Source organism: Poecilia reticulata, chromosome 4 (genome assembly GCF_904066995.2).
Source record: "Poecilia reticulata chromosome 4, P_reticulata-male-v2, whole genome shotgun sequence".
Lineage (NCBI taxonomy): Eukaryota > Metazoa > Chordata > Actinopteri > Cyprinodontiformes > Poeciliidae > Poecilia > Poecilia reticulata.
The window spans coordinates 25,404,369-25,521,399 of record NC_088833.1 but is presented as its reverse complement, the minus strand read 5'-3'; the positions used below and the strand labels follow the sequence as shown (position 1 = coordinate 25,521,399).

The 117,031-nt window shown below is 39.2% G+C and overlaps 6 protein-coding genes across 15 annotated transcripts; 2 read left to right on the top strand and 4 right to left on the bottom strand.

Annotated features, from left to right (window-relative positions):
* Positions 1-24,147: 24,147 nt before the first annotated feature.
* On the bottom strand, positions 24,148-49,949 carry kdr (kinase insert domain receptor (a type III receptor tyrosine kinase)). 3 transcript variants are annotated; one of them, XM_008407466.3, is made up of 30 exons: positions 49,612-49,949; positions 48,251-48,344; positions 47,965-48,167; positions 47,669-47,790; positions 45,952-46,120; positions 45,595-45,734; positions 44,244-44,418; positions 42,275-42,371; positions 42,005-42,174; positions 41,632-41,785; positions 40,003-40,120; positions 39,771-39,882; positions 36,593-36,928; positions 36,344-36,490; positions 36,134-36,259; positions 31,350-31,456; positions 30,862-30,994; positions 29,886-29,990; positions 29,678-29,791; positions 28,748-28,836; positions 27,533-27,680; positions 27,360-27,451; positions 27,129-27,251; positions 26,927-27,038; positions 26,748-26,847; positions 26,555-26,660; positions 25,582-25,718; positions 25,422-25,506; positions 24,992-25,077; positions 24,148-24,880 (listed from the first exon to the last, which is right to left on the bottom strand). In XM_008407466.3, exons 1-30 carry the CDS (start codon positions 49,694-49,696, stop codon positions 24,664-24,666), a joined length of 4,002 nt encoding a protein of 1,333 aa, XP_008405688.1. In that variant the 5' UTR covers positions 49,697-49,949; the 3' UTR covers positions 24,148-24,663. The 3 variants fall into 3 exon arrangements, with proteins under 3 accessions (XP_008405688.1, XP_017160025.1, XP_008405687.1); XM_017304536.2 differs by having other exon boundaries at positions 42,275-42,395; positions 45,952-46,117; positions 49,612-49,948; XM_008407465.3 differs by having other exon boundaries at positions 42,275-42,395; positions 49,612-49,947.
* Positions 49,950-51,748: 1,799 nt separating this feature from the next.
* On the bottom strand, positions 51,749-58,115 carry LOC103463838 (uncharacterized). Of its 4 annotated transcripts, none has more exons than XM_081606567.1 (5): positions 58,011-58,115; positions 54,454-54,631; positions 54,279-54,354; positions 52,057-54,004; positions 51,749-51,859 (listed from the first exon to the last, which is right to left on the bottom strand). In XM_081606567.1, exons 2-5 carry the CDS (start codon positions 54,546-54,548, stop codon positions 51,855-51,857), a joined length of 2,124 nt encoding a protein of 707 aa, XP_081462693.1. In that variant the 5' UTR covers positions 54,549-54,631; positions 58,011-58,115; the 3' UTR covers positions 51,749-51,854. The 4 variants fall into 4 exon arrangements, with proteins under 4 accessions (XP_081462693.1, XP_081462694.1, XP_081462695.1 ...); XM_081606568.1 differs by lacking the exon at positions 54,454-54,631 and adding an exon at positions 56,739-56,882 and having other exon boundaries at positions 58,011-58,113; XM_081606569.1 differs by lacking the exon at positions 54,454-54,631.
* Positions 58,116-66,522: 8,407 nt separating this feature from the next.
* srd5a3 (steroid 5 alpha-reductase 3) lies at positions 66,523-70,304 on the top strand. Its single transcript, XM_008407464.3, has 5 exons — positions 66,523-66,809; positions 66,968-67,119; positions 67,196-67,381; positions 67,454-67,579; positions 69,859-70,304. Exons 1-5 carry the CDS (start codon positions 66,586-66,588, stop codon positions 70,116-70,118), a joined length of 948 nt encoding a protein of 315 aa, XP_008405686.2. The 5' UTR covers positions 66,523-66,585; the 3' UTR covers positions 70,119-70,304.
* A 2,583-nt stretch (positions 70,305-72,887) lies between these two features.
* tmem165 (transmembrane protein 165) lies at positions 72,888-76,682 on the top strand. The gene is made up of 6 exons (XM_008407463.3): positions 72,888-73,231; positions 73,588-73,813; positions 73,935-74,110; positions 74,664-74,846; positions 74,935-75,040; positions 75,514-76,682. The coding sequence occupies exons 1-6, from the start codon at positions 73,091-73,093 to the stop codon at positions 75,588-75,590; spliced, it is 909 nt and encodes a 302-aa protein (XP_008405685.1). The 5' UTR covers positions 72,888-73,090; the 3' UTR covers positions 75,591-76,682.
* Positions 76,683-78,782: 2,100 nt separating this feature from the next.
* clocka (clock circadian regulator a) lies at positions 78,783-108,199 on the bottom strand. 3 transcript variants are annotated; one of them, XM_008407460.3, is made up of 22 exons: positions 108,041-108,199; positions 94,826-95,018; positions 94,642-94,733; positions 93,421-93,480; positions 90,178-90,326; positions 90,000-90,091; positions 89,806-89,895; positions 89,578-89,698; positions 89,366-89,479; positions 89,148-89,266; positions 88,073-88,155; positions 86,477-86,583; positions 86,248-86,395; positions 85,294-85,369; positions 85,064-85,205; positions 84,883-84,983; positions 84,668-84,766; positions 83,619-83,774; positions 83,271-83,486; positions 82,664-82,845; positions 82,294-82,543; positions 78,783-81,389 (listed from the first exon to the last, which is right to left on the bottom strand). In XM_008407460.3, exons 3-22 carry the CDS (start codon positions 94,659-94,661, stop codon positions 81,213-81,215), a joined length of 2,502 nt encoding a protein of 833 aa, XP_008405682.1. In that variant the 5' UTR covers positions 94,662-94,733; positions 94,826-95,018; positions 108,041-108,199; the 3' UTR covers positions 78,783-81,212. The 3 variants fall into 3 exon arrangements, with proteins under 3 accessions (XP_008405682.1, XP_008405683.1, XP_008405684.1); XM_008407461.3 differs by having other exon boundaries at positions 84,668-84,763; XM_008407462.3 differs by lacking the exon at positions 93,421-93,480.
* Positions 108,200-111,207: 3,008 nt separating this feature from the next.
* Positions 111,208-115,623, bottom strand: nmu (neuromedin U). Of its 3 annotated transcripts, none has more exons than XM_008407456.3 (9): positions 115,339-115,623; positions 114,456-114,511; positions 114,333-114,380; positions 114,191-114,244; positions 114,067-114,096; positions 112,299-112,373; positions 111,578-111,631; positions 111,453-111,495; positions 111,208-111,356 (listed from the first exon to the last, which is right to left on the bottom strand). In XM_008407456.3, the coding sequence occupies exons 1-8, from the start codon at positions 115,484-115,486 to the stop codon at positions 111,460-111,462; spliced, it is 501 nt and encodes a 166-aa protein (XP_008405678.1). In that variant the 5' UTR covers positions 115,487-115,623; the 3' UTR covers positions 111,208-111,356; positions 111,453-111,459. The 3 variants fall into 3 exon arrangements, with proteins under 3 accessions (XP_008405678.1, XP_008405680.1, XP_008405681.1); XM_008407458.3 differs by having other exon boundaries at positions 112,299-112,334; XM_008407459.3 differs by lacking the exon at positions 112,299-112,373.
* Between the last annotated feature and the right edge of the window lie 1,408 nt (positions 115,624-117,031).

The window sequence follows — 117,031 nt, the reverse complement described above, 5'->3', positions numbered from 1 at the left end:
ACTGCCACCTAGGATGTTACAATGAGAGCTTTGGAAATTTCAGGTGCCTGAAGGCACCACATTCATACTTAAAAAAATGTACAGTATGTGCATATTGTACAAATACGGTGGTTGTTTCCAGCTGTTATAACAGGAAGTAGATGCACTCAGCGGCACAGAGATCCAAGGATCTACCAGCAAATGAGAATATAATTATCCACTGTGAAATGAGTCTTGTACAGATATAGACTGACAGGCCACCCAGCAGAGAAGAAGGAAATGTTCCAGAAGCAACATAAATAGCAAATTTTCATTTAGGATTAGACCTGATAACACTCTGTTAAGTATAAGAGAGAGGCTAAAACGTCATGTCTTTTGGAAAGTAATGCACACTGTCACACTGTAACTCAGTTTAGATACATAAATGTATCTAAACTTCTGAAAGTTTGAAAAGAAAATCTCTGTAAAAAAGTAAAAAATAATCATAATTTCTCTTAATTCTAACTGACCTAAAAACAAGAAAGGTTTAATCTGATTTAATGTCAAACTCAAAGAAATGAATCAAAAGTAACTTAATATTACTGTCAGGGAATTAAATATTTTCACAAACAATGGGAAATCAATGGAACAGGCTAAATGTGTTTCAGATAAATCTGTATGACCTTCCATTTCTTTAAGGTTTAAAAAAATAGCAACATTTCTTTCTTAGGGTTTTTAGTAACGCTGAAGAACCTAACAATGCTGTCTGTTGACAGCTTTATGTTTGCAGGTGGTCACATCAACACCTTGAGACCATTTAACTGAAGCCATTCTTGTCTTTTCTATTTCTATTTGACCTCATGGACTCTGGAGCAGAAAAACACATCTGGTCACTCCCCCCTTCCCCCCGTTTAGATGAGGCTGGTGCAGAAAGTCGTGGGGGCAGTGACCATTGTTTTAGGATCTAACTGATAAGAGGCGGCAGGAAATCCCATTATTGAAGCTCAGAAGTTTGTTAGTCAGAAGCAGTAAAAAAAAGAAAAAAACTTCCATTTGTTTCCCTTCAAACCATCAATGAAATTATAGTTCTTCTGTTGTCAGTTTTATAGAGTAACCAGGTTAAATAAAAAAAAAAAAAGACATACGACCCCTTGGGTGTTGAGCTGCAGGTCCTGCGTTGATATATGGTGTCTCCAATTGCTCAACAAGCTGTGGTTCCTCGGTGTGGTTGTAAATTTGATAAGCATGTTGCTTTCCTAAAAAACACGGTTTGTGGTAAATCTGGCAGTTTAATGTGAAAAACCGCCTCGTTTAGCACACGGTTGGAAGGAAACAGAGGGGCCTGTGAACCGTGGCCACCAGAGAGATCCCAGGCCCGTCTCTCTGCTCAGGAGCAGAACGTTTTCGTGTCTTGATCCGGATTTCCAGAGAACGAAGAGCCGCTTCAAGTAGCCAGCGAGACAAGTAACTCTGCGGTCACGGCGAAGCTGCCCAAAACACTGGATTCATTTTGAGAAAAGAAGTATTTAACAACATCCCTCCAGGGTCTCCATTAAATGACCCAACTCCCTCCCTCAGACCGGATCACAATGTTTTGTTTTGTTTTTCTTCTCTGCCTCATGTGATGCTTCATGCTTACAACATGTGATGCTCGGGCTCTGTCCCTTTTTGTCAGTCATCTACTATTGTTTACGCAGATAGCATCGAGTCCTGCTTGAGAAATAAGGGCTGCCTTGATGTACACTGAAACACATTCCCATATGCGCTGGACTCCCGTGACTGGAGGCTGAAAGCCGACATTGTCACAAACTTTGTTCTTCTTTAAGAAACGTATCGTGGGATCGATGCTTTTATGTCGCTTTTTTAGCAAGTGTGATTTCCCGTAAACTCAGTACAGTAAAAATGTTTTTGTTCCTTTTGAGATTCGTTCATTTTTTTTCTTTGCTTTTTGCTTCTTCTTTTTTCACACTTACATGTTTTACATCAAAGGAAAAAAAATATTTGAGTGGATACAAAAAGCCAGGTTTTAAAAGTTTTTTTTCCCTTTAAGACTAAAAAATTATTGAAAACAACATGGCCCTATGTAAAAAAATAATAAAAGAAGGCAATACCCGCTGATGTGTAATAAGTGTTTTACATCACTGCATAAGAAATTTGGTGAATTATTCTTAGAAAATTTTTAATTTTAGCATTATAAATATAACACTCTGGAAGATGTTCAAGCCTCAGCAGCTTGACGAAGGTCATCCAGAGCATATTAATCTGATAAAGAGCTAGATTTTGATTATGCCACTCCAAAACTTTACTTTTTTAAATGTTATTTATTTATTTTTTGAGGAATTCACTGCTAGACTTGCTATGCTGATTAAAATGATTGGACAAGCCAAGTACACTTAAGCTTGAAATCAGATAGATTTGTCCTTTCAGGATTTACAGTTTCAGCAATCCCTCTAAACTAATAAAATACTATCACCATAATATTCTTTTTCTACAACGTTGTATTATTGTTACATATCTAATGGGACTCACACTTCCAAAAACGTCTTTTTCTTTTTCTTTGTCCCATCTCTTGCGGCTCAAGATGTTTTCAGACGGGAATTCAGACGTGTTGTTATTGTCAGCGGTTGCCGTTGACCTGGATCTCTCCCATAAAAGCCGTTATTTCCCCCGATCTCTTTCCTGCTGGTGAACACCGACTCGTGTGTCTGATTCAAGTGAGGCCAGCAGAGCTTTAGATGGTCTAAATTAAATTGTGACCTTTTGCATGTGTTTATTGAGTAATCTTTGGTGGACTAGCCACTTTTCCCAGTTTTTCTCCATTTGTGGATAATAGCTCTCTCTCTGTGGTTTACTGAAGGCCCAAGGCTTTAGAAAATTTATTTATTTATTTATTTATTTTTTAATGACTTGCAGATGTCAGTGACTTATTTTCTGCTTTGTTCTTGAATTTGTTTTATATCGGTGCGTGATCCATTGCCTTTCGTGATCTTTCAGTAGGCTAACAGATCATGCGGCCAGATAGATTATATTTTGTCATGATCCGTGTTTCTGTGTGTTTATTTTTGAGTTTTTCTTTGTGATCCTGTTCCCTGTGAGTCCTGTCTCTGCGTCTTCCCTGTTGATTGTCTCCCAGGTGTGTCTCGTTCCCTTAATTACCCCGTGTGTATTTAGTCTCACCTGTTGTCTGTGTTCTTCGTCGAATCCTTGTCTAAGTTTGTGTAACATACGTCCACGTTGTCTTTGTTAGTTAGTCAGTCTGCCTGCACAGTTGAACTGTGAAGTCCTGTGCTGGCATTAGCTCATCGTGTCAGTCTTTGTTGTCAGTGCTACCGGTATTTAGCTGCATGCTACTTCTGTGCCGTGCCGCCTGTTTTTGGACTGTTTGAGCATCTTTATCATTAAACATCTTCATCTTCATCATCCTACCTGGGTCTCAGCGTCATCTCCTCACCATCAACTACACCTCCATGACGTATTTAAGAGATTTCTTGATCCTGGATATCGGGAAGTTACCAGGCCTGGGCATGGAAAGGAAAGTAAAAGCAAAGAATAAAACTGAGTAAACTGCTTGCTGTTATTTCATGATTTATCAATTTTGCTTTCATGTGCTGAAGGTTGGTTTCAATAACTCTTATGCCCTTGATAACTTAAATCTGCTTTTTGTGTTGAAGTATTTAGTTGAGGATATCGGTGAGTGAGTTCACATTTTCTTTCTTTTTACCGTCCAAATTCAGTTAACTCATGAGATGTGGTGGGGGGAAAAAAAACAAAAAAAGACGGCAAGAGTGCAGCATATGGGCAATATTTTATGCGTCACCACCCATTCTAGTAGTTACTCAAGCTGCAAACATGTACCCCCCCCCCCCTGAGTGCACCCTGACAGGACAAGGAGGCAGGAGGGGTCATTGGGGGAAGGGGGGGTTGCCACTCAGACGCCATGAGATACAAACCCCACAGAGGAAACAAGCAAAGATGGCACAGGCCTGATGAGCTTGTAAATGTGCCTGTGCAGATGGCTGCTGTGGGTTTGCATGTGTTTGTGGTATGGGTGTTGGGGGAGGTAGTTTTATCTAAGGTACACTGCACTTCCTCGTATGGTAAGAGGGAACCTTCTGTTCCCAGGCCTTATGTGTGAGAAGTCATTAAGAGGCTGGAGTCAGAGCTCCAGAAATCAAGCAGATGGCTCCCATAACGTTGGTGTAAACACCCCCAAAATGCTAAACAAACTTTAAGGGAAACTTTTTTTAGACAGCTAGACACTTAGAAGTTGCTATGCCTTAGTGAAATGGTTAAGTGCTGGCCTAGATGGAGGCAGGGATGAGTTTTCTGATAGACCTGTGGGTGGTTTTTGTGCCTCTATGGGTGTTTGTGGCCATAAACCGGTCACAGTCTCTGTATATGGCTGTGTTGGGGAAACTTTGCGACTGTGGGTAGGTAGTCTGTTGTATTGTGGGTTTTTAGGGAGTGTTGAATTGTGTGGTTATTGTAGTTTGGGGTTAAGTGTGACATGCTGAATCTTGGACATTTTCTTCCCTGTGGTCCATGCAGTTTCATTCCCACATCTGCCGCATGTTGTTCCTAAATCTGCTACCTGGTCCCTGGATTGGTGCGGGGGTACCTTCCCCCTTCTTTCCCTGTGACCTTCTGTACACTTCAGAAAACCCGTGTCGTCACGGCAAAGCACATGTCCATACATGAACATAGATACACAGACAGAAAGGATGGGAACATGAATGCAACAGGGGTGCAGATTAAGGACACAAACCACTTGAGGATAGAGGTGATTTCTGTGGTCAACAAGCAAACGGTTCAGAACCGTTTCCTGAGCATCCGTGAGTTGTTCTCCAGTCTTAGAGCTCTCTAGGCATTGATGGGAGTTTCCAAATCGAGGAACTCTGGGATTGATTTACCAGTTCACAACTGTATGTCTTCCTGATGTACTCCAGTATTGTATACTCCAGTATTTTTTTCTTTTTTGTGCTAAATACTGACTTTGACAATCGCTGGTCCTTGCCCTCCCTGCCTCTGCTTGCCGTAGAGCAGTGGTTCTTAACCTGGGTTCGTCTGGTGACTGTATTGTAATGACATGGGCTTTCTCCTTTGCATTTAGTTTACTTTTCAGGTTCTATCTTATCACTGTTGGTAGTTGGTCATAATCAACTTCCTTCTGGCTTCACCAAGGTTACCATAACTAAGAGCTATAAAAGTTGTATACTGTAACTTTATGGCAAGATAAAATAACACAATGTGAGCATTATTTGAAAACAGGCTATTCGGATAATCCATTTCCTGAATGTCCTTCAGGAAAACCAACCAATGGACCAATGAGCCTAGAATTGAAAGAGAATGTATTTTAATGTGGTGCAACAGTAAAACCTTTGTGCAACCTTTGGCTGTGAAATAGATAAGAGATTTCAGATTAAGACAATGATTACTCAATCTTATCAGTCGCCCTCACAGTCCGCCATCACAACCTTCTGTTTTTTTTTAGCCTCGTTAAATTTTGGTACGTGAGCCAATGTTTGTGAATGGTTGCATGCCCTGAGATCAGGGCATGCAACCATTAACAGTGTCAACAGATTTTGTACTGTTGTGTTTTTTTTTTCTTTCTTTACTGGAAGGAATACCTTGTTACCCAAACAATTTCAACATTGGCAAACAAAACCAGTGCTCCAGCATTTGCTGTAACATTCCATTGGGCAACAGGGTATCACCTGTCTGCTCATCAAATATTTAGCTGGTGCTCCAAGGTAGACAAAAGCAAAGTATTGAGTTCACTTCAATCTCCAATTTCCTTGGAAGTCCCAGTATTTACCCCAAGTTATCTGTGCCAATCAAACCATTCATCCCAGTTCCACAGTTGAGTCGTTTCAGGTTGTGTTTTTTCTGGTGTTGGGAGGTCTTTCTTTCTTTTCTTCTTCTTCTGTATTGTAACAGTGAAGCCTAGTGTTATGGAATCATCTATATATTTTATTGATATACTGATTTAAAAAAATTACACATAAAAAAATTCAACTGAACACTGAGATTTTCTGTTGTCCTTAACACTTTGAAGGAAGGAATACAACTTCCTTATAATTAGCATTAGCATCAATCATCTGTTGGTCTGAACATATAAATAAACCTCATTTGCAGCTAAGACATTTGCAGCTAAGACATTTGCAGCTCTGAGTGAAAATTGCTTCAATATTTATCTACAACACGAGTATTTAATGTCTTTAATCTGAGCATAATTGTGAGTTGGAACAAGGGTGATACCTGGTTTTGCCTTTTTTTTTTTTTTTTTTACTGCTGAGTGGATTTGTGTTCAGCCTTCTTTACCCTAATAGCCTTAAATAAAATCCAGGATAACTACTCCCCTTCAGAAGTCTCCAAATTACTAAATCGAGTACACCTGTGCGTTTGCCCTCAGTAAAAATCCAGATGCTCCGTGGAGGCCTCACAGGATTGTTAGAGAGCATTAGCGAATAACCAATGTCGTGAGGAGAACAGCAGGCAGGTGGGGGTTAAAGTTGTGGAGAAGTCTGAAGCAGGGTTATCTTATAAAATAATATCCAAAGCTTTGAACCTCTGACACAGCACTGTTTAATCCATTTTATAAAACATGGAAAGATTATGGCACCACCGCAAACCCACCAAAACGCTGTCATCCCTCAAAGCTGACAGGCCAGGCGAGATTAGCAATATTCAGGGAAGCAGCCAAGAAGCCAGTGGTAGAAATAATCATGCACTGCACTCCTTATGGAAAACCGAGAGCATCTTCCAGTTTTTTTTTTTTTTTTAATTGAAGGTGCTAGTAAGGTGCACTCTATAGTCTGAAAAATACAGTAATTGGTTTTAAAAGATGTTTTGAAAATGAATTGTCTGCAAATAATCCCATCTTCATCAAGTGTCTGCTGTAGTAGTGACTAGCAGCGTAATCATGTAATTTTCTTACCACTATATGGCAGCAGGTACAGAGCATTTTACATTAAAACAAGAGAATTAGTGATGCATGAATGTTACAGGTAACAGTGAGAGTATTGTATCTAGCAAGACTGATGACAGTGATGGAAAAGTCAGTGAAGCTCAGCAGTAGTTGGAAATAACATGGGTCCATTTCCCACAACATATCTGTGTGAAGGGAGCTTCTCAAGCCTGGCTACTATAAAAACTAAAAACAGAGAGAAACTGAGAGTTGTTTCTCTCAGAGCTTTGTCTTTCTTCAATTTCTGCCAGGAAATCAGCTCTGTTTTCATCCAAACATGCACAGGTTTCACAATAGGTGGATAAAATATACGGATATTGACATTTTGTACATGCAACTCTTCATATTGTAACAGTGAATATGAAGTTAAATCTTTCCCAGATATTATTGCTTTTTTCAGAATAAGAATTATTTTCTGTATTTTGGCTAAAAGAATGCTTGTGGATTAGTTTGTAAAACACTTTGAAGTTTTCTACAACTTCTTTAAATTTAACACCACAGTGTTGTGGCCCTGTTCAGGTGTATTTTTGAAGTGGACATGTTAAGTGCAATTTGAAATAAGAAATGTAAAATGTGATAAAAATACATTTTTGTGTTTATTTGATTCCTATTCCTATTTTGACATTTAGTCTGTTGCGCTTTTTTGACAAAACTTCTCCTACTGTAGAAAAAAATTGTAGTGTTTACTTAATTTTTATAACTAATACTAACTAGTGATAACAGCTACTTACCGCTACTGCAAGCTGGTCCTTTCCTCTGTTAAACGTCTTCTCACAAACCTAAACGCCTCCATGGCTGTTCGGATCCGTCGGCTTTTCTGACAACGTGCCAAACTCCTGAAGATGTTTCTGGGTTTTCTTTCTTTAGATATTTTTGCAATTTTTTTGTTCAAGCCACACCTGTTTTTTTTTGTGATTTTTTTTTTTTGTTCAGTCAGGACCAAAAAAACAAAAACGAAAAGGGAGTAAACTTAAGCATTTATCAACAACTCTTTACCGGTTCAAAATATTTACTCCAATATCCAATGGTAGCAAATACTTGATGCGTATCACAAGTCCCTCCCTCAGTTAGATACCATCAGATTACCACGACAACAGTCATTAAGAGGCAGTAATTAGGTGCTGTGGACAGATTTTTGGATTAACCAAATATATTTTTTAGGTAGAGCTACAGCTTTGAATCAAAAGGAAGTCACACAATAATACAATAATTTATTTTTTTAGTCATTCTGGAGAACTTCCATAAGATGGTGTGTGTGTGTGTGTGTGCGCGTGTGTGCGTGCGTGTGTGTGTGTGCGTGTGTGTGCGTGTGTGCGCGCGCGTGTGTGTGTAGGTGCGTGTGTGTATACACATTTGAGATGTGGGCTGCTCAGAAATGAAGCCGCTGAACATTTTTCAACATGAGAACAATCAAAGTAAGAGCAAAATAAAACTGAAAACCTGACATGTGCCATTTCCCTTCATGAACAATGATGATAGCTCAGAACATAGATGGTGATTTCAGAGCTTGACTCCTGTTCTGTTTATGTGTTTCCAGGTGAAACGTCACACTTGGCTGTAAACACATCAGTGCATTTTACAGATTTTGTGCCCTGAAGTTCCAAACTCTCTGCTCCTTGAGATCCTGTTCATGAACAAAAGAAAGATTGGTTCTGAGGGTCATGCCAGGACTAGTTAAACTCTTTACCATTTTTACATGCCCACCTTACCCCACCAAGTGCAAGCAAAGGTTAGGCAGATTCAGAGCAAACTTAAGGAATATAATTGGAAAAACATGCAAGCTATTTTCCAATTTCATGATGACTAGTTCAGACAGATTATTCCCCCTGGCAAAATGCTAAATTCAAACAGTGATGGTGTGTCATGCATTTCTTTCTTTTTTTTCATCTTCAAAAGTTGAGAAAATTGTTATTTTATTAGATCAGTTTCTATAATTTTACTTTTATCCTTTTCTGGTTCAAATTGTACAGTGTCAAATTGCCAGCAACAGTTAGCTGGTAATTTTCTAGGAAATGCACTGTGCACAAAGCGAAACAAACATGCTACAGATGATATGAACTAAGAAATAAAATGTTTATGCCAGCAGGGATTTGCAACAGTCGACAGAGAATGGCTCCATTGCCAATTTCCTGTTTCTGCAACATGACAGTTTTCAGTGTGCGATGAAACATTTTTTCTTCCAAAGCATCACTTCGATGCGTTCTCCTGATGACATTTCACATACCTGGCTGACTCATGCAACTGTGCTTCAGGCGACAGTGCAATGAACAAGTTTTTGAAGGCTGCGAATCAAATGCAAGCACTCTGCACAACCACAGACGCTGATATCACGGCTAATTTAGCGTGCTTTTGTCAAAGGCAGCGATCTTCGCTTGTACCAAGCGACTGAGGCACACGTGGGCATTAGCGCATTTTGTAACAAGCCCAGAAGTTTTCTTTTTGCGTCGTGGCGTTTTTGAAAAGTGGGTGCGGACAGTCCCTAAAAGACTCCACTGTCTCCTTTGGGTTTACAGCCTACCACGATCAATGTGAAAGGCAAATATTGAGGTTAGCTTTCAACAAATTATACTGACTGTCAACATTTTTTGGCAATTCCAGCCTGTTATTTTGGTTTTGAATTGATTCTGAATTGTATGTAGTCATCTGAGGTGAAACAAATAAAAATCCAAAGCAGGCACTAAAGCTCTTCTGATAATTGCACACACAACGTCCTTAGCCAACCTCTGGAACAACAACAGATCGACAGTTTAACATACACACCAGACGTATCGGATGCGACCACGCAATCCTATCGCTTTGCATCTCGAAATATTATAAGAATGACCCAGCACCAATCCACATTGTTTCCGCTTCAGGAATCAGACCCTCTGTGTTTAAAGTGGCAGCGTTTCAGCCTTTAAAGTGGGATTTACTTTTGAGCCTTGAAGTCGCTGTGGTCGGAGTGGAGGCCCGCTCTGGCAAAGCGAAGCATCGGGAACAGATGAAATAACAATAAGAGAAGACGATAATTCAAGGCTGCAGCACACATGCTCTGTTCACTTCCCAGGGTTTCTGTCACCTGCAGAGGATTTCAAGGCTTTCTGTTCTTCGCTGAGTAAATTGTGGGTATTAACGGGTTTAAGCCCCTCAAGAGAGATTGCTCACAAGACCCTCATGAGTTCTAATTTGGATTTATGCTTTGTGCTTTCAGAAATTACACATTTCCTCTGAAACAGGAAACGTTGCTAATTTAAAACAAGTACTAGCTTTGTAGCTAATCCAATCTGTGCTATTATGCATATCGTGCTTCAATCCACATTGTGATCGGCGCTGAGTTTTGGCATAGGGTTTCAAAGCTCTTGAAAGCGACCTGATGCAGCTCATGATGTTTATGGTTCAACGCACGCTACACCAACAAGAGTTGGAAGGAGAATTCATGCCTCAGCTGTCACTTGATTTAGTTTTCTTCTTCTCCTGACATTTAACGATACATTGTTCAGTAGATTGTCGAGATAAACAAAAATCTGATTGGAAAGACGTCCCAAAAATTTTTTTTCAAATTAATCAAACTGAATTCGTCTCATTCTGGTTTTACAGTGCTTCTGCTCAATTGGCATGGCGGCTTCTACTCAAAACAAAAGTACAATTTAAAAGATTATGTCTTTATCATAACACAGCTCTGTTAACACAAATATGTCATTTTTGTTTACTTATGCTTTTTTTTTTATGCCACAACTGGTTTGGTGTAAACACTAATTCTTTTACAGCTCTCCAAGTCTTGTGCAAACAGCATCACTATCTCTTCTCTTTGTGTGGTTGTGCTTCAAACATCCTGTTTTTGCGTTCATTATTTTAAGAGCGAGGATATCAGTCTTCCTTCCCCTCTAATCTAAGTTCTGTCGCCAGTAAAATAAACATCCATACGTTCGTCCGTCGCATGCGTCATCTGTCTCTTCCTTTGTGTTTCTATCCATTCCTTTTCACCTGAAATATGAATCACAATGTTTTCTGTGGCCTATTAAAGAAAACTGAACTGAAAAATGTCGCCTCTCGGGTGAAAGAAGGCGATTTTTACCGTTATGTCAACACAAAGCTCTGTCTGAGCAAGGTATTAATTTTAAATCTTTTCTAACGACTGTCTTCTTTTTCAGAGAGGGTTTTAGCCACATTGTGTCATGCATGCATAATTGTAATACCAGCAAAGATGGCTTCGCTTTATTAGCTGCCTTGGGCCTTGTCCACAGCAAGGTTTTGTAGTTTTTGCAAAACATACTGCTGCATCTGAGCCTCTCACCCACATGCAAATGTTATTTTTGGTCGGGGAAAAAAGAACTTTTTATTATTATTATTTATTTTATTTTTATTTTTTTTACAAAAATTCAAAACCGAGGTTGTGGTTTAAACAATGTTCTCCCAGGCAACTTTAAACATTCCTGCTATTGGTTTATGCACTGAGCATGCACTGGAAACCACATCAGCAATCCCCCTTCATTTGTCCTGTCACCATTACAGTTTTGCTGGAAACATTGTGAATAAATCTCAGAGAATCTGTCAACAATGTCAATTCAGAAAGAACTGCGTGTGTTGTTTTTGTTCTAGAACCAAAGAAAAAGTCACCTTTTTGTCTTAGGCCTTCAGCTCAGAAGATGTGAGTTTGGACAGCAATAACGGAAGCAAACACGACGAGGAGAATCTAGGGAAAACGACAAACTTGAACACAGCATGCAGTGCACGGTTATTTGAGGAAATCTGGAGAAGCAACAACCAACACTACAACAACGTACAATGCGAAAGAAATGTTAATTTGTATGAAGCGCTGTGTTGTTGCTGTTTTGGTTGTTTCCATGGAGACACTGCAGGCGGGTGTGGCTGCGATTAGCTTAATAAATGCCGAAGGCGTCTGATGGGCAAAGCTGAAGAATTGCTAAATGTTTGCTTGGCTGCATCCTGCATTAACTGGTTCTGTAAGCTAATATCTGAGTTTGCACATGGATTTAGTAAAGTCCAGTGGTTAGTTTTAGATTAGAAAGTTGATTTAAAAGACAAAAAAAAATCTAACAGTTTGGCCTGGTGTGGTTTAGGAAACGATAGAAATGTCATATTAATGAATTATACTGAATGTAGAGAGCAGGAGAAACTACCGTGTGAATTGTGATTCGCTCTGGGAATGAACAAATAGAAATGCTAGCTCACTAGTAAATGTACTTGATTGAAATGCGATTCTTTTCTCTTTTTAATCGTGTGCCTTTTGTTGCTCTGGTAACTTGACACCCGGTTTGTAAGCGGAAGAGTGAAAGCTATGACTTTAATAACTGTTTCAGCAGGACAACTCTTTCTCTTGCAAAGCTCTAGACCAGCGGTTTCCAAAGTAGGGGTCAATGATAGTTTATCTTTTATCTATTAGATAAAAACTGTAAATTAGCGGTTAGCGTGATTCCAAACTGTCTCACTCAAACATGATCTTTATTCCACGTCACACTGGAAAGCATTCGGTTCGTCTGAGATGTTTCAATAATCCTCACCATCCCGTTTCCTTATGACCTCATCATCTTTTCACCTGTCCCTCATGCGCTTTGTTGCATGTTCCAACCGTAAAAGAAACCACGCCACTTTACGGTTGGAATGGTTTCCTCAAGCGCTACACGCCACAAAGGTTTTATGGAAAACTAAATGAAATGTGGCTTTAAGATTTTTTTTCCCATGAATTTGTTGAGCTATAGGAAAACTTCTTCAAATGATCTTTGGCCTTAGGTATGTTGTGTTATCTATTCTTATGGTTCGTTGCTTCTGTTTTCATGTTATTGTGCGGAGAGGTTTTCTCAGTTGGTTTTGCTTTCTCTCTAACTTAAATGTTGCTTAACAGCAGAGGAATCCCCCTGTTTATTTTTAGGAAATTGACAAATTTAAAGTTGGAAAATGTGCCTGAGCTTAAAGCATAAGTGAAGATATTCGCAGCAGTGAATGCTGCAAGAACAAGACTCAATAAACTTTATATTCCTCCCAATAAAAAGCGACCTAATTTGTTGATTTACGCTGACAATTATGACTAATTCCTTTTTATTCTTTAATAATACCTATTACTACTAGTGGTGAAAATAACTGCAAAGATTTTGGCAGCAACATCACTGGCACGTTCTACAAACTTTTTGGGTTTAATCTTTGAAATGAACTTTGCATGAAAACAAAAATCTATTTACACAAACGTTTCGCCTGCTGCATATCAGACGTACCAGTTAATTTAAGCATAATCACACAAATAAAATGACACGGAATAAAATACGAGATACTGCCTCCATTCATTACTTCGATTCTGTTTGCCGAGAATCTATTACGAAAGACGTACAGAACTCAGTTGACACTTTAATTATCTGCAATTCAATAAGCTATTTGACGATACCAGGTAGTTTTATCGCGTAACAACATCCTACACCTGCATTTAATTACATTTTCTAATGTATTGGTATTCTTTGATACCTTTATGGAACCAACAGTGGAAAAAAAAGTCAAACTAACGATCACAACAATCAGTGTTTGGGATCATGAACATCAAAAATAGCAATATATCATTGTGTGGAGGAAATGACAGTTTGTTGAATTTGTTTGTTGCCTTTGCTTACTGTAAAATACACTGTGATTTTTATATCTTGAAATGTTTCACGTACAATTCTTACCAAAAACATTTACGGCAACGATAAACACACTACAACACCTGCTCATCCCTTGTTGCTTCCTCAACACCGGCCGCAGATGAATGTGTGCACATCTGCCCTGCAACAAAAAGGTCCAAGAACATCGAGGACAATTTGGATTTCTGCATGAAGTAAAAAGAGGAACTTCCCAGGACTGCTGGAAAGTTGTTTTCTTAGGTGAAACCTTCTTCCTGTTCTTTAGGACATCAACAAAACCCCTTTGTCTGGAGAAGACAAACAACGTCTGCCGTCAATCCTGTGTGGTGAGAGTGAAGGAGCCACAAACAGTCCATGTGTGGAGTCGCTTCACATCCATCAACTTCCTCACTTAGGAACACTGACACAAACAGTGTGCTTTACTGTATTTTACACTTTGTACTCAAATGTCATTATTCCAGAGTTGCAAGTTGGATGAATCAATCAAGAAAATCAGATGATGTCGCCAAACTCAGCATCAGAATCCGAGTGCGGTGCGCAGAAGTTATGGTGACAATCCGCTACGCTGTTATCTGTTTATGATGCTACTAGTTTGTAGGCTGGTCAGTGAAGTCTACAATCAGACAACAGGTCTAACTTTCACCTTCCAACCAGAACACGTTGAAATAAAGTCTGAAATTTTCTCATTTTCAAGAACCTGTTCAGTAAAATTTTATTTGAAGCCTGAAAACAACAGGCTAGCAAAATCCCACGACAGACTTTTATGTAATAAGTTACTAAGTACATAATCAATAAACAAATAAGTTCACTCACAGTGGTTTTATGTCCACAGTGGTTTTTATGTTTTATGAGCAGAACCAACAAAAATGTTGTCCAATAATGAGAAATTGCAGTTATACAACAAATAGGTTTTTACCTAATCCAGGATCTTTTTTTCTAATCCAAACAAAGTCAGTTTTATTAGACAAATAAAGATTGGCAAGCATCTGATTCTCTGTAACGGAGCTTTATGTGGTCAATTAATCTGGTTTGTTGGTGGAATTTAAACAATTTGTTTGGTTCAAGACCACCCCCAGAGTACGAGCCTCCTAATCTGACCCGCTACAAAACACATTAATCACTGCAAGGCTGTTGACCTGCCCCGGCAGGAAGCACACACGTGCAAAGTGAATGGCGATGGCGTTTGTGTCCTTTGTTGCTGCTTAAGCGTCCGGGTTTACAGGGACACGCCGGAGGTGCGGTGGTCCTGACGACCGCGTTCGGTCCGCTTTCCTTCTTTGACTATTCAAACCCAAAATGGCCAGCACTCCTCTGGCCTCTTCTGCCTCAGAGATGTGGAGTCGTTTAGTTTTATTGCTTTGTTTTATTGCATGTCAGATTTATAAATTGCGTTTATGTTTTAGTCCTTTTAATTTAGGAACTTGAAGAGTAATGGGTAAATTATTAAGGGAAGAGACACTTCATGGTTGCGTGAAGCCTGTTTAGTTTGTCTTCCAGGAACTCACTACACTTACTAAGACAGGATTTATATTTATTTCTTTTTAATCCACTCTTCATTTCATCAAATTTATTATATTTTCCAGGGTTTTCACTCGTAGTTCACATGTTTTCCACTTGGAATCAGCTGGGGGACTGAAATGTGAGGATTCTCAGCAAGAACTCAACACACCAGCTGCTGCCAGGTCATATTTACAACAAGATTTGATGCGGAAGCAGTTTAAAAAGAAAACTCTTCCACGACATATAAAGAAATGTCTGCTGCACATTTGGGCTGTGAGAAAGCGAGAGAGAGCAAGGCTTTTAGTAAATAACAGGAAGCCTGAGGCAAAGGCACGACAAATTTCTCTGCTTTATCCTTTTTTCATGGATAAAGCAGGTATGCTAGCCTTGTAAATGCTATGCTAAGCTTTTAAAACGTGAACTTTTACTGCGATTATTCTCTTAATCTCACATGCATATATATTGCCTCTGCTTCAAGTGGAAATAATGAATGACAGCATGTGGGACAAAATGTTTTCTAAGCAGTTTTTTATGTCTTATATTAGTTTTGAAGTAGAAATCAGAATAAATTAAAATCAGTTTCAGCAGATAAATGCATCATATTGGTGCGTCTCAAGTCTTCATATTTACAAACTATAATTCCCAAAGCTTTGGCTGCAACATGTCTGCATCTAAACCTTAACAAAACCGGAATGATAGATACCCTTTTGATCTGCCGGATAAACAGGTTTGACACTAAAACCATCAGTTTTAAAATATTTTCGGCAGAACATCCTAAAGATAAGCTTGAATCGAGACGTAACCATTGTGGTTGTGCGGGATTTGTAACTTTCTCAATAGGTACGCTTCGGCATGTCCTCAAGAGTTGTGTCACTACATCGCACGGGACTTCCCCCTCCATGCTGCGCCGCTGTAGTTTCCCTGGCATGTCTCTCGCTGAGAAAACACAACATCTGCACTGGACCTGGGAATGACGCGAGCGTCCGGTGAGAGCAGCGATAACCTGAGAGGGTCTCCTTCCTGTACAGCTGGCCTCAACCCGCACAACAACTCTCATGAATGAATTAGTCACCGAAGACGAGCGAGCACACACACACACACACACACACACACACACACCTACACACACACACACACACACACACACACACACATGCAACCAAACACAATCCCAGATGTAACTCTGCCATTGATGAGTCTCTTTATTCCTTATTGTGAAATAAGGACATTGGAGGCTTGGCATCCATCATGTTAGGAAGGAACAGCCGTGTTATCATGATAGTAAGAACAACATCCCCCGCTCGCCGGGACCCACGTCCATCCTTCCAACAAACACACCGCCACCCGTTGGTTTTTTTAATATCCAACAGCTGAGTGACCTCATGAGAAATTTTGTGAATGGAGCGACGTGGCCAAGCGTTCTTATCTGGCTCTGCAGGTTTCAGCCTGTGGTAGGTCTATGACACACAATAACAGTGACGCAGCACATCCTGCTCTGCTCAATGGATCATTTTTGCAATCAATTGTTTGGGGGGCAGCAGGGGAGGGGGGCGTTCAGGGCAGTGTCATAGGAATCGCTCTGTCCAAGCCCCCGATGGCAGCTGCAGATAAATGCCCCACAGTAACAATGTCAGAATGGTTTGTTTGCCCCCGTTTACCCCACACAAAGTGAGATAGTTGAGGAGTGTTGTGGGAAATTCGGTACCGTCTCTAAGTTAAAGCAACCTTGCTATAAAATTTCATCCATGTCTGCAATCAAGTCGTAAAACGTAACGCGTTCCTGCTTTAATTTCTCTAAGAATATGAAGGTATTTTACAACTGAGAGACGTGCTTTCAGGAACAATCCTCCTGTTTATTGTATTTCAATGACAGGAAGTTTGTGTCAAAGCTCCTGCTCAGCTGTCTGTTGACTTGGATAATTACAGGCAGATACTTCATTTCTGCACTTAATTTAACTCCGATTTTTCTTTCCACACAAACAAGGTCTGACAAGAAATTTTAACAAGGTGTCACACAGATTACTTAATTAGTTTTCACACCCTTCTACAAAGCAAGCATGATATCCTTGAAGCTAATTAAATAAAACTGGAAAACAAAAGTTTATTTGATAAAACTGTCAATGCTTTTGCCTTTTTAATCTTTTATCAAGCTCCAATTTTGACCTATAGCTCTAAATTTGCCGTGATTGACTCAGGTTAGGCCTACCTGGCTCTGAAAAGTTGTGACTATTGAAGAAAGAGTCATATGAATCTTTTTTTTTTCTTCACATTTTGAGCAGATGTTTTACAGCTAAATTCAATTAGTTTATCTCTGTATCTCCCATGCATGCAAGGGGAGAATCTGCAACACAGAGAGTCCATGCAGGCTGGGATTCAAATTTTGAACAAACTGCGTATCATGAAATCTATTCCCATTTGCTTTTATTTTAGTCATTTTACAGACCTCAATAAAAGGATTAGAAATAAAACCACCACTGGCAACTAATCCAGTGATGAAGGCCCAGACACAAGCTAGTCTGATAATTATTGATGCAACATTTATTTTATTTTATGGTATTTAGAACTGTTTCAAATGGAGCAGGCCACACATGCGTCAGCTAAAAGCTACCAAGTGTTCAGACTGTTAAAGCTTAATAACAGAGAGTTTTAACCACCCGTAGTCCAGTATCGTTGCACTTACCTGCTTTATGGGTATTTTGTTTTGCTTTTAATCTACCGAGTTACATAAAACAATCATAAAACTTTTGTAAAATGTCCAGTTTTCTTAAAACTAACCTCAGCTAAGCTAGATGCAGCTAAGGATACAAATACCTTCCCTGCTCCTCCTGTGAGCTGCACCAGACTCTCATAAACAATTAATATTCTTTTTTATATTGTTTTGGATTTAAAAGAGATGCATTTATATTCATACATGACCGAGATATTGCAATAGATCATTATGTGGATTATTTCAATGTTTATTCATTATGTATTTCTGGTGTTGCTGCCCGAAGAATGTAAAGCAAATTAAAGAAACCTGAATCTAGTGCTTTTTGTTATCTATTTTTATATTTTTGCTGTTTACCTTTAATAGTTTTAGTTTCATTGTCATTTTATCCTTGTCTTAGTAGCTTCACTCATGTGCTACTAGCATAGCAAGTTTGTTGACGGTCAGGTTGAATCCTTTCTGTTAAGAGAACATGTATGTTCGAGAGAAGCTGTGGGGAGCAACACCTCGCCATAAGAGATTTCAGCATTAGGCTTCATTTCACCATCTTTTTTTTTTTTTTAAACGTGCTTATAAGATTGTGGGGAATCAACAAAATAATTCTTAATCAAATACAAACTCAATGAAACAATCCAGGAAACCTTTATTGTGAAAACCGAAACAAGACAATTGTGGTGACTAAGGACACATTTGACTGGCAGGCGATTAGTGAAATCTCCAAGCAAAAAGGGATTTTGAGTTTCCTCAAGAACATTATTGAAATAATTTCCTTCATCTTGCAGTCATATCTGCTTTCTTTATGCAGGTGCATGTGTATGCGTGCGTGCGTGCGTGCGTGCGTGCGTGCGTGCGTGCGTGTGTGTGTGTGTGTGCGTGCGTGCTTGAGCAGTTCCTGTTGGCAGATGTAGCTCATCAGGAGGTTGTATAAGAGCAGTGGGAGAATTGCCAGAGTGTTCCTACATAACAAGAGCTAATCATGCTCCCCTACTAGTACAGGTTCTCTTTCATGTCAAGTGAATTACCTTTGTTCTCTCAGATTGCTGGGTCCAGGCTTTTACCCTGGTGGATCTCCTTATAGTTCCCTCCATCATTCCGCGAAAGAAAACCCTACTTTCTCCTTGCTGAAGACTGACTACAAGTCCTCGCCGCTCCTTTGAAAACATTCCTGAAAAACATCCACTTACCCGTCTTTACTGTCGCCATCACATTATGCCAATCTCATCCATAACAAGATACCTGTCACTACCTCCCTGTAGATTATCCACTAATCAAGTAAGACACGCCACCAGCATGTGGAGCGGAACTCCACTTTTTTCTTTTGTTTTCTTTCTCAATCCAAAGTCCTGGTTGATCTCTGTCCTCAAATCTCCTCTGGCTGTAAAGTGTTCATTGTGTCAAATGAAAAAGAAAAGGATGAGAGGAGAAAACGTCTGGTGGCAGCTGATTTTTTTATTTTTTATTTTTTTGCAGATATCACTCTGTAACACCAATTTCAAGGTAAACATTTTAGACCGTTTTTGTCCCGGATGTGTGGGGTCTGCTTTCCTAACCCTCGGCCTGTACAAGTCCTGGACGGATGGAGGGAAGTTCAGGCTCCGTTTGGCTCAAGAGGAGGATCTGACAAAAGAGTAAAAACAGGAAGGGGAATTATTGTAAGAGACTCGACTAGATGTAAAGACATTAAGCACATTTTCCAAAACATTGTTTTAGATGTACTTTTTATTTTTCAAGTTAATTTTATTTGTATACCATATTACAGCAACAAGGAAGTTCAAAGTTATTATACAGTTTTTTCCTTTGCAATTCATAACAATCACCTAATCTATTGAGATAGAAGTTCAATGTACTCAATGATCCATACACAGTCTATCACTGCCCCCAAGAGGTCAAAGTAGTGGCTGAAATCAGTGATGAAACTCATCAGATTGCCATCGGAGCTGTTTTTGTCACTTCCTTTATTTAGCATAGAGCGATGACTGGATCATCATTGGTGCATACAGAACATCTGCGTAGAGTAGAGTGAGAGGTACTGTTGTTATTGCATCATTGTAGCAACATTTTATCAGCACTTGGATAAATTATGCAGCTGTGGTGCCTATTTGCAGGGTGCATGGCAAACAAGAAGAACACAGAAGGTTTCAAGATGTTCACAAAAATTTGTGCCAGCTTGACTTGGCTGGTGAAACTGTAACACACACCTCAAGTAGAGATAAATATCCAGTAGAGCTCTCAATAAAAAAAAGAGGGGCTGGCAATCTATGCCACCTTAAGAATGCCACTCCTATGGTGAGAACGCTGCAGGCAGAGCTAAAATATAATTATTGAGATTGAAGCATATTTTTGCACTTCAATGGCCAAAAAAATCCATCCATCCATCCATTTTCTTGCACCCTTTTTCCCTCAGTGGGATCGGGAGGGGTGCTGGTGCCCATCTCCAGCCAACGTTTCGGGCGAGAGGCGGGGTACACCCTGGACAGGTCGCCAGTCTGTCGCAGGGCAACACAGAGACACACAGGACGCCAAAAAAATCCCAGATATAAAATTGACTCTCCCGCAGTCCTCGCTCTACGCTTGGAAACAGTGAGGCAGGTAATGGTCGGACGACGGGGAAGCCGTGGGGTGTCCAGTCAGCCTGTCAGTTCCCGTAACAACCAAGAAAACATTTTGCAAAGACATCTGCGTGGTCTAACCCTAAAAAGAAAGATTGTCCAAATCAGCTCAACAGCTTCAATGTCTGGCTCTTTTTCCTTTTTCCTATCTGATCTGGAATATCATCTCATCACAACATGCAAACCTGAGCAGCACAATTTCGAGACTTTATTGTCACAGACCTTCATCTACCTGGAGACGCTGTGCTTCCGTTTGGGCCACCCAGCGGTTCTGGTCCTGCTGGGCAGCAGATCAGAGCAACAGGCTCATGGAGAAATTGCCTAGAGCTGAAGCTCACAGGCTTCAACAGAACATGTCGCTTTGCTGTTACTGCCAGACCTCAACTTTACTTCCAGATACTTGCCTCGCTGAAGCTGGACACAATGCACTGTCAGCCTCTAGCCTCGGGGGAGCGGCACAGATATCGTCCCTCGCAAGCGGCGTATCATTAATGTTTGTTCCTGCAGCTGGTTTAATCAATTTACCGCAGCCTTTGTCTCCACTGACCTTCTATGGCAAAAAGGAGATTGAGTGAAAATTGTGCCGATAAGCCGCAGCCTCCTGCGTTTCCAAATATCAAGGGATTATTTGCTGCTAAAATGCCGTGGGATATCACTGGAGTCAATCTCGACTGCGTGCAAATAAGTGATGGGTTTGTGTAGGTAGCCTTTGAAAGCTGCAGGCATCTGACATTCAGGTTGCAACGAGCCTGTCAATAATGGACAGATATCTGATAATCCTGCGTGTTTGTGAACATGTCATGCATATGTAGGTGTGTATTAATATCCAAGTTTTTTTTTGTTGTTGATTTTTTTTGGCTTGCTTTCTATCTAGGTAGAGGAAGTGACAGCTTAATGACACGGGGAGATAAAAAGAAACTGCAATTTGCTGCATCGCATGGTGACATGATAATTATGCCTGACAACTTCACAAGCCAGTTCATCAATTGTGTGTATCAAAGAATATTGGATTTTTTTTTCTTTTAGGCAATCATTTGAGCTGTGATTAAAACAAGACTTGAGCAATTCTGCAGAGCAATATTACCTTGAGCTAGTTTCATTCCCTTGTTCGTTGCACGTCAGTGGCTCATTGAGGTGCAGCCTAGGTTTATGCCAGCAAGTGTCAGGGAGGTTCAGCGCTGTGCTTGTTTATGATCTGTGCCTTTAACAGAGACTGATATTTTACAGGTTATGTTGATATATTCTTCATTCAGGAACATCACTGTTTATACCCCTCCATCCTTCATATTCCCTGTAAATCATGGTCACCTATTTTGTGAATAACCACCAATGTAAGCTAAATAACAACAACCAAAAGCTATGCACTCCATCCATTTTCTTTATACCCTTGTCCCTTAGAGGGGTTGGGAGGGTTGCTGGTGTCTATCTCCAGCTAACGTTCTGGGTGAGAGGCGGGGTCACCCTGGACAGGTCGCCAGTCTGTCACAGGGCAACACAGAGACACACAAAACAACCAGGCACACACACACTCACACCTAGGGGCAATTTAGACAGACCAATTAACCTAACAATTGACCGGAGTACCTGGAGAAAACCCACGCATGCACAGGGAGAACATGCAAACTCCATGCAGAAAGACTGGGGCTGGGAATTGAACCCAGAACCTTCTTGCTGCAAGGCAACAGCTCTACCAACTGCGCCACTGTGCAGCCCAAGCTATGCACTCAACAATATAAATATAAATATTATATTTATATATAAATATAATATAAATATAATACAACTTAATACAACTTAAATGGCAATCCATGAGCTCAGATCTTAATCCTGTTGAAAGTAAAGAGCTAAAAAATATTAAATTTTGAAAACCTTTTAAAAGCGGGCCAATAACAACATTTTGGCAAATGATGGGGTCATACAATATTAAAAATAATGCTAACCATCACCCATCCAATTTGATATTTGGAAATACTCAACAAAATAAACAAAATTTGATTTGTATCAAGTATGGGATAAACAACACATGTCCTGAAAACACATGCTCAATTTCTTTCTAGTTTAGTCATTTCAGACACTTTGGTCTCCCTCCAGATCACAAGCTGATAAAAAAAAATCCCCAACACAGGTGCGTTTTATTATCCGTTTGTTGCCTTTCTCTGCTTCTTATCCGTCTCCATCAAATGAGCTTGCTGGCAGAATGGATCTCAATTTTCTGCTGCAGTGAGAATAGCAATGTCCACAAACAGACTGCTCCTGGATGCCAAGTGATTTCCTGGCTCCGCTGAGCTCTCCCTGCAGCTTGTTTACTTATTCCAGAGGAAATTACTCTGACTTCCAGCAATGACACACATGCTGTTTTGTTACTGATCCCCAGCATCGTGTCTGCATTTTCACACGAGAGACCAGAAAAGCTGCAACGTGAAGCAATGCACTTTTCGTGCACTCACACAACGCCACATTAATGTGAATATTGGTTGGCTGTGCGTGTGTAATTGCGTTGTTTTCACAGCAGGGGGCACTGTTGCTCGATTATTCCAAAAAAGAAAAAAAAAATCCAAGTTTAGTGCGATTACTATTGACACTTTTTTGAGGAGCAAAGTAATTTTGTACTGAATCACAGTACATACAGGACTCGTCCTTGAATACAGTCCCAGATATTTATGCTCTTCCTCATCTGAATGAATATGAACACTTTAATATCGGTTTAAGAAGGCATTGCCTTCACTGTCATTAACCTGCTCGTCTGGCCTCCGGACACAGGAACAGACAGAGGCTTTCTAAATATACCTCTACTATTAGAGGTGGAAGTTTGAAGTAATCCCCCAGAGTCCGGGCCTTTTCCTCTGACACGCCATAATTAGAAAAGCTCCTTGTCCTTGATTGCAGACAAAATACGTTTTTTGTTTTCAAGCTTCTCATTCATCAGCCACTCAGGCTCCCGGAGGTTTTTAGGCTCAACGTCACCGCCTGCTGCAAAAGAAAAAAAAAAAAGAAAACACTCAACATTTGTACTGTTTCCGCTACGGAGGAGGCAGCTGTTCGAGTACTTACTCCGCATTGTTTCATGTTACAACCACAAACTAATGAGATTTTATGTAATTGACAATAAAAACAATGTTTCCCCCAAGGAACACAGTGAACAGGTAAGGGGGGGAAAACGGAGAGAAATTTAAAGTAGAGTTAGGTTCATAGAATAACATGGAGAATAATGTCATCCATAAACAGCAACCTAACCTGACAGACACTGAACTACTAAAAACGTACATAACCTCGAATGCATCATGGTGGCAGCACTACGCTTCTGAGATAGGCTTAGGCAAGATGACACTAAACACACATCAAGTCAACGGAACATTTTCCTGATTTTTATTTCGAAATCTTTCTGAAAACTGTGTATTATTTTCCGTCCGCCTCACAATTGTCCCCTGCTTTGTGTTGATCTGTCTTATATAAATAACTTCAACAAGGCATTCCTGAGTAATTTGGCAAGAACATCCAGAAAAATAAAGGAAAAATACATTTTCAGTGAATTGGGGTTACTGACCCCAATTCACTGTGTTTATAGTTTGGTTACTGCAGACATTGTGAGCTGGATCCACCTAAAAAAAAATACCCAAGGCTGACACAGCATTGTTCCTAAGACACACTCACACATAAAGCGAGAGGCCAAGGCTGAGAAAGTATTGTTTTCTTTGTAAAAGACACATTAAGAGGAAATGAGACATTTGTGGACTGGCATGAAAAGTGACGGAAACTATCTCAAACCAAGGCTGTGAGCAGTTAGAAAAAACACTCAAGAACAACAGGTGGTGAGTATTTTAATTTTTATAAAACTAGTTACAATAAATTTAGGTTTAGTCATCTGCTTTTAATAACAATACTGAAAGGAAAGTGAATAATAGAAATGTACAAATGTGCTCCAAAAACATTGATGTGAGAACTGGCCATTCGATGTGCGGACAAAATGACGCAAAAGAAAGCTTACCGAACGAAAGAAAGAAAAAGAAAAGCTTCCTGATTTATTTATCTAAAAACGTCAAGATACACATCCTGTAGCAGAGGAAGTTGTTGGATTGTGCGTCGGGAAGTGGGCGTGTCCAGAAACGTCCATTCCTCCGGTTGTCCAAAGAGAGATGAAGAAAAACTTATCATGCAACCGTCCTTGTTCTGTTTCCTCTTGAGCAAACCCCCCCCAAACACCACTGCAATTCCAGACATGTCTTCTGTCATCGATCCTTGACTGTAATACTCATGAAAAGGATAAATATTCTATACAGCGAGGGAACTCGAGGTCTAACAGGGGAGGAGCGCACGGGGTCAGACAGGCGGCGTGCTGTAGCGGATCTCGGCGCTGAACTTGTCCGCCATCTTGGGCAGCGGAGGCTTCTTCAGCATGTTGTGCTTCATGATGACCTCCTCGTTTGCATAGATCGGAGTGTCTGTGTCGTCAGAGTGGTACCCCGACTGATATCCGCTCGTCTGATTGGATGACTCGGACGCCACCGACTCTTTGCTTTTGCAGCGGAGCAATTGGCTAAGAGTTCAAATCCAAAGCGATACAAATTAGGAAAATAAAAGGAAAAGAAAACTACTCTATGGCAATAAAGTATTATATATTACTATGCGATTTAGTGTAATCACTTACCTGAAATTGGGTGTAGTTGGGAGCTGTTGATTTAAACACTTTGCTTCGTCTGGAGAGAAGCCCATCCCACTGTCTGTGTGACCCTCCTGCAGAAGAGCCAACAAGTTTAAAATGTTTGAGTCATGACATATAAACACACATCGATCATTGAGAGCACTGAATGTTGAAGTAATTAACACTAAATAGCTCTTCACCATGGCACCTATAAATACATTGGGTATATTTAGAAGGAAATTAACACTTTTCCCCACAAATTTGGCATCAGAAGTCGGATAAATGAGCATGCGCAAAGATTTGAGTAACTTTTGATGAAAGCAAATTGTGATGCCTCGATAACTGTATGTCCCAAACTGTGGCTATTACGGAGTGTTTGCAGTTGGTATCCACTAAAAAAAGAAGGAACAGAAATGAATGGGTGACCAGGGCTCACCATGACGCTGCTGTGCGCCAGAGGAATGTCTTCAAACGTCTTCACACTGAGAGACCGACTGCACCTCTTGCTCTGCTGGGTCAGCCTGTGGACAGAGGACAGGTCAGTAAGGCACCGCTGACACTAACCGATGGAGGGATGATGAGAGAATCACGCTGACCCAAGGGATGATGGGATGTCGTAGTGGGTTTCCAGGGTTTCCCCGTTCTGAGGGCAGCCGTAGCGACTCTTTGGCTCAGAGGACAGAAGGCATCCTTCTGCCTCGCCTGCTGTCAGGGGGATGTAATCCTTCCCATCCTGGAGAGAAAGAGGATTTATATAGCATAACTTCAAACACACACTTACTTCAGCAATTCTGCAATTACAATCTTAAACTTTAGAGATAGGAGACAACATACAGAGCTTGTCACCTTGGAGTCACAATGTGTCTACAACAACCATTCAGACATCTACATTGCTTTAAGAGAATGACATGAAAATGTTGGGGTTTTTTTTACCAAATCAAACATTCAAACTTACTCTGCTTGTACTTTAACTGGAACCAAGTGCTTTGGTCAGATAAAACTAAGATTACTTTTTAGGAACAAACTTCAGAGGAGTTTGGCGTCAGTCAAACAAAGACTATACGGAAGAACAAATGCTAACTATGCTGAAGGAAGAGTGATGCTGTGGGCCTGTTTTGGCCCTTTTTCACCAGCACCTCTATGTCATAAATGTCAAAAAGTGTGGCGCCAGTGAGTCAGTTCAAAATAACTTCTTCTCAGCCACCAAACATACTTGAATTAGAAGCCTGTTTTGTCTTTTCCAATAAAAGATTTATTTATTTTAATACAACGTCCAGCCATCTCAAATCAGCTGCGAGCTTCACAAGTGTTTATGACTCTTCTGTTGCAAATGAATTCTTGCATGCTTCCCAGATGTTTTGTCCATTAAATGGGTTTGAATTTCATAAACTGTATTTTACAACAGAACCCGCGGACAGCTGTAACGATCACACAACAAAAAAGGAGACAAAAAAGTTAAACTGGATATAATAAGTAATGTGTTCATGATCTGACAAGTCAGCTTCCAACTCCTGGTGATGAAGACTTGATAAAAAAAATCAGGATGTTTTGTTTTTGTCTGGAGCAGACCTGTTGTGCACTGGCTTGTAGTAGATTTCCCAAATGTTCGACCAGTTCTGCAAACGTGGGCCTGTCCGTAGGCCGATCCATCCAGCAGTCCAACATGGTCTGGTATCTGTTTGGACCGCAAAGAGAACGAGGGTTGAAGCCGAGACGTGCCGTTTCATGCTCCTCCTTGGTTATTTTTCGGCCAGAAACTCACATTTCGGTGGTGGCATATTCTGGAGGTCTCATCCTTGTGCCTTCCTTGAGCCTCCTGCAGAAAGACTCATCAATGCAAACGCCCGGATAGGGAGAAGCCCCTGTAGGAGAGACAGATGGTGTTACGGAAACACAGAGGTCTATGTGCGTGCCGCAATGTGGGGTTAGAGTTAGGCTCACCCAAGGAAAAGATCTCCCAGAGGAGAACTCCAAAGGACCAAACGTCACTTTGAGTCGTATAGACTCGGTCAAAAATGGTCTCAGGAGCCATCCACTTTAGAGGGAGGCGGGCCTGTAACGATAACAAAAATTAGACGTTTTGCTGAACCATCTGCTTTAATTATATGATTTTTAACTCCACGCGTGAGTTCAGAAGACTCACATCTCCCTTGCGAACATAGTCGGGGTCTTTGTAGACATCTCTAGCGAGACCAAAGTCGCATATTTTCACCACGTTGTTCTCCGAGAGCAGAATGTTTCTGGCTGCCAGGTCCCTGTGAATGCACTGCAGAGGAAAACAAAGTCAATCGTATTTAAGGCACAGGAATGAAGAGATTATGTCCTCAAGTTGAAGAGAGGCCTAAACGACTGCAGAGAGACCAAATGTTCTTACCTTTCGAGAAGACAGGAACTCCATTCCTTTGGCGACTTGGAAGCTGTAGCTTATCAGGTCCTCCATTGTGAGATGGTCATCAACTGAGCTCTCTGGAATCACATTTCAATGACAAATCTGCCCATAACCAATGAAAATGGTGAAAAGAGGTGAGTGATCGCTTGTTTCACAACCTTGGCTGGGGTCACCGCTGGCGTATGAACCTTTGTCTTCAGCCGTCCCCGTGCAGATGTCCAGCTGGGCCACTTTCCCCAAACCGAGGTCCCCTTCAGTCACGTCCTCATCAGCAGGAGCCCACCTCTGGCTACTGGCTCGTTTTCTCTGTCCGTCACAGAAAGATAATAATAATACATTTTATTTTAGGAGTGGGATCAGTTACTTTTATTAGATATACAGTTGTTTGGAGCGCTGGCCAACCCCCCAGGCTATAATTTAAAAAGAAAATCTGGGTCAAACGGGTGGCAACATGTCAAAGCAAACTTTCCCATGTTTACTTCACACTTCTGGATTTCATGGATGCAGGCCAAGGATGAAACCACTTTTCCTAATAATGAACAGAAAAGCCCACTTGACCTCTCCAAAGTATCATCTACTTACTGATACTAAGTTTTTTCGTCTCTTGCATTACAGTAAGATTGAACCAAAATGTATTTGATTAATTTATTTGGCTACAATTAATTTTTTTTGACAGCATCAAATTTGTATTAAACACATCTCTGAATTGTCTCTGTGTTGTCCTGCGATGGACTGGCAACCTGCCTCCTAACCCGCAACCTTGCAAGAACAAGCAGACATCTTTAAGTTGGATCCATCTTCCAGCTCCCAGTACTGGTTGGATAACTTTGTGCACCGAGGCTAAAATTATCCATGAGCGGTATTTGTTCCGTTTCTCGAAGCAGCACTCCTTCCTCTGCGTAATCGGACTCATCCAGATTTCCTCTTATTTTTCCCCAAAAAGCATGCTCTCTCTGCTTTGATAGCCAGCAGATTTCACCGTCGCAAGCTGTTTAGGAACCAGCCGGGGAAACATGTCAAAATAAAGTCAGCAGAATCTGCACGTGTAAGCGACATGGACATGTTTCAGCCGAGTGAAAATGTAAACAACCATATACTGCTGTGTGTGTGACACGGTGTCAGGATTTCCTAAAAGCGGGACGGTGAGTTTTCCTAATTTTTGACTGCAAAAAATTTCTACTCCATGTAGAAATTTGCAGTCATGTTTTACCTCACATGACTGCAGTTTTGAATAACTAAAAAAGCTGTTCTTTACTAGGGTATGCTTTTAAGATGTGTGGCCAATGTTGTGTTTTTTTTTTGTCTGGGCTGCAGGTAACCACATTAAAGTGCTGGCTGTGTTTTACTGGCTGCAAGTGGGTCACGTATCTCACCTTGTAAGGGCTATACTCTCCACGCTTGCTCTTCAGGTAGCTGGATAGATTTCCATGTTTACAGTATTCAACAATCACCATCAGCGGTCCTACAGGAGGAAACATGCAAAATTCATGAAGGAGAAAGAGAGTAATGCCTAAAAACTGCAAGTGAGGCTCATGTTTTAATGCGTTTTAATGTCCATGTTTAACAAAGGGTTGTGAGCAAAACAGGCGGTTAAAAGAAAGTGTAACAAAACGTTGCATTCACCAAAGGAAAAAAAAATTAGACATGTCATCTTCTAATTACGAGATCCGGGTCTCGTAGTTAGTTTCACTAAATATAAAACAAAAATAACCATAGAGTTGTAACTTAAAAAGAACTACCACATAAACATAAATATGAAAATAAACTGACTGACATGATTTAAGATTTAATATGGTTTCATCCTTTCCAATGATATTAAAAATGTCTTGTTACACAGAGGACAAAGAAAAATACCTACTGGTTTAGACAATGAACAATTTAGACAAATGAACCATAGAGCTCCAAGTTCTTTTGGATCTTCTTGTGTCATATTGGTATGATTTTTTTTTAAACAACAATATCATCTGCATACATTTGAATTTTACAGTTAGAGCATGGAGACTTTCTCTTTCTTCCCTTTGATATGAAGGGGTTCAAGGGCTAATCCTTGCGGAACACCATCAGACAATTGTGTGGCCTACATACCATGGATAATGTTATGAAAGACAACTTACAGCTAGATGACTTGGATAGAAAGTGAGTGCCGTGACTGAATGAAATACTTTTTTATGAGATCTGGGAATATGGCTTAAGAATACATTTAACTCCTATAGTATCAGGTTGTGGAATACAAAAAAAAAATAGTCTACTTATTTATACACAAAAATACTTTTTTGATTGATTATCAACGCATCCTGACTCACCTCCGGGCTTGGTGCAAGCTCCCAGCAGGTTGACCACATTGAGATGATGTCCAATGTGGATGAGAATCTTTAGCTCCGACATCAAGGCGCGATATTCACTGGTTGTAGCTCCCTCTGCAACAAAATGAAACGGCTCCTTGTGTTTTATGATTTCTATTGCAGTAAGAGCTTGTTTTTTATTTCAAGAAAAGGAGAGAAAATACTTTACCTTTCAGCATCTTGACTGCAACAGTGGTGCATGTAGTGGCTTTCTCAATGCCAAAGGCGGCTGCTTCTACAACCTGACCAAATGCCCCTCGTCCCAGAGGTTCACCTTCATCAAAAAGTAATAACCAAAGACGACGGTCAGTATTTGCTGCGGTATTTATTGGCCTTCATCATCTGTTTAGAGGGCATGAAGCGAGATCTGATATATTTCCGACGCTTTACGCAGGATTTTACTATTTTTAATTGACTGTAAAGAATTCCCTTCCTTCCTCCCGTTTCTTCTTGGTGTCCAACTTCATTTCCTTCCTTCCTCCCTTCGTTTCATCCTTCCCTTCTTCCTTACTTCCTTTTTGTCATAGTGCCCAACTTCATTTCCTTCCCCCCTAAACTCCATCCCTTCATTTTCTGTGACTGTGCTGTCTTTGCGGCACCATGGACGATCTGCTCCATGTTCCTTCAGTGGGGAAGAGGCAACGTGCAGCACGGACAAGCCAAGGCAGGTTGACAAATATTCTGATGCCGAAGCTTTTCGCGTCATGAACGCTGGAAAATCCTTATAGGATTATATGAATCCTGCATGAACATGAGGATTTCCTGACACTGCTTCACGGCATTTTTCCTCCTCTTTCCCTTTTGGAAATCAGGTCATCTTTTATCCACTCGATCACAAAACAAAGGCAGAAATTTTGGCAAGGCGTTCCGCCAGTGTGCCGTGTGATTGTGTAAAACTTTTTTTTTTTTTTGTCATTGCAGACTGGTCATCAACTACCTCAATGGGTATTGTGTTTGGGTAACAAAGTGAATGATTTGAGTTTGATCATACTGCACCCGATTGTCCTAATTTAAAAATAATGTTCTAACAATGTGATGTGATCTGGATATCTGATGCACTTTCGTCTTGGTTTCAATCAAAAACCGACCGGCGTCGAAGGATTCTTCCTCGATGTTCCGCAGACTTAATAACAATCACATCTTACCAAGCTTCAGCCTGTCTCGAGGAAATTCCCATTTGTTGGCGTCGTATGTGAGCCTCTCACACTGCTCGTCCATGGGCATGTCCTCTGAGTCCAGGATCATGGACAGGTAGCCGGTCTTCAGGTCTCTAGTTGGCTGGAAAAGCAAAGAGGAGATGTCAAAGAGGTAAACTAAGAGTTAATAAGCTGCTGTTTGTCTCAACTTTCCCAGTACAATAAACTGTCCAGGCAGGTTTCCAGTGACTCGGCTGGTGATTCTGATAAATGGGGCCCAGTCGCCGTTAGCAGGCTTACGTGACTTAGGGGAGCCGAGTGTGGACTCATTGCTTCTGGACACAAAAGATAGTGTCCTCCCCGAGCCAAACCAGTCGCCCCTAATCAATCATACACGCTCCACAATTGTGGGCGCTTGTGCACATGAGCGTGCTCTGCTGATTTTTTATTCATTTATTTTTTACTTAGTACTGACGGGAGCGTCAAAGATTACTTACTCTCTTTCGCCCACGGATGACGAAGACGATCAAAAGCCAGAAAAACATGGCTATGACCACCGAGCCGATGGGAACAATCAGCTCCACGTTAGTCTTCTCGTCTGCACCTAGAAAACACACAAACGACGCTACTGAAGGGGCAATTCACAGGTACAGATCAAGCCCAGCGACTGAGTTCAACAGCTAGTGTTTGAGTCAGAACGCCGACGTGGCGTTGCGTGATACTCGGGGAGGTTTTCGGTCATTGTGTTTGGCTCGTAAGAACGTCTGAGATCTGGTTGGAGGAAGGAGACTGCTGGAATCTGGACTGTAAGCAAACTTGATATTTTATCCAGTCATAACAAATACCCCGGAGTTGGGACGAACGGCTTTGGCCAAAAACAACTTGGAAAAGGCCTATCAGAGGGTGTCACTACAAGCCACAGCAGACCACATCTCCAATACCAAAATGCTTTTTGCGGTGGGTGAGAAAGGGGTGAGGGAGTCATGTGTATTGTTTCGTTTTCTAAGGGAAGGGCGGTCTGGGACAATATCAGGGGATTCCCCCCCCCCCCTTCATTCCAGATCCACTTTTTTACTTCTTGTGGGGAACAATTCATATGTCACTCATGTGACTGATTGGAAGGACAAAGAATATTATTCACATAACTCCACAGATAAGGTCACAGTGTTTCTTTTGTATTTTTCTCATAGAATATAAGTACATTAGAGGCCACATAGTTACCACACGAGTTACATAAATTTAATCTGTAGCTGAAATATGTGCTTAACGGACAGCCTGTGAGCAATATGCATGTCATTTCAAATTTGGGGTGGTGGTATTAAGATTATTATATAACTCAAAATTGTACAAGAATAACTTAAATGTTGCCATTTTGTTTGCCTTCCCAGACTGTTCATGTTTCTTTTTCACACTTTTGTCACATCACAAAACATACTTTATGATTGTTTGAGACAGACCGACGTAGAGTAGATTATTAAATGAAAACGATTCATAGTTTTGAAACCATTTTGCAAATCTGAAAAGCATGCCTTGTATTGGTCTTCAGCCCCATGCAGCTCTCTGGCTGTGTGTTTACAGATGTTGTCCTGCTGGAAGGTGAACCTCTGCCCCAGATTCAAGTCTTATATGCAGGTTTTCTTACAGGGTTGGCCTGTGTTAAATGCCATCCATTTTCTCATGAACTCCAGCAACATATTGGGCAAAGAAGACTATGCATGTCTTTCTTCTAGGTGTGAAAAGATGGTATAGATTTACCCCAAAACACTTGAAGTTGTAACTTCTTCAGTTCTAGAAACCAGATGCGCTTGTGGTGGGGCTGAATTCAAATCCATGTCCTACTTTTCCTATTTTTATTTGTAAAAAGAAGTATTGAAAACCATGCGTTCCTTTTTTCTTCCACTTTCTCCACAATATGGCCAAATGTGGAAAAGGAGACTGCTTTGGAAGCGCTAACAGCACCAAAAGAGATTGATGACTAGATGTTTGTTGCAGCAGACACACTGCCTGATTTCTCCAGAAAATTTCACACACCGATTGATTTTTATAGTGGATCATCTCGGGCTTGGAAAGAGAACTAAATCAGCTGTGAGCATGACGCAAAGAAGACTGGTCATCAATCTCTCAGACCAGAGATTCTCCTTTCAGAAGGTTGAACAATGTGAACCCGGATTATTATCCCTACATGCACCAGAACAGAGCTGCGAGATCCTTTAACCTGGTCCATCTTCTGCGTACAGGGACAGGATCACGTAGGCCCTCCAAGTTTGCACGTTTGTTTGTTTGTTTGTTTGTTGTTTCTGCTCAGTCTCTGCGTTCGGGACAGAAAGGCACAGACAACAGAGCCGAGGCTGAGGCTGGGGCAGGGCTGGCCTCTGCCTTTGTCCTGCAGTCTCCTCATTGTTTTGGATTTAGAAACTCCCAGGAGGATGTGCGTTAACTGGGCCAACTTCCCGTCATGCGGAAGCAAAGTTATTCTTGCTCTCTTTGATATCAAAGATGTTATAAGCGTAACGTGAAGTGGGAAAACCTTGACGTCAGGGATAAAAATTAATCACTTGTGGGTGTTTTCAAAAGAAAGAAAAAAAACAACAGATAAAGGGTGAACATTTTTCTCATAAAATGTTCCCTATTGGGAGCCGTGGGTGCATCACTGAGCTGGCTAACTGGGCACAGGTCCCAGATGCCCAGTGGGTGAAGGGGCCTCCAAGCTTTTATGAAAAGGCACAAATAAGAGAGACTGAAAGGAGCAACTATGAAGAGAGACTGAAAACAATCACAAAATGATACAAAATTCACACAAGAATAATAAAAAGTCATTTATAAAGCTTAATGCGATCAGCTTCATTTCAGATAATTCTGAATGTTCTCCAGATTCCCATTTGTTCTAGGTGTGAACTTTGACTGGTCCAATAAAACACAGGGTTTGACCCAGAGTATTACCAGGCTTTACTGGTGCCCCCACCAGGCTAAGCACTGTATTTATTCAAGTCTTTTTTAAATGTTTGCATTTTTAAAGACTTTATAGTTGGTGCTCAGGTATTAATCTTCCAATCTTTCACTAACATGATTGTCAAGTGATATTTTAAAATTTTCTGTCAACTTTAAACATTTTTTAAACTCAAAAACACGACGGACTACAGAATAACAAGTCTGTGGACATAAGCAGCTGAGATTATTTTTCTCCACAGGGTGTCAGGACTTTCCCTTAGAGATACGGTAAGAAGCTCAGTCAATTTTGTTAATTTTTGTTCAGCAATTGTGTAACAATCTGATTTACATTTCCCGCTATGATTTTCAGCTGTCTGTCTTTACAGTGAAGGATTCCCATGTGCTAAACACACAGAGGACCATACAACAACTCCCCAACGGTGCACTGCAAAAACACAAAATCTTACCAAGTATTGTTGGTCAAGTTTCTAGTGTAAATATCTAAATTGAAATAAGATAAAACTAACTTCTAAGTCATTTTTCAGCAAGACAGGGGCTTGCTTATAGAGTCAATAATTATGTAATATTAATTTAAAATGGCAGATTATTTAACTTGTAACTTGGAAAAATCTCTTGTTGTTTTGTCATAAGTGAAATAATCTGCCAAAGGAAAAAGCTTTTTTTTCTCATCAATATTTAGGAATTATTGACTTAAAATAAGCTCCTGTCTTCCAGAAAAGTTACTTTAAGTTGGTTTGGCCTTATTTCAAGTCTATTAATCCTCTATGACATGCATAATGATGCTAGTTGGGGAAAAAAAATCCAAGTAAACATAATAAAGATTTTTTTTTTTTAATTCACTTTTTGTAAAAAGTACGATAGTGAAAATGAGTGAAAACAAGAGAGTTTGGTTTATTATTGTAAAAACTTTTATTCAACAACTCAGGTTGTAGTCTATATAGTTTTAGATGAATAATAGTAAACAATGAAACTCATTTGAAAGCTAAAACCATTTTAAAAATGTTTTTCAACTTTTCATTGTAATATTTCATTGATATAATGGTTTTCATTTGATTTGAGTGTCTTGATGCTGCCGTCTTTGCCTTACTGCTTGCAGAATGTTGAGAATAAATAATTCTGAGTTTTCCTCCGTCTCTTTTAGCTACTTGCATGCTCGTGTACACATACATGCCGTCACATAAATCACGTGCTGGCAAAAGCTAAAGTTAGGAAACACCCTCTTCAGGTGTAGCTTAGATAGAGGCTAACAAAGAGATTTACAAACTGTTCTTTGATGCTGCTTTGCTCTGTTAGCCCATTAGGATAGCATGAATAAATTGATCAGCTGTGTTTTAATCTTAATAAGTGGAATTCATGAGTTCAACTCACTGACTTTTCTTCAACCTCATACATCAAGACCCGAATGGAGAACGGATCATTTTCCACAACAACCTGATGAAGCCGTTCCTCCCAGCTCCCAGTGGAGGAGGTGGACCTAGAAAACAAATATCCTCAGTATGTTATGAACCTGCCACTTTAATGCAGCACACAAAAAATAATTGTTCCTCCTGTTCTCACTGCTCTTATTCTCTGCCTCATAGTCTTCATCATCCTCAGTGTCTCCTTGCAAAGTTGCAAGCTGCTCGTTTTCTTCATCATTAAGACCTAATTCATCCTCACTACTATAAACAGGAGCTGCTAGTTTGGTTTTCTTCCTAAGTAACTATAAAACATTGTTGCATTACTGATGTAAATGGAAGAGTGTCAAATATAGTCAAGTGCAATATGGAAAGGACTCACAAAATGCAATTTTTACAGCAGACTCTAGAAGATCAACATGCCGGACTAGCATTTCAGTGGTAACCTTAATGGTACGAATGGCAGCATCAACATTTATCATTATTAAATGATCAAATACATCATGATAAATGACAGAATAGAGAACTTACCTCGTTTATTGTTGTGTATGTATATTTTGTCCCAGTCAGAAAATGTCATAAAAATACTTTTTTTTCCATGATTTCCGAGGAGTCAAATGGTGAGGCTCCTTCCTGTGAATAGGTCTGTAGAAAAGGGTGTCAAACTTCCCTCTTAAAAATTATGTGACAAATTTAAACACTGCTGTTGCTTCTCTTAGGTTCTCATCTCTCATTCAGTGCACTACATTGTAAAATTGGAGGTAATGTCTGTGTGTGGAATTCATTTGTTGCCAAACGGCAACATTATAGAGGATATTTGCACCAGAAACTAGACCAAGTCACTAGGTGAGATTTTGTGTTTTTGCAGTGTGGTTTTAAATCCACCTTGGCAAAGAAGCAAACTGCATTTGGAACCAGCTGTAGCACAGACTGACCTTCGACACTCAGATAGGCGTGGGCGGTGTCACAGCCGCGGCTGTTGCATGCCGTACACATGTACAGACCGCTGTCCTCCTTCTTCACACGCTGAATCGTCAGGTTGTTTTGTTGCAGAATCACTCCTGGAAGGAGCAGATGAACAGGCTCGGTGTAATAAATGTGGCAACTCATGAGGCGACGGGTGCGCAGGGCAGCGATGGTCCCACCTGAGCCCTTCACCACCGTGCGATTGTTTTTGCTCCACACTACTGTCGGGTTTGGCGTCCCAACGGCGTCACAGGAAATGATGATGGTCGTACTCACGTTGACCTTTTTGTCGGTGAAATTGTTACGTATTCTTGCAGCCTCAAGATCTAAGGAAGTCAAATGTGGGAAACGACAATGAGTTGTTTCTGACTTTAATCGTTTTCTCTATGTAATCTGCTTTCTGCTCGATTCGAGCCACGCACGCTAACCTTTGAGGAACAGGTGGCGGAGAATGCAGGTGCTCTTTGCCGACTTGATGTTCTTCACCTGGCAGGCGTAGAGGCCCTCATCCTGACGGGATGCGTTGGGTAGCGTCAGGTCCAGGGTGATGTTGCCCTGGAGATTGGACAGCACGGCCTGCGGCAGGGGCTGCAGAGTCAGCGAGTGGCAGGGCCGGGTGGACTCAGCCAGCTCTGTTGGGGACAGGTTGGTGACCCGGAACCAGGCCAGTTGGTCGTACAGCAGATTGTCTGCTTTACACCGTAGGACCACGTCGTCCTGCTCTATGGGCTTATCGGAGGGAGACATGCTCACCTCGAGGTCACCTAAAGGGGTACAAATCGCAGATCAGACAAGTAACGGTGCAAAAGTATTCAATTTGTCACCTTACAACTAGAAACTTTAAAGTATTTCATTGAGATTTTTCAGCATGTGAAGCCCAAAAGGAAAGCAACATTTTCAAAAACAATTCACAAAAGACTCTAGCAAGTGTGTGAAGTATTTTTGTGCATATTAGGGATTCACATGTTGTTGCGCAACACCTCCCCCCCCCTTCTCTCTCACTCTACTTCCCCTTCTCAGAGGAGGGAGATGTGCAGCCAGCTCTCCATCTAACGGGTAAATTGAGTTTTCTAAATCTGATGGGATTTTACCCTGTCCAGAACTAAGTAAACTCTGCTTCAGCTGGCGTCGAGAAAGACTAGCCTGGTTTCTGACGACCTCCGCCTCCAGATGTCCCACCCTTCTTCACCCTGTGAATTAGCCAGATTGAGCAGCCTGCAATCAACTAGCTTCACAGAGCACACCTGTTAACGGTCGCTCTTTCTCTTTAAAACAACGTGTACTTGTTACTGAACCAGGTTGGTTTTAGTGACTCGTGCGAGTTCCAAGGGTGTTGTTTTGGCTAAAAGCAACCTATAGAACATTTTCCACTTTTTCCTCCCAGAATCAAACTTCACAGCTATTTTACAACCATCAAAGAACTTTAAGGTGACTCATTAATTGAATGTCCACAACATCTTTTAGATTTTCTTAATGCTAATTATTTTATTAGTAAGGAAATTTTGCAAGGGTCAGTACAGTTTAATTCAGTAGCAGAAATAATCAAATAAGTAAAATCAATAATCTAGCCTATCTTTCCCTAATGCTGACACTGAGAACTAAAAAAGGGAAACTTTGAGAGAGACGGACAGAGTTTGGCATTTTGAACCCCAGAACTGGCCTGATGATGAAGAAGGTGTTGCAGCAGCAGGAGGCTCCCAGTACAGGAAGAGTACTGACTTAGAGCGGCAGGTCTCGGGCCTCAGGGTGACTTCCTCATGCTCGTAGCGGTCCTCAGCTTCTTGTCTTGCAGCTCTGTGGCTCCCTTCTCCTCGTCTTACGATCTTCCTGGTCCCACGGAAGGAACACACCAGTTCTTCCTCTTTGCCTTTGTCTTTATCTTTGTCTTTATCTTCATCTTTGCCTTGGTCTTTGTCTTTGGGGGTCTAAACCCAGCTGATGTGAGAAGTGCAATTTGAAGCCACATGTTGCGGGGCTAGCGGGTTGGTCCCCATGTGCAGAACAGTCTTTGGCTCTGTGGCCCCGGCTCTTCTTCAGCTGCAGAGTTCTTTGTCCATCTCGATCTTGGCTCAAAGCTGCCTGAAGGATCCAACCAAAGATTCCTCTTTTGCACCCACCTTATAAAGGGTTTATCCACCTTTTGGTGTGTTTGCATTAGCTAGCTTTGTTGCTGTGCCTGTTTCATTGGCTGACTGCTTGGACAGATGATCTCATATCCATCACCTTGGAGACCTCATGACCTGATGTCTGTTCTAATGTCCCCGAGTTGCTCAATAGTCCTCCTACGTCTGTTTCCTGCCCAACCTTTTCTTAAAGTTTAGCAATAAGGCCTTGGTTACTCTGCTCTCCTTTCAGTTCCTCTTTCCCCCTAACCTTTCACCTACTATCTACCTTCAACACAACATCAGTGACCTTTAATTACAGTTACAACACTTTACACCATTTCAAGTTCAATGTCAAAATCACACTTATAACCTTTTAGTTTCTCTGATTTAACATTCATTTATAATGTTATAATAACCATAACTTATTAGTTATTCTTATTATAATCATAATGTGAGTTATTACAGACACTTCTGACAAGAAACCAAGAATAATCCATTATTCTAATTATCTGATACCATGTTACAGTTACTTGTTTCGCCTTTAAGTACTTCCATAAGTGTAAGAGTAAGTTTAAATATTCTTATAATCAAACCAACATCAACCACTGGTTAAACCAATATTAATTATTGGCCTAATTATAAGTTATTATTATTAATTTAATTATTTTACTCCGGGTTTTATCCAATTACTCAAAATGTTTAGATTTTATTCTTTAAACCTTTAATGCTTTAAAATAAGGAATGGTCTGAACTATTTTTATGCTGAGGCAAACTGGAAACTTCCTCTTTATTAAGGAAACCAGCTCTTCCTGTTCCATGACTCTCTTTCTGCCTGACTATGATTTTTTATGATTAAATAGAAAAAAGTAGAATTAAAGCTAAGTTTGCAGGACACAATAACAACAAACACAACCAGATTAATTTTATTACCGTCTGACTCTACTGTTGGGTCTTGATGTCACCTGTGTAATTAATTTTAAGGTAATTTTATTTATTATTACTATTAAACTAAAATCTCCAGCATGGGGAAGTGGGAAGAGCTCGACTTTTCTCGACACACAATATATTGGCACCAACATTAGTATTAACCGATATGACTTTTTTTTTTATATACATCGGTACCGGCCCAATAAATAAAAACGGGGCGATATCAACATAAACAATATTTATTTTCGTCTTGTTACTGTTAGTATCTGTAAGGGAGAAGAGGAGTTTGGTCAGGTGACAGTGAGTGATGCAGCAAAGGGTTGTGGGAACTTTAACTGAAGCAGAGAAGCAGCGAAGTGCAGTCATTTTTTCAAAAGGGATAGTGAAATATATAGAATATATTTAATATCGGTTATCAGCCATGGATGACTACTATTTTGTGTTGGACCATCACATAAAGTTACATTGAGGTTTGTGATTTAAATGTGACAAAATGGTAATGCACTATGCAAAACTGAGCTCAGAGTTAGCAAAGGCTGCATGAAACAAACACAAGAGAAGACACAAGTCTTACGTGTGACACGGAAAAAGATGTTCCGGGAATCCCTTCCTACTTTGTTGGCAGTCTTGCATCTGTAGAGGGCATGAGTCTCTGCTTTCTGAATCTTCAGCGCACTGACAAATTTCTACAAACAAAAGAAGTTCATTTTAGTTTGCAGTTTTTACATCACATTTTCAACATGACAAAAGTTAAGGATTCATGGGAGATATAAGATGAAAAAGAATGTAACCGATGAATTGCTCACATTTTGAGTTTGATCGACTCTGTCGCTGACTTCTATTGGGTCGCGGACTCCACCGATGGAGACATTTTTCCAGGCTGTGCAGTTCCTCAGCAGCTCCTCTGTGTTGTTCAGTCCTGGCCTAATTCACAGAATGAAACGCATGTGAATGTGAATGAATGAATGATTTATTTATAAGGCGGTTTTCACAGATGTAGTCACAAACCAGCGTACAGGATTAAAAGGTAACAAAAATCCAAGTCACAGGACATAGAATAATACAAATAGATAAATAAATAATATGCCGTCATTTCCTTCTATGCTTTATATATGAGAGTTATCATTTTAAAATCTGTTCTGAATACTACGGTGAGCCAATGTAATGAACATGAAACGGGTGTTATTTTTGTGTTAATAACTTGGCTGCGGCTTTCTCTATGACTTGTAAACACTGAAGTGAAGTTTGTCTAATCCAGTCAATAGTTTTGTCGAGGCAATGAGGATAAAAAAGCCCATTGACTGAATGTGAGAAATAGATAAAAATGGTCAAATGCATCATTGTAACACAAATAAATCTTAATGGGGGTGATACATAAAATTAAAATCTCAAGTGTAAAAAGTAACAAACCATGGGGAACCCCACAAGTTATAGTTTCATCAGACTTTACACAGCAGCTCCTCTCCTTAAAATAGGAGACAAATCTGTCCAATAAACAAGCAGAAATGACAGCCAAATGTTGGAGCTTACTGACAAAAATATGACAAAAATGCAGCATCCATAATATCAGTAACTTTGATAAGGCCAAATGACCAGCATTTGAGGTCATCAAAATGTCGCTGCAGAATGTTGTTTCTGAACACCAGGACAGAAAAGGATTTATTTATTTTTAATCTCAAAACATCAAAACGGTTCTACTTGAGCAAGTTGTGCTTTGGTGAAAAATGGCAGAAAACTTATGAGTATTGTTTCAAACAAGCCTGTAAAATTGAAAGATAACAGGGAAAAGAATGCACCCAAGAGGAGAGACAGCTCCAGCAGGGAAACGCGCTTTCTTTTTAAAGTGACTCCGACAGGAACAACAGGAAATGTGGATCTGGACTGAGGAAACACTCGGTCGTGTAGGCAGGAGATAAGAAACGAGTTGCCGGCCTTCTCTGGTCAAAACCTCATCTCAGAGGCACACAGACTGTCTTCTTTCTGTCAACACTTGTCAAATCACTGCTGAATTCACTGAGGATGTTGTGTAACCCGCATAAAAAAAAAAGAAAAAGGAAAAAAAAAAAAAAGACATCCAGGATGCACGTGGACAAAAGCTGCGACCTAAACCGGCCAAAATTACAATAATTGTTGTACGGGTTCTTGTTTGAGCACATTTGAGAACATTCTGAGTCTCAATAATTGAAGTTGTTCTAAAAATGGACATTGTGGCGGGAGCGAATCACATCCGCTGATCTGCATCAAGGTCAGAGTGCACTCTCATTGTGCCGTCTCGTGTTTTCATCAACATCACGAAAGCAGCGATTCCTCCTGTAAATCAACAAGTTGTTGACAAGGACCGGCTGAGGGGAAAGTCACCACAGCTCGAGTTCAGAAAAACGACTCCCTCCTCCCCTCCGCACAAAAACACTTAGTGATAGAAAAGGGCAACTTACAAGAAGGCCCAGGGACAGTCTTCCTTGGACATCCACTGCCACTGGATGTACTCAGGTGTGGGAATGCCGCGGGCGGTGCACCACAGGGTGGTGCTTTTGCCGTACTCGTACTCGTCGCTGTAGCCGCTCCCTTTCTCGATTATCTTAGGAGGCACTGTAGAAGACGGCACAGACAAGTTTCCAAGGCGTCTTGACAAAACGGAGTGTTGTTAAAAAGTATTTGCCCCCTTACAGATTTCACTTTATGTCAATCTTTTAGCATTAGCAATTTAAACATTTTCAGTTCAGGGTCACAAGAAATCAAAAACAGAAAAAAATATATGCAAGGCGACAAGCTGAAATCACAAAGAGGCAAAAAAAACAAACAACCTACCATTGACCTGCAGCTTGAAGGAGCGTTTCTCTTCATGTTTCGTGATCTTGTTGGTGAGAACCACAGTGTAGGTCCCTGCGTCGTCCTCAGTGGCTCCACGGATGATGAGGAGATCCCCTTTGTGTTTTATTCTGTAGTTATCCTTGACAAGAGCTTGGCCGTCTTTCAACCTGTAAATAAATCAAAGGACGTATTAAAAAAAAATTGTGGGAGAGACATTTAATTTAAGAGGTGCATCCAAACCCCACTGAGGCAAACCTGCGAACGTACCATTTCAAGTTGGGATCGGGGTAGGCCGAGTACCTGACAGGGATCTCTGTGGGTGTTTGATCGCCCACGTTCACTTCCCACACCTCTGGCCACTGTTCTGTCATGTCGATAAAGGGCATTTCTTCAGAAATAAACAAATGAGCAGAATGTTACCGTTCTATTTTAGCTGCTATTTTAACCAATCTCACAGAAGCATTTATGGGGAGTATCAACTATCAACTCAATTGCAATCCCTACCTTTTGATTATTGTTGATTTTCACCTTTTTTATTTTGGTAAACCCAAACAATAAATCTTAAACTGTTCAACCTTTAACATCTAGGTTTCTTTAATGTTGCTTCTCCTTCCCCTGTCTGAGCTGGGTCATAACTCTACCTGTGAGGCCTTTTTTAGAGCAAAAGTATTAACATTGAGATTACATTACAGACAGGTGGACTCTATTTGCTAAATAGCTGCCAGCTGAAAACACTGAGGAGAAATGCAGGCCACACTTTTCAGATTACCACTTGCAGAAACCTGTAAGCACAAACTATCCCATTTCTTCCACCTCACAACTATACATCACTTTGCGATGGACTATTACATGAAATCCCTATAAAGACCATTCATGTTTGAGGTTGTGATGCCATAAAATATAGTCCAAAAATTAACAAGTTTTAATACTTTTCCAAGCTGTACATGAACTTTTATACCGCATTAAAACTGAATATTTTTAAAAGGCAATTGTAGAGTTGTTTTTTTTAGGATGGGTTTGGATCCTCCAGTTAGCTTTCTTCAAAACAGAATTAAGAAATACAGTATTTAGAGGATATAGAATATCCCTGTTTGTGTTTTCTTTCTTTTTTTCATTTTTCTTTTTTACATGATTAGGTTTGTTCAACACAGAAAACATTCATACAAAGAGTGAGAGTAATTTTTAAAGAAGCCTCTGAGTAAATTTGAGGTGCAGAATGAAAGAAAACAACTTAGGGGCAGGAAAACGGTTCGTGTATTTTCAGGCAGTTCGTTTTATCGTTTGAAATTAAAAAGGAAATTATGAAAATAGACTTGTTTTTCCGCTTTTTGTTTATTAAACCAAAATCGGAAATCAGATAATCGGTTCGGGTTCGTTATCCGATTTCCCATTAAGTGCACAAAGGGATAGTCCACCCAATTTTTACTTTCTGAAGTTTGGTCCCTTTACTTGTATTAGCTTACTGGCACATAGGCCACATTCAATATGGCGGACGCTGGGACGCATAGACATAATATAAGAATATATTACTATTAAATATACTCTTATATTATGTCTATGAACGGGCCGACCCGCTTTAAGAGGCGTCTACGTTTCATGACTATAAGAGTTACGGTGCAGGAGGGTGTGGAAAGTTTTTATTTTGAAAAGCTCTGGCTTTTCAAAATAAAAACTCAGGCTAACCATTTTTCTCGGTGACCAGATGCCCGGTATTGTTTGTTTCTCACAGGAGCGTTACTGACTTGCTGTTGGCAGAACTTCCGGGTCAGACGGCTTGTCAAAAGCGTTATCGTGAAAATCGAAATTGAGCGCTCGTTATCCGTTTTTTCCATTTTCGTTTTGTGCACTAAATGGGAAATCGGATAACGAGCCACAAATCCGATTCCCAATTTTGGCTTGATAAGCGAAAAAAAAGAATCTGTTTTCGCTTTTTTTTATTTTTCATTTCAAACGAAAAGACGAACTAACTGAAAATACACGGACCGAAAACATTGTTCAGTCAACACGGTGCAGAAAAAACATTTCCACCAACTCCAAATGGGTTTAGAGTTCAAACTTTTGGAATTTGACGAAGATTTTCACCAGACTCTCAACATCCTGCCATTTTCTTAAATGAGTAAGTTTCCTTGTTGTTACAAAGTAAGAATTTTTTTTTTACCCTATGAACCACTTCTTAACTCGTTTTAATCAAAATAACATTATGCAACAATATATGCTTTTAAAGTAGGCTACCCACCAAAAACTGTAACATATGCTGAATCGCTTTTCTCCATCTGCCCACTGGAAACTGTGCAGGTATAATCTCCAGAGTGATCCACCGTGACATTCTCCACTATCAGCGTGTTGGACAGATCCAGAGAGTCCCACAGCTTCTTCTTGTGGGGTACAGTGTGGAAACCTCCGTCTGAGCTCTGACGTAGGAACACGCAGCAAACAGATATTTAGTGTTTTAAAACGGGCGACTTACAGCCACATAGTAGTCTAAATTTGTTAGAATCTGTTTTGTAACGTAAAAACGCTCTGCTTACGCACAGTGCCTCATTTTCTCACTTAACAAAATCAGAATGTTTTATTCAGATTTCAAATAATGCATACTAGTGGAAAGTGATAACTTTTAAAGTTTTGTTTTTACGAAACAAGTCTGAAAAGTTTTGTTGTTTTCTTTTTTTCTATCTTTAGCTCCTTTTACTCTCATACTATTAAAGGAAAACAAATTCCCCTAAGTGATCACCAGGTCCAAACAAGTGCAGACATATCAAGACGTGGTTTTACCTTGACGGCATGCGAACAACACGATAAATGAGTTAAAAAGTTCATGTAGGGTTGTTGCAGGCTATCTGGATGCCCTAAGAACAAATCCTTTGTGGTGGGATCATTTCTCATACATGTCATTTTTCATGGTTTTAATTTGTTCAAAGCGGTATGTTTTTGTTTAAGTAGTGATTAACCTCATGGAAAATGTTGCTTTGCTATGTTTGTTTTTTGCCTACAACAGTAAAATAATTGAATAAGAGTGCGAGTGACATGTGAGCACGATCTCTTTTCCAACACAGGCGTCTGATAAATTTGCGACAGAAGTACAATAGAAAGGGCAAACTTGATACTTTATATTGCTTATATCTATTAACATGCTTCACGGTATATTTGTTAATGTGATTAATAAAAAATAATTTTTCATGGTGTCCTAAAAACTAACCCTGCCTGAGTCATTTTGTGTAGAATGGAGAAATTTTCTGTCTCTAAACGTCCAGAGCTGATAGAGTCGTGACCCAAAAGATCTGCAGCCAATTCCGGGACTTTTCATATTTTTACTTGTAATAAATTTTGAAAACCGATGCAGCATTGTCCCTTTTCCTCACAACCATCTCTGAACAAAACATGCGGTCACCTTTGACCTGCTGGCGGACAGACAGACTGACTGGATTCCTGAAAGCAGGACGCCCCAAATATTTGCAAGATAAGGAGGAAGAGAGAAACAGATTTCCCGATTTCTGCCTCTGCCTCTGTCTCTGCGAGTCGCTCTCGGTGAGTCAAACCGATTCCCACCGGGACGACGGTACCGTAGAGTCAGAGACTTGCGGACTGACCAGGGCTCCTCCGGAGTGCGTCCAGTTGAACTCGATGCCCACGTTGAGCTCCGTGCGGGCCGTGCACGTTAGCGCCAGCCTCTCCCCCACAGACAGCCTCTGGTGAGTGGGGGTCAGGGTGAGGTGATAAATCTTGTATCCTGCGGAAAAGGGAGGGAAGGCACGACAGTCGCGGACATGCTATTGTTCTGCCGAGGCTACACATGCTCAGAAGTCCAGTCAACATACAACGTCCCCCACTCACATGTAATCACCTTAATTCTGTCTCTGACCAGATCTTATATCATCATTTCCAGAACTAATATTTGGATCTATTTCTCTGAACTATTTATTTTATTGTTGTTTTTTCTATCTTACCAACAACAGCCACGATGTAGAGAGGGGACTTGAATATCTCATTTCCAATCCGAGTCTGGCAGGACACGACTCCCGCGTAGCTTATCAGATGGGTCGGTAAGATGAAACCCCTCTTGGGATCCCACACGGATTCCTTCCCATCTGGATGGATCTCCTTGACTGGATACTTCTGACAAACAAAGAAAGTTCACAAACTCTGAATTAAATAGGCAAATAAAGAAAAGGAAAGCCTGAATTAGAGCGGTACAAACACAGAAAGAAACGTTGCAAAAGTATCCGGGTGACTGAAACTCTTTTGAATCGGGAATTACACTGTATTTCACTGGGATTTTATGTGATAGACCTACAAACAGTACATCATTGGTAAGTATAGGCCTAGTCTCAATGGGAAAAGTATTGAACTTTAACACAATAAAGTTCTTTTCTAAATCAAAGTCTCTAGTCTTTTATAACCTCTAACAGGTTTTCTTCCAAGAGCAAAATTCAGGACAAAAATCTCTATATATATTTCAAATACTTAAAAAATATATGTATTTAAATCCAATCAAATACTGATTTTGACCACAATTTAGGAATCCAGAGTAATTTGGAAATCAAATCTTAAAAATAAAAATTAGTTTTGTTTTCTGGCCAATTTTGTGTTGATGTTTCTATGGAAACTTTGTCACATGTCTTCATCTTTTTAAATAAAAATAATAAAAAATGCCTCTGGAAAAACTGTTTCTATTGTTCTATTGTTATTTTGTTACACCAAAATATTTTAGTTAATTGAACCTTATTTTAGTACAGAAAGCAGTTTTTAATGAACAATAAAATCAAATTGACTCTATTAAAAAATATTGTGCAAATATCAACTTTTTGTTTAACAGCATCAGTGAAAGACAGGGGGAAGCATTGTTACGATGACGTCCTTCTTAAAGAGACAGTAGCCCATTTTAAGGCGTCTACTGAGTTTTTTGTCATACAGCGTTTTCACAACTGAAGGTAACATAGTGATCATGTTGTGAAATACATGAAACCTCCCTTTAATTTACGAAAAGAATCAATAATGTCTCTATTGATAGATGTGAGATGTGGGGGTTTTTTGTTCAACATAGTTTTTTGCGTTGGAACTCTCCCATTGGTGACTTTTTTTAATCCAGCCTCTTTTTAATTGTTGAATCAGGAACTCTAACCTTCTTTTGTGACATTCCAAACGAGTCATTCCTATTTTTTTATTTATTTTTTTAACTCAAGCCATGACTGGTTTGCTTTGTGTGACCTTTTCGGCTCATTTCAGGAAGTCAAACAAGTTCTATTTACGTGATTTGCTGATTATATCTTGCTGGTAATAATCAGGCTCGGGTGTGGCCAGTCAAAATGAACTCAGCTTTCCAAAATAAAAAATAAAAGTGTTAAACTAAAGTGGACTTGCCAAAAACCTAAAAAGGTCTGATAGTGCTCAGTTTCTTCTCATTGATATAAACCGACTGATTGCCAGTTAGAGCCACTTGATAGTTATTGTTACTGCTAACGGTGGAAAAACAATTGTTAGCTTTAGTGGGAAATTGCTTTTTCACGCAGGGCAAGGCAGGTTTGGATGAGTTCCTCCACAAAAAAATGAAATCGTCATCTGAAAACTTTGTCACTGCGTTTCACGCCCTACACAGATGTTTCTGCGTGTTGTAAATGTTTATGAATTTCAGTGAAAGAGATTAAAACAGAAGGGAATCCTCACAGTGTTGAGCGTGACGTTGAGGTTCTCCACCGAGCCTCGGCAGGGTATCACCACGCGCTCGCCTTCGCGAATGAAGACCACCTCGTATTCCTTTTCAGAGGGCACGAATGGCACCTTGGGATCTGAAACAAGACAAAGTGAAGATAGTCAATATGCTTTAAGTTTAAACTAAGCCCCAGTGAGATTTTCTGAAAATGTGTCTAAGAAAAGAGCACTAGACAGGTCTTTCGTTTTTACTTTACTATATATAAAAAAAAAAAAAACACCACAAAAACAACTGGAACAAGGAGTCGTACCATGGACGAAGACATAAACTGCTGCCGCCGTCTTGCCGTCTTCAGCTTTCAGGTCTTTATAGTAACAACGATACTGTCCGGTTTCATTCACGGTTGCGTTGGTGATGGTCAGGGTCGTGCAGAAAAGTCCTGATCCGCTGCAGTCGCTGGTGGAGAGGCGAGCGCTCACAGGAGGGGTGGACCACACCAGGCGCTGCCGACCTCTGGCAGAACGACACGCACGCAAGACTTTACCGCATACTCCGAACGGTGACGGGTGAAAGAACGATGATGAAGTTGCACAAACCTGCATGTTAGGTCAAGGTTGTCGGATTTGTTCATCCGATGGGTGCCGTAGATGTTGAGCGTTGGTGGGTCGGGTATGAACCGGAGCTGGAGGGCTGGGGAGAGAAACAGGGATGTTAATGAGGGCAAAGACTGTTTCAAAATGCAATCAGCCCTCGTAGAAATGACCTGGAGAACCCACTGAATGTCATTTAATGCTCCAATATGGTTGAAAAAGAGAAAAGACATCTACCAATATCTGAATGTGGTCAGTATTCATCAAATGGGATTATTAATGACTGAATGTGAGACAAAACATCTGGGATGAAGAAGTCTTGTTTTCAGCAAGTTTCCTGGGATAAATAAAGATGAGAACAAAACCAAGTCAAAGTAGCCATAAAAAAGTAGATGCTTAAGGACCTTCAGCGTGTGTCGGTTTTGAAGAGGAGGTTGTAAGGTAGAAACTGAAAGCACAGTTGAGAAAAAAAAGAAAGAAAATTTTTCCATTGTAGCGTATGTTTTCAAACTGCTTTTCTAGGCCATTTTTTTCCAGCGCCGCAGAAAATGGCGAAACTGTGTCAAAACAGGAAGCGGGGGAAGATGGGCTGGGTCAGGCTCAATAGTCCGGCACAGTGTGACCCTAGGTGGGGGTTCCTGTTACAGAGGATATAGGCTGACCACCACCTCCCTGTGCGGCCCTAAAGGTCACATATTTACTGTATGGAAAAAAAAAAACTTTCTTGGTGGCCAATCAGAAACACAGCACACACTTTTTTGTGATTATAAGAACCAGGAGATCACTATGAAATTATGCTCTATAAAAAGAAAATATGTTCTTCCAGAACCACGCATAGATTTAACCCATTGTGCCATTGCAACATCAATTTTCTAAATTAAATATTTACTCTTATTTGCAGATTTCTTGGCGCGGACTCTGTTGCCAAAGAGATTTTTGAAACTCAATGGGAGTATTTCTGATAAAATAAGTTAAAAATAAAACAATATATACGACATAGAGGGTTTTTAGAACAGACCTGTGTAGTTTTAGCCACAGCGATCACATTTATAGCAAAGTAACCACATCAAAAACAATATTTAAAAAGTAGATGACTGGTCACAAATAATGTTTTTTTGGCAAAAGGGTCTGAAAGTTAGAAAAGACTCCAAAAACAAGAGAAAATAGTTGTGATGATCTGACATCAAATCACAATACATCGACATAAAAGTCAGTCTAGACTTAAACAAGAGACTAAACGACTAAATATGCTGAGTAACCGGTGCTATGTAGTCAATAAAGTTTTTTTTTTTTAAACTACTTGAAACTATGTGACACTTTTCATTCTGCATTGTAGATAATGAAAGGTTTTTATTCCATCATCTTACCAGCTACACCAGATGTTTCCAGAAAAATGCCCAGCAGTAGAAGAAACAAGACCGCCTGCTTCATCATCCGGCAAAAAGCAAGCATCAACAAAAACTTCAGAGCAGCAATAATAAAAAAATAAGTAAAGTATCAAAGTGCCTCATTAGGAATCCATGACGGAGCAACGAGGTTTTCTGTTCCACTTCAGATAACGTTTGAGAGTCATGGACACTGCCAGTGGTCAGCGCACAGTGCAGGGCGCCTGTGCGTGTTTCTCACTGAGCCTCTGCTACTGCTGCTGAGGATGCACAGAGGCGCCTCAGCGAGAGGCCCGCAGGGAAGGAGGGGCATCTGCAACCACGCAGCACACTGCTGAACCTGTCACTGAGGGGCTAAACATTCAGCTTCCTCCAGACGTTTTCATTCTGCCTCATCAAAACTGGAATGGTTGTCTCATTTGCGGATAGTCAATATGGCGGATTATGATTTCATAATCCGCCAGGGCTAATGTAGTCTAATTTTAGTGACGTTTTGCCAAACATAATCCAGTACTTACACTGACAAAACTAATGAGTAAGATTTACTTTAAAAAAAATATAAATCCTAAAAATCCTTATGTCATAGCGTAGCGACAAGGCCTGTCCGAATTCAAAAACTCCTCCAAATGCGGCCTTCTTTTCCACAGGTCCCATAATTTATTGCGGGTCCAAACAGGTGTTCTGCTACCCAGGACCTTCCTCTCGGTCGAAATTATTTTTGGCTTCCAAACAAGGACCAAATCAAAACTAAAAAATAGGAAACATAAAAAAACATGTTAGAGCATAATTAAAAGCTTGAACAAGTAACCAATTTGATTTTTTTTTTAATGGTAAATATAAAGATCAACAAATTCCTCTATGGACTCTGATTGTATTTCTTTGAAAAACTTGGAAATTTGGAAAACTTAAATGAGATTAAAAATTTCAAAACTTTTTCCAAAATGATTTCAATTTTTCAATTTGAGAAATTTGTTTTTTTCTAGAAAATTTATGAGATTAATCTCAAACGTTCTGAGATTTTTCTAGCAAATTTTAGACTTATAAAGTTACGTTTCTGAGTTTTTTCGCAGAAATTTCCTTCTTTTAATCTCTATCCAGTTGCCCAAATACGCCACTGCAGTTTTTCATTCCCTTATTTTTTTAAAAAGGCACCCTATTTTCAAATACCTTTAAGACTTGATTGAAAAGAATGGAGAAGAAATCAGGAGAACAGAGTTTGTGTCAATCTTTCTTTGATTTTGGTACAACAAAATCTGCTTCTGAGTAATTCAATAAGTTGCATTTCCTCTGGAATTAAAAGGAACGCAAAGAAATGTAGTTTTAAAGACAAAATGAAAACAAAATGTATTGTAGCTAAATAGAATTATAACAAGATATAAATTTTTTGGTAATATTTTTTTCCTAATTAAAAATAAAAAGTGTGCCAAGATGTGTAGGATTTAGATTATTACTTATGCTTAGTTACTAATAATTTCTATTTTGTTTCTATCGGGCACCGACTATGTGACAAACATCCTTGTAAACTTTATTTCGCCTGTTTATTTTATATAATTACACACAAAGGTGATTTTGTGTGTAATTATTGAGATTTATAATAAAAATAACTCCCTCAGCTGCTCATGTTCCTGTTGGTGTCTAAACTGCGCCTCCTGGTGACGAATTTGAGGAATTGCCACAACAATCAAAACCAGCATCCATTTTTTCACATTTTTGGTGAAATCCTGCTAATAAACAAAACATGAAACAAACATTTCTGTGGCGAGCAGTGAAGGTTATTATTTACTACGACCTGAAAAGACACAAACAAAAAAATTGTACAAACGATTTAGACCAACCTTAATCTCTCATAGTCAAAGAAAGACATTCTTTTCACCATTTAGATATGTTTTGTTTCATATAGAAGTTCTCAACACTTTGATCTGTTGCATATAAGAAGCATCGATTAAAAAAATTGTGGGTTTTAAAAGTTACATCAATTTAGAATAGTTTATATTTTAAAATGTAAAAAAGTTTTACATTTTTTTTGTTTGATTTGATGTTTGAGCTGGAAACTAAATTAGTTTATAATTCATGGATGAATTAAACACATCTGTGAGAAGAGAAGGACAGAAAGCCGACAGGATGAGAAAACTGATTTTTTTTTTTTTTTTTTGTCTTCAGATGGACGATGTCAGTCGTCTCCTCCACAGATCAGCTTCAGGCAACCGCCGTATTGGCTAAACACGTCAGACTGCAAAACAGAAACAGAAACATTTTAAAGCAAATAAAAAAAATCATCTATATAAATGGGATGGATGGATGGATGGATGGATGGATGGATGGATGGATGGATGGATGGATGGATGGATGGATGGATGGATGGATGGATGGATGGATGGATGGATGGATGGACTGTCAGATTGTATTTCTGACTACATTTCTTCTCACAGTCGTGACAGCTGTATGGCCTCTCTCCAGTGTGGATGTGTTGATGGGACGTCAGATGGCTTTTTCTGATGAATCTCTTCTCACAGTGGTCACAGCTGTATGGCCTCTCTCCAGTGTGGATGCTTTGATGGGACATCAGATGGCTTTTTCTGATGAATCTCTTCTCACAGTGGTCACAGCTGTATGGCCTCTCTCCAGTGTGGATGCATTGATGAATTGTCAGATTGTGTTTATGACTAAATTTCTTCTCACAGTGGTCACAGCTGTATGGCCTCTCTCCAGTGTGGATGCGTTGATGGGACATCAGTTCGCTTTTTCTGATGAATCTCTTCTCACAGTAGTCACAGCTGTATGGCCTCTCTCCAGTGTGGATGCATTGATGGGACATCAGTTCGCTTTTTCTGATGAATCTCTTCTCACAGAGGTCACAACTGTGTGGCCTCTCTCCAGTGTGGATGCATTGATGGGACATCAGTCCGCTTTTTCTGATGAATCTCTTCTCACAGTGATCACAGCTGTATGGCCTCTCTCCAGTGTGGATGCGTTGATGGGACATCAGTTCGCTTTTTCTGATGAATCTTTTCTCACAGGTGTCACAGCTGTATGGCCTCTCACCAGTGTGGATGCTTTGATGGGACATCAGATGGTCTTTTCTGTTGAATCTCTTCTCACAGTGGTCACAGCTGTATGGCCTCTCTCCAGTGTGGATGCTTTGATGGGACATCAGATGGCTTTTTCTGATGAATCTCTTCTCACAGTGGTCACAGCTGTATGGCCTCTCTCCAGTGTGGATGCTTTGATGGGACATCAGATGGCTTTTTCTGATGAATCTCTTCTCACAGTGGTCACAGCTGTATGGCCTCTCTCCAGTGTGGATGCATTGATGAATTGTCAGATTGCGTTTATGAGTAAATTTCTTCTCACAGTGGTCACAGCTGTATGGCCTCTCTCTGGTGTGGATGTGCTGATGGGACATCAGTTCGTTTTTTCTGATGAATCTCTTATCACAGTGGTCACAGCTGTATGGCCCCTCTGCATTGTGGATGCATTGATGGGACATCAGTTCGCTTTTTCTGATGAATCTCTTCTCACAGAGGTCACAGCTGTATGGCCTCTCTCCAGTGTGGATGCGTTGATGGGACATCAGTTCGCTTTTTCTGATGAATCTCTTCTCACAGTGGTCACAGCTGTATGGCCCCTCTGCAGTGTGGATGCATTGATGGGACATCAGTTCGCTTTTTCTGAAGAATTTCTTCTCACAGAGGTCACAACTGTATGGCCTCTCTCGAGTGTGGATGCGTTGATGGGACATCAGTTCGCTTTTTCTGATGAATCTCTTCTCACAGAGGTCACAGCGGTATGGCCTCTCTCCAGTGTGGATGCGTTGATGGGACATCAGTTCGCTTTTTCTGATGAATCTCTTCTCACAGTGGTCACAACTGTATGGCCTCTCTCCAGTGTGGATGCGTTGATGGAACATCAGATCGCCTTTTCTGATGAACCTTTTCTCGCAGTGGTCACAGCTGTATGGCCTCTCTCCAGTGTGAATGCTTTGATGGGACATCAGTTCGCTTTTTCTGATGAATCTCTTCTCACAGAGGTCACAACTGTATGGCCTCTCTCCAGTGTGGATGCGTTGATGGGACATCAGATCTCCTTTTCTGATGAATCTCTTCTGACAGTGGTCACAGCTGTATGGCCTCACTCCAGTGTGGATGTGTTGATGGGACATCAGTCCGCTTTTCCTGATGAATCTCTTCTCACAGAGGTCACAACTGTATGGCCTCTCTCCAGTGTGGATGCGTTGATGGGACATCAGATCGCCTTTTCTGATGAATCTTTTCTCACAGTGGTCACAGCTGTATGGCCTCTCTCTAGTGTGGATGCATTGATGGTCTTTGCTCATGCAGTCATCATGAGTTTCGTTCCTGTTGATGCTGCTATAGTTCTGTGGGACCAAATCAGGACAGACAGTGAAGGAAATATAGTAACATATTACATCATAATTGTACGACGACGACTCGACTTTTACCTTAAAAATATGAAGTCGTTCAACCCCTAATTTGTACATGCATATTTTGAAACTACAGAGAAATCGGCATTGGCTCGCCACTACCACTGTGCTGATGTCTGTAGAAGTGAGTATTTTCTCTAAACCAACTTAAACCACCAGTTTAGACCATCAGTGTGAACTCAAGTAAAAAAGAATCAAAAGGACTCACCTCTGGTAAAGACGACACCGAGCCGCTCATATGGCTCTTGTCTTCCGCCTCAATGTCCTCCATTTGTGATCTGGCTCTGGTTGAAGCACAACAAAGCAACAAAATCAGAGAGGATTACAACATGTTGCCAGAAAATGTATAAATAAATAAGTTTTCTTTTGAAAAGTCAACATACTTTGTTTCACAACCAGATTGACTGAAAAAGGAAAAAACAAAATTCAAAAACATAGACGCTTCTTCTGGTGGCGATGCGGCGAGGAGAAGACGCATGCTGAAGAGCTAGAGCTGATATCAACCAATTTTAAATTTCTACTTTCCGTCAGAGGGTTTAATACATGTGAAGACGGTGGAAACTAAGCAGCACAGAAGAATAGAGGAAAAAATTCAAGACTAAAGAACACTCCAGGACCCAAAATCAACCAAATGATGATGTCGAACTGACGAGCTAACGAAGCTAACACTAATACAAGCATGGAGACTCCAGCTGGTATAGGGACATACTCATTGATTATAAACGAGATTCGCATCATGAACCAAGATCTTCAGGACAAAATACAACAAATTGGGGCAGATATGACTGCAATTAAAGAGTGTCTGGACTCCCTGAAATGCGATGTTGTCGGCCTCTACAGCAGAATTGAGGAAGCCGAAAACATAGTATCGCAACTCAAAGATGAGAATGCAGTGCTCACTGCCAACACGGCTAAACTGATATAAAATCAATTATACACCCTGACCAAACAGGCTTTGTCAAGGGCAGAACCTCCACTGATAGCTTAAGGCGATTACTACATCTTATTTGGAAGGCCCAACAGTTAAATGTTCCGGTAGCGGCCCTGTCATTGGACGCGGAAAAGGCGTTCGACAAGGTCAGCTGGAATTATCTCTACTACACACTTACAAAACTTGGGTTTAAACAATCTTTTCTAGAAATAATAAAAATGATATACTCAGATTCAAAAGCGATGGTAACAACCAACGGATCGAGATCAACTCAATTCTTAATCGAACGCGGGACCAAACAGGTAAACCCATTGTCACCCCTGCTCTTTATTATAGCACTCCAACCGTTAACCCAAGCCATCAAACAAAATTAAACAAAAAAGTTATAACAATGGGCGGCAATAGACAACAAAATGTTGATTTTTGCAGACGATATACTGCTTCTACTGTCGAACTCTGAGGAATCTCTACCTCCTTTACTTGATTTGATAAATAATTACTCTGAATTATCCGGATACAAGATCAACTGGTCTAAATGTGAAGTAATGCCTCTATCTAAGTTTTGTTATAAAAGCCACATACAAAAGTGGAATTTTCAGTGGGTACCAAAAAAACTTAAATACCTAGGCGTACTGCTGAACCCGGGCCTAGAAAATATTATTCTAAATAACTTTGAACCAGTCATAAATTAGATAAACTTGCTTTTAAAAGGGTGGGACAAACTACAAATATCGCTGTGGGGTAGAGTCCAGGCCATTAAAATGATCATTACACCAAAATTAAATTACCTTTTTACTTTACTGCCACTTAAAATACCACACTCTTTATTTAAGACCCTGGACAAAATGATAAACAACTTTATTTGGGAGGGGATAAAGCCTAAAATGTCTGCCATAAAACTCCAAACTAAAATAGAATACGGAGGATTACGACTACCTAATATGCAACTTTATCAGAAAGCTTTTATAAGTGCACAAATAACATCACTTATGTTAAAGAACCATGATAGTCCTATCTAGGTAAACTTAGAAGGTGAAGTAACTGCTCCATTCAAAGCTTTTGATTATCTTTCACAGCATCCAAATGATGGAGTTAAATCCAATCCAATTATGATCCACACTAAAAACTTTTGGCAGCACTTACGTAAAAAAGTAAATGCTTGTCCCTTCATTCAAGGAAATGCTTCAGTGTGGAATAACCCAAAAATAAAAATAGAGGGGAAAACGATCTTTTGGAGGAGCTGGCATACAAAAGGGATTGATAGTATAAACTGCTTCTTCCAAAATGGTGACTTACTGTCATTGCAACAACTTCAAGAATTACACAATCTACACCGTAAAGATTTTTGGAAGTTCCTATAAATAAGGGACTGCCTCACAAAATTAAAGAAACTGGAGGGAAATATACCCATGGAATCATCAATATACAATATGTTAAATAAACTGAAAAACTTCCCAAGACGAGTAAGTCACATTTATAACTTCCTGATTGAGAAATATTGCAACATTAATACAGGACTTAAAAAGGTATGGGAATCAGAACTAAACAAAAAGTTCCCAGAGGAGCAGTGGAGAATAATAGTCAAACAAATGTTGAAACCCATGAGAGATGCGCGCTCCAAATTGATACAGTTCAAAATTCTGAATCGTTTGTATTGGACACCAGTCAAACTATTTAGAGCTAAGATAAGTAACTCTGATATTTGCTGGTGATGTAAACAAAGTCCAGGAAACTTGCCTCATATGTTCCTCACGTGTCCGATTCTAACTTCTTATTGGCAGAAGGTTATGGGAAAAATCAACAGCATCCTTAATTCAAACTTACTCCTGACACCTGCATTGGGACTCCTTAATTTCTTAGACTACAAGGTTCAAATAGAAACTGAAAAAACACAATGGTTAAAAATAGCACTCACCACAGCAAGACGAGTTATATTAAGACACTGGAAAGGCCAAAATATCCCTACCTATACAGAATGGTATACAGCACTTTCAGAGACCGCCTCTTACGAAAGACTCATTCACAAAATAAATGGCCAGTTTGAGGCATATCAGAGTATGTGGGAATCGTTCTTAAAACTAGAGAGGAAAGATTCGAATACCATGGGTCCAAAATAAATAGATACCATGTGTGTGTATTATTATTATTATTATTATTATTATTATTATTATTATTATTTTATTTTATTTTTTTCTTTGCTTTAGCTCTGACTGGTTGAGAGGGGTGGGGGGTTCGGGAGGATTGGGAGGGGTTCAGGGGAGAAAATGTTAAAAGTTAAGTCCTTCTCTGTATAATTACTTAATGTTGTATTCTTTACAGTGCTGATATTGTCAATATTGGTTTCACTGTATGTTTCATTGTCAAAGGATTTAATAAACATTGAAAAATGAAAAAAAAAAACAGACGCTAAAGTGAAATCGAATACACGTCCTGTACTTTCTTCACTGTGATTAATCAACTTTAATTGTGCAGTTACATGATTATTCATATCTTTAAAGCATGATAACATAAAACACAAAGCTGCCCCCAGATATTTCCTACTCTACAGAAAACAAATTCACCGTTCAACACTGACAGATGTCAAAAACGTCCTTACTGTTATGATCTGTGTTTTCTGTGTAGTTATTTTTGAGGTTTTTCTGTGTTTTAGTTCATTTTCCCCTGTGAGTCTGTCTTCCCTGTTGATTGCTTCCAGCTGTATCCAGTTCCCTGATTACCTTCCCTGTGTATTTAACCCCACCTGTTGTCTTTGTCTGTTGTTGGGTCCTCGTCGTTTGTCTTCGTACCAGCCTGTGTCAGTTAGCCATTCAGTAGAACTGTGAAGTCCTGAGTCGGTTAAACTATAGTAGTCGTCTTAGTAGAACTGTTAAGTCCTAAGTCGGCGTCAGCTCCCGTGTCCAGTCCCGCATCAGTTGCTACCGGTGTTAGCCGTGTGCTAGTTCTCCTGCCGTGCTGCCTGTGTTTGGACTGTCCAGAGTATATTCATTATTAAAATCATCTTCACCATACCTGGGTCTCGGCGTCAATCCTCACCACCACCAACCACTCCATTTGACACTTGCCTTGCAAGGTTGTTGTTTGTTTTGATTTGATTAGTCTGACCGGTGCTTTTGTTTTCCTGGGTAACCAATGACAAGTACAGTTTCAAAGATTCAAATCCGAGAAGTATTTTGGATACAAAAATGGAATCGGCATCGGCTTTATTCAAGTTTTTGCACACAAAAAAGGAATTTGACCTCAGTTCCACTTTGCTCGACATTTTAAATATCAATGTATAAAAGGCAAGAGTAAAATTATTTTTGCAAATACGTACAACTACAGTGGTTTTACAGTGCATGTTGAACTTCACTTCAAAACGTATTAATCCCAAAGGGAAATTAAATGTTGTAATGTTCGAATCTAATCAGGTGTTTTATTATTATTATTATTTTATTTATTTTATGAACATCTTTGTTTCCCTCCATTTGATAAACCAAGGCCTGCTGCGCGGAGCTGTGGGAGCTTCTTCTGGCGGCTTCTATCTGCTCATTAAAAATCCTCCAAACATCAACAAGCTCGTCATCACAGTTGAGAAGATCTGGAACAAGATGGCCGCCCTGAAGACGCCGCCGAGTGTCGGCGCCGCCTCTCGGATCTGACTGCCCGGAGCAGCGGCTGGAGCGTCAGAACGTGGGAATGAAATGAGCGGTGTCCACATTTAATTAGATTTTCATTAATCAATCCATCAATTCACTTTATTTTGGTAAATTGTCAACATTAAACACAGAAACAAAAATAATAATCCATAATTTACTGAAACTGAAGCTCATTCTTGTCTACCCTGTTCATAGCATCCTATATCTTCACAATACACACATTTGCATAACCAAAGATTTTACATTTTAAGGCTCGTTTAAAGGACATAATTTAAAATCATCATTCAATTCATTCCACAGTTTCACACCAATAGCTGAAACACATACCTGGCTCGTCTCTTTTGCACATTCAAATATCAACAAACCTCGCAAATGATATTTATTCTCTCTCAGCTTGGATAATACCAGAAGGAAGACTTTTGTTCACTGCTTTACACATTATTTCCGATATTTTTATTTATGCAATACCTTTAAATTTTAAGGTATTACTTTGAATACAGAGTTTATCAGTTGGTTCACGATATCTACAGCTTTTTCTTTGCAACTTAACTGGTATATTAATGGTTGTTTAACTTGCATTTCCACAGATTTCTGAGCAGTAAGACAAATAAGGCATAACCAAAGAGGAATACATAATATGCAACACTTTAACATTCATTAAATCTTTTATTTTAAACAATATTTCAATAGTTTTTGCAACTTTATTTCTAATATATTCAATATGAGGCTTCCAACTAAGTATATTGTCCATAATAATCCCTAAATATTTTATCTCATAAGCTAATATCAATTTCAACTCCATTCATGCATAACTTTACATTATTATAGATCCAATTACCAGAGAATACCATGAATTTAATTTTCCCTTCATTTGATGACAATTTATTGTAATCAAACCATGTTTTCAACTCAGATAACTCTTTTTCTACTGTTTTTATTATTTCATCCATATTTTTTCCAGGAAAAAAAGAAGTGTGTATAGTCATCAAACATTATGAACTTCAAAATATTGGATACTGCAAAAATATAATAATAAAAAAGGAATAAATAATTCAGGTCCTAGGACTGAACCTTGAGGAAGACCACATTTAACTATTTCAGTCTGTGACTTTGTGTTGTTAATTTGTACATATTGTAATCTATTACTCAAGTAACTAACCACTGATATGTAAATTCTGCACAAATGAAAATAAATCTATTACATGTGTTTTGATATTCATTAATTAATCATTGAATCACCAGATCAGTCATACACTGAATAAGCAGAAAGACCTGAGCTTTTCACATGTTTCAGTTAGAAATATTTTTTTAGCTACTGTTTATCTTTGCTACAAATAATCACTAAAGGAATTCTGTATTATTGAAATTTAGTCATTAAATTGTTTTTTTTATTATTAAAATCACAAATTTCATTACTTGTTTGCAGTGTATTTTAAATGTATTTATAACATTTTATAAATAAGCTTCATTTATTAAATAGAACGTTCAATAATCTCCACGAGATGTTTTTGTGCATCGTCAGCACTGCCGAACGCATCAGTGCATATCGCCTGCATATCGGCATATCGGAACTGCGCGAGAGCGTCTGCAATGACTGACGGTCAGCGTCGCTGGAGCTCCCGCGGTCGCCAGGAGGCCGGAGAGGCGCTGATGAATGTTTTCCATTTTCTCACCATTGAGTGGTTTGTGTTCTCAGACCTCTAGATTGTAAAGGCCAGCGTCCCACAATTCAGTGCAAAAAGAATGGCCAGTGGCGCAACTACACATTATTCAGGTGGATGCGAAAACATAGATCGGCGCCCCCCACCACCCAACCTCCCGAGGGAAGGATCGTCAGGGTGAAGGAGCGACGCTCTCCTCCCCCCCCCTTACGAGGCAACCGCATAAACAAAACAAAAAAATTATTTTTATAATATTTATTAGATTTTTATTTAAAATAAATTGATGAAAAATAAATTGAACTTTGCTTTAAAGTATGTGTACTTTCACATCTTACAAAATTGGGAATTTACTTATGATGAATAGAAAGTGAACACAAAACTAAATGTGAAAATAAAAATAAATAAATAAATAAATGTAATTCAACTTTCACTATGCATATCAGTCAATTCAATATTAACCATGTCAGATTTTCAAATTTAAAGTTGATGAAGACCTCCAACTTAATGCGGGTTTCTAATCCACATTTTGAATGTTAGATTTAGTGTTATAGATGTACTTTGGCACTTTTAGATTGAAATTTTAATTGTTGCTTAAGCTTTGTTGATATTAGCATCCTGAATTTTAAGATGCTATACTTTGACCTTCTTCCAGGTCAGGTTTTTTTCCCTTATGGAGCACTTTTGAAGCATTGTGCCCAAAGACATCAAGATCACCCTTTCAAGAACTTGGATGGCGAGCCCCAGCCCAGAGGACTGAGTGAACCGGTAGATGGTGACCCGACTGGTCACTATATGAAACATTGAAAAAATATTTCACAAACACATTGGAAAGACTAAACAAACTTTGAAAGAACATTTGACAGACATCAAAAAGTCTGGGTTATTTCTTTTATTTTTATTTTTTTTTTAAAGCATGCAATTTTTATTTATTTGTACAATGTGGATCCACAAATGTTTATATTAAATTCTACATTTTTTTTATATACATTGTGTGCTCTCCTCTGTTGCTCACACCTAGACTCCCCCGAATTTAGAATCTCCTGATCATCCCCAACTTCCTTTATACTTCTGTAGAGTTGGTATTAGTAAATTAACTTAACTTGCCATCTACTACTAAGGGCATTTAAAGTAACCTTTCTTGTGTGTTACAAAAGCTTCTTTCTAAAATGTTTGGGGAACAAACACCTTCAGCAAATCTTTGAGGGCCACCTGAGGGTCCCATATTTGGCACGGGGAACTGGGAGAGGGGGGAGGGAGAAAAGGAAGCAGTCCACATTTCCTCAGACAGGATACCATGCTCCTCCAAGAGGCATGCATCCTGGAATCTACTGTCTCTAAGGTCCAGCCAAATTTTCCGTTCAAAACACAATGTAACTTTAAAGTCACATTTAAAGTCACATTGTGAAAAGGGAACACACAATGATGACTGGTCAACCTGCAAGAACTAAGTTCACTTGCAGCTATTGTTGCCACTGGCGAGTAATAAGTTGATTTCTAAGGCGATTTTTGCATAATCTGGACTGTGAGTAGATTAAGATGGCTAGTTGTAGTGGGGGATGTTCAGAAGATGAAAATATGGACACAGGTTGGGCTTTAGTAGAAAATAGAAAAGGGGGGGAGGGAAAGACAAGAGTAAAAAAGGACTAAATGTAGGCAAAAGATCTTTGGAAGATGAGGAAGAAAGTGTTGAGGTAAGGAAGAAAAAAATTGAAGAATTTAAAGTTATATTAAAATTTAGAACTGGACAAGATATGATTGGGGTGAATCCGATCAGTTTATCAAATGGACTAAAGAAAGTTATCGGAGATGTGGAACTGGCTAAAGTTTTAAGGGATGGGAGCCTTCTTATTATCTGTAAGAATGTTGAACAAAAGAATAAGGCATTAAAACTCCAAATGGTATGTAAAAAAGAAGTGGTGGAAAGGAAGGTAGTGGGGGAAGAAAGAGGAACAAAAGGAGTAATATCAGTGATCCCAATTGGAGAAAACTTGGAAGAACTAAAGAAAACAATAAAAGGAGGAGAGATTTCAGGCATAAAACGATTGCAGGCTTTTGGAAATGGGGAAAGATGTGGAGGTGAACGTGGAGAGAATCCAGTTAAATGTTGTAATTGTGGAGGTAATCATGCTGCAGCTTATGCAGGATGTGTGGTAAGGAAAGAAGCAACTGAAGTTCAGAAAATTAAAACTGATTAAAAAAAAATTACTTATGCTGAGGCGGTGAAAGAGTTGAAAAGTACGGAAATGCTACCAAACCACAGTTAGAAAGGAAAAAGGAGACAGATAATACTCAAAATAATGTCACGTTATAAAAACTTATTCCATCCATCCATCCATCCATTTTCTTACACCCTTGTCCCTCAGTGGGGTCGGGAGGGTTGCTGGTAAAAACTTATTCCTTTTCTGGGATATATCATTAACTGTTCAGAGCAAGCAAGAACTAAAACTGAAAAAACAAAAATTATAGTAAAGGCAGCAGCAAAATTCTTTAATGTCAAAGATCTGTCATGGGAAAAAATTCAGGATGAACTTAGATATGGAGAAGGATCGTCTGAAAATGAAGCTTCGCAAATCAATACATAATTCTAATACTACAATGGAACGCTCGAAGTTTAATAGCTAACGGACAGGAATTTAAAGGGTTCATTAACAAATTAAATACAAAACCAGACATAATATGTATTCAAGAAACATGGCTTAACTCATCATTGCAATTTAGTATTCATGGTTATGCAGTCTTACGTAAAGATAGAATAAATGGAAGTGGAGGAGGATGCGCTATATTTATAAAGGAAAACATAAAATTTATTCAAATGCAAAAAAATACGGATCTTGAATTTAATGCGGTTAAAGTTTGGACAAATAATGGAATTATTAAAATAATACTAGAGCTCAGAAGAAAACAACTAGCCATAAACTATTGAGCAAATGTTAAAGGACACAAAGAAAATTATCCTCCAAATGCTATGCTACAACCTTGTCAAGAAAAAGTAAAAAATAAGAGAATTAATAGTTTTGGATGGATTATAAATAATGATATAAGTAAGATAGGAATAAATCATTATTTAATTAGTCCTGTGAGTATTCCTGAGACTTCACCTTGGTTAAGTGGAAAACCTGAAGTTGATTTATGCTTATTGGGAAAAGGCAGACAAATAGAAAAAAAAAGGTGGAAAGGTATATAAATAAAGAATATGCTGAATATTTACCAGTATATACAGATGCTTCTAAAATGATAAATGATAAAATTGGAATAGCATTTATAATTCCGGACTTAAATATTATGAAAAATAAAAGAATAACAGATAGATTGACAGTTTATACAGGTGAGCTAATGGCTATATTAATGGCTCTAGAATGGAATGAGGAAACAAGAAAGAAATATTGATTTGTTCAGATTCAAGTAGTGCATTAAGAAGTATTTTAGAACAGAATTCAGAAACAAGACAAGATATCATATTGAATATTAATCAATCAATTTTTAGAATTAAAAAATATGGGTCCAGGGTTAAGTTAATTTGGATTCCTGCTCATATTGGAATAGTAGGAAATGAGTTGGCGGATAAATTTGCTAAGAGCGCAGCAAAAAGGGATAGTGTTGAGGTAAATATCAAAATAAGCAAAAATGAGATCAAAAGCATAAGCAAAATATATATTAAAAAGAAATGGCAGGAATTATGGGATAGAGAAGAAAAGGCAAGATTTTATTATAGCATTAAAAGAAAAGTAGAGGAATGTAGGGAAGGTAATAGGAATAAAAAAGAAGAGGATGTTATATCCAGATTAAGGTTTGGGCATACTGGGCAAAATAGTACTCTGAAAATAATTAATAAACATAGTACAGGTTTGTGTAGTTATTGTGGAGAGTCCGAAACAGTGCAGCATATTTTTCTAGAATGTAAAAAGTATAATCGGGAAAGAGAGGTGTTAATCAGAGAGTTAAATAGAAATAAAAATAATTTAGATATTAAAAATTTGCTGCAAAGATCGTCTGAGGATGTAGCATTTAACAGCATTTTTAGTTTTCTTAGGAAGTCAGGTATTATGGGAAGATTATATTGATAGGACATCTAATCTATACTCCAGTCTGCAGTGTTACTGTACTTAAGTACAATTTTCGTGTATCTGTACTTTACTTAAGTAGATTTAATAATGGATACTTTCTACTTTTACTCCACTACATTTTACAGTAAGTATCTGTACTTTCTACTTCACTACATTTCTACAAAACTGTCGCGTTACTCGTTACATCCAAGTCGCGTTGTGCTTTTTTCCGTTATAATGTGAAGTTCAGGGATTTAAGGTGGCGCCGTAAAATCCGAGCAATAACGTGACGTAGTGTCTGTTGTCACCCATCGGCTCCACCTTTACTCGCACGCGGAGCTCCAGACATGCGCAGTGGTTTCCTCTGAGCGTCAGTAATATAATAGCGCTGCATAAATCATACAATAAAATCAGCAGCGCTTCGCTTTCACAGACGGCGGGACTTTGTCCAATTTTTAACATCACTTGGAAGGAAAGCTTTAAGAAAGGTAAGCTCCGTGGACGTGATGCTAGCAAAGCTAGCTGTATTGACTGAGACGTGTTGCATCTGCGATGAAAAAAAGTTGTCACTCATGCACTGAATTACTGTGTGGAGGTGTTGACTGAGGTGTTGCATATATGGGACAACGCTGTGACCAAAGTGCAATATAGTAATATGACATTCATGGACGATCCGATTCTTCTGGACGGATCTTGACTAAGTCCTATAGTGCTGAAGCCTCACTGAGAGCCGTTCTTTGTTCTTGTAATGCTCTGCGTACACTGCAGTAGCTATTTTATTTCATTAAAATATCTTTATATTTAATTGGCAAATAAATAAAACAAGAACGCAGAGCATGCTCATTGCTCTTTGTTTTCGTCACCTGTCATGGTGGCAGACAGTCGCCTCCTTCTGCTTGGTTACTTCTTGCTTATTGGGCCTTGGACAGTGTTCATAGTTGAGTGTTGTTAATTGCTATGTTTAATGGTGCAGACAATTATTATTTCTGACATTGGCAATATGGGCAACCGCCCAGGGTTTTATTTTTTTAGGGATGGCAGGAGACCTCTGTGGATTGTGGCACAGAGATGAAAGCAAAACAGAATGAAGAAGAGTTTGAATTGTCACTGGTTAAATTTATTTCAGCTCTAAGTATTTAATATCTAGGTGTTTTTATGGGAAAGTGAATCTTTCAGATCAATTTGAGAAGCAATTTTGATAGGTGCACTTAGTGTTATTGTCATGTAGCGCAGGGTGCTGGTTTTGATTTGGTCTTGGGTTCGGTGGTCTAGACTAAAACTCTGCTACGAGGCTCCTTGGTTCCATGTCCTCCTCTGCCAGTTGGATTTCTTTCAAAATAAATGTGTGGCAAAAAAAGTGAAGTTCATGCTATGTTAGGACAGGAGACAAGATGTTTCCATCCCTGAAATTATGATGCATAGAATCACATATCTAAGTCTAAACTATGTTACAGAGTAAACTAAAAAAAAACATGCTTTATCTGTGGCATTGTTCATTAAAATGGCACATTACTGATGTATTAAAATTAAATACGATTGGTACACTTAATGATATTAGCGATTAGACAATGCATACAGCAAGTACTTTTACTTTTAATACTTAAGTATTTTTAAAAGCCAGTACTTTTTTACTTTTACTTAAGTAAAATGTTAATGTGGTACTTTGACTTTTACTTAAGTACATTTTTGTCTGTGTATTTGTACTTTTACTTAAGTAAATTTTTTGAGTACTTTCTCCACCACTGCCAGTCTGGAAGGTGGCGGTAATGCACCTATGAGTTGTTTGCCAACCGCCACAAAACAAAAAGAAGAAGAAGAAGAAGCTATTGTTGCCATGCATCCAAAAATGCAGAAATGCGTTTTCTGGACACCACTTATGGAAATCCATGCTTTGTTGCAAAGCTCTGTTTGCTGAAAACAAAACTGTATTTCCTATTAGCTTGACATGTTATGTAATTTTTTTTATCTGTATCATTTTCTTTCCACTTCACATACTTGCACTCATTTGTACATTCAGTTCCAATTAAATACACGGAGGTTTGAGGATGTAACGTGACAAAATATCAAAAAATTCAACATCTGATCAACACAGACAGAACGATAACCAAGAACGTGAACAAGGGCGCCCTCTGGAGTCACAAACTCGGAATTTTTATGTGACAGCGGAACCATTAACACGGTCAACCTTTTCCGGGGGTTTTTCTGCGCTGCACAAAACAATGTCCACAACCAGGTGAGCTCAAACATGACTTTTAGCTCCCTCGGCCTTAGCCTGATAGATAGTTGCTGGTTATTTCTGGCTCTGTGTTTCCTTGTAGCTTTTAGCGTTCACAAAGCCTCAGCCCAGCTACCGAGAGAGTACCGGAAGTCCAGTCTGTTCACACTGTTTCAGGATCTGATTCGTTACGGAAAAACCAAACAGAACCTGCACCGTGCAGAGTGGCTGCGAGTGTTTGACGTCCCGAAACGGTAACAAATTATCTACATAGATAGTTAGATAGATAGATAGATTTTTTTTAATTTAGAAAAAAAAGTGTGTTAATTGTTTATTTACTATAAATAACAGAACTGTTTGGGTTGACATTAGCTCAATGAAACCACTACCTAAACCTGATTCGTTCATACAGGTGGTTTTGGCACTTTTATGCCATCTCTGTTTGCTGGAATGTTTTCCTTCTCCTGTTGTCTTTCAACTTAATCTACCAGCTCCAGTCTTACCCACCATGGCTGACTGGGATGTTGGAGATTTTAACTGGTGTACCCAGTTCTTTTGGCCAAGGTAAACTAGCTCTTATCTGTTAGGAGTTTTTATTTCCTGTCCGATCCTCGCTGATGGGGGTGTGTTCTCTCTGCAGCTCCGCAGCTGTCCACGGTCCTGGTGCAGCTGCTGCTGTGTGTCCACTCCCTCAGGAGGCTGCTGGAGTGTCTGTTTGTCAGTGTGTTTTCTGATGGAGCCATGCATCTGGTGCAGTATTTGTTTGGCCTGGGCTATTACATTGTGCTGGGATTGACTGTGCTTTGCTCGGATCTCACGGCAAAAGGTTAGATTCTCTACTAATACTGTCATGTGCCTTTCTGCTATGGTGATGTAAATGCTTATGCTGCTTGTTTAGGTCATGGGACTCTCCTCTCTTGCTCGGATTGGATTCGTGCGGCCGGATTTGTTCTCTTCATCGCGGCCTCTCTCCTGCAGCATCACTCTATGGTCCTGCTGGCCGAGCTTCGCAAAGGAAAGTCAGGTCAGTTTATCAGCGACGGAGTTTATTTAACTCTACCAACTACTGACACATCTAAACAGACTGAAGAAACTTTAGGTGAGGGTAAAACACAATTATTATATTTACTTTGCCCTTTAATTAAAAATTTTCATCTCAATATCAATATCTTAATACATTTTCATTTCTTTTCAAATGTTCTCCAGCCTTCATTACACAAAGTGCTCATTGCAAAATATATTTTTAACTTATTGAAATATTGTTTACTTAAACAAAGAATAGTGAGGTACACATTTTCACTTCATGCTGTCAGCTATATCACAAAAATTGCTGCCTTGATACACACGGGTGAAAGTAAGGGGGTACGGCAGGGTACTGCGTACCCCTAAAATATTTAGTGGGGGTATGCAGTACCCTCAAGAGAGGAGCGGCTCTCTGCTGTAAAACATGAATGGATTCACTGTGCAGCCGTGAGTTCACCCACTAATCAGCCGTGACTGATTAGTTTTTCAAGAACAATCTGAAACAGACTTAATCAGTTAATGAATAACTTTTTTCTCATTTCATATTGTTTCTGAACTCTTCGTGCTTTGCTAGAGCAGCGGTGCAATACGTCGATCGCGAAAGGTTTTGAGTCGATCTCGGAGGTAGGTGACAAACTGAACGCCGTCAGGACGCTGAGACCAGCACATCCTTCTCTGGATCGTTCCTAACTTTATGAAAGAACAGCAACAAAAAAATCAACAAAACATGTTCAAATTAATGACCCAACGAACAAACTCAGTAATTATTGTTTCAACAAGGTGTTGCGCAATTCTGTGCATTTCGGTTCCATTATCAAAATAACTAGCAGAGCAAGAGTTTAAAATGAACTAATCAACCACCTCTGTGTTCATGAGAGGTTTATTAATGGTCGCAAAATAAATATCAAGCCTGCAAACCTAATATCGTAATGGACTGAATGTTATATTTTTAACGTAATCTCGGGTCGGCCTGTGGAGCGCAGGAGGTCGCCATGGCAACGGGTGTGCTTAAATGACAGAGACGGAGAGTAAAAAGGTAGGAGTGGTTTAGAGTTGATCACCTGATCAAGTTGCTTTACCTTTGTTTACCTTTGCTGTGGTGCATCACAGCCGCTGTAATTTCTAAACGTACAATAAACGACAAACTTGGACTAATTACCTCGTTCTTTGTGAGTATGTCATTTACAACAAACATCAAACATGGTATATTTTTCATTAAGTATTTAACAAACAAATGGCTTATACCGCAATAATTATGTGAAATTAAATTAATTGTCTAATATAAAAAAAATAGTTTGGTGCTTTGAGCTCAGAGTCTGAGAGGTTTTTCTTTTATCAAACAATTTTGTTTTTGCCTCTTATTTAGTGGAAATATTGATGTTGATTATACTTTCTCCAAAATTATAACCTTTTTCAACCTTTATAGCTTCACTGTTGAAAATGAGACGCTAACATTCACAAATGACATTGAAATAAAATCCAGACATGGAAAACTGGGATGCACTCCATGCCATAGTGTTCAGAATTTAGGTCTCATAGCATCTCAAGGTGTCAACATTGCAGCCAGTGGGCTGAGGGAAATGCAGCTTTATTTTGTAGCAATTCAAGAGCTACACAACTTTTATCGCTTTGCAAAAAATTAATCAGCACAGAAACTCCAAAGCACACAAAGAAGTTATATATATATGTATATATATATAAATCCTTTTTTTTGTCATAGTACCCCCAAGAATTTAAAACTACTTTCACCCCTGTTGATACATGTGAAATACAGACTAGTGGATTTCTTAGAGATAGCAGGATCAGTTTGTAAAGGGCGCATGTGAAGCACTTTTAAAGGTTCAATTACTTTAACGGTTTACATCGAAGGGTCAGAATCAGAAAAATCACCAGAAAATGCTGATCTAAGTCAATAAAAGTGCAAGAACGTTTAGCAAAAGAGACGCAGAATACTGTAGCGCTGAGAGAAAACGACTTTGGCAGAGGACACGATTATTAATGATTTAAGTGGGTTCGGGGGAAAAGCAAACAAAATATGTATTAAGATATTGATATTAAGATGAAAAATCTGAAATAAAATTTGATGAAAGGGCAAATAATAAAAAAGACAGAATTATTGAAGTTAAAATAGACACACGTCTTAGTTGTCACAAAGAAGTGTAGAAAGCAGCAAAAAGAGCAGCGCAGCCACCATTACTAATACGAACGAGAAGAATGTTCTGCTGCAACTGCTGTGAAAAACCTAAATGCATTCTTTGACCTGTTTGCTTCTCCTTTTAGGACGAGTGGAGACTCTGGCTCACCGGGTCCCAGAGGGGGGCTGGTTCGAACTGGTTTCGTGTCCACATTACTTCGCCGAACTGCTCATTTACGTCTCGCTGGGCTTCGCTCTCGGCGGGTTCTCTTTCACCTGGTGGCTGGTGGTCCTTTACGTGCTCTTCAACCAGGCACTGTCTGGACAGCTTTGTCATGACCTTTACGTCAGCAAGTACGAGTCGTACCCAAAGCACAGAAGAGCATTTATACCGTTTGTGCTCTGAGCTCTGTGCAACTGTAAATAGACTGCAAATTGTGATACGAGATTCAAAAAATGGACCTTAAATTAGTGTTGTTGTAACTGTCAGAACTTGTTTTATGGTACGCCAACATGTCTTTGCTTGTTACAACATTCCATCTTGTTATAGTTGAAGTTCAAACTTATGTATAAAGATGTATAACAACTGCCATCGATGTGAAGTGTTTTACATTAACATAATAAAACACCAAAGAATGGTAAAATATTAAAATGACAGGGAAAAAAAAAATTCCTCTCATACATATATAGAAGCATGGGTTTGGATCCTCGCTGATGTGCTGGGAGAATTGATCCCATAGTTCTAGGGGGGACTATTGTGAAGTTTTTAGCACCAGTCTGGACAGCGGTACAGAGCTGACCACTAGAAACACCAATGAAAGTTTGCAAAATAGTTTTTAGGAGACATAATGGTTTGATTGTGTACAAAAATAAATAACCCAAAATATTACACAGTAACGAAGGCACTAAAATACACCACAAACAAAGAAGATGGGGTGTAGTCTGAAGCTGGCTGCTGTTGCTTTGGCACTGGGGGTAAATAAGTTTGCTTATTCTGAAGCACTTCCAGAAAGTTTTGTCCAGGTTGGCTGTCCAGTCGGAGGCCACTGAAAACCTCTTAGTGGCACAAAAATACCAAACGCCGTAAGAGAATTTCAAGAGTGCCGCTTATGCATGTTGATGAGGTGGAATTTTACATTTCAGATCGAACAAAGAAAGAACTGTTTAAATAAGAGTGATTTTAGAAAATAATGCAAAAGGATACAACAAAGTTATTTTCTAGAGGCGATTGAATGCTAACAGTGTCTTCAGACTCCTTGAAAATTACACCTACATCAGAGAGCTGTTGGCTCATTTTCGCCTGGCGTTCATGTGAAACTGGTGAGTAAACGGAGCTCTCCGTATCGCATGTCAGTGGCTACTGGAGCTGAACAAACATTTACGCAGTCATGGTAGTTTTGATCATTCTCAGACTAAAGCGTCAGACACTCGAAGGAGTCTTTACATTCATAAGGGGTGGACCATGTGCACTTCAAATTATATCAGATTATTGTGTTTTTTTATTTTACTTTTGCTGTGGCTATGAAAGTATTTAGGATTGCATCAGAGTCATTTACCTACAAATCTGACAGTACCTACAATCAGAGAATTTTATAGCAAGACAGTTATCAAAAGGATATTTCACTGGAATATTCAGTAGTCCAACTGTCCATTAACAATTCCTAAATATTCATTGGATACCACTGATGATATGCTTTGAAAATTGTTCCAGTGCTATTTTAAAGGTAAATAATGAAACTTTTAATGCAAAGCTGACGGTTTTAATTGACTTTTAGTGCAGGTTTTAAAGCAACTTTGCATTCTAATGTCATTATCCACAGAATAACGCATAATTTACACTTTTAATGCAACTTTGAATTAAGTGTCATTATTTATAGAATGCCACTTCATGGCACCAGTCATAAACATTCATAAGACTCTTTCATGTTCATGACAGGTGCTATGTCAGTCTTATGAACACCCCTTCAAATAAAGTGCTATCAAATAAACACTGATATAATTTAAGATGACTTCAATTGCTCTTTTTCCCTCAATCGTATGTACTACAAATATAAGTAACAGAAACGGTAAGAAAAAATTTCAAATTAAGTAAGTAAAACATACTTTTTCCAGTACCTCTATGCTTTTCTTTATTATTTTTTTTTCTTTACTGAGACGTAGGGCTAATTTCCACCCCTCTGTTTTCATTGTTGCAGCTAAAGTGGAACTAGTTGAAAGTTTTAGTTTTTTATTCTAACCTAAGATACCAGACGCCGTCACAAGACGAGGCCTGTTTCGGACAGGAAGGCTGTTCAGCAGGTGATTACAACTACGGAGAGTGTCAGTGGTCCCGGCAAACATCAATGATATTGTCAGACCTTTTGCCCAGAACAAAAACAAAAGACTCTCCTGTCCTTCAGCTGCAACTGTTAATCTTTCTTCTATCTAGCTAAAAGTATAGAAGTAGCCACACCCCTTCCAACTGACTCAAGGAACAGTTTTTCAGCTCAGACGTTAAACAACTGAACTGACTATGATGCACTTTATCAAAACTTAACACAATTTAATTTGCTACACTTACCAATGATTTGTTACAGTTGGTAAATAAAAAACATTATTTAGTATTACGTGATTAGATCAAGTTGGCCCAGACCTTGCTCAGGAATAGCAGTTTCAAGGTGTGAGTGTTTTTAATAGTAACACACCTTGAGTGTTACAGAGAGGCCGAGACTTTTGGAGACTGGGTTAGGTTCTTTTTCAAAGAAAACATTCACGTACAGGCTAAATTATGCATGAAGTACCATTATTGGATATCACTGGACTGTTCAACCTTCCACCAGACTGAATGGGCCATCTTGAAAAAAGAACTGTGCAGAGAAGTGTTATGAAAGAGACCACAAACAGTCCTGGGTCACGCTGACCGTAAAGTGTGCTAAAGTTATGCATGTGGCAGGGTTGCTTCTCGTTCAATGTAGTGGGCTCATATGTAGAATATTGACTTTGTTACTAATATTGTTAGCCAGCCGACACTAATTAATACGTAGCTTTTATTTGAACTTAGATTCACTAAATTTCCACGACAAATCCCCTTTAACTTTGAGCTAATGCCGACAATTAAACTGTCCAATCGCCGAATTCTCCACTCAGGTCGTCATCACATACGTAGAGCGTCATTATTTTTCGCTGTCCAATCAGGTGTTGGCTCTGTTAACTCAATGCTGGAGCGACATTACAACTTCTCTCTTGAGTTGGCCCAGTTGGTTTCATCGTGACGTGTAACACCGGGTACTGAATAGTTTGTAAAAATGAAGTTTGCTTGTTTTGTTTAGGGCAAAATGAAGTGAATTCGGGGTAGAAGATAGTCTTACAGCTCGTGTTGGGTCGCTTCCGGTAGCAATAATGCCTGTGTTGTTGGGAAGAGGAGATGGAGGAGCTAACAGAAGTCTGCTGTTTCCGCTCGCCGCCGTGTTGCTGCTGTCGGTCGGAGTTGCTGCCATTCAGGAGGAGCAGAAAGCGGTGCAGGAACAGCCGCAAAATGAGGTAAAAATGTACATTATAACGCCCAGTTAGACATTTTTGTCGTGATAGGCGGAGAGCTTCTCTGAAACAGATAGCTCCTGTGAGTTAGCGCGTGCTAACCAATAAACACCAGCGTTTTCCGGGTGTTGTGCTTCCGGAGTGACCAATTTGATATAGTTTTTGACTGCTTTTATGTCAACAAAGCTGTCAAAGTGCTTATAAACTGGGGTTATGGTCGGTTTAATATACTTCCACCGGTACCGACAGTTTCGCGAGTTTTGTTTCCCCATTCATGTTGTCATGTGACCTGGTTTGGGAAGCAGTGTGGATTTTTTTCTATAAGCGCTGTAACCTGACTGCTGTGTTTTGTTTCACAGAAAGCCACTAGTCCCCATCCAGTGGGGCCGATCGTTACTGAGAATGGCTCCATCAAAGGAAACCTGGGTTTCATCCACGCCTTCGTGGCCTCTTTCTCCGTCATCATCGTCTCAGAGTTGGGAGACAAGACGTTTTTCATCGCAGCCATCATGGCCATGCGTTACAACCGCCTCACCGTGCTGGCAGGGGCAATGCTGGCTCTGGGGGTTATGACTTGTCTGTCAGGTTTGCATCAGCCTCTTTTTTTGTTTTCTTTTTTTGTTTTGTTTTGTCTTTCCCCACCTGGACAACTATTTCATATTGCTTTCTGAAATGTAATAAAATTCTTCCTTCCTCCTCTCTTCAGTGTTGTTCGGCTACGCCACCACAATCATCCCTCGAATCTACACCTACTACGTGTCCACTGCACTGTTTGCCATCTTTGGGGTGCGCATGTTGAGAGAGGGGCTGAAAATGAGTCCAGATGAAGGGCAGGAAGAGCTCGAGGAGGTCCAAGCAGAGATCAAGAAGAAAGACGAGGAAGTGGGTCCCATTTGCCTATTCAAAGAGCATGCAAATTTTTCCTGAATTATCCACGTTCTGTCGAAAATGATGTTCCCGGAAAAGTGCCTTGTTTTCTCCTTTGTGACTCAACCTTAATTTAGAAGCTTTGCATATCATAAAGATAATTTCTTTCTGCCGTCCATGAGATTCCAGAGCAAAGAGAACAGAGCAGACATTGCACCATTGTGTGAAAGCACAGCGGCAGCAAAAACAGGGTCTTGATAATATTTCACAACAAAAAGAAAATAATTGGAGTTACCCATTAAAACAATCTGTAGTTCCTTTATATTACTGACTGGCACAATCAGTAATGCGCATCTGGAATCTGCTTCTGCGTGCGGCCCTTTACTGCTGTTTTGATCTCAGCTCAGGCAGCACATGAAACCAGAAATTTACTATTGACTCCGGTGCAGATGTGGAGCAACAACAGTGTTCACATGCTCCAAAAAATGGAACTGAATTTCTCATGTTTTTTTTCCGCTGTGTGTGTGTGCGTGTGTGTGTTCTCTAATTTCTTTATTTCCATCTGCAGCTCCAGCGCTCCAAGCTGGCCAACGGCGCTCCGGACGTGGAGGCAGGAGCAGGAACCACCCAACCTCAGTCGAAGTGGCACAGACTGATCTCACCGATCTTCATCCAAGCTTTCACCCTCACCTTCCTGGCAGAATGGGGGGACCGCTCACAGCTGGCCACCATCATTCTAGCTGCCAGAGAGGTTTGTTACGCTGCAGTAGGTGACCGATTACTGCTTTGATTCCCCATTTCATTTTTTATTCTTCTTTTTTTTTATGCTTAATTGCTAGGATCCATTTGGAATTGCAGTAGGTGGGACAATCGGCCACTGTTTGTGTACAGGACTGGCTGTGCTTGGAGGGCGAATGATTGCTCAGAAGATTTCTGTGAGGACAGGTGAGATGTTTTGTGTTAACTTTTATCCTGTTGGAAATGCCTAAAAGGGTGCGAGGAATCAATTTATTATTTTTAAAAAATCTTCAAATGGTTTGTGTCCAATTTCCTCACTTATATCATTCTATTAAACGAAAAACACAAATCTGGGAATTGAAAAAAAAAATTTTTTTTAATGTAGATTATGTCATCAATTAACTAATTAATTCACCCTTGGATATTAAGAATTAACCTCGTTTTGAGTTTTTGTTCGCTGCTCATTTACTTTATTTGGATTAAAAAAAAATTAAAAGAACCAAATTGCAGCGCTTCAGCTTTTTGATGCATCCAACTCTAGATTCTCAGAAGTGAATGAGAACCTGGGTCCATAAAAAAAAAAAAAGAAAAAAATCTTATGGTGTATAGTTTCAATTCATTGTTGATTTCTGTTTTAAAAACTGTCGGCCTGAAACTGTTTTTTTTTTTTGTTTCCACAGTTACCATCATCGGAGGGATTGTATTTCTGGCGTTCGCCTTGTCTGCCCTTTTCATCAAGCCAGAATCTGGATTGTAATTGGTGGACAAAAACTGTTCATTCTGTAAATGCGTGTAAGATATGGCCAACTCGCTGGAAAGAGACTTTAATTCAGATTCAGTATTTGGAGTCTATTTCTGAGTCCCAGCAGCTTTTTGTCCATGTTGACTTTTGAGGTTATTTCCGTCGTAGACGTCCAAGAATCATTTAACGGTAGAAAAGCGGACTTTCTAATAAAAACGGAAAACGTCCATCTTAGCACCTCGTACAGCCTGCTTTTCCTAGGAAAGCATTTGTTCCGCTTCTGTTCGTGACTCGGGTGAATTAGGAAACTAGGAGTGCATTCCTCCACAAGTTCAAACACGTACACATCACGGCAACGGGAAGAGCAGCTGCTCGCTTTCTGCGAGACGTTCTACCTTTCATCAAAGAGCTTCGGATCAATCTCGGAACAGGAACCCCTATTTTAATGTTTTTTGTTTTTTTTGGAGCAACAGAATCATTGAGTTACTGCGGCTGCAGCCTGAAGAGGAACTGTAGTTGCTCGCTCTTAAGAGCTTCATTCACTTCTGAAGGAGTGTTGAAGAAACCCTACACTTGACCTGATAGCGGACCTCTTAACTTTACACAAAGTTAAACTGAACCTGACATGCAGTCCTTTTCTCAACTTTGCAGGCTCGTTGTAGGCACTTTCAGTTTGCATGGTACAGTACTGACCTAGTGGACCTCCTTTACTCTGATCAGTAAAAATAAAGTCATGGAGTATCGGGGTCAGTGGTTCTCATCTAGATATCAAAGCTTTACTGTACCATGTTATGCAAAAAAAAAAAACAACATTGTTGGAGAAACAGTTTGGTTGCTTTTAAATGTTTAGTTTTTATTTTTTTGTTCTAACCTGTTCTCTTATTTTTGACTTCCACTAAGATGATGCGTTTTTTCTCTCTCTATGCTTTACACCACATTAGAATTGGACACAGTGCAAAGAGTAACAGCGGCAGTAGTGGCAAATGCTAGTATTGATGCCTGCTCCAGTTTAAGACGTTTTAATTCGTACAGTCAGAGTATTTTCCATTGTACTGTAGAGAGAGACCGACCCAAACCACTTTAATACCTCTTTTATCTAAGCACAGTTTTTGTACGGTTTTTACATGTTTGGTTTTATTTCTAAACAAACAAAAAAGCTTCACTGTTTCTTAAGGTACATTGTTTTCTGAATAGTTCAGTGGAGATGAACAGGTTGAGTTATTCATGCTGAAGAATGGCCAGTCGGCTTTTCTTGTGTCATGAAGTCCGTGTAACGGAGGAGAAACACAAACTCATCAGGTAAAGAATCAGCGACTCACATCTTGGACACCTACAAATCATATGAAGCTCAACATCGAGGTGTTGCTTCATCAACACCATGTAGTTTTACCCCTTTTCATTTAAAGTTGTGTATTTATTTAGCTTCATTTACTTTAGTTGTGTGGGCTGTACACTAAGTGGGAGAAATTTCTGTATGTGGGGTGTGATGCTTTTTCTTCTTTTTTTTCGTTTAACTGAACGGGTTTAAGTTGTGCTGTCAATATTTGACAGGCTTTGACCCAGCTGTGAAACACTTCAGTTTGATTTGATGAAATGTCTATAAACTTGGGATTAATAAAAAAAGTGTCTTGTTTCTGGGTGGTAGAACCACCTCTGGAAAAATCTCAAAATTTCACAAAAGGTGTTCAAGGCTTTGTGATGGGGCCAGTACTTATATATATATATATATATACATATATACAACACACATAAACCATGTAAATGGTGCAATAATGCTCACCTGTTCTTATACTGAATACAAATGTCATTGCCCAATTGTTGCTAGGTTGAGTTTGATATAATTTAACCTCATGATCCTGAGTCCTGAAAGAAACCATTTCTAATATTCTTACATCTACATAACTTCATTTACAAACCAATAATAGGTTTGTGGTGCTCAGAACAACACAGCTGAAACCTGGACTCAAAGACTTGATACATTTCCCATCTAACCTTTGTTACATTAGTTGGATACTTTGTGTCCCTGTAGAGTTGCAGAAAAGTGTGGAAAAAATGGCTTTCATTATAATGATCTGTCCACTGATTAGCCTGACTACCAGCTTTGCTTATAATGGTACCCATTCTAGGAATATTTCAGATCGAGACAAAAAAGAAAAATACACAAATATGTCTAAATGCTTTTCTCTGCAATAATTTGGAATGATGAAGTGCACACTTTAACCAGTTCCAGAGTTTCACCCTTTTAGATATCAGCTAAATTACAGCCATCTTTTTGTTCACCCAGTTGTGCCAATCAGAGCTGCTAAAGCAATACTGAATAGAAGTTCTTGTTTATGAAGGTTTATTTACTAGTTTATTACAAATGTCTTATTTTTAAAATGTCCCAATAATCTTTTCTAAATTAGATATTTTACAGTTTTTTATTAATCCGGCTATTGGGGAGCAAAAGAAGGGATACAAGTGATAAGTAATATAAATATAAAGCAGATAAAGTGTTTTGTTTAGAAAATAAAAATACAAACGTTACAAGTTACAGGCAGCTAATTGAAAGACTGCATACAGATAGATGACCTGGTTTTACTATTTTATTTCAGACAATTATTCAATATAATTATAAGGAGACAAAATGTAATAAATCTGTACAGATTGTTAAACCCCATGGTGAACAGCAGGTGGCAGTAGTGTCCCAGTAGAAAGTTGTTTGCTGTAAGTAATCTTTTTTGTAACGAGACAAAATGTTTTTTGCATCATAGTAGACTGGTAAGCAACTGGTAAAATGGGGAGTTGTGAAAAAGGCCATTTACAAATTCAGTTTTGTAATAATGTCGGCCTCTTGAATGTAGAGAGAAACAAACAGGTTATGCAATTTAATTGTGGTATTTTAACTCAGGAAAATTCATGGAAAAAAAAAAACTTATGAGGCACAAGGCCTTGAAAAACATTCCTGCCCTTTAGTCACATCGCAACCACAAATTTAAATCTTTACTGTCAGGATTTGATATGATGGACCCAAACTAAGTAGTCTGTAACTGGACACGTACGTAGTCCTCTGACTTTTACAACAAACAAAACTGAAAAGTGTGGCATGCATTTGTATTTTATCTTTAAACTGTTGCTTTTTTGGAAAGCTTGTCCTGCTAAGAAAACACCGACAAGCAGTACAGTGGTCTTCATTTAGTGACGTAATGCATCCAGATAAACATAAGGTAAGGTAAAGTAATTTTATTTATATAGCACATTTTCAGCAACAAGGCAATTCAAAGTGCTTTACATGAGTTAAAAGGAAATACAGACAAAATAACAAACCAAAGGAAAGAAAAAAGAGGAAAGAAAACTAATCTAATGTTCTAAAGTATGTTAAAGTGCTCCAGTTCAGGGTTGCCAAGTATCTAATTCCATTTCTAAATAGTGAGTACTCTACAGTTTCTGATAAAATGAGCAAAAGAGTGACTGATCCAATTACTTTTCTGGGTTAAAGTGAGTACTCCACAATTCTGTGTTCTAAATCCTTTTCTGGAATAAAAGAACTATAAAGCAACACTTTCTAAAACGGGTGTGACGTTCAACTTGACTGAACCGAGCTGGGCGTTCACAGCCAACATCAGTGTCTGACCTCACGCATACAAGTGTTGAAGAACGGTCGAAACTAAATCCTATATGGTAAGAAAATGGCTCTCAATTATGTTTAAATCTGCATAAAGTTGGACCAGAAAAATTAGCTTTGCCGTTTTAACGTATATAGTAGGACTTCAGGAGATGCTTTGTGGTTCCAAATGAAATGTTGGAAGAGAGGTTAAGCACTTTGTAGCCATTTACCTCAACGCTCCGGATGGCAGAAGAGGCCGCAGAGCTGTGAGTTTCACACCATCTGCTAGTGAATAAGATCAGATGGTGAGGAGGTTGTCGGGATCAAGCCAACACAGTCAGAGCGATTCCGGGAACCCGGGAGGGAGGAGTCAGCGAAGGAGTTTGATCCGTCCCTGCAGCGTGAGTCGAGTCCACATGTCTTCTCCGGTCCCCGATGACGACTCGCCCCGAGCTGAACGCGTTCCAAACGCTGACCACACCGCGAACGAAACCACGATATCCTGGGGGGAAAAGACACCGATGCCAACGACAAAGCAGAAGTGGGTCTTTGTGTTTGTTGTGTAAAGAAAAAAGATTTGGTAGTTGGGAGGGAAAAAGCAATGTGGATAAAGTTAAAATGCTTGGCTGCCTCTGGAAAACTACAGCGCAAAAGGACCAGGGCAAGTTAAGAGGTTAAGGCACATAAATAATTTATGATTTTTATGCCCTGGTGAGTGTTTCTGTGTGTGTGCCAACGCAAGCTTCGAATCCGTTCCGACCCAAAACGTTGAGTCTAATGTTGCATGGTCGGAAAAGTCATGTCTCACACCAACAGTTGAAGAAATGTTGGCTTTATTTTCTTTGAAGGCTTGATTTTTGACAGCAATGCTGTACATCTGAAAGATATATGAAGAATTGTCGAATTGAATTGCCATTTAAAATTGGATCCATCCATTTCTCCACAGAGCAGCTGCCTGCTGAAATGAAGCATCCCCACAGTATTTGTAAAAATAATGAACAAAGATCACAAGGCAGATTTCCCTTTTAGATATATAGATATATATGTATATATTTTTCTTTTTCTTATATAGATATATATTTTTTTAAAGATATGTAGAACAGAACATGTTGAAGAATTACACAGCCTGAGATGAGAGATTGAAAGATCTTCAGAAAAGAGGCAAGACAAATAAATTAAGCTATGAATGAGGACAAATCTCACTGCTGCTTTCATTGAGCTTCATTGTGGTAGTAGGTAGTTTCCATTTCATGAGCAACATCTCACAAAGTTGCAGTCTTCACTGTTTGGATGTTAAACATAACTTAAAAAAAAGAAAGAAAAAAAAAAGACAAATGTGACTCAGACGGTTGAAGGAAACTGTGTGGAAAGTAAAGGTCAAAGATTGAAAAAACTTTAAAAACAAGAAACAAAATCCAAACAGCAACGGCACTGTCTGCTATGCAGACGCACAAACATCCCCGCGGGAGAGAGCAAGTTGGGAAACATCAGCCACTGAGCATTTAAGAGCTTTTTTTTGTCTTAGACTTCTTGGGGGAAAAAAAAACCCCCAGTATATTCAAAGCTGCAAAGAACAACTATGCATTTCATGCATCATATAAAATATCAGGTCTTTCTTTTTCTGTATATTTACATCATATATTACACGATATTCTGTACAGTTAAACTGCCATCTACACCACATTCATAAAAATATTTTCTGACCCATAATTATTTTGACACAGAAAAACAAAAAGAGCAAAAATAATAATACAATATATTCAAACTGCCTGATCTGTTTGAAGATGCAGACAGTAAAATCTTTAACTCCAGTTAGTCGCAGCGAGTCCAGTCCTGGTTCTCTGCTGAACTCATCCCATCTGGAGGTTTTTCTTCTTTGTTGGTTTTTTTTTTTACAAACAGAAGAGATCCTTGTGAGAGGCCAGGCTGCAAAGTCAGTCTCTTCTCTGACTCAGAGGCAGGATCCTCCTCAGTGTTTTCTGCAGAACTTAAAATGACACTTGTGTCAAAAGACCTGCGTGTCTTAGTTTGGCTGATCTTACGTCAGTCAGCTACTGAGGCTGAGTGGACGGGCGGTCAGACAGACCGTCTGACCGGTGAGCAGCCAGCTGCTGCTGCTGTTTCTGTTGCTGCTGCGCCGCAGCAGCGAAGGTGCTGTGCTGCTGCAGAGGGAACGCCGCCTGGAGGATGAGCTGGGCCGACTGGTTCCCATGAAGGAGCCGAGGAGCCTGCAGAGCAACATTTAGATCAGTGAGAGAGGAAACTTTTTGTCAACATTGAATGCAAGAAACAAAATTATTCTTACGCCTTAAAGAATGACGGTGTTAAGCATGTTCCTAAACCTGAAGTTTAGGGAAGTTTATGACCATAAAATGTAATGTTTTGGCTTTTTCTTCCTACAAAGAGAAAGTAGGAAATGATAGTGAAATTTTACTTAAATTTTCTAAAAGTGAAGTTTATATCAGTCCCCTTTCTTCTGATATCCCTAATCATAAATCAGTGCAACCAGTGGCCTTCAGAAGTCACCTAATTAGTGAAAACAATTCACCAACTGAACCATATTTACATTTCACAAGCTGAAATATCTGTAAAAAAATAAATAAAATTGGGCAACACATACATTGTATAGAGTAATCAATAGCTTTTTTGCTTTTGAAGACTGAGTTTTTTGAAAATCAGGATTTTTGTTTTAACAATACACAACTTTTGTTGCCATGTTTCAGAGTGATGTCGACACGCCTAGGGCCGCCATCTTGTTTTGACGAACGTGTTTTACAGGTTTGAATTATTTGGACTCTGAACTCTGGTCAACTCACAGGAGGAATGATTGAAATAAAAGCCAATTTATGAAAATATTTTCTCTCATTTGTATTGTTAAGACCTTATACATCAACAATTAAAATCTGAAATCAAATTAGGTATAAAAAAATCTTAATCTTTTCAAAGAAAAATTCTAAACTACCCTCCAACATTCTGAGGTTATGAATAGTTTGGCACAAGATTCTCTATTTCTGAGATAATTTAAAACACAAATATAGGTGCAGCCCTCTGTTCATGTCATCCGAGCTAAAGTGTGAAATTAGCCCCTGAAAGAGAAACTGCCAGTGATTCCGGTGGTGCTGCAGTGTGTACCTGCAGAAACTGTGGCTGCTGCGTGGCCAGAGGAGCCTGACCTGCCTGCAGCGCTGAAACCTGGTTCTGCACCTGAACCTGCTGCTGCTGCTCCTGCTGCTGAGAAATGCTGATGGTCTGAGTTTGGCCCTGCTGGGGAGCGAAGGCCGTCACCACCTGACCCATGAACATGGATGTGGGGACCATGACCGCCCCCATTGGGATCTGTCCTGTGACCAGCTTAGTCAGCAGCTGAGGAGCTGTGGGAAACCTGTGAGGTGAGAGCACATCAGCTAGCGTTAGCTACAAGAAAACAGAGTCAGAATGATGCTCCTTGGCTGTCGCCACAGCAGCTAGACACGATCGTGACGACTGAGCTCTGAAGAAGCACCTTATTTGAGCAGAACGGTCCTGTGCAAATGTTGCCACGGTAGGGTTGCTGGGTCCGGTGTTTTGCGCCAGGCTTGTGGAAATCTGAACCATGTTAGCTGGACTCTGCTGTGGTATCATCATAGTGTTGTAGATGGAGCCGGGGAGAGGATTCTGTTGAGGCTGCAGAGTTAGTGTTGAGCGCTGAGACAGAAAAAAACAAAAAAGAAAAAGCAATCAAATCAGTGATGAGGTAGAAATAAGTTGATGGAAAATTCTTCAACGGTCATGGAAAGAGAACAGGATATCTGCAAATTTAAGACTTTTAATGCCAACTTAAAATGTATTTAAGACCAATAAAAAAATCTATAAATATGGGGGATTTCATGAGGTACTTGCTGCATTACAATCAAGCAAAAACTGTGAACCCGGCTCAGTGCTTCTCACACTTCATGTAGCTCTCCACAGCTTTAACCCCCACAGTGCCTGCCTTAAAAGCTTCTTTGCACCTATTCTCGTATGGCTGACTTCTGCTGCCTATCCAGAGTCAAAAACAAACATCATCCAGTCAGCTGCTGCTAAGTTTAAGTTTACACATTTAATTACTAAAATTTCTTAGTGTATCTGACCTGTGACAGCACTGTGCTCTGGTCCCTCAGAAGTGTCTGCTGCTGGGACTGGGTTTGGGTTTGGACCGCCTGCTGCTGTGCCAAGTTGTTCTGTAGAGCTGCTGGAGGGACCACCTGGCCTTGCATGCTCAGTGTCGCCCCCTGCTGGCCAGCAGTGCCATGAGGCGTATGAGCCGAGCTGAGGTTCAGTCCTTCATCCCCTTTCTGTTGGAACATCTGACACAAACATTTCAAATTCAGATAGAAAAGTGAAAATAAAAAGTGAAACAATAATTCCACACATCCAAACAGAAACGGAAACAATGACGTCGTATTTAATACAACTTGAAAACAGCAGCTGAGCAGCACCTGCAGACTCTGCCCCTGGACCCGCTCTAGCTCCACCTGTATCTGCCGCAGCTCATCCAGCTGCCGCTGAATGTTGTCCTCGATCATCCTGGTCTTCTTCTCCAGCTGCTCCTTCAGGTGCTGCATGGCTTCCAGCTGGTTGGAGTACTGCACCGACTGTCAAAGAGAAAACCCACGTAAATATGGCATAGAGACTACGCTACTAGCTGTCCACTGGGGACGCAGGAAGTTTGTGGTCACAGTTGTTAAAAAAAATGCTGTACATATCAAGTATGACTTAAAAGAAATTTGATTTCGCAATGTGATGCCTTGAATTTGGGTCTCTGTCTCTTTAAAAAACTCCTGCTCTTTCCGAAACTCCACCTTCAGGAAGTCATCACACTGAACCTGCTGCTGCTGCTCCTGCTGCTGAGAAATGCTGATGGTCTGAGTTTGGCCCTGCTGGGGAGCGAAGGCCGTCACCACCTGACCCATGAACATGGATGTGGGGACCATCCATGTTCGGTTAACCCTTTTATGTTTTTACCAGCGTTGCTCAGAGAAGACGCTCACATAATGAGCTCAGCAGATGTGCAGTTCCACCCGATGTTTGCTAATTGCTGCTGGCTAGTCTGAAGGAGCTGAGTGGGGGAAACAGGAGGGAAGAGCTGCTCTGTGAGGTCGAAGCTTAAGAGCAGTGCCTCGAAGGCGGAGCTAGATCCACTCCGGCGTTTTGCACAGCTGAATGGTTGCCATGGGAGATTAAAGGATTTCTCAAACAGAATCAAAGCAACACTCCATGTATGTTTATGACAAGGGATTAACATTATAACATGATGTAAATCTAAAAAAAAATAATTTTTACATAATCCTGCCCCTTTCTAATTTCAACAAAGTCCCACCATTAGTATCAATACTTTTTCAAGGCACTAACTCATTTAATTCACACACTTTTCATTGGCAACAAATTGTGATGTGAGAAGCTGACAGAGCGCTGATGGACCAGAAGGAATATTCATCAGTCTGACGAACAGCAGCAAGGAGCGCTTAAGTCCTGAGAAGTTTCTTACTTGGTTGTTTTGTAGCTGTTGCTGAGGCTGCTGTTGAGACTGTTGTGAAATCATGGAGGGGGCCCCGTTCTGGCCCGTGTTTTGGGAGCTCATCGACTGCTGGAGAAACGACACGAGACAATTCGAAAAGATAAAAGTCTTGGCACTCAGGTCAGAGGAAGGCCAAGCTAACAGCGAACCCATGCACCAGAGTGTTGGCTATCCTTCCTGCTGACCTGGCTGCTGACTGATGATCTCCGCTGCGATGTCATTTCCACGGCAGAGACAGACTGTCGGCCTGGTGTACTTCTATCTCCCTGCATCTTCATCTGCGAAGCTGAGGCAGAAATATGATCAGGATAAAACCGAAAACGACCCCTGTGGGTATCTTCATCGATGATAAAAGAAAAGGCGTACAGGCCGGGTCGGAGACGGCAGTGTGGGAGGATTTGCGCGAGCTGCGCGACGAGGCCGATGGGGTCCGGCTGCGGTTGAAACGCTCCAGAGCTTCTTTTAGGCTGGAGGCGTTGAGCTGCGACTCGGAGCCTGAGTCCTGGGACTGGCGAGTCGAGGAGTCACCAGAGGTTAAATACTCAACTTTTATTATTTAAAGAATAATGAAGAAACACGTCGAGCAAACGTCTCACCTTGTCAGCTGTGACCTCAGGGGGAGAGTCTTCGATTCCGAGCTCTCGCCGTTGTTCTGCTCGTACTTCAGCGTAGCTGCAGAGGAGAGACGCTGGATGAAATGAATGTATTCATAACCGCTCAACTTATTCAGTTTTTGCCACGTCACAGCCACAAATGTTATCGTTTTATTTGACAACATAGTGAATAATTGTGGAGGGGAAAGAAAAATGATGCGTATTCTCTTTTTTCCACCCCAAATAAAAATATGAAAAGTTGTTATTTAGGGTCATTGTTCTGCTGGAATATTGTATAACAAAAAGTACAAGTTCCACTGGCAGATTATTTCACTTTTAGTAAGACATTTTTCTCATGTTGTAAGTGAAATAATCTGTCAGTGGATTAAGGAATTATTGACTTAAAACAAGCTCCTACATCTTGTTAAAAAGTTACCTGTAAGTTTTATTACTAATTTATTTGAAACTAGACCAAAAATATTTTGGATTGCGTTGTTTTAAATTTAATCTGTGGGTTTTATAAAGTGCCTTTTAACATTATTTGTTGTGAATGGGAGCAACATAGACTAATTACACGTATTTTATTAAAATATATTTTTATATATTTTTCTCATTGTTATTTTCTAATTGTTGTTGCAAATCATCAATTCAGATACTTCAAAGAGTTACTGAAGATGGTGACGGCTGTTGGCCAGAGAGGTCTCCTGCAGCAGTCTGTACTGCACTGAATCTGAAGACGCCTCTGACTGAAGATGCTCTGCCTTCCCAAGGCAGTCTTGTGAAGAGGTTTAATTAATTTTATAAGTAAAAATACTTTAAAAAACATTCCACTTCACAATTACGCAGTAAATTTCTGATTATAACTTCACAAAACAGGATAAACGTTGAGCTGCGCTACTGTTGCAAGTTACCATATTAAGCATATTAATAAACCATTATGCACCGACACATATATACCTGACAACAGTGTGTGTGCAGACGATAAACTCAGGCCTGGAGTTCCACTGATGGTATGTGATGTAGTAATGGGTCTGCAGCCAAATCCACTGCTGCCCTTTGGTGAGGAACCTGTAGTAGCACGACTTGCCTTTCCCATATTGCATCACTGAATGGAAACAGAGAGATGAAATTTGATGACAGGAAGTGATCAGGATACTTCGGTGATTGGATGCAGCGGAGCGCTTACAGTGTTCGTGACATTTGGCCAGCGTCTCCAGGTCGTCTACGTGGTAGTAGTCGTAACCTGAAGTACCCAGGACTTCGAATGGGAGGTATCCGATGATGGGCGGGGCTCTGGGCAAACCAATGCAGCAGAAGTGTTAATGGGAATTTAACCTAAATACAGCAAAACCAAACACTCGGTCCAACAACTCACTATTGTCAGAGGTCATTATTCACCAACAAACGTTTGTGGAAGCTGAGGTACACTAGAGAGTGTTGCATTTCATTTTGGCCTTCAAGAAGCTGTGAAATTATTCAAAACTAACAAAGTTTTACAAGAACACACAACAGATCAGGGGGCTGTCATTATTTGCTGAACAAAGAAGTCCAAATGGAGAAACTGCGAGACAAAATGAAGATGTTGTGAACCTTTTTTGACGGGTAATAAATCCCTTATAACGAGATATCATAAATGAACCGTTCCTCCTAAATGTAAGGACATCTATTTTAAACATTTATCCTTCAAATCATTTTACTCATTTATTTCACGTAGACCAAGGCAACGTGTGTAAAACAGAAAAGGAGTTTAGCAGAAAACTAAATTGAATACTATAGCTAGATTCAAACTCAAATGTTGAGCTGTAGATCCATGAATAAGTGAGGTAGAACTGGGTAAACATCACTTTGTAGCAATATGCATTTGTGACTCAACCTCTATAACTAGGATGACTTAACATTATTTCAAGTATTTTGTAAATAATTTCTTCCTCCTTTTCAAAGTTGATACTACAAATAACTATGTAAAAATTTAATCTCAGCTTTTATCTCTCACATAGCATGGGGTATATGGTCAATTGTGACTGCAGCCTGTGTTTCTTTTTTTTATTTAATTTACTTCAAATAAACTAAAACATCACTGCATGTTTACCATTTGCTGATGTGCAATTCTGATGTGCAACAGTTGGCTTTAGTTGGTTCAAAAAGCATCTTTCAACCACATTGTTGGGTTAAGACAAACATGAATGCTTTTGGGCAGCAATCTGCCAGAAACCCTCCACAGAAGGGTTCACACTTACTGACCATCATTCCATCAAGTGCAGTAGATGAGAAGCACCTGGCTGTATGGAGTTTTCCCCACAGGGCTCCTATATTTTGTCTCTAAACTGAATGAATAATGAGAGTCTGGGATCTGTTCTGTGTTTTTGTACATTTGAGGACAGATTTAAATAATGTTAGCAGCTTTTAAGGACAGGATCTTCTTTATTATAAAGCTCGTTTTTTGGCAAACAGACCAAGAGGAGCCAGCATGAGGTCACACAGCCTGAATTGTGAGCAGTTGCGGTGAGGCTTTTGTGCATCATCGGAACTGCGTGAATCACTCTGGGAAAATACTCGTGACTGATTGAAGGTCAGGCTGTCCCTACTGTTCTTTTACAGATTTAATTGCGTTCTCTGGAAACACAACATGTGCATTATATATATTAAAAGATGGAGGCCAGAGTTTGTAAGCTAGGGTGTAAAAGTACCCCATGCATGTGATAAACAATGACAAAACAACAAAAACTAGGTTAAAACTAGTTTGAACATAAATAAAAATAAAAAAAAGTTTAAATATTTATACCTGTGGTCCAAGAAGAGAAATTTCCACTCTAAGCTATGCCTGGAGGTGAATTCTTCATTAGGCTCCTCAACAGTGCACATCTCCTGTTAGAGTGAAGAATAAATCAGCGCGTTCAGAGCCTTTCATAAGCACAAGTAGGTCAGAACATATCCAAGATTTAAAATAAATTTATGGTGGAAATAATACAAAAAAAGAGGAACACCCAATAAAACATGAGGATGCTCCAATTAGTCTTAAAAAGCTTTTTGTTAAAACATTTTTTCTTGAATTGGACTGTAGCTGTGGCTAAATGTCATTATAGTCAGAGCTCCACAAACAGTAAGCAGAGCTCTTACAAAAATAATAAGGCGCCAATTATGAAATGGGCTATTTTAGGAAACGAGACAGGCAATAACTGCACTTAGTCATGTTTTGAAATCAAATACGTCGAAATGTAATGATGCTCTCCTAAAACAACTGTGGAAAAACTAAAAAGTCGTCATGTCAACAATAAATCACTTTTTTATCCTGCAAAAAAAATCTTTTCACAATAACAATAAACAATACTGTAATTGTTCATCTCTACTACCGTCCACAACAAAGGGACAAAACTTGATGTTACACTAACTGTGCTTAATTTCCTCACATTTACACCCATGCTGTGTTTCCATCACATCAAAACAGACAGGAAGTTAAAGAAAATAATAAAAAAAATAGACAAGCTGTGAAAAGAGCTTTCAAAACATTGTTAAATAACTAATGCGCAACCCGTTGTTACTACAACAAGAAACCATTTCAAAAGTCTGAATCATTTTAGTTTTTCAAACATCGTTTAAAAAAAAAATTGAAGAAAACCTTTAAAAAAAATGTAGGAGCTTGTTGTAGTTTTAACAAGAGAGGAATGTGCATAAACTAAAAAGACATAAGCACAGGTGCAGTTGAGCATCGGTTTTCCTGCACGGCAGATGCTAAACTGTTCCCTACAGAAACGCTCAATAAAATCACACACATCTCAGACTTCTTCTGGATTCCCCTGCAGTGACTAAAGCAATAATCTGAATGTGGGTCAAGCAGAAGAAACGACAACAATCTTCACCTTGAGGAACTGTGGTTTGGCCAGCCTTACAGTCGCAATCAGGCACACTCTGTCCTCAAATGTAGCGTGAAGCGATCGCTGGATCACCCCGTCAAAACCGTTCCTGTTACAGTTAGGCACTGTTTACAAAAGGAGGAAAAAGTTCAAAGCAAAAGAAAAATTTAATTGGAAGAAAAAAACAAAAAAAACAGACACTGACTGTAAGCAACGCATTTTACCATTATTCAGGGATTTGAAGTTTCCTATGAATTTGACAAATTCATACACGGGAGGCTCCTTGGGGTCGATTGTCCCTCGAAGCATATGGCAACAGAACTCAAGCTGATTCTTTGCTGTGAAAAAAAAAAACAAACAAAAAAAAACTATATTTTAAAAACTATACTTTTCCAAGTAAAATGAAGAATACTGAAAGCTAAATCTGCTAGCTTACTTTTCAGATACTCTGGCGTTAGAGTCTCTCCCTCTGTGACATGTGAGGACAGAGCCTTGTACACGTCGGAGTGCTCCCCAGAGGGCAGAAAGTTTAAAAGGTTCTGATCCACAAGATCAGACTGAAACACACAACACGCGACTTTGTAAAAATGTGTGACGAAGCAACCGAGTGTGATCAAGTGAGGAGCTTAAAAGCTATTTGAGTGTGTAAAGAGACGGAACTCACAGGTAAGTGTTCGAGAAGAGATGTTACGTTCTCCGAAACGTAGATTATGTTCCCGTCAGTCATTATAGCGAGGAAAAACCCATCCAGGGCCTGGAGGATAAAGTGTTCCTTTATTTAACAAATGCCTTTTTTATTGCAAGGAAAGTTAAACAAGCAGGGGGGGAAAAAAGAGAGAAAAAAAAAATCAGCTTCACCTCCAGCATCAGCTGAGTGAACTCTTCATTACTAAGAAACGGAGGCTTCCAGTCTTGTCTGATCTCTGTTGATTCTGACTGAGCAGCGATTTCTGTTCAGGAGACAAAAAAACCACAAAACTTAGCGAAAGCGCCCGGCTCAAGAGTTTTTTTTTTTCCCTCTCTCACCGTTTCTTACCTTTGTGTTTGTGCAGGAAGTCGATGCTTTTCTGCAAGATAGTGGACTTGTCCATCTTGCGGGTGTTGCCTGGCAACATGGTGCCCAGCTCCTTAATGAGGACATTGAACTGGTCTCTGCGCTTCTTCTCGGACTTGTTACGGGACTCACTGTTGGATTGAGACGAATGACAGATGTTGGATTCATTTGACTGCTGTTTAGAATAAGAGTCAACTCTGGTTATGTAGTTGTGATCTGTACTATATGCTAAATAACGCTGTGTCTAAGACGATTTATCGTAAAATCCGAGTTAAAAAGTTAGAAATCACACTCCTACATTGTTCATTAGACCTCAACTCTTATTAGACAGGATCATCTGTTTTATTGTTTCAGAGAGCTAATCTCTCCTGATCTTGATTCAGTTTTGCATGCAACTGTCACAGCAGGTTCCACTGTCAGGGATTTTTTTTTCTTAACTTGAGGGATAAAAAAAAAAAAAAAAAAGTAAAATCACAAAAGCTACATTGTGTGTTCAGTCAAAATGATATTTAACATCAGAAGCAGCATGAGTGTGTTGGTGAGAATGACAAAATGAACTCCATAACAACTACTAGTAAAAATATTTTTCTATGCCAATAGAAAAATATTTGGGGAATTTGCTCAACTATCACCATAAAAATGTTTTATACTGTTACTCACATGTAGACCTGTCACGATAACAAATTTTGCTGGACGATTAATTGTCTAAAAAATTATTGCGATAAACGCTAATATTGTTTCAAGACCTTCTGACACTGATTTAATGGAAATGACTAATAATGTATGCGATTTCCTGCCATAGATATACACTTTATTTTCAAAATAACACGTAACACTGGAACTGATAAACTAAATAAACAAAACAACCAAAAACAAAAATAAAATGGATTCTCAGTTTCCATTAACAAAAAACGCACTTGAATAAAAACTAAACAACATAAAGCCAAAGTGGAAATAAATACTGCATTCAACCAAAAGAGTGCAGATTATGAAGTCTGTATACTATATTGCCCTTCAGTAATCACTACATTTAAATAGAGAAGATGAGCACATCCGACTACCTAATGCAATAGTTCACACTACACGATTTTTTAACTCTATTTTTCCCTTACGACAATCTTAGATCGTTGGCCGATCTAAGATCGTCGCTGGTGATTTGTAACTGATCATCCTGCAGTGTGTGGTGTGTTATGGTAGATCGTCGTGGCCGCTCCAATCTAAATCACGGGTTTTCCCTGACTGGGAGCTTAACACTGAATGCGACAGGTAGCCAATCAGAAAGCGCAGATTCTCCTCCATGCTTTCTGGGGGGAAATTAAGGAGGGAAATCCCAAACAACTGACACGGCGCAACCCGAAGTCCAGCGGACATTGGAGATGATATGTGGAAACAACATTAATATTTATTCAACATTTCGTGCAAAGAATATAGAAATGACAAGGAGAGGAGTTGGAGCCAAATTGCTACCGCAGTTGATAAACCCGGTAAGTTTTCAGCTGTTCTTCGTTAACGTGACAAATAGGTTATAACGATTTTCATTCAGTCAGGACTTAACGCTGAATCTAGCCACATGCATCACAGGTAGATTCTAGTAAAGCATTGATTAATGCCTGGTTTTAAAATTAGTTAACTGGACTTGTAGCCATTATTTTGTGCCCATGTGGCTGGACACCACACGGCACGACGAACCCGATCGAACCGTTATACCTGGGATTTCTGTCTCTCAGGTTTTGAAAATGGGCTGACAACTCTTGTAGTGTGCGCTGGACATTACACTAAGGAAATGAGGAATGGAGGGTCAGTGGAGAGCACCGGAGCTGAGCCTTTTTTCATTCAGTGTCATCAATAGAAAGAAAAAAAGGCAGGAAGAGATGATAAAGCCGATAATTAAAATGAGGTCGATAGGTTTAATTTATCGTGCGATTAATTGATTTATCGTTTATCGCGACAGGCCTATTCACATGTAGCAAAGATAGGTGTGGGCTATTCCACTATTTTCGTGGTGCCATTTATTTTATTTTTGTAAACTAAAATGTTTTTACACAAGCAAGATAGTTTTAGGCAATGCCCTTCCAATCTTTAGTATGCCGATGTATTTATGAAATGTCAATCGTGTTTGAGCAAGGTCGCCAAAACACTTTATGTTTATTGTTCTCTGTACTTAGCTATGTTTCTTTTCTTTAACCGCTATGCTTTTAAGTTCAAAATTGTGATAGCAATTTTATTGTTAAAATAAATAAATAAATTTTAAAAAAAGGGTGACCCCTCTCCAACAGAAGGCTGAGGCAACTATAGTGAGTCCAGGGTTTCCCCCAGAAAACTTGCTAAGCCCAATTGTCGGGGTGCTGAGGCGGTCCACCGTGTTTTTGTATTAAAGGATTTTAAGTTAACAGGACATGTAAAATATGTCCTGTTGAATGATTACTGAGCTGATTCATTTGAGCTCAGTAATCATTGAGTTATTGTATGTCTTCCAATAACTATGTTATTGGAAGACATAACATAGTTATCGTCTTCCAATAACATAGTTATTGGAAGACATACACTAATGCACCAGGTAACCAAGGAACACATACATAAACTTTATCAGCACAGACACAGAGCCACACGCTGGGCAGCGTGTTCGGATATAGACACATATGTCGCACATAATTCTTTGTTCACAAAGATATATCATCCTCACTGCACAGAGCACGCTCAACGTGCACCTCGAGAAGCACAGCTATGGGTTACATTAGCGGTTCTCATTGGGCTAAGAAGAGCTAATGTGGTGGCTTTTAAACTTGACTCATACCTTGATGAAGAATTCTCCAAAAAACCCGAGTCCTCACAGGATGTTGATATAAATGTCTATACGTGTAAGCCTGTGTCCCGTTTGAGTGAAATCAGGCGCGCGTGATCTGCGCCAAGGTAAACTTCAGAGATCAAATGCCGGCAGCCCGCTAGGCACCCAATGCGCTGAGGTGCCAGTGGTGTGATTGGTTCGCTTCCTGCCCTGTTCAATGCATCATCTATAAACCGATCTTTCAGGAACGATTCAACCAGTGAATCACTCAGACAATATATATATATATATATATATATATATATATTTTTTTTAAAATAAAAAAAAACAAAAAAAAACAAGCAACGCTTAGCCTGGCAGGGGAGAGGGCAAGTATAGCCTGGCGGCCCGCCAGGCTTATAATACACTGGGGGAAACCCTGTTGTGATAGAGGTTATTACCGTTTGGCTTTGTCCTTTTCATCTTCTTCCATTAACCCATCAAAAATGCTGCTGTCATCTCTAAACAGAGGACAACAAAACAGCACTATTTACAAACAACAGGAACCTACATAACAAGAAGGGGCGCACCGATTGAGGTTTTCCGGTCGATCTCCGATCTTTCAAAAGCCAGACCTGCAGATTTTTTTTGTCAAAAACGTTGCTAAATATAACAAAGTTTCTAAGTTGGTAACATAGTGGAGACATTTTTTTTAACCGTTCACGGAGAGACGTGACCTGCTGGGCGGGTCTGTGAGTCAGCAGTCTCTCATGGTAGAGCTACGGGGGACGGTGGCTGACAGCAGTGGCTGACTTTCAGACCTCAGCTAAGATGTGTAAGATTGGTGGACGATCAGCAGAGCTCCCAAAATTAAGGAAGTCTGGGCCAATTTATCAACCAACCGATTTATCGGTGCACCCCCTTTAAATTACAGTGGAGGCACAACAACGCAAAAGTATCATCATTAATAAGATTTTAGTTTTCCACTGTAGATATAGGATAACTGAATATGTCTGAGAATTACACGCATTAATGACAAAAAATACATAAGTAGAAAAAATACTCATCTTCACAAGGCAGGTGGAGATCAGAGTTTATGAACAAAATGATTAGATTTAAACACTTGTTTTTTTTACTAATAACTAGAAGAGAGCTACACAGCACAAAGTTGATACAAGCCATCCACAAAGCCTGCAGCACAAAAAGATTTTTTGTAAAATGAATCAGCTCAGTAATCATTCGACACAGATAAACACTTAAGTCACAATCAGGTATTCTGATGACACAAAAAGCATGTGGATCTCAGTACGGTTTAGGAGGCAACTATCTGTAACACCAGCTGGGAAAATCAGCATATTTTTATATAATCAACAGGGAAATAAAATATTTTTTGAAGAACTTGACGTGTTTTCATCTGTTCGAGTTGGCACAGTTTGAAACTGCAGTACTGCAGACATCTAGAGTTTCATCCTCTCCCCTCCCTTGGCGACGATACCGCATTGATGATTCAATATAACGTGTAGCTTTAACTTTTACCAAGTGCCAACTTGTTCCTTCCAATTATTTTTCTCCCTTATTTAGATCATAATAAGGAGTTCTAAAATCCAGTTTGTGACGCCACAGTGTACCATGTCTGGACTGCTCATTAGTAAAGAAACAAATGTATAGAATATCCATCTCACCGGTTAATGCTTGAGGTCATTTTGTAACCTGTTCAGGGTTGCAGATTCGGCGTGTAGTCTTTTAATCGTGAGGTAGACATTTGTGAATGAACCTTTAAAACAAAATGAGAGAGAAATAACCTTTTAAACACCAAAACCATTAGGAAATATAGCACGGTTAGGCAAAGCAGAATCCAATCCTCACCAAAAATAAAGCCAGTCGTGCGAGAGGCAAGTGTGTCTGGATGAGTGGAGGATCTCGGTGGGTGGGCTGCAGCAGCGGTTGATGTTGGACTTGAGTCTTGGAGGCGAGCTGAAAGTTGGTAAAAGGTCTTCAGTCAAATGGGTTTCTGGTCTCCTTTGGATGCAAGTGTTGTACATGGCAGCAACATCTGTGTCTGTGAGACAAACGGAGAACAACGGAGGATCAGGTATGAGCTTCAGGACACCTCAGCTGGCGACAATCTACCTTCACTGATACATTACAGTAGAAGGTTGAATGCGACAACTGGAAGAAATATACGCAATTTATAAACAGTTTCACACTAAAATTAATTCTGAAAGCGAGCTGAATGATTTGAGACCTTGATTAAATGACGTGTAGGCTACAGCAATACACCTTAACTCGACTCCCAAAGATTAATGAATTTTTGCTGTAACGCAGCAGCAATCAGTAATGTTGGGTTTGTAACATTACCGATTTACAGAGGCAGTAACAAATAAAATTCCACTGGCTGACTTACTACTTCCTCATATTTGTTAATAGATATTTGAAAGTAATATGAGAATGGAGTTGCTACCATGAAAGCAAGCAAAAATAACACGATCAGGGAAAATATATTACAAAAACAATCCAAGTTTTCATAGAGGAAGAGATTTTTTTGAGGCATAAAGTTGAGTAAAGTTTCTATTTGATTAAAAATGGCATTAAAAATGTATATATAATTTTCAAGAATATATACATTATATTGAGCAGTGCTTTTACTTTACAGCTCTACGTCATAAGGGAATAGTATGAGCAGTAACATAATGTAGGTCTTGGTATGAAATTCTTTAGATTGACAGAAGCAGCAGTTTTCTGTTGACAACCAAGATGTTAGGTTGACCTTTGACCTTCTAAACACCTAAAACCTGTCGATTTCTGCATGTTGCGTTTACACCAAGCATTGAGAAGTATTTTAAATGTGTATATGAATAGTTTTGTGTGTTTTCCAGCTGTTTCACTTTAATAATTATTTGGTCAGCAAATAATTGCTGACCAGATAATTAGTCAGCAATTATTTAAAAGCATTTGATTGGTGTAATGTCAGTAAAGAGTTTTCTGCTGATTATTCAGATATATAAATGCTTAACATGACTTTATTTGGTAACACTTTATTTGAAGGGGGGTGAAAAAGACAATAAATCATTACTGTTTAAACTTCACCTTTAATAATATAAAGTTATATAATTTTTAAAGTGCAATCAGCAATACTTTTATAACAAATTTATATTAGTAATGATTTCTTGGTTAATGTCAAGTTGTCATAAAGACATTTTGAATAATGTCAACTTTGTATTAAAAGTGTCATAATTTACCAAATGACGCTTTATGACAACAGTCATAAATATTCATAAAGGCTTATTCATGTTCATGACAGGTGCTATGTCATGTTTATGAAAGTGTCATGTCAGTCTTATTCACCGGCCTTCAAATAAAGTGTTACCCTTTATTTTTATTCAAGTGTAAAGAGAAACATACAAAATATCATTTTTAAAATTGTTTAATAATTTTTCAAGAGGTGCCTGTCATGTCCTATGAAAAACATAATTCTTTGTTGAATCAAAAATAATCCTAAATCTAAATTAGCAATATATTGCAATTCTTGTATAAAAGCAGAAGATGTGACGTTGGTCCTTAAAAGTTGGTGGAAAACAGAGAAGTTTACCAAGAGTGCAGCCATGAGTTTATGGAGGCCATACATGACACAGAAATAAAAACATGTATGACTCATACATCAACCAGGCTGCTGGCCATTAGGTTACTCCATGTTTTTATCTGCAGAGCAATGCTTTAATAGCAGGAACTAATTCTGTCCATGACTCATGAGGAGGCTGTGGCTAAAAGAAATGATTTTTAACAACTATGCATTAGTAAGCTGCAGAAGAGTCCCAACAATCCACTTTTGAACCATTTTAGCTTTTAAAAAAATATTTAAAAAATCTTGAATTGACTCTCACAGCATTCAACAATTTTTAATTATAAAATGTTTTTGTTCAAGAATCAGTGAGAGTAAGTAATCACAAAGGAAAACAGCAATGAGCAATGTATTTTGTGGTATTTCTGTTTAAATGATGATATGTGTCACGATAAGTTATACCAGCTGATTCTTAAGATTATTTTTCTAGTCAAATAATTTACATATTTTTTCCCCCATTCTAATAAATTTTGATTGGCTGAATTAATAAATGGACATAAAATGTAGCATCTACAGTACTTTCTATCTTGCTTTAATAGAAACTAAAATGTTTGATTTCATGCAGTAGTTCATAAAATCAAAAATCGTTTCACACCCTTGCAGGTTTAAATTTGAAAGTGAAATTTAAAAAGTGAATTTATGAATTAACAAGAGGGGATTTTTTCCCCCCCTTAATCCTTTAACTGACATGAAACCGTGTTTGATGATCTGAAACATTTAAGTACTAACAAAATAAATCTATAAGGGAATTTTCCAGATCACTGTAAAAGAAGGAAAAGTGACAAGGGAAGGCAAGTGCGTAATCACAAGCTTCAGCTATGCAGAGGTATTTTACTGCACACGCCATGACTCTTGGCACAGATCGCAAGAGTCTTATCTCGGATAACTGCTTTGTCAACACAAATGGCCAACTACACTTCAGTACAACTATAACAAGAAGTGAAGAGTGGTAGTAAAAGCTTTTTATAAACTTCGGTTCTCCTGACAAACAAAAGCAGGCAGCTGTTTGCTCTCAACTCCACAGAGTCAAGATTATAGATCACAAGAGATTAGGGGGGGGGGGGGAATCAGAAAAATACCACATGTGGGAAAATTATATAAAATCAGCATTATGAGAAAAAATTAAGTGAATGTTAAAACATTTTCACAGCAATATCTTCACTGCCAAGTGAGTGTTGTGCAACCGGGAGAGCGAGGCTTGTATAACCATGACGTCATCTGTGATTCACTGACCTGCTGGCCCATTGACCTACTTTCCTCCTCCTCCTCTTCCTCCTCCGAACTAACTTAATTACAGCTCCACAGGCAACACCTTCTACTTTTCAGCAAAGAAAATAAATAAATAAAAAATCCTGGCACGCTGTCAACACAAAAGCCTTAGAAGTGCAACACATTACCTTGCGAGTACCTCAGGCATTCTGCATCGCGTGCCGTCGTTAAAACCGTACGACATACAAAAGGACTTCCTGGTGCCTCACCACTAGCAGATGGTCAGGTAAGTGATGTAGATGTGCTGACTGATAACACATCGACGATCAAGTGATTCCAAGATAAAGAGAAGAATGTAAAGTATTCATCACCCTGAAACACAATGACTGGTTTATCTTTTTTGTCCCTTTTTTTTTGGTGCTTATAGAGCGATGTGGGATGCTTCAAGTGTGTTTGCGCATATGTGGGTGTGTGCAAGCCTGCTCCGATTTAGGGCAGCAGAGCTCTAAGGATATGAGTCACTGAAGTGGATCTATGGTGCCTCTCGTCACGCACCGCACCACACCCAGCGCCAGCAACCGTGCCAACGGGCAACACCACGGCAACCGAGTAAAAATATCATGGATGAATGCCTCTGCAGCTGATACTCCCTCTGTCATGCAACAAAAACATGAACAGAACGCAGGGATCCACTCTGTCACCGACTTGAGTCACTAGATGTGAAACACTGGGACAAGTCCTGCAAACACATGCTTCTGTTCGGACACGGAGCAAGTCATTCTGCATCTTTTAGTAGAAACAAATCATTTTTACCAATATTGTTACAAAGTGTCTTTCTCTGCAAGAGGAAGTGGAGTCAATGTCAATGGCGTACATTACAAAGAAGTTATAACTTTAACAGATGAGAAATGTTTTCAAAATTCAAAACGGCTCTCTCCCAAAACACCACATTATTTTCACTTTTGTTTACAAATCAGCATTTGAGGGTTATTGAGATGCGTCTTTCATGTAATTCCAATATTCAGAAAAATCTGTAATGCCAAAAGGTAACTTCAAAATCATTAAATAATTGTTAACGTGTATCAAAAATTAAACAGGACATAAAGGTATTAAATTTAAACCCTATTGGAATTGGTCAGTAATTCATTAAATGCATATTTATAAATAGATGAAGATGTCTAAAATGCATTTGAAGTCACGTATACTAGTTATTTAAGGATTTAATAAATTACTTCATGATTTTGAGAATTGAAATTAACTATCAAACAATTGGTTTGTCAAATAGTCAGTAGCATCTGATTGGATAAACCTTTACAATAACTTCACTTTAGACAAATAATCTATAGCAGCTTTAGCTTTGGTCACCAACTCTGTAAGGCAGCCTGATGGATACAGTGATATTGAGCACATTACTATGAATAATTAAATAGTGACATAAATACGTTTTTTGTAAAGCATAACATTTTATGTAGCTACATCTTTCCAACTAATTTATTTACAGTATGCATTTGTTTCATAGTCAAGAAACATTTTGATGCAGTATTAAAGTATTACTTTAAATGTCTAATTAAATCAATTGTTGAATTTTTAAACCTAAAAAAGAAATAAAAAAATAGAATGTTTTTAAGTTAAAAGTTGAATTTCAGAAAGACCTGTTTTTTTTAGTAGCACAGGAACTCATCTCTATGATCAATGTCACTCGACGATACCCGAGACCCGGGCTTTGTGGACCATCAGTGAACCCAGAAATAATTGAAAAACAGTCCAGCTCCTAAAACGCAAAAACCCGACACGTGCTGATAAACATCTTCCTCCAAACAGTTGTATTAGGCCCTAACATGGATGATGGATGGATAATTAACATGGATAATTAACCATGAGAATTCACGATTACGAAAACATTTTACTAATACAATACTTTACTAATGTGGTTATCCCTATTATCTCTACAAGTCCACATATCACTATTTTAACCAGATAACTAAAGATGTGATTCCCTCACTCTTTGGGAATACATCCAACAATACTTTGATAAGGCTTTTTTTTCTTGCTTTATGAGCAAACAAATACACAACTTTACCCACTGTCCTGCTGAATTGTGACACTAGCCTACATGTTAACACAGGGCAGCCAGCTGTGTTTACACTCACTGCACACACCTCCACAAAATACAAGAGCAGGCTTTGTTTTACGTTTTGACTCAGCAACACACAGACAAGAATGGTTCAGGAGCCAGCAGTGGTGGCTGGCGAACGCCCCTCGACTGCTGCTGGCTGCCAGTCTCCAAGGAGCGGGGGCCTCCGCCAGGGGCCTCATCCTGATGCCAAGTAGGTCAGTGGGGTTCAGAAAGATGACAGGCTCCAGGGAGGGGGAGGCGATTATGACTGCAGGTTGAGGACCACATGACACTATAATCAGAATAAAACTTCATTTTTAACCACCAAGCTAAAGCAGACAAACACAGACGGATCCCGACCAGAGAAGTAATCAGTACGGCGTAAACATGAGGAGCTTTTCAATCAATAAACACCTTCGTCTTTATTTTCCCCGCGTGAATAGATATTCCTCTGTGGTTTCCCACAAAGCACGTAACAACATTTTATTAGTCTCAGTGTATTAGGGTTCCAGGTCATGCTCACACTCACCCGTTTATAGACTGCAGCTCAAAGTAGAACATGTAGTGTTACACAGTGTTCCGTCTTAAAGTCAACATCATTCATACTTTAAATGATTTGTTGCCGTCACTGTGGAAACTTTTTTAAAAGACATAAGGAAAAACAAAATTTTGATTTTTAAATTACGACTTACTATAACTAGTCATGTATTTTCTAAACTTAGTATTGTATTGCTTTTATATTGTTACAGGGTTCTCCTCAGTGTATTATAAGCCTGGCTGGCCACCAGGCTTTACTTCTGCCCCCACCAGGCTAAACACTGCTTATTTATTTAATCTTTGCATTTTTAAGACTTTATAGTTGGTGTACAGGTGTTAATCTTCCAATAACACATAATTATCAAGTGATATTTTATAATTTCTTGTCAACTTTAAACGTTTTTTAACTCACATTTAATCAATATAGTCAGAATGTAATTATTGAGTAAAAAAAGAAAAGTTGGAATGTTTAACGGTTCAAACAAATTTTTGCAACAATAACCAAACTATATTTCATTTTAGCCCAATTTAGCAGTATGTTGACTCAGTGGATCTCTTAGGAAACGTTCGCATGTCATTACCTTGCAAAAATAATGGCACAATTCATTTTTTATTTATTTATTTTTGCCTAAATAATTTTTAGCAAAAAATGACTTAGGCCATTATTTTTTGAAACGTGGTGATGTGCTGGTTGATTGGGTCTTACTTGTACTACATTTACCCAGACTGCCACCATGTGAATCATTATCCTCCTCATGTAGTATGCATACTTTGCAGTTTTGTGGCAAATTTCCACTTTGGTCGAATTTGTATTTATTACAGAACGTGTAGCCTGATATTAGATTACCTAAATCATGTCCCATGACAGATGGAGTCCTAAATCTCAAAACAACAGAACAACTTGCTGTTGTCTGGTGAAATCAGCTAGCTTCTTCACCAACTCGAGAAAATGCCCATACAACGAACCTTTAAGACACACACAAACTAAAACTGCAAAAGAATAAAATGTGCAGGACAAAAATGACCAGCACCACCTGAAGTCTAGCTCTTTTTTTAGTAGCCTGACAAACTTTTTTTTAAATAGCTTTTTACATATTTTTGCACTTCATGCGACTTTATTTTAGAGACATTGTCACTTACACTAAAAACAGCCAACTTTAAATCTTCTTCACAAACACTGTAATACATGCGGCTTAATAATACCAGAAAAAAATGACCAAGAAAAGATTTTTGAGTTTTCAGCCAGGCTAAGTCAAGCTGAAAGTTTTTTGTTTTTTTTTACTTTTATTATTAAATTGTAAATTTTAAATTACAAACTAATTTCACAGTACAATACTAACATTTACTCATAAGTACAGAGATTACTGCTGTTGAAAGCAGCTCCTCTTGAAGTTTTAGCTAGTAAGAAGAAGACTTCCCTGTACCAAGCATTTTGTAAAAGGTAAGCAGCCAATCTGATATGTAGGAAGACTGAAATAAATTAATCAAATCTCTTCTGATCAGGGACTGTTGAGCTCAAGTATTCAAAACCACTTCATTTAACTGTAAAAGAAACACATTGTCCAAAGTCCTGGCTTGAATTTGAAGGAAAATCTTATGACGGAAGCTAAAGATTAGGGTGATGGAAAAGAGGCATTCCACTCTTAAAGACTTAAGAGCTCATTGGAAAAGATGAGATGTCATAAATACCAGAGGAAACGTGCAGGAAGCTCATCGAGAATCATAAAAAGCGCTTGATCTCAGTAGCGGCTTTCCCACTGATCATGAAAAGGATTATTGACGTCTTTTTTTTTTCTTCCTAAAAATCATACTTTTCAACATTTTGTTTCTCATCAGAAAAACTTCTTGCCTGAATGAAAATAACTTTAAATGTAAAGCCCTTTAAATTGACTCACACCCTGGCGAAAGGTGATTGTTGTTTACTGTAAACACAAAAAGTCTGCGTCCTTCACCCTTCAAGTTTAATATCTCTCAGTTAGACAAGAAATCCTACGAATTAATACAAATAAATAAATAATGCTGCATAAACTTATCTGACCAATATGAGCAAAAGTTAGCAAACGCTTGACTGGGATTGACAAGATCAGGGTGACATTTGGTGGGATGCATTATAGACATCTGAGGAATAATTTCTATTAAGAGTAAAAAAAATTAATAAAATGTCCGCACACAATCCGACCTCTGGAAAAGTCTGTTTTTAAATTCATTGTTATCAAAAACGCTGCTGACTTTTTCCTGCCCTTTTATTAATATTTTGAATAAAGTTCAATGTAAAAGATCTGTTATCAGTGTCACGCCTCAAAGTTCAAGGTCAAGCTCACTTTGTTGGCTAGAATGAATGTAGCTATAACACAAAGAAAGCACAGTGCATGGACTTTTGCTAAAACATTGTCAGAAAGTGTAGCTAATGCTTTTTAAGTTAGTTTCGCTTCTGGCATTAAAACTTTATTCTAAAAGGCACTTTGCATTATTTCAGAAAGATATTGATTTATGATTCAGCTCTAAAGCAGGACATGTGACCCTGAAGCATAAATGATCAACTCTGACATACTTTAAAGGTAGACGTGTCACAATACATTTTGATGGATGACACATTTATTGTTGTAATGGAAAGTGTATGTTTTTAGATTATTTTCAAGTAATCTATTGATAATAATGACATAATTATAATAATGTATCTCAAAAACAAACTTTACTTCTGTATAGAACACTTAATACTGGATCTGGAAGATATTTTAAATGTATATATAAACAACAACCAAAAACAACGAAAAAGGACACACGCACAATCAAAACTATGAATAAAAATTGCCCTTCAACACATGTACTAATCATCAGAAAGTAAATGATTATGCTCATTTTAATTTATTACAACAGGCTTACATTAAAGTATTGGAACCGTCTTTGTCTGAACTTTATGAGAGGATAGCGAAAGCAAAACTTGTCAACAGCTGAAACAGAGAGGCGATTCTAGTTAAACACGATCGTCCGCATTATTTCAGCATAATGCGCGATCACAGAACACCGATCCATTTTCCTGCTTCATTTCACGACCAAACATTTGGAGCTCTGGTGACTCAGGCAACATCGCTCTCGGATTCATATTCATCAATTTCGCGACGACAGATTGTGGAGCAAAAATAGAACACAATGAAACATGGATGAAGAGCAACTCTGTCACAAGCGCTTGACAGATTGCAGTTCAAACAGCTTAATTAGCTCAGGCTGAGGGTCTCTGGAAATAAACTCCTTCCACAACAGCACATCCTGCAAGCAGCAGCACAATTCAGTGGGATTTTGTTTATTAGCCAACTCCTTCATCTCATGACAGAGTATTGTTGTCAGTTTTATTCAAGGGCTATATATACCAGAGCAGGGGTAGACGGATAACTGAATCAGAACCAAAACATCTGGGTCATCTTGAGGCCTTTGCAGCAGTGCAAATGCAGAAGCATCCGATTCACACGTGTGAATAACATCCATTCAAAGCTAATCTGCTTCCAAACTTTGCAAGGTTTCTCCCAGAAAACTTGCTAAGCCTGGTGGTTGGATGACAGGGCGGTGATTCATCCAGCGGCCCGTCGTGTTTTTGAGTTAAAAAACGTTTAAAGTTGACAGGAAAAATTAAAATTTCACTTGATAATTATCTGCTATTGAAAGATTGGAAGATTAACACCTGGACACCAATAATAAAGTCTTAAAAAATGCAAACATTTTAATAATGCTTAAGTAAATAGGCAATGTATATAGGCAATGCCTGGTGGGGGCACAAGTACAGCCTGGAAGCCCGCCAGGTTTATAAAACACTTGGGAAAACCCAGAACATTTACCGTATTTTCCGCACTATAAGGCACACCGGATTATAAGGCACACCTTCAATGAATGGCCTATTTTAAAACTTTTTTCATATACAAGGCGCACCGCATTATAAGGCGCATAGAATAGACGCTGCAGTTACGGTTGCCACCCGTCCCGTATTGAACCTATGCGGGACGCAATTTGTTCCGTACTCTACAAATATGGATGTGTAATAATAGAGAAATGGTCCCCGAGTACTTTATATAGTAGTCTGCCCCAGTCATTGTTTCACTCACGGTGTTGGTGTTGTGATATTGTGCCCAACTGCTTTCTGGGTAACACAGACCAACCGACACACTGCCGCCGCAGTCTCTGTCTCTCTTCCCTCGCACCCCAGGCTCTAAATGTATAGGGGCTGGTCCCTTGGTAACCCTAGTCGAAGCACCCCGGATGAATATCTAAAGCCACTTTGTTGACATAAAGAATGTCAACAAAACAGTCCAACTTGGGTCGGCGAGGAGAGCCTTCCGCGACTGGGCCGGGGCGTGGCCGGACGATGGTCACCCTTCTCCATTCGCACACAGCATGTTCGTGGAGAACGTGGTCCTAAATGACCTGCAGACGACCTGATTATCAGGTCGGTAGGTAGATAGGTCAGTCAAACTTTATTAACAAACCAGCGTTCTGACAACTATCCCAGCATGCACCGCACGCTTCTTCTTCTACAGGCGAAAATGAAGTCGGCTGCTGCTTACCGTAGTTGATGGACCTTTTGTGGCTCAATATCAGTCCATATATAAGGCGCACTGGATTATAAGGCGAACTGTCGGCTTTTGAGGAAATTGAAGGTTTTTAGGTGTGCCTTATAGTGCGGAAAATACGGTATATTATTCCTTTAGGTGCTTAATCACAGGGGCTCCTAAGACTTGAAATAAGTTTTTACTATTGTAGCTTGTGTTTTTCTTTTTTTAAAACAGAACAAAGTATTACTACTTGAAAATGTGAAAAAGTAATGCTGAAACACAACAGTCCAAAAATGGTTTCATTAAGTTAAGTGTTTACTTGACGAGATACAGAAATTTGCTCAGTTAAAAAAATAAAATAAAAAGACCTTTGCCAACATTGTAGTAAGCTTTTTTCCATTAATAACTCCTCAGTGTCAAGATACAAATTTTTTTTTTCAAATGTCCATTGTTGGAAGTAATGATCCAAACATATTTTAGAGAAAATATGAACCCACTTTGTATGTGATATTGAAAAATTTATCTAAACTGCTTAAATGGTGTCAAAAATTAGAAAGTTAAAAGACACAACACACAACATGGCAGATTTAAATAAAATTGTATTAATTTATTTAAACAGCTTCTTTCACCACTGGATTGCTGATGTAGAAGCAAAAGAGCCCTCCCCCCTGTTTTCTTCAGCAGAGAAGAAATAAGTGCTGACAAAGTTATTAAGCCAGACTTGTTATGTCTTGGAGATCAAGAAGATTCCCTTAGTTCTCAGGAAAAGGTCAGCCTAACACAAACAATCCCTTCCGTGTGACAAAGGGATTTCTCTGCAGCTAAAGTACTTGTCACACTACAAATTCCTCTCAGAGTTTGAGGGCATACAAGACAGGAATGACTAGGATGGTTAAACTAAAAGTCTATTTGCAAACTCAATTTATAACAATATTCTGAAGGTTAATACTTTATTTGAAAGTACTCTATATTAAAAGAGTCATTTCTCTCTACTCCCATTTTATTTTTAATCTGTGCTGGCCCAACATATAAGCAAACTAAGCAGTTGCATTAAGGTTTGAAATGTTTTTATGACAGTGACACAGTGGTAATGAAAACAAGTCATGTGATAATTTTTTAAACAATTTCTCTAAGTATTTAATACGTCCACCAATTAGTCTGCTCCAGGCTGGTAGCCTTTGTTTTTTCATTTTGATTTTAAGCTACTTTGCCTTTTTTTTTCCCTTTTAAGGGATACAACAAATAAAATATTTGTAATAGATGTTATAGGCTCTCTGGCTGCACATTGGCGCAGTTGGTAGAGTTGTTGCCTTGCAGCAAGAAGGTTCTGGGTTTGATTCCCGGCCCCGGTCTTTCTGCATGGAGTTTGCATGTTCTCCCTGTGCATGCGTGGGTTTTCTCCGGGAACTCCGGTTTCCTCCCACAGTCCAAAAACATGACTGTTAGGTTAATTGGCCTCTCCAAATTGTCCCTAGGTGTGAGTGTGTGTGTGCATGGCTGTGTGTCTCTGTGTTGCCCTGTGACAGACTGGCAACCTGTCCAGGGTGTACCCCGCCTCTTGCCCGGAACGTTAGCTGGAGATGGGCACCAGCAACCCTCCCGACCCCACTAAGGGACAACGGTGTAAAGAAAATGGATGGATGGTTATAGGCTCTCTGATGGAGTTTTGAATCCAACAGAAAAAAGGAGGGAATTGCAAGATTAACCACATTTATGGCTTAACCAATGGTTCTCAATCTTGGTCTTCAGGAGCCACTATTCTGTATGTTTCAGATGTTTCCAAGCTGTCGCACACCTGACTTAAATGAATGGGGGATTAATAGGCTTGTGCAGCACTTCATAACATGTGGAGATGTTAATGAAGTTATTTGACTCAGGTGCGCTGGATGCTGGAGCAAAAAGTGTCTAAAACATGAAGGACAATGGGACCTGAGGACCAGCATAGGGAACTTCTTCATTAAAGCAATCTGTCAGTAACCTTTTAATTGTTCTCAAAAAATAAATTGAAGTATATTAACACGACTGATGCATTTAGAGACTGGTGGACATTCTTGTTTTGAGTCATTTGTTGAGTAAGGTGATACAATTCTGATTTTTAGTATTGAAATAGTGCACTTTCCAATAGATTCAAGCAATTAGTTTTCAGTTGTAAATGAAAGTAATTATGCTCGACATATAAACTTTTAACACGGGTAACATGAAGGGGATGTTCGTAACGTGGAGGTAATTGATGGTAGTTGAAAGTCCCCTCCTGTTTGGGGACCCAGATAGTTTTGGACCGGCCGTGGATACCCCCATTCATTAGCAGGGGATCTTTAAAATCAAGGACCATACAAGAAACAGCTGCGTTGACAGGTTAAATAGCCTTGGCGACTAAAGTAATGTGATCATTTACTGTCTGTTGGAAAAACCTATGACTTTTAGGTGCAAAGAAAACAAAGCAGCTGTATATTAATTAACGTGAAGGGAAACGGGCATGCCTGTAAAAACCGAGTAAAATGTAAATATTATTAAACTGGACTGCTGGTTATGTAGTCGCAGAGCTAATTGAAGCCTGGTCTGCATGAAAGTTTCCGATAAAGTATCCGTCCATGCCCTGAAGCCGGCCGGCAAAACCGGGAAGAGACTGCTGGAAGGCTGCTGTCGCCACCTAGCTTACCGGCTAACGACATTTACAGCAACAAAACAATAGCTCCATAGTTTATAACACTGCGATAAATGGCACTCACAAGTAAATAATATTAAAGTAAAATAGTGAAAGAGACCTTTTTACAAGCGGCGAGTAACTTTAACATGAAATATATTGCTTGCATTTAACTAGTACGCCAAAAGGTGCTGTATGCCAGTTAACCCAGTTTTAGCCGAAGCTAGCTGGCTAACATGCAGCATTAGATAAGAATGTGGGTCACCGGGCCTTCAGCCGGTCTCCGCTTCTAAACGGGAACAAGCTGGACTCTCTCTTTTTAGTCCGCTCAAGCTTGCTAAAAGTGTACGTGGAGCCCGTCGATATAGAAGCGGCGGTCCCGGAGCAGCTTCGTTGATAAAACGGTGACACTTACCTCCGTGGAGTCCGGTCTTTCATCGGGATATTCCTGCACCCAGTGGCGCTGCTGGCGGTTGACTGCGCAGACTGAGGAGGCAGACTGACTGGAGTTGGAACTGGAGCCAAAACGGCCTGCCGGCTGCCGCTGTTCTCCAGAAAACACACACACGCCTCTGCGAACACCGGCACACTGCATGCACTTTTAATTAAACTGCTTACACCTTCGTCACAATCTCTCTAAAATTACATCAGTTGTAATTTTAGAGAGATTTTGAATGAAACCATTTGTAGACAATTAAAAAAATATTTCGCTAATTTCTCTTTCTTGTTTCTTTTTCTTTATTACTTTATTACTTTCTTTCCCCTTTCTTTCCTTCTCTCTCCTCCTTTCTCATCGCCATTCACAGTGAAAAATTTCTGTAGCAGACAAAAATGCACAAAGTAGATATTTTATCATACTGCGTGTAGATTCTGTTATTTCTGGATATATGCAAGCTTCTAATAATTCATTTAACTTTAACAAAGTAGGTTAGCGTCTGTAGGTGTCTTGGCAATTAAACTGTTGTATTTTTAGTGTTTCCCCATCTTCAGCGTGGTACCATCACCATGGCAACAGACAAAGCGAGGAGAGTCGCAGTACTCTGTTTGACCATATATTTAAGTGGATATGGGAATATGGCGCTATTTTTTAGAAGGTTTTAGAAACCAAAGAGCCGACGTGACTCTTTCCTTACTTTTTAAAATTTTTTAATAATACTTACACTTACAGCAAGAATCTTGGAGAGAAAAAACAACTAAATGTTAACTGTGCTGTCGCCACCATAACTCACTATGTGTACAGACAAGATGTCTGCAAAACCACAGCTTTAGCTGTAGTATTTCATAGCTTAAAAAGTTCTATTTCAGTATCATGACCGAAGCACCGTTTCCCACTTGTTTCTGTGTCCCTTTTGTGGCAACCCACAGAGGTGGTAAATTATTTTGACTATGTTTCTTAGTAGGTCAAGAATTTTGGTGCTTTCCCATAAAAGTCATGTCAACAGATCCTTCCACCTGAGCGATTAAACTTTGCAGCGACTTGCCTGCATCTGTCAGTTTAAGTGCACCGCCAAGTCTTGATGGGTCTTTTTTTTTCTTGTGCTCTTCTTACTTTCAAATGGAGGATTGTGCAATTGTAGGGGTATGGTTTTACAGCCTAACTCTGCTTTACCCTTTATTCTGACATGTTGTGGTTTTTGTTCATGGTCATGTTTTCACCAATGTCCAATATCTCTGAAGCCTTTACAGGACATTTGCATACTGAGATAATTCACATATAGGTGGATTACATTTACTTATCATGCAAATTTAGGAATATGCCCGCCACACTTTTCAGATTTTTAAACCCAACTATTATTTCCCTTCTACTGCATAATTTTGCACTACTTTGTAATGGTCTCTCACATAACAACCTCAAACACATTGACAATACAATACATACATGTATACAAAACAAGTTTATGGTTATAATGTGACCTAAAGATCACATGGTAATTTTACAAGGCACTCCCAGTCCTTAATTTTCAGAAAGATATTAATGGACTTCTTTTAGATATTAGCTCCACTATGCTGCACAATACTCTTTTAGTCATGTGCTAAACTTCAGCCTTTCAAAATGCAGAATATATTAATTGAACTTCAAAATATGTTGTTTTAGTTGACAAGACTAACAGAAGGTATTTATTTTCACTGCAAACAAGTATTTTCAATTGCAGCATAGTCACAGTACTAGAAATAATGTTAAAATATGACAAGTCATGTCCACTTTAATGAACAGATGATGCATTGTGATTGTCTCAAAACAAAACTTACAGAACATTTTTTGTCTAACTGGACTTGCAGTAGTTGGCCAGTAGATGCCAGCGTAGGGCGTATATCTTCAGGACACCACACACCCAAGAAAACCTTTTTTTTCCGCATTGTCCAGTGACCACAGCTCCATAATTTTTAATATAAATTATTAAACTTTCATTAACATCCTGGTTTGTTTCCTTCATTGTAGGCCTCCAAGGCAAACCAGTATAATCCACCAAGAGGAAATGACTAAAACAATGCTATTTTTGTGGCTAAAAAAACAATAGTTACGTGAACCACATCGCAGTGGAATTAGTCTATTTAGCTAATACATACAAACCTCCAATTACCTCCATCATTTCCCGGGTCCCAAAGCAAACAAACAAACAAACAAACAAAAAAAACAACAACAAAACATTCATTTCAGATTTTGAAGAATAAAACCATAAAATTATTGTTTCCTTATAGGTCATTTATAAAATGAAATCCTAATTGTTAAATAACATTAAAGATGTTATTTTCTGGCAAACTATCGTTGCGTTCAGATTGTTGGGTTTTTCATAGACTAATTTTAAAGACATTCCCCAAATTCAACTAACAAAGTCCTTGATTGTCTGAAAACAATCAAGGATTGATTCATACATTTGGGCATTTATGAAGAATTATATTCAAGAGGTGTTGAATAATTTTAGCCACTGCAGTACTCATTTAGAGTTGAATTTGGATAAAAATCTGTGTAATATTACTCATACTTATAATAGTAAACAACTGAACACTTTTGAAAATTGTCAGTAAACTTAGTTTGCAGAGGGTGTTGAATGATTTTAGCCACAACTCTGTTGGCGATCTCACCAATAAGCAATCTTTTACTGTAAATATAACACACATTGATAGTGGAACGATGGCGGCATCTACTGCTGGTAATAATAACTGCGTATTTAACTTATAAAGTCTGTAAATAATGTTAAAACACACAAATGAGGGAGCTGTGGTGGTGCAGGGGCAAAGCACAACCCATGTATTGAGACCTTAGTCCTCATGCCGGTGGTTGCAGGTTTGATTCCCAGCCTGGCAACGTTTGTTGCTGCATGTCTTCCCCTCTTTCCTGTCAAAACTACTTTCTAATAAAGGCCACTAGAGCCAACAAAACCTTTAAAAAAACACACACAAATGAACTATTTAGCTAAAGGAGAAGAGACTCCGAACGATTCAAAAGCAAGATACTTTTATGCTAAAGTGTATAGTTTTGTGTATTTTCCTAAAACTTGTTCCAAATAAAAAGACTGATGCTGGAATAATATGTCACGACTCAAACTTGAACAACCTAAATGAATCACGCAAAATAACATCTGGACAAATGAATGGTAGTTTAATTGGTATTCATTGTATAGTTTCAAACATCAATGTACAGCAGAGTCAAAGGGCAGTGGCAGGCGTCCGGATCACTCAGTCATCGTGCAGCGCGGGTCCGTGTCTCTGTACACTCGCAGGCGGAGTTTCTGTAGCATATTCACACACAGAATCAAGTCATAATTAAAAAATAAATAATAATCACCATAGGTAAAACTTCTGACATACATTATTTGCGATGTTACCTTTTTTTTATTTATATTCCAAAGACCGTTTTCCATTTCGTGGCTATAAGAGCAAAAAGAACCTTATAATTTCTGTTATTCAGTGTGCAGCTTTTACTTCCTGTCAGTACCTGACACAAACATACCCGATAGAGGAAGTAGCCTCTGCTTTCAATTCCGCCAGGTCCCTGGAGTTCAGCCTGGATAGACACACACACACACACAAAAAAAGCAGCGGGATTTAACCTCCTGCACAAAATGATGATGGATTTTGTTGACGTAGAAAACATCGTTTCTCCACCAGCAGAGGAAATGGCACATACCCACTTAAACAGTCACTCCAAAGCAGTGTCCATATTCCTCATACACATTTGCTCTCTATCTGCTTTGTGTGAAAGCAAATAGGGATGTGTTCCCCTTTCCAGCAGCACTCGTTTTTAGACCGTAATTACTCTCAGCTTGGAAAACACGACTAATGCAGACTGAACATTACTGACATGACATGACATGACATGACATGACGTGAGCTAAGGATCGGGAAAAGGCATTTAAAGTCCACAGCAGAATGAAGCAAGTGTGCTTCGGTATCAGCATCTGCTGGCTGTGCATGCTGCAGCTCTAAGTTATCATCTGAAACATAACACACCTACTTTTAAAGAAAATTAAAACAAATTAAAAAAAAAAATCAGGACTAGATGTGTTGAGAAGTCGAGCAAATAGAGCAGTTTGCATCTGTGGTTGCATTTGATTTCTGCGTTCAGAACACAAAGTATTTCTCAATTTCATCTAAAGAAGTGGATATCAGATGAGATTTTTTTTGCAATCAAATAAAAACAATAAAAATGAAGTGATGTGAGTGGTACATACGCTCATTACGAGTCCTCTCTCTCTTCTGGGATGGAGCTGAGAAACGAGATGCAGAAGAGGGTGCAACTGAGAGTTCTGACAAACACACGCACACGCGTAGAGAGGCAGACACGCAAACATCAACAACAGTGAACATCAACAACAGTGGAAAAGAGAAGACACCATGGAATGTACACAATTTTCTTTTAGTCAATACTGAAGAGTGTGCAACACAGAAATACAGATGCTTCAGGTCTGCAGTCTAGTCTGCAGGGAAGACCTCATGCTCTATTTGGGGTTTTATACCTTTATACTTATGTTTATTAGAAGGAGGTAAGTGAATGTGTGCATTTTCATGGGATGGCCATAGCTAAACAAAGTGGAATGCCTCTTATGTCTTTGTGAAATTAAGCAGCCCAAAAACTAAAAATAAATTCTTCTTTTTATTTTTTGAGAACCAAATTAATCTCTGATCTGACTTATTTTTTTCTCTCAAATTTCTCAGTGGGAATAAATATGTGTAGCTAAAGCAACTAAACTGTGGGAGGCCTTAAGTGCTGCAGTTGACTAAATGGATATTTATGAAAAGAAACACAAATGCAAAGATGTGTCAGAAATAATTAAACATTTAAAATCACTCTATGGTTAAAACAACACCAGAATCAGAATCAGTATAAGAAGAATTTTATTGTCATTGTCAGAAAGACAATGAAATTGCAGTTCCAGTAATTTCAAATACAAAGGTATTTCTTTCTTTCTTTTTCTTCTTAAAATTGATCAAACTATTGAAATGTAATAACTTCTGTCAGCATTAACTATCAAATCAGGGGATTAGCTAAAACTGCTGTGGTAAAAGATGATTGGGCTAAAGCTGACTTGTAGTGCAGGTTTTATATATATATATATATATATATATATATATATATATATATATATATGTGTGTGTGTGTGTGTGTGTGTCTGAAAACACCACTTCATTTAAACATAGGCAGCTATAAGCAAGCTCAAGTTAAGCATGCAACTGCTCATTGCTGTGATGTTAGAAATTATACCTGTAGCTAAATAAATGTAAAATTAATTACATAAAGGCTCTCAAAGCTTTTCATCCATTCGTTGTCTGTGCCTGCAGGATGATGGGGGGGTTTGGGGGGATGATAGGTTAGTCTAAGAGAACATGCAAAGTCCATGCAAGAAGAACCCAGGTCAGGATTCAAATCCAGATTGGCTGCAAGGTTCGTTCCTGTCCTGAAGATGTAGGCAGTTATTCAAGGAACTTGACTTTTTTGAAGCCGTGGTGCCTTCCTGAGCAAAATGGTGTCTAACATTCATCACACTCGTAAAGTGAGGAAAGCTTTGTGAGAGGATTTAATTAGCATTCTGTGCATATTAGTACCATGCTCGTGTCACCATGCATTCTGCAGCTATTTCTTTATAGAAATTATGCGTGCTCTGGGGAAATAATACGCAAATTATCTGCCACTGTTATCAGTTTTAGTAAAGCAATATCCAGTTCAGGAGGTTTAAAAAAAATTAGATGCAGGTCCGGTATAAAGTTATTTTTGTTCAATCAAGCAACACACTGTGGCAGTGCAGTTTTATTCACTATTATTTTTTTAACTTACCACCCCTTGTGACAAGAGATAGCGTTGTGGTTTGGAATAGTGAAATAAAAACTGCACATACAGCATAGGATGTCAAACATCAGGAGAAAAAAAATGTATCTCACATGCAAACCAACAGCCAACATATTTCTAAATAAATAAATTCCATTAAAGAAGAAAAAACTCACCCTTTTACTGTTTTCTTGAACTCTCAGCTCCTAAAAATGCATAAATCAGATTACTGGTGAAGATATGTAACAGCACAACCCAGCATTTTGAGACGACACAAAGCCAGCATATGATGTAAGATACCTTTGACTTCTGAACCAACATCAAGATACAGAGTTCTCCTATGACATCTGATGTCTGGAAAGCAAATATGGCAGCTGTCAGAAATTATTTTTAATGTTATATTTCCCTCTAAACTGAGCAAGCTGTTTCAGAGCTCACTCACCCAGTACTTCAGGTCTGCAGAAAGGTAGGATGAGCAAACAGCGTCTATCTGTGGAGAAGCACAAAAGATGAGGGGGGACTGCACAGAGAAAACCGATTTAGAATACAATAAAGTAAAGTCTACCTGACGAAGTAGCTGCCTCTGGTCTGTTGTGGCCTGCTGAAGACTGACTGGGACACCTTTAATTTCACAGAACCACATAAAAACACCCAGTTCACACTTAAGCCAAATAGTCTGCATCAGTAAAGTGTTTTGATCCAAAACATGACAGTATGGGTCTTATTGAGGGAGCTAAACAACTGCATTAGAGCTTTGTGGATGCAGTCAGAGTAGGATAGGAATAATCAACATTTTTTCCTGTATGTTTAGACATGATTGCAGTGAAGGTCCATTAGTAGGTTAAGAGCTTCACAGTCAAACATAGAGGGAGATTGTATCAACATGACGCAAAATTATACCTGCTTTGACAAAAAAAAGGATAAATTTTATTTTTTTTAAATACCAATAACTACTCTATGTTTTGTGTATCTATGGACAAAAAAAATGCCCACTGTTGACATTAACCTTAAATAATACAAACACACTCAAAGGTCAGTTTGATAAGACACGATAAAGTGTCAGTCCACATCTGTACTCCCTTCACTCATTTTTGACTTCCTGTCAGTGAGTGAACACAAACAGAAATATCTTGTCTTGTTTAGATAGATAGATAGATAGATAGATAGATAGATAGATAGATAGATAGATAGATAGATAGATAGATAGATAGATAGATAGATAGATAGATAGATAGATAGATAGATAGATAGATAGATAGATAGATAGATACTATAAAAGCAATCTAAAAACAATGATTATCACATTAATTGAAAAGTTTGGAGGTGTTAATTTGATTTCTCCAACAACAAAAATCATGCAAAAAAACAAAATGACAACAAACAAACAAACAAACAAACAAAAAACCATAATTGTTTCATGTCAAAAATAAAAATCTTGGTCAACCTACTTGTAGAGACTGGTATGGTGAGGATGAACAGGACTGCCAGGGTGATGCTGGCCGTGCTAAGGGGACTCATGGCGCCGCTGCTGAGGCTGTGCAGGGTGCAGAGGGCTCCGCGCTGCTCAGGCTGGCTTTGGCTGCTGAAGGTCTTCATCTCCCTCCTCTGAGTGGCCTTTCTTCGCTGTTGTGTTTTTTTCCTCCTACTTCAAGCTCTTCTGACACTTTTTGTCTGGCGTCAGAGAAATATGAAGGCTCACGCGCCCCGCACCCTCCACAGGGGAAACGTGGCTGCGTCACTGGGAAGGGAGCCCCTCGCGCGCGGTAACTTAATGAGGCTGAATCAACAAGTTGGCGGTGAAATGCTTCTCGGAACAAGGGGGTAAATTAGGACAAAATAGTGAGTAAATAGAAAGCTGCAAGCGGTCAGAAAACTTAATATATACTTACAAAAATTGTTTATGGTGTCACGTTGTCACTGTTAAAAGTCCTAACGTCGGGAGCTTGATAGTAGCTACCAATGGTAATTTAAAATAAGTACGCAAGATATATTTTACTACTGTGTGCCACTTATCTCTAAACTCAGCTAAATGGAACACTGGGTAGTAAACTGTGCGTTTAATTCTTATTTTTGTGTGACTTAACTGTTTTTTATACTATAAAAGTAGATTAAATGGTAGTATTTTGACATTCAGGTGTATATATGTGCTTCTTTCAGAGGATTTTCAAGCTCTGTGTTTTACTGCAGGACAGCTGGATATACCATCACCACCATTCCAGTCAAAACTAGAGAGAAGAAGAAAGCAAAAAAAAAAAATCATTGCTCTGCTGCCAAAAAGTGAGACTCATTCAGGTAAACCACTCAACCCAAACTCATACTCAACTAAACATGTACTATGCCAAAGTTGTGAGATAACAATTACATTAATGAAGCTCAGAACTTACTGTATAGCAGTGCTGTTTCAGAAAAGTAATGGCGCTCCTCCGTTTTTAGGTCAGACCACCAAACAATTATAAAAAAAACTAATCGCATCATACTTTTGTTAAACTTGTAATATATTTAAATTACTTCATTGTATAGAGACTCATTATTAGTCATTACGGAATTACCTTGTCTCAGCACTCAGGCAATTTGTTGGCCTTTGTGAAGCCATGCGTGAAAGCAGAGACACTCCAAAGTAGTTATTTTTGTCAGGATCTTTTACGATAAATCAGAAAACATAATTATATATATTTAGAAAAAAAAATACACCACTGTGTAGATGTACCCGTGCAAAAAAAGATAATGGAAATAGGATGAATTGATAGATGAATACAAAGTAAGGTGGATTAAGTTTACTGCTTGATGAATACAAGGGATTTAGGATTTTATTAAAGTCCCATGAAGAGGAGGTGTGGGAGATATGTAAGAAGGAGACGTAAATGCTGCAAGATAAAATGTGAGTGTTCCAGGAGGATTTAGCATTTATTGTAATAAGGTATGTTGTCAGTTTCACTTATGAAGCTAACACACCATTTTGACCAACTGATTTCATTGCCTCCATGGAAAGAGAAATATTGTTTTGGCTAAAGCAAGCATAAAAGTTTTAAATATAAAAACAGGATACAGTTGATTGAGGAAAAGTGCCACAAGTCCTCCTCCCATATTAGCTTCAGTTAGAGCCGAGCATCTCAATCAAACATCACGTTCATCTCCACCCTT

Coding starts and splice junctions, on each gene's coding strand:
- tmem165 (XM_008407463.3), top strand. CDS start 73,091: ATGCCTGTGTTGTTGGGAAGAGGAGATGGAGGAGCTAACAGAAGTCTG. Junction 73,232..73,587: donor AGGAACAGCCGCAAAATGAG/GTAAAAATGTAC, acceptor TTTGTTTCACAG/AAAGCCACTAGTCCCCATCC. Junction 73,814..73,934: donor GGTTATGACTTGTCTGTCAG/GTTTGCATCAGC, acceptor TCCTCTCTTCAG/TGTTGTTCGGCTACGCCACC.
- nmu (XM_008407456.3), bottom strand. CDS start 115,486: ATGAAGACCTTCAGCAGCCAAAGCCAGCCTGAGCAGCGCGGAGCCCTC. Junction 114,245..114,332: donor CTGCAGACCTGAAGTACTGG/GTGAGTGAGCTC, acceptor TTTGCTTTCCAG/ACATCAGATGTCATAGGAGA. Junction 112,374..114,066: donor TTCAAGAAAACAGTAAAAGG/GTGAGTTTTTTC, acceptor TGTGTTTGTCAG/AACTCTCAGTTGCACCCTCT.
- clocka (XM_008407460.3), bottom strand. CDS start 94,661: ATGACCTCAAGCATTAACCG. Junction 89,699..89,805: donor CTCTTCTCGAACACTTACCT/GTGAGTTCCGTC, acceptor TGTGTGTTTCAG/TCTGATCTTGTGGATCAGAA. Junction 84,984..85,063: donor TGCCGTCTCCGACCCGGCCT/GTACGCCTTTTC, acceptor TTTCTGCCTCAG/CTTCGCAGATGAAGATGCAG.
- srd5a3 (XM_008407464.3), top strand. CDS start 66,586: ATGACTTTTAGCTCCCTCGGCCTTAGCCTGATAGATAGTTGCTGGTTA. Junction 67,382..67,453: donor CTCGGATCTCACGGCAAAAG/GTTAGATTCTCT, acceptor CTGCTTGTTTAG/GTCATGGGACTCTCCTCTCT. Junction 67,580..69,858: donor GCTTCGCAAAGGAAAGTCAG/GTCAGTTTATCA, acceptor TTCTCCTTTTAG/GACGAGTGGAGACTCTGGCT.
- LOC103463838 (XM_081606567.1), bottom strand. CDS start 54,548: ATGCGTCTTCTCCTCGCCGCATCGCCACCAGAAGAAGCGTCTATGTTT. Junction 54,355..54,453: donor CAATCTGGTTGTGAAACAAA/GTATGTTGACTT, acceptor TGCTTCAACCAG/AGCCAGATCACAAATGGAGG. Junction 54,005..54,278: donor CGGTGTCGTCTTTACCAGAG/GTGAGTCCTTTT, acceptor TTGGTCCCACAG/AACTATAGCAGCATCAACAG.
- kdr (XM_008407465.3), bottom strand. CDS start 49,696: ATGCTTGCTTTTTGCCGGATGATGAAGCAGGCGGTCTTGTTTCTTCTA. Junction 25,507..25,581: donor GACATCCCATCATCCCTTGG/GTCAGCGTGATT, acceptor CTCTGTCCACAG/GCTGACCCAGCAGAGCAAGA. Junction 24,881..24,991: donor CCAACTACACCCAATTTCAG/GTAAGTGATTAC, acceptor TTGAACTCTTAG/CCAATTGCTCCGCTGCAAAA.